General features: G+C 41.5%; 2 protein-coding genes and 1 pseudogene across 4 annotated transcripts; all 3 read right to left on the bottom strand.

Moving 5' to 3' along the window:
- Positions 1 to 472: 472 nt before the first annotated feature.
- LOC122749963 (zinc finger protein 260-like) lies at positions 473 to 15,960 on the bottom strand. Its single transcript, XM_043996580.1, has 5 exons — positions 15,749 to 15,960; positions 13,201 to 13,253; positions 9,109 to 9,235; positions 6,268 to 6,363; positions 473 to 2,282 (listed from the first exon to the last, which is right to left on the bottom strand). Exons 2-5 carry the CDS (start codon positions 13,231 to 13,233, stop codon positions 568 to 570), a joined length of 1,971 nt encoding a protein of 656 aa, XP_043852515.1. The 5' UTR covers positions 13,234 to 13,253; positions 15,749 to 15,960; the 3' UTR covers positions 473 to 567.
- Positions 15,961 to 16,399: 439 nt separating this feature from the next.
- Positions 16,400 to 24,981, bottom strand: LOC122748225 (annotated as a pseudogene).
- Positions 24,982 to 26,295: 1,314 nt separating this feature from the next.
- Positions 26,296 to 127,927, bottom strand: LOC122748972 (zinc finger protein OZF-like). 3 transcript variants are annotated; one of them, XM_043995081.1, is made up of 5 exons: positions 127,674 to 127,927; positions 45,365 to 45,417; positions 41,125 to 41,251; positions 32,518 to 32,613; positions 26,296 to 28,589 (listed from the first exon to the last, which is right to left on the bottom strand). In XM_043995081.1, exons 2-5 carry the CDS (start codon positions 45,395 to 45,397, stop codon positions 27,172 to 27,174), a joined length of 1,674 nt encoding a protein of 557 aa, XP_043851016.1. In that variant the 5' UTR covers positions 45,398 to 45,417; positions 127,674 to 127,927; the 3' UTR covers positions 26,296 to 27,171. The 3 variants fall into 3 exon arrangements, with proteins under 3 accessions (XP_043851016.1, XP_043851017.1, XP_043851018.1); XM_043995082.1 differs by lacking the exons at positions 45,365 to 45,417; positions 127,674 to 127,927 and adding an exon at positions 46,909 to 47,160; XM_043995083.1 differs by lacking the exons at positions 45,365 to 45,417; positions 127,674 to 127,927 and adding an exon at positions 31,874 to 31,979 and having other exon boundaries at positions 41,125 to 41,152.
- Between the last annotated feature and the right edge of the window lie 16,252 nt (positions 127,928 to 144,179).

Raw genomic sequence — 144,179 nt, 5'->3', positions numbered from 1 at the left:
GGGGAGGCGGGGTAAGAAGCAAAACGTTGGTGAGGAGGAAGAGGGTGAAAGAAGGGGGGGAAGTACAAAGGGGGTAAGTAGAATGGAGGGGAATAGACAGTAATAATAACTGTGCATGTGAATGGGATGAACTCTGCTATAAAACGGAAGCGAATTGCACAGAGTAGATTAAAAGCCAGAATCCTACAATATGCTATTTACAAGAAACACATTTGAAGCAGAGAGATACACACAGAGTAAAGGTAAAAGGCTGGAGCAGAATATATTATGCTTCAGCTAAAGTAAAAAAAGCAGGGGTAGCAATCCTTATCTCAGACAAAGCACAGGCAAAAATAGATCTCATTAAAAGAGATAAGGAGGGGCATCTAGTTGGCACAGTGGATTAAGCACTGGCCCTGGATTCAGGAGTACCTGAGTTCAAATCCGGCCTCAGACACTTGACACTTACTAGCTGTGTGACCCTGGGCAAGTCACTTAACCCCCACTGCCCTGCAAAAAAAAAAATAAAATAAAATAAACCCTCTGTGTAAAAGACTTTCTTCAATGTTTACATTCATAAGGTTTCTCTCAAGTGTGGATTCTCTGATGTCTGTTAAGACTTGACTTATGTGGAAAAGCCTTTCCACATTCATTACATTCATAAGGTTTCTTTCCAGAGTGGATTCTCTGATGTTTGTTAAGACCAGACCTAAATGTAAAAGCCTTTCCACATTGATTACATTCATAAGGGTTCTCTCCAGTGTGGATTCTCTGATGTCTGTTTAGACTAGCCTTTTGTGGAAAAGCCTTTCCACATTGATGACATTCATAAGGTTCCTCTCTAGTGTGGATTCTCTGATGTCTGTTAAGACTAGACTTTTGTGGAAAAGCCTTTCCACATTGATGACATTCATAAGGTTTCTTTCCAGTGTGGATTCTCTGATGTTTGTTAAGGCCAGACCTAAATGTAAAAGCCTTTCCACATTGATTACATTCATAAGGGTTCTCTCCAGTGTGAATTCTCTGATGTTCCTTAAGATAATACTTTTGTTTAAAAGCCTTTCCACACTGATTGCATTCATAAGGTGTCTCTCCAGTATGGATTCTCTGATGTTGGCTAAGATAAAACTTTAACGTAAAAGCCTTTCCACATTGATTACATTCATAAGGTTTCTCACCATTATGCATTTTCTGATGCATATTGAGATTAGTCATATGTTTATAAGTCTTTCCACATTGCTTACATTCATAAGGTTTCACTCCAGTGTGGATTCTCTGATGCTCCGTAAGATTATACTTTTGTGTAAAAGCCTTTCCACACTGATTGCATTCATAAGGTTTCTCTCCAGTGTGGATAATCTTATGTTTATTAAGACCAGACCTAAATGTAAAAGCCTTTCCACATTGATTACATTCATAAGGGTTCTCTCCAGTGTGGATTCTCTGATGTTCCTTAAGATAATATCTAAATGTAAAAGCCTTTCCACACTGTTTACATTCATAAGGTTTCTCTCCAGTGTGTTTTCTCTGATGAATATTGAGAATATTCCAATGTTTATAAGTCTTTCCACATTGTTTACATTCATAAGGTTTCTCTCCAGTGTGGATACTCTTATGTTTGTTAAGACCAGACCTAAATGTAAAAGCCTTTCCACAATGATTACTTTCATAAGGTTTCTCTCCAGTGTGGATTCTCTGATGCATTTTGAGACTAATCCTGTGTTTATAAGTCTTTCCACATTGTTTACATTCATAAGGTTTCTCTCCAGTGTGGATTCTCTGATGAGAGTTAAGATGAGATTTTCGCATAAAAGCCTTTCCACACTGATTGCATTCATAAGGTGTCTCTCCAGTGTGGATTCTCTGATGCTCATTAAGATAAGACTTTCCTGTAAAAGCCTTTCCACACTGATTGCATTCATAAGGTTTCTCTCCACTGTGGATTCCCTGATGTCTATTAAGACTAAACTGTTTTTTGAAAGCCTTTCCACACTGATTGCATTCATAAGGTTTCTCTCCAGTATGGATCCTCTGATGTATATCAATACTCTTCCTCCATTTCAAAGCCTTTCCACATTGCTTGCATTCATAAGGTTTCTTTTCAGTGTTGTTTCTCTGATGATCATCAAGATTGGAGCTGGATCTAAAAGGCTTTCCACACTGATTACAGCCATACATTTTCTCTCCAATGGGGATTCTCTCATGTGCAGCACAGATTTCTCTCTTCTGAAGCTTGTGAGTTTCTTCCAGAGAAAGGATTAGCTCTGCATTACTTTCCTTTATTTCAAGTCTGATCTCTCCTTCTGAAAGAAGCAAAAAACAAAAAATATACACACTGACACCACACACACACACACACACACACACACACACACACACACACATATTCCCTTCCATCCATTGGCAGAACAAAAAAATGAAAAAAAAATCTCCAAACTTACATGGGCAGAACCAATCATTTTACAATGTCATTAGCTCACATCCCAAGGATGATTTAATTTACAAAAAAATTCACACTCAAACACACTGGATCCTCACAACAAATTAGTGACACAGAAAAGGCTGGCATATTCATTACATTCAGAACTCAGGCCATGACCTTAGAATGGCTGGGTGACTAGACCCAAATCCCAATAGCTCAGACTAGAATATAAACTCTCTTACTGGGCATGCTTTGTGCACAGGACTAAACATATCACCTCCATTTCTCTTCCCCTTTTAGTGTTTGCAATAGATTCTGAGCTCCTGGACAGGAAGTTCTGTCTTTTGCCTTCCTTTGTATCCTCATGGCTTAGCACAATGCCTAAAAACAGAGGATGCTTCATCATTGTTTACTGATTTCCTGACTGGACCCCTTCCCTTTGCCTCAATACCTATTTTCTGGGCTCTCTGTGGCTGTTAGTTGCATGTTAGGGCCTCAGCCATGTTTGTCTCTTTCTTACATTTAATCATCCCAAAGTAGTCACCTTTGTCAGGTTCCAACCCTGATGAAACCTGACCAGACCCAATATTGGAGATTTCAGAGGCTTCTTTCTAGATTCCAAAGGATATCATGCTATGGGATACCTGCTAATTTCTACCTCCCTGCTTCCTAAACTGAGATAGTGGTCACCTCCATACACCTGGACAACAATTCTCCAAGAAGGGAACATAGATTCAGCCACAAAAGGCAGTAGCTTTTACTCCACACTCATGTGCTACTGACTGGGGGAGAGAAAATCATGAATCCAGGCTTCCTATAATACAAATATAGGCTCCTTAATCTCATCTGTGCCCTCATTATAGCAAGTCAATGGTTTGACATCTCCCTAACGGACTCCTTGGGCCACTTTTCATTCATCCCCACCTGTTCCTTATGGCTTGCTACTGCCCCAATCACCATCTACAACAATGTACCTGAGAACTTGATCTCTTATTTTACTGGGGAAAAAAACCCTGAACATTTGTCAAGGGCTATCTTATCCTCTCATGTCACATAAATCAGATGCCTTCTTTTCATTTTTGGCCAAGGCACAGGTGAAAAGATCATCCCTCAGCTTGCTAAAGCAAACCCCTTTATGTGTGCAAATTATAACATTCAACTCCATTTTCTGTGTTAACATATTACTTCCTCTAGTATCCCCATTTTTCACTAGTTTTCAACCTCTCTCATACTAATGACTCCTCCCCTATTGCCACCAATAAAAGCACATATATCAGAACACCCTCACTTGATCCATGCCTCCCCATGCAACGCTGTCCAATAGCTGGAAATTGCCGTTTACAATGGGTGTCTCCAACACGTTTCCCGGGTTTTCTCTGAAACTCTGTGGAGTCCATCTGCCAAATTCATAGTCCAACTGAAACCTTTTCCTCCAAGATTGCCAGTAATCTTGAAATTGCTCAATTTGGGGGCAGCTAGATGGCAGAAGGGATAAAGCACCAGCCCTAGATTCAGGAGGACCTGAATCAAATTTGGCTTCAGACACTTGACACTAGCTGTGTAACCCTGGGTAAGTCACTTAACCCTCATTGCCCCCACCAAAACAGAAAAAAAGAAAAAGAAATTGCTCAATTCAATGGCCATTTCTTTATTCTCTTCTTTGACTTTTCTGCAGGCTTCGACACTGTCCATCACCACCAATTCTTGATACTCTTCTCTCTAGATTTTAGTAACATTACTCTCTACTGGTTATCCTTCTATCTCCAGAAAGAAACTCTCTTTTTCCCAATGCTTTCTTCTTTCTACTTTTCTGATGCTCTCTGAGGTATCCTTCCAATGGTCCAGTCTTACATCTTACTGCATCTCACACATTCACACTTCTAACCCCCATCTTCAATCTGTTGCAAAGTTCTGTGACACATCCTTTGTAACATCTCTTAGAACACTGTCCCTTTCTTCATTCAGGACACAATCATCTCCCATCTGAGATACTGGAAGAGCCTGATGGTTGGTTCAGTTGACTCAAGTCTCCTCCCCATCTAGTTATTCCTCCCCTCAGGTATCAAATCCATCTTCCTAAAGCTCCTACCTGACCATGCCACCACCTACTCTACTGGCTCCCCAGCAAAAGGAAGAAATAGAAAATCCTCTCTAGGACTGTGTGAACACTTCTTCACCTAACGTTCTGCTATCCTTCCAGTCTTCTTTTAACCAATTTCTCTTCTATATATGGAATAATCCAGTTATATGGGCCTCCTTTGTCTCCTGTGAACAGAACACTCCACTTCCTGACTCCATGGATTTTCTTTCAAATCCCTATTGTCTAGAATCTTCACTCTGGATTCCCTGAAGCCCCAGCTAAAGCCCACATTCCTCTATAATTGCCCATCCCCCTTTAACTTTAGGGCCTTCCCTCTCCAGACCACCTCCCAAAAGAATTCCATGCCCACAGATTCTTTTTTTTTAAATCATAAAAGTATTTTATTACTAGTTTTCAACTTTGGACATTATTTTTTATAAGATTTCTAATTCCAAATTAGTCTCCCTCCCTTTTTTCCCTCTCCCTTCCTCAGGAAAGAAAGCAATCTAAAAAGAAAGAAAGAAAAAGAAAGAAAGAAAGAAAGAAAGAAAGAAAGAAAGAAAGAAAGAAAGAAAGAAAGAAAGAAAGAAAAAGAAAGGAAGGAAGGAAGGAAGGAATCTGATATAGTTTATATATGTACAAACACATTTAAAATATATCTGCATGGGGTAGCAAGGTGGCATAGTGGATAAAGCACTGGCCCTGGATTTCAGAGGACCTGAATTCAAATCCAGCCTCAGACACTTGACACTAGCTGTGGGACCCTGGGCAAGTCACTTAACCCTCATTGCCTCACCCAACAAAAAAAATATTTATTTGCATTAGTCATGTTGTGAAAGAAAATTCACAACAAAAGGGCAAAACCTTAGAAAAGAAAAAAAAAGCAGCAACAGTAGGGTTCAATCTGCATCCAGATTTCAGTTTTTTTTTTTCTGTATGTGGTGAGCATTTCCATCATGTGTCCTTTGGAATTATATCTTGCATCACTATATTGCTGAGCAGAGTTACATCTATTACAGTTGATCAGCACACAATGTTGCTGTGACTGTATACAAAGTTCTCTTGGTTCTGCTCATTTCACTCAGCATCAATTTATGTAACTCCAGGTTTTTCTGAAATCTACCTGCTTACTGTTTCTTACAACATTCTATTACATTCATATACCATAATTTCTTTGGCCATTGCCCAATGGATGGGTAGCACCTCAATTTCCAACTCTTTGCCACCACAAAAGAGCAGCTATAAATACTTTTGTATATGTGGGTTGTTTTCCCTTTTCTATGATCTCTTTGGGATATAGACTTAGTAGTGGTATTGCTCGCTCAGAGGGTGTGCAGTTTTATGTATGCCCACAAATTTCAAACAAGGACTTCTTGCAGGATCATAGATAATCACTGAAAGCCAACTAAAAGGACATGGAGTCCAACCCCCTCATTTTACAGATCAGGAAACTGAAGCTCACTGATTAGCCCAGGAAGCCACTGCTAAGAAATATCTGAAAAAGAATTCCAAGGCAGGTCTTCCTGCCCTCAAATCTAGCACTTGATTCACAACCCCTAGAGGTCTTTTTCACTCAATACTCTCTTGGCAAACCACTCCTGTATCTTCTTTTTTGGAGGGGCAATGAGGGTTAAGTGACTTGCCCAGGGTCACACAGCTAGTAAGTGTCAAGTGTCTGACGCCGGATTTTAACTCAGGTCCTCCTGAATCTAGGGCCATGGTTTTTTGCACTGTGCCACCCAGCTGCCCCCCAATACTCTCTTAAACTTGCTTTCACCTCACTCACCTGGACAGCAGCTCCTCAGGCCTTCTTGCTCCAACATCCCTGGTGATTCCCTCTGCTCAAAATAAGAGATCACATCTTCTCTGGGAACTGGAAGCCCTGGTAGGGAAATCAGAGATGAGGATAGAGAGAAATTTGTCATTTAGTTCTCTTTAGGGAAAGGACAGAGGACCACTTGATTTTGAGGTTTATCCCATTATGTTCACACATCTGAGTCCATAATCCCCTGTTAGTGTTTGTAATGCAAGTAACCCAAAACAGCATGTTTTCCACAACCTGTTCTGAGAAATAGCCAAACCCTCTACCCCCAATCCCCCACCCAGCCCCATCCTGTTATGCTCCATTCTGGAAGAAACTTCTAATCCCAAAACTGGGTAAAAAGGGTTATTGGCCCGGAGCAGCCTTGAGCCTGGGATATTAGGAAATGAAAATTTGTGCTTGGTGCACCTTCTCCAAAGGGAGATGGGTTCATTCCAAAGATTCCACTATCTAGAAAGTAAAGGGAGTTGGTAGTGCAGTGGAGAAAGCCCTGAACCTAAATCCAGCTTCATACAGTTATTAGCGGTATGTCCCTTGCAAAGAAACTTAGCCTTTGTTTGCCTCAGGTTCCTATTACCTAATATGAAAGGTTGTTGTAAGGATGAATGAGCAGAACATGTTTTAAAGTTTTATTTTAAATTTATGGAATAAAACAAGTACTTCCATAACAGTACAACAACAAAAAATCATTTCAGATGAAAGTTACATCAACTATGCACAACTTGCTATTCCTTTTGTGGAAATTTATTTTGATTTGGGGACCCTACCTTTAGGCTGAGATTAGAAATTCTTAGGCCCTCAGGGTCTCTTCCCCTCCCTCTCTGCTTCAGCTGAGTGAAAAAGCCCCGTGGGCTATACAAGACGCCAGGTCAGACAGCTGGGGAAAAAAAAAGCCCCAGCTCCCTCCAACCTGAGCAGAGCTATCTGAAAGATCCCGGATAGCCTGTGGTGAAGCACATGAAAGCTGGAGCATGCACCCCACCCCCCCAACCAGCTGCAGCCCTGGCTGGCAGATTAGCTTGGTCTGTGGGGGTGAAGGAAGCCCCGAGATTTGAGTGGAGAAAAGAAAAGGTATATATAGACCTGGGAGTGAGACAAGAGAGAAAGGCGGACTAGAGGAGGGGCTGACTAGAGGGGAGTGCGGACAAGGACGGAGGAGAGTTTGCTTTGAAAAAGGAGAGACAGGGCTGACAAGGTTACAGGCCTTAATACAAACCAGGGAAAGTGTAATGTGCCCTGAGGCTGGAGGCGGCTAAGGCCCTTATTGTATTCAAGAAGTTCGAAGAGCAGCAGGTGGGAAAGAGATGCAGTGGAAAGAGACTGCAGGAAAGCAGTCAGGTTGTACTTTCTTTCCCTGTATTCCTAATTTGAAATAGTATCTCATAAATAAACTCTGCTTTGATTATTTGGTTAAGAGGCTTCTTAATCTTTAGTCTATCAGTTTGGGAGCAATGTGGTGGAACTTTATAAACGGCCCATATTAAATTAAACGCAGTCAGATAGCCAAATAGTCAAAAGTCCCCAGATTAGTCCTCTAGTCATCCATAGATCAGTTCCCCCCAAATTAGCCCCAGTCAAGTCAAAAATATTTAACATTTGAATGGCGACCATGAAGGGACTTATGGCCCAATTATAATTTTTTCTAAATTTATCATTTTTCATGTAATCATCATTTTTCATAAATCCAATTATATATAATTTTTCCAGGTTAGTTACAGTTATGAAGAATTAATTTGTTTACACTTTCAAATAGAAAACAAAATTATCATGTAAATTGTTTTCTTCCCACATCCCCAACCTAGGAATGTCTACAATTATACAGAAGTAGGTGTGACTGTATACACATACAATATACACATACACATGTATATAAAATATGTAAAATTATATTACATACATTTCTATTTATCAGTTCTGCCTCTGGATAGAGAGAGCATCTTCCTTCCTATGTCATTTATAGCTAATTTGGGTTATTTATAATAGTCCAAATAACTTATTCATTCAAAGTCATTCTTGTTGCAACTTTTTTGTTTTGTTTTGTTTTTGCAGGGCAATGAGAGTTAAGTGACTTGCCCAGGGTCACACAGCCAGTAAGTGTCAAGTGTCTGAGGCCAGATTTGAACTCAGGTCCTCCTGAATCCAGGGCCAGTGCTTTATCCACTGTGCCACCTAGCTGCCCCAAAGTCATTCTTAAAACAATATTGCCATTACTGTAAAATAAAGAAAGTGCCTGCAACAGCACATGGCAAATAGTAGGTGGAAATCACTTCTTATTTCCTTCCCTTTGTTCCCACCATCTGTGCTAGAATTTGAGGGCAATAGGAAGGAAGATGAAGGACAAACTTCCTATACTAGGGACAACAAGTGCTTTAGGCTACCAAGTGATGCTTGCTAAAAAGAATACAAGACTCAAAGATGAAGGGTGGCAAAGTAAAGCTGCCTGAGCAGTTTTCAGAGATTTGGGAGACAAAAGTCATGTCTGGGTAGAGGCTCAACTCAGTAAGCTCTGGGATTAGTTTCAGGTCTGAGATGCTTCCACACTGATTTGATCTTTGATCTGAGACTAACTAGAATTGGAAAGACACAACTTCAGGAGCAGCAAAGGAGACCCTCAGGTTCCTGTTCCACAATGCAAAGACTTTCTCTAGGAAATCCAGGCAGCAGGAGGGCCCTTGTGTCTTGGGCCCAGGAGACTAGCACCTTTCCCATTTGAGTATTTCATTGATGTTTCAAGCCCTGCCCACTCAGGAATGAAGATATTCCCTTTAATTGCAGACTCAGAGTTACCAGGGGAAGTGTTCTTACCCAGGGAGAGCAGGTTATGGGCAATCTCCAGCATGACCTCCTTGTACAACTCCTTCTGAGGATGGTCCAACAGGCCCCACTCCTCCTGGGTGAAATCCACAGCCACATCCTTGAATGTCACCAACTCCTAAACCACCAAAAGGCATAGGAAGTAGAGATGAAATATAATGCAGAATTAAATATTGCAGCCCTCATCAATTTACAAGAAGAAATTGAAACTCAGGGAAGGGATTTGCCCAAAGGTCATAACCTTTTTGAGTTGTAATATGCTGTATGTTTCAAGTTTAAATTTATTCTATACAAGTTATATTTTGAAGAATTCTCGCTGTTTAATTTTATCATTGACAATGCTATACTAAAGATTAATGGAAATCCAGCAGTTCAACAGCTAAAGAAGTAAAAGTATCCAGAATCCAGAATCCAGACCACAATCCAGTCCCCATGATGGCATCTTAACACTCAACGAAGACAAGATTTCCAGGACTCTAAATGAACATTTTTGTTTTCTCTTTCTGTTACTATAATACATCATCTATAATATGAATTTTCCCTTTCCTATATTGTTATTAGTATATTGTTATTTAAAAAATTTATTGTTTATTGTTTAATATTTATTGTTTCATCAAGGAAACACTCTGTGTTTCTTGATGAAACAAAGAGAGGAATGTAAAGAATTGTGATTTGAGGTTTCTATGACCCCATCTTTGCCTAAAATTAGAAACTCATGGACCCTGACCCCGATCCGGTGTGCACTCCCACGCCTGCATGGGCCTGGCCAAATCATAATGAGGGCAGCCATGCCATGACTGGAATCCTGGTGAGGGCCAGCACCTGACCTCTGGCATCTGGAAGCTGAAGGGTGGCTGGCAGTTGTAGAGTGGCTCGTTAATTCTGTCAATCAGGTCTGCCCGCCAATTAGCTTGACATTAGTAATGTAGTGTTTGATAAACCCAAAGACTCCAGCTTCTGGGATAGGAAATCAATATTTGACAAAAACTGCTGGAAAAACTGGAAGACTGTATGGCAGAAATTAGGCATAGACCAACATCTTACACCATACACTAAAATAAGGTCAAAATGGGTACATGATTTAGACATAAGAGGTGCTATCATAGGTAAATTAGGAGAGGAAGGAATAGTTTACCTTTCAGATCTTTGGAAAGGAGAGCAATTTATGACTAAACAAGAGATAGAGAATATTATGAAATGAAAAATGGATGATTTTGATTACATTAAATTAAAAAGGGTTTGTACAAACAGAAGCAATTCATCCAAAATTAGAAGGGATACAGAAAGCTGGGAAACAATTTTTATGGCCAGTACTTCTGATAAAGGCCTCATTTCTAAAATATATAGGGAACTAAATCAAATTTATAAAAATCCAACTCATTCCCCAATTGAGCAATGGTCAAAGGATATGAACAGGCAGTTTTCTGATGAAGAAATCAAAGCTATCAATTCCCATATGAAAAAATGCTCTAAATCACTATTGATTAGAGAGATGCAAATTAAAATAACTCTCAGGTACCACCTGATACCTGTAGATTGGCTAATATAACAAAAAAGGAAAATAATAAATGTTGGAGAAGCTGTGGAAAAATTGGAACACTAATGCATCGTTGGTGGAGCTGTGAACTTATCCAACCATTCTGGAGAGCTATTTGGAACTATGCCCAAAGAGCTATAAACTGTGCATACCCTTTGACCCAGCAATACCATTTTTGGGTCTTTTCCCCAAGGACATCATATTGAGATATGGGAATATGGGATAGAAAAGGGAAAAGGACCCACATGTTCAAAAATATTTATAGCTGCTCTTTATGTGGTGGCAAGGAATTGAAAATTGAGGGGTTGCCCATCAGTTGGGGAATGGCTGGACAAGTTGTGGTATATGAATGTAATGGAATTCTATTGTGCTGTGAGAAATGATGAGCAGGAGAAGTTCAGAGAAGCCTGGAAGGAGTTGCATGAACTGATGATGAGTGAGATGAGCAGAACCAGAAGAACATTATACACAGTATCATCAACATTATGTGTTGATCAACTGTGATAGACTGGATTCTTTGCACCAATACAATGGTACAGGAAAGTTCCAGGGGACTCATGATGGAAAAGGCTCTCCAAATCGAGGGAAAAAAAAAAGAACTATGGAATATGGATGTTGATTGAACCAAAATATTTCTTTTGTTTTTGGTGCTGTTGTTTTTCTACTTTAAGGTTTTTCCTCATTGCTCTGATTCTTCTCTTATAGCATGACTGATGCAGAAATATGTTTAAAGTCCTTATGTATGTGTATATGTGTATGTACATATAGATATGTGTATATGTGTGTGTGTGTGTGTGTGTGTGTGTGTGTGTGTGTGTATGTATCTCGAATTGCCTGCTGTTGGGGGGGAGGGGGAGAGGGGAGGAAGGGAGAAAAAATTTGAAATTTCAAATCTTATGTAAACAAATGCTGAAAGCTATCTCTACATGTAACAGGAAAATAATAAAATAAAATATATTTATTGTTTGTTGTTTAATATTTATTGTTTCATCAAGGAAACAGACTGTGTTTCTTGATGAAACAAAGTGGGGGAATTTAAAGAATTGTGATTTGAGGTTTCTATGACCCCATCTTTGCCTAAAATTAGAAACCCATACACCCTGACCTCACTCCGGCATGGGCCTGGCCAAATTATAATGAGGGCAGCCATACCATGACTGGAAGCCTGGTGAGGGCTGTCACCTGACCTCTGGCATCTGGAAGCAGAAGGGGGGCTGGTAGTTGTAGAGAGGCTCGTTAATTCTGCCAATCAGGTCTGCCTGCCAATTAGCTTGGGGCTGTGTGTCTGTCTGCCCTGTTTCCTGGGAGCCTGGGGGTTGCTGGTAAGAAGAAGGAAGGAGTTTCATCATTCTGGCATGGAGCTGGAAAGAGACAGGACGCAGCCCTTTGGTCATAGTGGTAAAATCATCTCTAGAAAGGTTGGATCAGCTCACAACTACCTACAGTGGCTCAGCTCCCCTGTTTTCCCACATCACCCCCAACACCTTCCTTTTTGGTCATATTAGCCACTCTGGTAAGTGTGAGGTGGTACCTCAGAGTTGTATTAATTTCAATTCTCTGAGCAATAATGACTTAGAGCATTTTTTCACATATAGAGCTTTGATTTCTTTGTCTGAAAAATGCCTGTTCATATCCTTTAACCATTTATCAATTGGGGAATCACTTGTATTTTTATAAATTTGACCCTATTCTCTATATATTTGAGAAATGAGGCTTTTATGAGAGATAGCTATTTCAAAAATGCTTTCCTGATCATTTTGGTTACATTGCTTTTGTTTATGCAAAAGCATAAGCTTTTTTAATGTCACAGAATCAAAACAATCTCCTTAATATTTTGTAATGCTTTCTCTATCTTCTTTGGTCCTAAATTCTTTCCTTGTTCATAAACCTGACAAAAACTACTCCATGCTGTCTTTAATGTGCTTATGGTATCAATGTTTATGTCTAAATCATGTACCCATCTTTTGGGGGGGGGGGGCAATGAGGGTTAAGTGACTTGCCCAGTGTCACACCACTAGTAAGTGTCAAGTGTCTGAGGCCTGCATATTCCTGAATCCAGGGCCTGTGCTTTATCCACTGCACCACCTAGCTGCCCTCTAACCATGTACCCATTTTGACCTTGTCTTGGTATAATGTCTGAGGTGTTGGTCTTGACCAAGTTTTTGCCATACTCTTTTCCAGTTTTCCCAGTAGCTTTTGTCAATCAATGAGTTTTTGTTTCAAAAACTTGGATCTTTGGGCTTATCACAGACTAGATTACCATAGTCACTTATCATAGTGTAATTTGTACCTCGTCTATTCTACTGATCCACCTCTCTTTTTCTTAAGTCAGCAAAAGATTCTTTTGATAATTACCCCTTTCCAATACAGTTTGGGATCTGGTACTGCTAAACTACCTTCTTTTGCATTTTTTTTCACTTAATGCCTATTTTTGTAAAGAAACAATCCATAAGGAAGGTATTGCCAGCTTCACAAACCATCCCCATATCTATGAAAATGGTTTCAGTGCCTGATGTTGGTAGAGTCTGTGCAGAGACTGTACTTACCTGAGGTGGAGGTCTGAGGCTCCCAGGGGCCATTCCCTCTAGCTTCAGGCTCCCTGTGTAGGTAGCAAAGGAACCAATGTTGACTCCATTTTGTAAGTTCCTCCATATTGTCCCTGGTCTTTATCTACCTCAGACTCCAGCTTCCCAAAACCTTTATGACCCCACAAATGGAGCAACAGCCAAAGCTCTTATGGACAAATGTCACACACACCTAACCAGGAAGGTTTTTGTTTTTTTAACATATAAGGTATTTTATTTTTTCCGTTACATGTAAAGATAGTTCTCAGTGTTTGTTTATACAAGCTTTACAATTTCAGATTTTTCTCCCTCCCCTCCCTCTCCCCTCCCCTAGACAGCAGGTAATCTGATATAGGTTATATCTATATATCTATATACAACCAGGAAGGTTTTAATTCTACACCTTTCTGATAAACATGGGACAGCCTGGAGCCACCTGGAACATCCCTCTCTTCTTTAGCTCAGCACAGAAAAGCCCATCTCCTCCACCCTGTGGATGGAGGAGGCAAAAAGGGGTTAACAGATAAACTGAGGCTTGAGTTCTTTTCAATAGTACCTAAAAGGGTTAAGAGAGAAATTAAAGTTTGTGTTCTTATAGTAACAGAGAGGGACTGTCCCTTTCAACCTTCACCATCAATAGAGACAGTATCTAGGGACCATCAACCATTAATATTCCTAGATGACAGGACACCTAGAACCAGATCTTAAGTAAAGAGATATCAAAAACTCAGAGACCCTCTGGGTCTGACAACTTTAAGCCTGTCTTTAGGAACATGCACAGAAAGGGCCAAATGTGTCCTTAGGTTTACCTGGTGTGCAAACCCCAAAACAGACCTCTAAGGAATAAGGTACCCGACTTAGAGGTTGACCAAGGAGCCCAGGATGTCAAATTAGGATTAAGACCTCCTATGAAGCTCCCACAAGGAAGGGATTAAGATAATGAGGAGATAACTTGCTTTTTCTCACTATCAATATAACTATTCTTTACACACACACACACACACACACACACACACACACACACACACACCCATTTGAGACACCTCCAGGATGCTCTCCTGTGGTCATTTCAATAAAACTTGGGAAACCAGAATCACTGCCTCTTGTAATTATTTGGAACACCTCATAATCAATTTGATCAATTAAATCCACCCCCCACAACACTGCAATCTTAGTCCCATGCTGACCTCCTTTGTGCCCATACTCTGGGGGACAGCTATTTGTTGACCCTCATAATAAAACTGTTCTAATGTCCCTCCCACTTTGATATCTGGACTTGACCCAATATCTGCTTGGGACAACCCTTGGTCCCCTGCAGACTGAGTTGGGGAGGGAGAAGGATCCCAGAGGGGGAGATGTCTCCCTCCTTTCCCTAGGGAGGAAGCTGGCCTACAGAGATTTAGAGAGGGTGAGTTCCCACAGGAGTCATAAAGGCTCTGGCCCTACCCTCAGGGGAGAGACTCCAACCTACTGAGAGAGGGAGGCAGCAGAGAGGGGCAGGCTTGGAAGGGAACAGGGTCTGCACAGGAAGCCTACTCCCCTCCCTCTCTTACTCCTCCTCTTCCTCTCCACATTCTCCTAGAGGCCCAAAGACAGAAGGGGCTTGGGATCCCAGGAGGGATGAGAGCACTCAGAGCCTCCATGGCTCCTGAGGCAGAGTTCTCTGCCCTCCCAGCATGCCCTCCCCCCCAACATACAGAACTCAGACTGACTGACTGATCTAGGAGGGAGAGAAGCAAAGGAGGGTTAAGGATGGGGAGGGCTCTGGGATGGAGCAGCCCAGCAATGACCAGGGCAAGCCAGAGCCTGGAGACCAAATCCAGTCTGGGATTCAGCCCCGAGGGCTCTGAAAGAAGTGGGGGCAGGGAGGCAGGAGCAGCTGCCCTGGGGAAGGAAGGGGAGCAGAGCTACAGCGCTCAGGGCACATAGGACAGCACTGGGGCAGAAGCGCTCGAGCTGAGCCCGGGAAAGCAGGAAGACTGTGTCCTGAGGTCGAACTAGAGCTAGGGAGGGCTCCTGGGACCCTCTGCTCAAGCTTAGGCTTGGAATCCCTCGAGGGAGACTGGAGCCAGCAGAGAACCCCACGCCTGGGATTTGATAGGGAACTGGCCCGAGGACCACGGGTTCAGATAAGGGGGCAGGGTAAGCTTTGGTAACTGTCCAAGGTGGAGCACTAGGGGCGGCAAGGGCGGACTCCGGGATCCTGGAAGGCTGGACAACTCCATCTCTCACTGGGAGGTGGGGACAGGGAACCCAAGCCCCTGGGTCCTCTCATAGGGAGGCTGAGATCAGGACTCCGGGATCCCTATGGGCAAAGTCTGAAGTCTGGGAAATGATAGAGTGAGGCAGGAAGTTTGGGAAGTGCTTGGGAGTCTGGAAAAGATGTGGGGGCGGGGAGCCAGGCTTGGGAGGGAAACGAGCTCCTGGCCGACCTGGAGGACAGTCACAATGAGGTCAGAATGAGACCGGCAAGGGCAGCCGGCAGAAGCCAGGAAATATGGGGGGAGGGGGCGGTCTGGCTCAGACCTACCTGCGACCTGCACGCACAGAGGCGGCTTCCGGAAAGCAGAATGATCTCAGCTGCAAGGAAAGAAAGGAAATAGATCTGGACTCCAGGGAAGGCAGATCATTCCCAAGGAAAAGACTTCCTATTTCTGCCCCACCCCCCAGCGCACTCGGGGAGGGTCTTCCTGTGGCCAAGAGCACAGCTCCTGAGGCCCCCAGGACGGTCCAGCCCTTTCCTCCAATCACCGCCGCTCAGCTCTCAAGCACTCAGACTGCCTCCCTAAACCCTGTCCTCAGTCACGTGGAATGTCTTCTCCATTGCAATGATCCCGCCTTCCACCCTGAACTCCTCCCACTCCACCCCCGTGCTCCAACTCCATCTGGGCCAAGCTATGACTCTACCAACTCCCTCTGTCCAACACTATTGCCCTTTTTTCCTCTGAGTAGAAAGACTGCCATGCTAAAACTGCGCACCAGACTGACTGAAAGCAATGGACCCTGTACTTCGAGGAGCTGCCAGCTAATGGATACTGGGAAAACTGGGAGGCTACACACTGTGTGTTAACTACAAATCAGGGTTGGATTGGACTGAGTTTCTCCCAGTCACATGTGTTCTCCCATTGTTGTTGTCATATTAGATCCTCTACAAGTAGCCCAGAATTTATGCCAAATACACTTAAAATTCAGACTCAGTCTCCCCCTGACTCATCTGAAGTAGGCAGGTAACAATGGTTATCTCAGGATCACACCACCAAGTCAAGATGGGGGCTGAGGTTGGCTGTGTCCAGACTGACATTATGGGGGGGGGGGGGACAAGAAGCTTCCTAGACCTCCTCAGGATCTGTTGGGGGGGGGGTTGGGACAGGCCAAGGGGAGTCCAAGTAAAGGAAGGCAAGAGAGGGTCACAGAAAAAGAAATCTTCAGAGCAGAGAGCTGGGAAACCTTTCTCACCTGGGAGCTCTCCCCATCCCCCTCTATTCCAGGTGGAGCTAGGCACTGGGTGTCATGGCCTTGAGCATCAAACAAGGCTCAGAAGGACGAATGCCAGATGGTTCGAAGGAGAGTGAGTTACCAGATCCAGAATCCCCTGCCCTTTCAGTAGCTACTTCTTTCTCCTGGGCTGGCTCCCAGGGAACCGGCTGCCTGCCCTCTTTGAGGGTGAGACTGGGTCTGATTCCCCCAGAAGCTGCTGACCAAGGTGAAGCATGGCACTAGGTGGCTGAATTTTGTCCCCATGGAGCTGTGAAGCTGGAGCTGAGGGACCCAGGCTGGTGGTATATGGTCGGGGATCCCTGGGTCCCAGACTCTCTTCTTCAGAGCTTCGGTCTTCTTGGTCACAAGGGTCTGTATCCTGATCTTCCTCTCCTCCAGCAGGGGCAAGGCAGGGGATCATGCTAGGTCAGGGGGAGCACACAAGACTACTTTTCTCTTCACCCTAGGAAAGGATGGGGTTGAGGGTGCCAGGTAGGTCCCAAGGTCCCTCCTTTCCCCACAAACCAAGAAGTGGGGAAGAGGTGCTCATCCCAGAGGAGGCAGGGTGCTCCTGGGCTAGAAGCCCAGTCCCTCATATAATTGCAAATGACCTTAACAGAAGGGTGCGAGACAGTGGACTGGAACTCACCAATGTGGTGGTTTTTTTCTTCCAAATCCAATGCTTTTTTTGTCTTCAACAAAGATCAAAAATGTTGGAATCTCCTAAGCAGAACAGATTGCAGCTAACTGTGAAGGAACAAAGCTGTAGTTCTCTGTTGAATAACCTAAAAACCTGGTAAAAACCTGCCTGTTCCTATGAAAGATTGTTTTCATGTAGAGTGCCCTCCATCCATGTAGAGATGTCTCCATTAGAGACTTTGTATAAACAAGAAATGAGGCATTTAGGGTTAGTACAAAAGGATGGCTCTGTCACATTTGTTAGGCTTGGTATTAAGAAGACTCCATGGGGAAGCTAGGTGGCACAGTGGATAGAGCACTGGCTAGAGTCAGGAGGACCTGAGTTCAAATCCAGCCTCAGACACTTAACACTTACTAGCTGTGTGACCCTGGGCAAGTCACTTAACCCCAATTGCCTCACTAAAAAAAAAAAAAAAGATTCCAGGGGCAGCTAGGTGGCACAGTGGATAGAGGTCCTGCCCTGGAGTCAGGAGGACCTGAGTTCAAATCTGGCCTCAGACACTTAACACTTACTAGTTGTGTGACCCTGGGCAAGTCACTTAACCCCAATTGCCTCACCCCCCCCCAAAAGAAAAAGACTCCACATGTTCTGCATGCCTTTGTTTTTTATTTATTTTTAATTTTTTTCATTCTTTTTTCTTTTTTTTTTTTCTGCATGCCTTTGGAATCTTCTCCTTCATTCAGATACTTTGCACCTCAGGACTTCACTGTCCTGAGTGAGGTCCTCTCCCACATGGCTCTCCCCTCCTTAGCTTTAGGTTACAGTGAGAGGAAGGGTGTTGTCCATATGGGAGAGTGTTTCTATTTAAACAGTAGGACCACTTCTGGAGTATGCAAGATTACAATAGTAATCCATTACATTCATATAACACATGTTCAGCCATTCCCCAATCGATAGGCATCCGCTCATTTTCAAATTGTTTGCCTAATTATATTTATTTTTTTATACAGAATCTTTTGAGAAACTATTGTGCAATTAATGATTTCTAGGGTTGATGCAATTATTTTTATTTTTGAGTCTTCAAGTTAATTTTCACTCACTGTGATCCTGTGGACTATACTCCATTTTCCTGTCCAAGCAAAACCTTTTCCCCGAGTATATACATCATTGGTGGGGTGGGGGGAGATACCTCTGTTGCTTCCTATATACAGGAATTACAAGGCAGGTTACATGAACTCCACAAGGCAGGAGCAGCACTACAGGCTGGCTCCTTGGGCTTCTCCTTACATGATTTGAGACCAGGAGACAGTGTATATATCAAAAATGTTCAACTAACTAGTGGGACTCAGCCAGCTTGGGAAGGTCCTTTCCAGGTATTCCAACAACTCTAACTGCCATCAAAATTGGAGAGAAGGATTCTTCAATCCATTGCTCAAATGTAAAACTGGTACCAGTACATGTAGGCTATTGAATTTTATTGTCTCTTATTCCTCCATATGTATTTGGCTCTATTCATCTATCTCTCTATTTTTGAACCAATGCAAGATGGTTTTGATTTCATAATACAATATTAATTCTGGAAGTATTGTTCTCCCATATTCTAAATTGTTTGTTTTTCCAACTGATTATATGATCAAATTCTATAAAGTATTTCCTTGGTAAATTGGTTGCCATGGCAAGTGTAAATTAATTCAAGAAGTATTATTTTTGCTAAGCTTTGAAAAAAAAGAGGAACATTTGCAAAAGCTTTTCATATTCAAATTTACTATTGCCATAAATAGAAATATATTTTGCAGAATTAGACAGCAAGATAATAATATGAGATTTGGGGATTTTAGATAAAGTAATAAAAAATGTTCTAGATTCACTCAGAGAAATAATGTCAGTTCAAATGTTACACAAGGGTTTCTTTTTTATGCTATTGTATCTTCATTTTGAAATTAATAGTATGGGGGGCAGCTAGGTGGAGCAGTGGATACCGCCTGGAGTCAGGAGTACCTGAGTTCAAATCTGGCCTCAGACACTTAACATTTACTAGCTGTGTGACCCTGGGCAAGTCACTTAACCCCAATTGCCTCACTAAAACAAACAAATTAATAGTATGGGCTTATTTTCATAGAGATTTTCATTCTTTTAAGATTGTGTTTTGGGGCAGCTAGATGGAGCAGTGGAGAAAAGACTGGCCCTGGATTCAGGAGTACCTGAGTTCAAATCTAGCCTTAGACACTTGACACTTACAAGCTGTGTGACCCTGGGCAAGTCACTTAACCCTCATTGCCCTGCAAAAACAAACAAACAAACAAAGATTGTGTTTTAAGTTGTATTAAAATATGTTCTGATTTTTCACAAAGGTAATTGTACACTTAGCTTATGTGTTAAGATAATGGATTTAGCAGATCCTCAGGGACCCACCTGGAGATTTAAACTGATTGAATTAGATAAGATGACTGATTGTTGACCTTTTACTAGATTGTAAGCACATCTGGCTGGTACTTAAGGATATTTAAGAAAGTAATTGTTCCCAGAAGCTAACAACTTTGAACTTTGACCACCTTTGGGCCCAGTGAACCAATCAGCTTGAAGAACCTCCCATTTCTGGGAGGGGATCATGAAGCAGGAAGGAGACGCTGGCCAGGTGGTTTGCTCTTTGCCTGGGAGAGATTGGCGAGGTGGCAAAGGACTTCAGAAGTGGAAGCTAGGGAAGTTTAGGATTGCCAGGTTATAGGAACTCTGTTCTCAATCTTTCTCTTTCTTTTACTATCTTTCAATAAACCCATAAAAATCCTAAATTCATTTATCAGTGATTTTAGTCAATTTCCCCCCAAACTGGGGGGACAGATTAGAACCCACATTTAGAATTTTAAATTACACACTTTAAAAAGGTATTACTTGGGGCAGCTAGGTGGCACAGTGGATGGAGCACTGGCCCTGGATTCAGTAGGACCTGAGTTTAAATCTGGCCTCAGACACTTGAGACTTACTAGCTGTGTGACCCTGGGCAAGTCACTTAACCCCAATTGCCTCACAAAAAAAAAAAAAGAAAGAAAAGAAAAAGTTATTACTTGGAATTATTGCATATTGTATATTATATTCTGAATCAAAGCAAATTCACATTTTTTTTGCTGTCATTGTTATCCTCAGTTGTTAAATCCATATCAGACATGGATTATGGGAATTTACCATTTGAGACATTAATTGCCTTTATTTATTTATTTTTTTGGGGCAGGGTGATGGGGGTTAAGTGACTTGCCCAGGGTCATACAGATAGTAAGTGTCAAGTGTCTGAGGCTGGATTTGAACTCAGGTACTCCTGAATCCAGGGCTGGTGCTTTATCCACTGCGCCACCTAGCCGCCCCCATTAATTGCCTTTATTATGAGTTATCAGATCAGATTAGCCAAGATGCCAGCCATCCATGAGAGGAATGCATACAAGAACAGGCATTGAACTGTCACAGAAGAGGAGACAGGCACTAAGTCCAGGTAGTGCACTGCCTTGGGAAAGGCTGATAGAATGGCCATTGGCAAAAGTTGAGGTTGGATTCTCTTGGTTTAATTCCCACACACACACCTGCACACACATTGCACAGGATGGCCAGGATATGCCATCTCATTCTACACCTGACTTTGATTCCCCCTCCTATATGCCTGATGCCATGGACAGCTCAATCCTATGCATCTGATTAAGCCTGACTATTTCCCCTCAACATTCTCTTACTGCTCTTATCCCAGATGTCATGATAAACATGATGTTGGCATGTTACCAGTTATACTAGATTCTTTAATTTCTCATAATGGCATGAGGATAATTAGGAGGAGGATGCAAAAAGTGATGAGTTTAAATCCAGACTCAAGATACTTATTACCTGGATGACCTTGAGCAAGAGAAAGGGATAATTCATCCAGTCTTCAACATGCCAAGCCCAGGTGTTGCAGAAGGAAAACTTGACACAGATCATCTAGTCCAACTCTCTCATGTTAGAAATGGAGGGAAATTGTCCTAAAAGAAACAAGAGCCTTAACTTGTCTACCTCCGTTCCCTCATCTGTGAAGTAGGGAAAATAATAATACCTACTTCTCAGAGTTTTTGCCGAGATCAAATGGCATAATATTTGTAAAGTATTTAGCACAGTATCATGCGTATAGTAGACAGAGCTGCCAGTAGGTTTTTGTTTCTGTGGCCTACACACATTTAAGCCTACCTTATTGTGTAGCTGGGATCTCTTCTTACCCTGGTGCACAATTTCTCCTTGCTCTGAAATTCAGTGAGTTCCTATTCAGACTATCCCGTTAAAGCTAAAATTCTAGCTAAACTGTCTAAAATATTTAATGAGTGGTCGCCAATAAATTATAAGCTTTAGCAAGAGTTAGGCTTTTAAGCATTTATTAAAGAGAATAAGAATTTGGTAGAGAGAGAAAGGCCTACATTTATCTATCTATTAAAGGGAGAGCACATTTCTAGCTCCCCTCTCCACCAGAGTCCCCAGGAAAGAGAGTGAGTCAGAGCGACAGGCTCCCCCTTCTTCTTCCCACAAGCAAATGTCACTTCCTGATGCCAAAGAAAAGACACATGATCTTGCCCTCAGAGACCTTCACCTCATGGCGGAGCTTTTCTACAGTAAGTCTCCAGCAGGCGGCGTCAATCCAATCATTACAATCCCCAGTGTCCACAGATATTCTCTGTCTACCTGTGTTGACCTGGGCTGCAAAAGGGACTCACTGCCTCTTTGTATTCTTGGCTTTTTCCATCAGAACTTAATCTGGCATGTGTTCTCCATCTTTGTGGAGTGTGTTATACCTCAAATACTCCTCCTCCTCTACCATCTCAACTCAGTCTTCATTCTTTCCAATTTTACCACCTTCCTTTGCATTCATTTTGTGGTTGTTTTGTCTGCTTATATATGTATGGTCATTGGGTATTTTGTTTTCTAGATTCTGTATATTTCATGCTATATCACTTCATGTAAATCCTTGTGAACTTTTTTTTGGGGGGCGGGGCAATGAGGGTTAAATGACTTGCCTAGGGCAACATAGCTAGTACAGTGTCAAGTGTCTGAGGTTGGGTTTGAACTCAGGTCCTCCTGAATCCAGGGCCAGGGCTTTATCCATTGTGCCACTTAGCTGCCCAGAACTTATTTTTTAAATTATTTTCATGACCGTGGTTTTATATAATTGATTTTCTTTGTAATTCTGTTTTTTTATTCAGTTAAAACCAGTGATTCTCAGAAGGGCCTTAACAGGCACTCCCCAAGGGTCCATGACACACAAAATGGTTTCAAACCTGCTCTGGAAGGTCAGACAGTGTAATTGGCCTTCCTGAGTTCTTTTGGATCTCTCAGGGAGTTTACCTCCCTAGTAAGAAGCCACACATCAATAAGGCTTTTTAAAAAAAGGCTGTTGTTTAATTTTTCATTCAATCAGGTACACTCAAAGTATTTTTGATGTAGGAGGGAAAAAAGTGGTTAACAGAAAAACCTAAGGCCCAAGCTCTAATTTTAGATCTGAGCTCCAAGAGAGGCTATAACTTACAGACCCCAGTTAATGGATAACTTAAGACTGGGGAAACAAGTCAGTGCCTGGGTTCTTGTTACCCACATAAATCATCACCCATAACAAGAACATAAAGAGACAGGTCAAAAAGACTGTAACAATAACAATGATAAAATGACAGGGTATAGAAAATCAAACTAGAAATAAATGATAAATGAAGATGTTTTGAAAGTAGCCATGGGAATCAGAAAGACGTGCAGAAAAGGCCAAATTTGTCCCCACATTCACCTTATGATGTATAAACCCCAAAAACATACCTCCACAGAAAAAGGTACCCACCTTTGGGGTGGGCTTAGGACCCCAGGAACTCCAAATTAGGATAAGCTCTCCCCTGTACCTCCCTAGAGTGGAGATTATTATAATGAGACTGATAATCAATTTATCCATATTATAAATATAACTGTATTTCCTTTCCTAATTTGAGAGACACCTTTCCACTTTTTTGGTTCTCTCCCTGTGTTCACTCACAGTATTACAATAAAACTTGGGAAACCGAGTCACTGAGTATGAGGAAATGGGTGGTTGTCTCTTCTCAATGAGGATATAACAGTCAATTATACCCCTCCTGACCTGCTTGTAGGACAAAGGTCTCAGGTCCTTTCCTCCCCCTCCAGCAAACAAAATCGCATGGTTCTAGGAGTCTGCACTGGTCTCAATTAGGTCAATAATTAGGGTTGAGAATACTGCATTCTGATTAGCTAGTCTTTGCTGGTAGACTGTAACCCTTGAATAATCAATTAGTGATGAAAAAGGGGAGGGCTAGGGAATAAAATGGGGCCTTCGAGCCTTCATTCTGGGCACCCATTAGCTGCACACTAGGGTGCCTCTTCACCAGAGGGAAATAAAAAAGCCTTTGTCCCATAGCTGCTGAGTTCCTGAGGATTATTGAGAAGAGAATTGATTATCCCTCACACTGAGTCTTTCAATTCTTTTGGGATGACTCACAATCAATTTGACCCTAATTCCATCCCATATCAATTCCAGGCCTAGCACTCTATCCACTGTGTCATTTTAGTCAGCTGGGAACCACACCTAGGGGAGGGAAATTCCAACTCTCTTTAGAGAAGCTGAATTTTTTGCCCTGAAGTCTGGGGAGAAATCTCCAGGCTACCAGAGATCTTTGCATACTAGAGCTACCTGGGACTGCAAGGCAGCTGTCCAAGAGAAGAGCTGAGATTCAGCAGCCTGAGAACCCAGTGAACACTCTCAGGGGACCAGACAATGCTGATGGTTCTCCTTGAGAATTTACATTTTAGGATTGAATTGATCTGGGTTAATGATCTAATGCCAGTCCCACAGGAAAGCTTCCTGAAGACCAAGGACCTAGAAGGTACTTGATCCTTTCTCCAGGAATTCCCCTGAAGGGTTTGAGGGCTAAATCCTTTCTAGAATTTCCGGGGCAAGTGCCACACCTACTTCACACTGGAATAGAGGCTCTGTCAGTGGTCACCTGGGATTGCCTTTTGAGACTTCCTCATCCTGAGATTGGGCTCCCTCCTTTTTGCAACACTGGTTGTACTTTTACTCAGAAACCCCAACTGACTTTTCACAGTGGGGGAGTCAGTAGAATCCTTGCACCCACCCCTCCCCCAGTGCCTTTTTCAGATTGCTGCTGCCACATTCACTCAGCAATCTCTTTGCCTTTGAGGCTCATTCAATCCCATTGATCAATCAAGCCTCTAGGAGCTATTATCTCCTGAGGCCCAGAACTTTCTCCCCTTCCTTTTTCTGTAAATTCAGTGCTTATCACAATGTTTCCCTTCACCCCAATACCAACAATTTTACCAGGGTTTTTTTGAAATCTAGATGTTCCCTCAAGAACTCCAAATTCCTACTTCCCAGTCAATTCCCAGTCAACTCCTCCTTTCCACCTCAGCTATGCATAAAGATGGTCATACTACCCAAGAATTTACTCTCACCCAGGTATGTGAATTTGCAAAAGCCCTTAAGCATTCTATCTTTCTCTCTATGACCCCTAACCCTGTTCTTTGTCTTCACTGTGACATGACAACATCAAAACCTCAGTTATTTCCCAGGACATCACTCCTGTTTTGCCTACTTTGTCCCCTCTTGCCCTCACCTTGGCTAGCCAGGTCATTTCTACACTATCCTCTACACTCTTTGCCCTCTTATCCTATTGATGGATCATGCCTTGGCAGGCTCCACAGCTCTATTACTTCCATCTTCTCCTTTGGACATTTGTCCTGGGAATGAGCAGGTTCCAGGATCATGGGTGTTTTTAGTATTTCCAGAGCATCCTTCTTGGGAAAGGTTGGGTAGAAGAACTTTGCTGACTTCAAAGTCCAGTAAAGAGATAATGATCTTAGGCAATGATTGATCAGAAATGACTGAGTGTGAAGGACAGAACTACTAGGGTACAAATACCCCCTGAGTGTTTGCTTGGGAAATACATGTACATAATGTTAACCTCAAGCTTCCCTTACCCATTGTCTCCTTCCTTCCTGCTATGTCCAGGTCTCCCACATCCTGCAACACCCTTCATGTGACCAAAGTAGCTGCTTAAGCTTTTCCCTTTCACATCTCTTAGAAGGTCAACTGACCAAACCAATAATAAGCATTTATTAAGTGATTATTAGGAACAGGCACTACTCTAGGTGCTGGGATGCAACTCAAAGAATCAAACAATAGCTGCACTGAAAAGTTTACCATCACATGCAGTAGACAACAATCATGTATACAAATATAGAAAGCAGCAACTTTATAAATTAATAATAAATAAGGATATATGCAAAGTAGTTACAGTCTCATTACCCTGTTCACCTTCTAGTCACTTGCAATCTGGCTTCTGTTTTGATAAATTCTAAATTGTTTCCCCAAACCTCATCCTCCTGGACAGCTTTGTAAATTGGGACATCCTCTTCCAACTTACATGCCCTTTTCTATCCCAGGTTCCTTTAGAAGGTTCCTTCCTACTTCTGCTCCTTCCAGTCGGCCTTCTGGTGGGTCTGCCTGCCTCTGGTCTTTCCCTGCTCCAATCCATTCACCATTCAAACATTAAATGGCAGGTCCCTTCATATCAACCCCCAACTCAATAAAACTCCAGTGGCTTTCTATTGCCTCTAGCATCAGACACAAAATTCTGTGTTTGGCTTTCAAAGCCCTTCATAACATAGCCCCGCCCACCTTCCAAGCTTTTTACATCCTCCTCCCCCACACACACTCTTCAATCCAGTGACACTAATATCCTGTTTCATATACAAGACAATCCATTTCATACTTGTTTTAATTTGCTTTTTTCCTAATCACTAGTGATTTAGAGCATTTTTCATGACTATAGATAGCTTTTATTTCTTTCTCTAAAAATTATTTTCTAGGGGCAGCTAGATAGCGCAGTGGTTAAAGCACTGGCCCTGGATTCAGGAGTACCTGAGTTCAAAGCTGGCCTCTGACACTTGACACTTACTAGCTGTGTGACTCTGGGCAAGTCACTTAACCCCCTTTGCCCCGCAAAAAAAAGAATCAATAAAAAAAATTATTTTCTAGAAATATTTTAAAATAATATTTTCTCTAATTTAACCACTATTAACTTTTAACTGTTAATTGTTAACTGTTCAGTCTTTCCCCCATTTGAAAGTATTTAGAAGGCCAAGAAAAAAGGCTTTTCTGAGGAAAATACTTGAAGGGTAGAAACTAATGCTGGAACAAGAATTATTTCTTATTTTATCCAAATCATTCCTCCTTTGAGAAATATTAATCATTCATGGGTAATCAAAGCCAAAATATAAAAAGTGAGACTACCTAGATTAATTTATGTATTCAGTGCCATATCAATCACATTACCAAAGAATTACTTTGTAGAGCTAGAAAAAGTAATAATACAGTTCATCTGGAGGAACAACTGGACAAGAATATCAGGCAATCAATGAAAGAAACATGAGAAGGGAGGGGGCCTAGCAGTACCAGATCTCAAACCAGATCACAAAGATGAAATCGTCCAAATAAGTTGATAGTGGGTAACAAATAGAAAGTTTGATCACAGGAACAGATTAAGCGTATAACATAGAGAAACAAATGAACCTAGTATTTGAGAAACACAAAGATCACAGATATGGGGCCAGTTTAATAATTCTTTGGGCATAATTGCTCTCCATTGTGGATTCTCTGATGTGTATTAACATAAACCATCTGTGTAAAAGACTTTCCACTTTGGAGCTTTCTGTAAATGCCTTTCTTTCCACACTGTTTACATTCATAAAGTTTCTCTCCAGTGTGGATTCTCTAATGAACATATATTTCAGACCCTCCTCTAAAAGCCTTTCCACATTGCTTACATTAATAAGGTGTGGGTTCTCTGATGTTTGGTAAGATTAAACTTTAGTGTAAAAGCCTTTCCACACTGATTACATTCATAAGGTTTCTCTCCAGTGTGGATTCTTTGATGCATATTAAGATAAGTCCTCTGTGTAAAAGCCTTTCCACATTGTTTACATTCATAAGGTTTCTCTTTAGTGTGGATACTCTGATGTTTGTTAAGATTAGATTTTAGTGTAAAAGACTTTCCACATTGATTGCATTCATAAGGTTTCTCCCCAGTGTGAATTCTCTGATGTTTAGTAAGATCAGACTTTCGTATAAAAGACTTTCCACACTGATTGCATTCATAAGGTTTCTCTCCAGTGTGGATTCTCTGATGTGTATTAAGATGAGTCCTCTGTGTAAAAGTCTTTCCGCATTGTTTACATCCATAAGGTTTCTCTCCAGTGTGGATTCTCTGATGCATATTTAGATGGGTCCTCTGTGTAAAAGTCTTTCCACATTGTTTACATTCATAAGGTTTCTCTCCAGTGTGGATTCTCTGATGTGTATTAAGATAATTCCACTGTGTAAAAGCCTCTCCACATTGTTTGCATTCATAAGGTTTCTCTCTAGTGTGGATTCTCTGATGCATATTAAGATAAGTCTTCTGTGTAAAAGTCTCTCCACATTGTTTACATTCATAAGGTTTCTCTCCAGTGTGGATTCTCTGATGCACAATAAGTCTAGACCCTTGTCTAAAAGCCTTTCCACATTGCTTACATTCATAAGGTTTCTCCCCAGTGTGGATTCTCTGATGTTCCTTCAGCCTAGACTTATATGTAAAAGCCTTTCCACAGTGATTGCATTCATAAGGTTTCTCTCCAGTGTGGATTCTCTGATGCACATTGAGCCTAATCCTCTGTTTATAAGCCTTTCCACATTGTTTACATTCATAAGGTTTCTCTCTAGTGTGGATTCTCTGATGCACATTGAGCCTAATACTCTGTTTATAAGTCTTTCCAAGTTGTTTACATGCATAAGGTTTCTCTCCAGTGTGGATTCTCTGATGTTTGTGAAGACTAGACTTTTGTGTAAAAGCCTTTCCACACTGATTGCATTCATAAGATTTCTCTCCAGTATGGATCCTCTGATGTCTATCAACACTCTTCCTCCATTTGAAAGCCTTTCCACATTGCTTGCATTCATAAGGTTTCTTCTTAGTCTTGTTTCTCTGATGATCAGCAAGATTGGAGCTAGATCTAAAAGCCTTTCCACACTGATTACAATCATACATTTTCTCTCCAGTGGGTATTCTCTCATGTGCAGCACAGATTTCTCTCCAAGTGAAGTCACAGGAACTGTCACGCATAAAAATTTGCTTGTCAGTTTCTGCCAGAGAAAGGCTTAGCTCTGCACTACTTTTCTTTATTTCAAGTCTGATCTTTCCTTCTGAAAGAAAAAAACAAAAATATTCACTGACACTACACCCACCCACCCACACACACACCCTTCCCTCCACTGGCAGAACAAAACCTCATTTACATTCTCTTTCCCCAGGAAAGAAAAAAATGTCCAAACATGCATGGGCAGAACCAGTCATTTTTCTTGTTTTTGTTTTTTTGGGGGGTTTCTTTTGCCAGGCAATGGGGGCTAAGTGACTTGCCCAGGGTCACACAGCTAGTAAGTGGCAACTATCTGAGGCCGGATTTGAATTCAGGTACTCCTGAATCCAAGGCCTGTGCTTTATCCGCTGCGCCACTTAGCTGCCCCCTAGAACCAGTAATTTTTAAATGTCATTAGCTATTGGGGCAGCTAGGTGGCACAGGGGATAAAAGCACCAGCCCTGGATTCAGGAGGACCTGAGTTCAAATCCAGCCTCAGGCACTTGACACTAGCTGTGTAACCTTGGGCAAGTTATTTAAGCCTCATTGCCACCCACACCAAAAAATGTCATTAGCTCACATCCCAAGGATGACTTAATTTACAACGAACTTCACAAACACATTGGATCCTCACAACAAATCTGTGACACAGAAATGGCCCTCATATTCATTACATTCAGAACTCAGGCCATGACTGTAGAATGGCTGGGTGACTGGATCCAAATCCCAGCAGCTCAGACTAGAATACTATGAGATTTAAAATTGGATATAAGATCATTAAACTCCCCTTTTAACTTTCCCCTTATATATCCCCCAGACCACTAAGAAAAAGAAGCCTCTGAGCTTTAAGCAGTGAGGGATTAGCCTTTATTGTTTAGACAACAAACAGGTGATACGGATTAGGGAAACAGGAAAGTAGAAATAGAAATGAATAATCCTAGATCTAAGCTTAGTCTACATTTTTTAATAAAACTCATGGAATTGGGGCAGCTAGGTGGCGCAGTGGATAGAGCACCGGCCCTGGATTCAGGAGGACCTGAGTTCAAATCCGACCTCAGACACTTGACACTTACTAGCTGTGTGACCCTGGGCAAGTCACTTAAACCCAATTGCCTCACCAAAAAAAAAAAAATTCATTTTAAAACTCTTGGAATCCCCAAACTGCCTGCCAGGCCGAGAACCAGAGCCGATCACCAAAGCGAGCACCATCACCACTAAGCTTAGAAGCCAGAGTGTCCGAGACAGAGAGCGAACTTCCGTTCCCACTCTCAGTTTTAAGTTGGCCTCCTGGAAGTACGTGCTTGGCCACGCTCCGTACTTGGTCTCCTCCCCAAAAGGGCAGTCCTTCAAAAGCTGCTTCAGGAGCATGTGCTCAACTCTCAAATGATTCAGCTAAAACTTCCCTTTTTTACCACAATACAAACCCTCTCACTAGGCATGCTCTGTCTGCAGTACTAGACATATTGTCTCCACTTTCATTCTTCCCACTTCTCTTCCCCTGTCATTGTTTGCACTAGATTCTGAGCTCCTGGACAGCAAGGACTGTCTTTTGCCTTCCTTTGTATCCTCATGGCTTAGCATAATGCCTAAAAACAGAGAATGCTTCATCATTGTTTACTGATGTCCTGACTGGACCCCTGCCCTTTACCTCAATCCCTCTTTTCTGGTCTCTCTCCTGGTTGGTAACTGCACCTTCAGGCCTCAGCCATGTTTGTTACTTTCTTGCATTTAATCATCTCTAAGTAGTCACCTTTGTCAGGTTCTAACCCTGATGAAACCCGACCAGACCCACTACTGAAGATCTCAGAGGCTTCTTTCTGAAACCTAAAGGATCTCATGCTATGGGATACCTGCTCATTTCCACCTCCCAGCATGAGATCCTTTAGCTTTCAGGAAGAAGCCTCTGAGATCTTCAATATTGGGTGACTACTTAGAGATGATTAAATGCCTCTCTTCTGTACCACGGGAAGCTTAATGACCTGAGGAAGGCTATGCTGTCTCATGTACTCTCTTGACCTGGGATGCTGGAGGAGGTGACCACACTGCCCCAGCTCTCTCACTTTTCTTTCTAGGTATATAGGGATTTTGTATTCTGAGCAATGTGCTTTCTCTCTTTACTAACATTTAATATCCTTTAATAAATGCTTAATGCACAAAACTGGTGCAGTAGCCTCTAATTTATAAGTAGCCATATATGAGAAACCCCAGCTAAGTTCCCTAAAACCTAGAACAGAGACAGGCACCCCTAATAAAATTTCTTGGGTTTTTGTTTTTGTTTTTTGTGGGGCAATGAGGGTTAAATGACTTACCCAGGGTCATACAGCTAGTAAGTGTCAAGTGTCTGAGGCTGGATTTGGACATAGGTCCTCTTGAATCCAGGGCCAGTGCTTTATCTACTGTGCCACCAAGCTCCCTAAACCCTTAATATAATTTCAAACAACACACCCAAACATTCCTTATGGCTTGCTTCTGCCCCAATCACCACCCACATTCTCTCACCTGAGAATTTGGTCTCCTACTTTACTGAAAAAACAAAACAAAACAAAACTGGACATTTCTCAAGGGCTATCTTATCCTCTCATCTCACATAAATCAGATGCCTTCTTTTCATCTGTGGCCAAGATGAAAAGATCATCCCTCTGCTTGCTAAAGCAAACTCCCTTATGTGTGCAAGTGATCCCATTCAACTCCATCTTCTGTGTTAACATATTACTTCCTCTAGTATCCCCATTTTTCACTAATTTTCAATCTCTCCCACACTAATGACTCCTCCCCTATTGCCACCAATAAAAGCACTTCTACATCAGAGCATGCCTCCCCATGAGATGCTGTCCAATAGCTGGAAACTGCCATTTACAATGGGTGTCTCCAACACTTTTCCCAGGCTTTCTCTGAAACTCTGTGGAGTCCAGCCACCAAATTCATAGTCTAACTGAAACCTTTTCTTCCAAGATTACCAATAATCTTGAAATTGCTCAGTTCAATGGCCATTTCTTTATCCTCTTCCTTGACTTTTCTGCAGGCTTTGTCGCTGTCAATCACCACCACTTTTTTTTTGCAGGGCAATGAGGGTTAAGTGACTTGCCCAGGGTCACACAGTTAGCAAGTGTCAAGTGTCTGAGGCCATATTTGAACTTACATCCTAAATCCAGGGTGGTGTTTTATCCACTGCACCACCTAGCTACTCCTCACCACCACTTCTTGATACTCTTCTCTTTAGATTTTAGTGCTGGTTATCCTTCTACTATCTCCAGAATGAAACTCTCTTTTCCCCAACGCTTTCTTCCTTCTACTTTCCAGATGCTCTCTGAGGTATCCTTCCTCAGACTCTCACACATTCACACTTCTTACCCCCATCTTCAATCTGTTGCAAAGTCCTGTGATATATCCTTTGTAACATCTCTTAGAACACTGTCCCTTTCTTCATTCAGGACACAATCATCTCCCATCTGAGATACTGGAAGAGACTGATGGTTGGTCCAGTTGACTCAAGTCTCCTCCCCATCTGGTTATTCCTCCCCTCAGGTATCAAATCCATCTTCCTAAAGCTCCTACCTGACCATGCCACTACCTACTCTACTGGCTCCCCAGCAAAAGGAAGAAATAGAAAATCCTCTCTAGGGCTGTGTGAGCACTTCTTCACTGCTATGCTTCCAGTCTTCTTTCAACCTATTTCTCTTCTATATATGGAATAATCCTGTGATATGGGCCTCCTTTGTCTTCTGTGAACAGAACACTCCACTTCCTGACTCCATGGGTTTTCTTCCCTATCCCTGTTGCCTAGAATGTTCACCCTGGCTTCCCTGAAGTCCCAGCTGGAGCCCACATTCCTCAATAATTTCCCATTCCCCTTTAAGTTTAGGGACTTCCCTCTCTTGACCACCTCCAATTTATATGAATTCCAAAGCAGGTCTTCCTGCCCTGAAATCTAGCACTTGCTTCGCCACAACCCCTAGAGGTCTCTTGTAATCACTACTTGCTTTCACCTCACTCACCTGGACAGCAGCTCCTCAGGGCTACTGGCTCCAACATCTTTGGTGCTTCTCTTTGCTCAAAATAAGAGATCACATCTTCTCTGGGAACTGGAAGCCCTGGGTAGGGAAATCAGAGATGAGCATGGAGGGAAACTTGTCATTTAGCTCTCTTTAGGGAAAGGAGAGGGGATGCAGGGCCACTTGATTTTAAGGTTTATCCCCTTATGTTCACACATGTGAGCCTATAATCCCCTGTTAGTGTTTGTAATGCAAGTAACCCAAAACAGCATGTTTTCTACAATCTGTTCTGAGAAATAGACAAACCCACTACACCCAATCCCCCACCCAGCCCTATCCTGTTATGCTCCATTCTGGAAGAAACTTCTATTCCCAAAACTGGGTAAAAAGAGTTATTGGCCCAGAGCAGCCTTGAGCCTAATCAACAAAGACCTTGCAAAATGAAAATTTGGGCTTGGTGCACATTCTCCATAGAAAGATGGTTTTATTCTCCAATATCTAGAAATTAAAGGGAGCTGGTAGTGCAGTCAAGAAAGCCCTGGACCTAGTAGCAGGGGTGCCTGAGTTTAAATCCAGCTTCATACACTCACTTACTAGTGGTATGCCCCTTGCTAAGAAACTTAGTCTTTGTTTGCCTCAGCTTCCTATCACCTAATTTGGAAGGTTATTGTAAAAATAAATGAGCAGATCATTTTTTAAAGTTTTATTTTAAATTTATGGAATAAAACAAGTACTTCTGTAACACAGTACAACCAAAAAAAAAAAACCAACCCATTTCAGATGAAAGTTACATTAACTATGCACAATTTCCTATTCCTTTCAAATAGAAAAGAAAATTATCATGTAAATTTTTTTCTTCACACCCACTCAACTTAGGGATGGATACAATTACACAGAAATAGGTGTGTGTGTATACACACACACTCAATATACATAAACACATATATATATAAAATATGTAAAATTATATTACATATATTTCTATTCATCAGTTCTGTCTCTGGATGGAGAGCATCTTCCTTCATATGTCATTTATAGTTAATTTGGGTTATTTATAATAGCCCAAATAACTTATTCACTCAAAGTCATTCCTTTATTTTTATTTTATTTTATTAAAAAATGTTTTTATTGAAGGGCAATGAGGGTTAAGTGACTTGCCCAGGGTCACACAGCTAGAGAATGTCAAATGTCTGAGGCTGGATATGAACTCAGGTACTCCTGAATCCAGGGCTGGTGCTTTATCCACTGTGCCACCTAGCTGCCCCGCCCCCAAGTCATTCTTAATACAATATTGCCATTACTATAAAATAAAGAAAGTGCTTGGCACAGCACCTGGCAAATAGTAGGTGGAAATCACTGTTTATTCCTTTCCCTTTTTTCCCACCATCTGTGCTGGAATTTGAGGGCAATAGGAAGGAAGATGAAGGACAAACTTCCTATACTAGGGACAAAAAGTGTTTTAGGCTGCCATCAACTGATGGTTTTTTGTTTGTTTGTTTGTTTTTGTTGTTTTTGTTTCTTTGCGGGGCAATTGTTAAGTGACTTGCCCAGTGTCATGCAGCTAGTAAGTGTCAAGTGTCTGAGGCCAGATTTGAACTCAGGTCCTCCTGAATCCAGGGTCGGTGCTTTATCCACTGAGCCACCTAGCTGCCCCTACAACTGATGTTTGTTAAAAAGAAGACTACTCCAAATACAAGACCCATCCATTCCAAAGAGGAAAGTTGGCAAGGAAAAGCTGCCTGAGCAGTTTTCAGAAATTTGGTAGACAAAAGTTATGTCTGGGTAGAGGCTAAACTCAATAAACTCTGGGATTAGTTCATATCTGAGATGCTTCCACACTGATTTGATCTTTTGTGAGAAACAAATTGTGAAAAACCCCATTTAAAAATTTCTGGGACTCAGTGTTGGAGAAGTATCAAAGCCTTTTATTTATACAAGCACATGTGAATTGGCCAGCTCCCTAATGGAAAAGGCTGAGAGTGTGGGACGCTTTTATCTCGTAATGGGCTGGCTCCTCCCTTCTTCAGTTACAATCTTCTCACCAAGACACTGGCAACAAATGCTAGCCAGTTGGAATGCAGTATAGTCAAAGTGGCAACCCTCTAAACTCCTCCCCCACATGACCAGCCCCTGGGTCTCTCTCATCATGTGATCCTGATTGCTGGGGAAGGGGAGGAAAGGAGCCATTAGTAAGCACCCTTCTCCCAGGTGAAATTCACCTCCCAGACATTCCCCAGACAACTTCAATCAGCTTTTGAGGGGTGCCCATATTTTTAGCGCAGCCCCTCCTCTTTGTTTTTGACCATTGGGCCACCCTCAGTCCTCTGCTAACATCATATTTGTGGTTGTAGTAACACACACCACCCCCCAGTGTCCATTCAGTTTGCAATTTCATCATGAATCTCAGATGTAGTTCTCAGGTCTCCGGAACCACTTTCCTTGGGGCAGTCTAGAAGATGTCTTATCTCCAGGGCACTTCTCCAGCAGAGTCACTTCTCTGGTTTCAAATTACTTGCCCTGTTAAAATCTCTTACAAAACAGATCTTAATAGCAGATATGACTGTTCCCCAACTAAGCTCATGTTATAAATTAATCCAGGGGCAGCTAGGTGGTGCAGTGGATAGAGCACCGGCCCTGGAGTCAGGAGTACCTGAGTTCAAATCCGGCCTCAGACACTTAACACTAACTAGCTGTGTGACCCTGGGCAAGTCACTTAACCCCAATTGCCTCACTAAAAAAAAAACAAAACAACAAATTAATCCACTACCCCTCTCCTCCAGGGAAAGAACAATCCCCAACTGACCCCCTCAGGGCTGGTGCATCCCTAACTGGACTCAGGTCTACCAGGTTGCTACTATATTTAGCTAAGGGAAAAGGGGGCCAGGATCTCTTCTTCTGTAACTGCTTCAAGCTGAATATGGTGGTAGAGCTGGCCCTAGGTCTTAGTGGAAGTAGTCGAAATTCTGGCAGGCCTAGTCCAGAGAGTGAAGGGGTATATTACCATAAGGTTGAAAGCCTTGAGCCTAGATGAAACAAACTACCAAGAGGTTCCAAAAATTAAAAGGACAAGAACCAGTATTATAGGGATAAAGGGGGCAAACCAAGAGAGAGAATCCAGGAACCCCAGGATCCTGCATCAGGAGTGAAAAGCTATTCCACTGAGAGATGTCACAAATGCCCCATGCTGTTGTTCAAAGCTTTATCTGACACTGTAACATCATACTGAAGGGATACACATAAATCTTTCCCAATTACATGTATATACACTTGACCTTAATTTTTCTCCAAGTGTAACAAAACATTCTATAAGTTACCCTCCTCTACTTCTCTTGAAACAAACTTGAGATGTTAAAAACTTTACCAAGCCACCCACAAAGGAGACCATAAGTTATACTCCTATGCCCTTCTTTAATACAAGACAATTAAGAATAGAATTTTCAGGGGCAGCTAGGTGGTACAGTGGATAGAGCACTGGCCCTGGAGTCAGGAGGACCTGAGTTCAAATCTGGCCTCAGACACTTAACACTTACTAGCTGTGTGACCCTGGGCAAGTCACTTAACCCCAATTGCCTCACTTTAAAAAAAAATAGAATTTTCATCTTTGTTTCATCACTTTTTCATCATCTGCCTACTTATCCTCAGGTCTGTAACGATTGGAATGATGCCACCTGCTGGAGACTTACTGTAGAAGAGTTCCGCCCATGAAGTGAAGGTCTTTGAGGGCAAGATCAGGAGTCTTTTCTTTGGCGTCAGGAAGTGACGCGGGCTAGTGGGAGGAGGAAGGAAGAGACTGGCGCTTGGTCTCACGCTCTTTCCTTTGGACTCTGGTGGAGAGCGGAGCTAGAAATGTGCTCTCCCTTTAATAGATAGGAATCTAGGCCTTTCTCTCTCTCTTTACCAAATTCTTATTCTCCTTAATAAATGCTTAAAAGTCTAACTCTTGCTAAAGCTTATAATTTATTGGCGACCACTCATTAGCTATTTTAGACAGTTTAGCTAGAATTTAAGCCCATAACAGGTTATTATGAGAAATTTAAAAATCTAATACCATTGGTACCAGATGGCATGGCCAAATTCAACATTGTGTTGATCATGACACCTGGGATGATTATGGGGGTTTCTATAAAAGAACAAAAGTTGCCAAGCCTCGTGGAAGCCAGTGCAGGGGAAACTGAGTCAGACTTAATCAGACACATGGGATTGAGATGTCCTTGACATCAGGCATAGAGGAGGGGGGATCCAAGTCAGGTGTGGAATGAGATGGCATAGCCAGCCAGCCAGTGCTATGTGAGGGGGAAATGAAGCCAAAAGAATCCACCCTGGCTTTTGCCAATGACTGTTCTCTCTGCCTTTCCCAAAGCAGTACAATACCTGAGCTTCAAGAATCCCTCCCCTCCTGTGACAGTTGGGTACCTGCTCTTCTCTCCCTGTGGATAGTTGGCACCTTGGTTGCTCAGATCTGATAACTCAGAATAAAGGCAATTAATGTCTTTTAAAATGGTAAATTTCCCATAATCCAAGTCTCATATGGATTTAACAATTGAGGATAATTTGAAGACATATTTTGCAGAAATGTAGAAGTAAGCAGCAAGATATTAGTATGAGTATTGGGGATTCTAGATATCAGAATCAAAAGTGTTCTAAATTCACTCAGAGAAATAACGTCAGTTCAGAGGTTACATAGGATTTCTATGCCATTACATCTACATTTTGAAATGAATGGTAATGGGTTTATTTTCATAGAGATTTTCATGTTTTTGAGATTGTGTTTTATACTTAGTTTTTTTAAAAATGTGAATATTTGTAAATGCTTTTTATAGTCATGTAATCAAGTTTATATTTTGTAATACTCTTATTAATGTTAAGTTCATATTCATTTAGATTTCCCTAGCTTGAATTTCATTGTCTTTTATTCTCCTGTGTGTATTTTCTTCTATTCATTCATCCATCTAATTTTGAAACAATGCAAGATGGTTTTGATTTCATAATACAATGTTAATTCTGAGAGTATTGTGCTCCCATATTCTGAGTTATTTGTTTTTTGTTATTTTTTTCTCTCAACTGATTATTTGATTGAACTCTATAAAGCATTTCCCTGGCAAATTGGTTGCCATGGTAAGTGTAAATTGGTTCTAGAAGTATTATTTTTGATAAGCATATTCAAAAAAAAGGAGAATATTTGTAAAGGTTTTCTTTTTTCAAAAAAAAGTTTTAAGATTGTGTTGTTTTAACTTCTATTTAAATATGTTCTGATTTTTAACAAAAGTAATTGTATACTTAGTAAAAAAAAGTATTATGTGAAATTATTGCGTAATTGTATATTATATTCTGAGTAAAGGTACATTCACTTTTTTCTTTTTTTTTGCAATCATTACTATCCTCAATTTTTTTTTTTTTTTTTGGTGAGGCAATTGGGGTTAAGTGACTTGCCCAGGGTCACACAGCTAATAAGTGTTAAGTGTCTGAGGCCGGATTTGAACTCAGGTCCTAAATGAGACTTGGATTATGGGAACTTATCATTTAAGACATTAATTGCCTTCATTCTGAGTTATCAGATGCCAGCTGGCCAGGATACCATCCAAATGAAAGAGGAATACATGCAAGAGCAGACATTGAACTGTCACAAGAGGGGATACATGCATGAAGTCAAGGTAAGGCCAAGGGAATGGCTTTTATTTTTGTTTTTGTTTTTGTTTTTTTTTTGAAGGACAATGGGGGTTAAGTAACTCGCCCAGGGTCACACAGCTAGTAAGTGTCAAGTGTCTGAGGCCAGATTTGAACTCTGGTTCTCCTGAATCCAGGGCCAGTGCTTTATCCACTGAACCACCTAGCTGCCCCCGAGGGAATGGCTTTTGACAAACGTTTAGGTTGGTTTCTCTTGGTTTAATTTTTCCCTACAATATTGTACAGATGGCTGGAAGTTTTCAACCCACCCATCTCATTCTACACCTGGCTTCTATGCCCCCTCCTATATGCCTGATGCTATGGACATCTCAACCCCCTACATCTGATTAAGTCTGATTCAGTTTCCTCCAATATGTTCATTGGCATGGATGTGTATATCCCATCCACCTATTTTAAGCCTGGCATACTGCATGGACAGTATATATTGCTCAAGTGTGGGAATGCTCATATCTCATCATTTCTCTGTTCTTTTATGGTTACCCCCATAATTATCTCAGGTGTCATGATAAATACAATGTTGAATTTGGCCTTGACATCTGTTACCAATTATATTAGATTCCTTAATTTCTCATAATGGCATGAAGATAATTAGGCAGATGATGCAAAAAGCGATGAAACAAAGATCAAAATGTTTTTTTTAATTAATATTGCAGCAATTATCTTCTCAATTTACCCTCCACAAGGGGGAGACTGTAGTAAAATTAAGTTTTAGAGAATGTTTTTTCAATTTTTGTTTTGTTAAATGTTTCATGTATAAACAACTAAGATTCTGAATTCCCTTAGACATGTTTTTAAGAACTTTCATTGTTTGATTTGATTATTGACAAAGCTATTTTAAAGTTGTGTTAAACTCAATTTTGTAGGAATGTTTCCTGGCTGATTACCAGCATCTACACATCAATCCCTGAAAGATTTCCATTCCATGACTACATCCAGAGGACATCTGAGAAAAGACTTTCAAAGACTTTAAATGAACAGTTTTGTTTTGTTGATTTTTATTCCCTTCTGTTGTTATGTACACCATTTGTAATATGTATTCTCTGCAGAGGCCTTCCCTCTGCAGGCCAGTGTCAAAGCACTGGTTCATGAGGGACCGATCCTCTGGATAAAATTTCCTCTTTCTCCTTCTTCTCTATTGCTATTAACATATTGTTTGTTAGCATAGGGTATTGTATTCTGTTATTTTTTTACTGTTTCATCAAGGAAACACCCCATGTTTCTTGAAGAAATAAAGGGGGCACTTTAATGAATGCCACCTGCTGGAGACTTACTGTAGGAAAGTTTCTCCATGAGGAAAAGGTGCCTGAGGGCAAACCATGAGGCTTTTGGTATCAGGAAGTGACCTTTGCTTGTGGGAGGAAGAAGGGGCCAGGCTGGTGCTCTCACCCTCTTTGGTGTGTACTCTGGTGGAGAGTGGAGCGAAAGATGCACTCTCCCTTTGATAGATGAATATAGGCTTTTCACTCTCTCTTCACCAAATTCTTAGTCTCCTTAATAAATGCTTAAAAGTCAGGAGGCAGCTAGGTGGTGCAGTGGATAAAGCACCGGCCCTGGATTCAGGAGCTCCTGAGTTCAAATCTGGCCTCAGACACTTGACACTTACTAGCTGTGTGACCCTGGGCAAGTCACTTGACCCCTATTGCCCCGCAAAAAAAAAAATGCTTAAAAGTCTAAACTCTTGCTAAAGCTTATCATTTATTGGCGACCACTCATTAGATATTTTAGAGAGACTAGCTAGAATTTTAGCCCTTTATATTTCCCTTACCACCCACTGGGAGGGGCTCATCTCCCAGGGGTCCCACAGGGTTCTCTATAACCCCCTCTTTCCCCTAAACAGACTCAAATGGCCTGGCATTTATAGACACCTGGGGGTTGCCTCAGTTTCCCCAAACTGCCAAGACCACCCCCGGAAAAGAATTCACTCAGCCCCTTTCTTTCCATGGGGTTCCTTGCGCATAGACTTATGTGGTTCTTCAGCACCCTTTGCCAACTGACTCAAATGGCCTGGCATTACCATCCTTATTCACCCCCCCCCCAATTTTTTTTTTTGGTGAGCTCACTTAATGCACCTGTGTGTTTGAGACTTCAACAACTGTGTGAGTCCCTTCCCTTAATTGGAACCACCCATGCCTCCACACAGTTCTCACCCAACTGCTAATAAGAGTTCAGCTGGACCTCCTTGTCAGGGAGAACTGGACTTGGAGGCCAGGCAAAATGCCCCTTCCAAATCATAATTTCATAAAATTAGCCCCACATCGGGCGCGGAAATTGTGAGAAACAAATTGTGAGAAGCCCCATTTTAAAATTTCTGGGACTCATTGTTGGAGAAGTATCAAAGGCCTTTATGTACACATTCGAGCTGGAATGGGCCAGCTCCCTAATGGAAATGGCGGTCAGCTTGGGAATCTGGACTCTTTTATCTCATAACAGGCTGGCTCTGTCCATCTTCCTCAGTTACAATCTTTGGGCCAAGACACTGGCTCCAAACACTAGCCAATTGGAATGCACTATCTTCAAAGGGGCAGCCCTCTACACTCTGCCCCCATGTGACCAGCCCTGGGCCTCTCTCATCACGTGATCCTGATTGCTGGGGAGGGGGAGGAAAGGAGCCATTAGTAAGCACCCTTATCCTAGCTGAAATTCACCTCCCAGACAACTTCAATCAGCTTTTGAGGGGGGCCCATATATTTCTCACATCTTTGATCTGGGACTAACTAGAATTGATAAGACACACCTTCAGGAGCAGCAAAGGAGACCCTCAGGTTCCTGTTCCACATTGCAAAGACTTTCTCTAGGAAATCCAGGCAGCAGGAGGGCCCTTGTGTCTTGGACCCAGGAGACTAGCACCTTTCCCATTCTAGTATTTCATTGATGTTTCAAGCCCTTTGATTGCAGACTCAGAGTTACCAGGGGAAGTGTCCTTACCCAGGGAGAGCAGATTCTGGGCATTCTCCAGCATGACCTCCTTGTACAACTCCTTCTGAGGATGGTCCAAGAGGTCCCACTCCTCCTGGGTGAAATCCACAGCCACATCCTTGAATGTCACCAACTCCTAAACCACCAAAAGTCATAAGAAGTAGAGATGAAATATAATTCAGAATTAAGTAGTCTAGCACTCATCGATTTACAGGAAGCAACTGAAACTCAGGGAAGGGATTTGCCCAAAGGTCATAATCTTCAAGCCTTGAAACCAGTCAGGAAGAGCCTGCCTGAATTTTGAGAAAACCATTTTATATGATTAGTTAGAATAAAGCAGAGCAATGTCTTATTATGGAATTGATAACTGCCAGATCCTCACCTCCTCCCCATTCCCAGGCCAATGAGTTGCCTGGGGCTGACCAATCTTTGTCAATTCCAGACTCTTGATTTTTTTACCTCCCCCAAACACATTATCCTCTCCCAAAGATTCCCCAGCTTACTGCCTGCACTTTAGGTTAATCTGTAGAAAGGTCCATTTACATTAAGTAGTTGCTATTTATACTTAAGTAGCTTCTATACTAAACTCAAGGGCAGTCTTATTAAAAGTTCATTTAGGGGGGGCAGCTAGGTGGCGCAGTGGATAGAGCACCAGCCCTGGAGTCAGGAGTACCTGAGTTCAAATCTGGCCTCAGACCCTTAACACTTACTAGCTGTGTGACCCTGGGCAAGTCACTTAACCCCAATTGCCTCACTAAAAAAAAAAAAAAACCAACAAAAAAAAAAAGTTCATTTAGGGGGGCAGCTAGGTGGCGCAGTGGATAGAGCACCAGCCCTGGATTCAGGAGGACCCAAGTTCAAATCTGGCCTCAGACACTTTACACACTTGCTAGCTGTGTGACCCTAGGCAAGGCACTTAACCCCAATTGCCTCACCAAAAAAGAACGAGAATGAGAAGAATAAAGTTCATTTAGGGGCAGCTAGGTGGCAGAGTGGATAGAGTACTGGCCCTGGATTCAAGAGGACCTGAGTTCATATCCTGCCTCAGACACTTAACACTTACTAGCTGTTTGACCTGGGCAAGTCACTTAACCCCAACCACCTCACCAAAAAAAAAGTTCATTTACATTAAGTAAAGTAGTTTCTATACTTAACTCCAGGGCAGTAGCAGAGTTCCCTTTGTTGTCTTACACCAGATAAACCCTATCCTCAGTGCCCATCTTTGGGTATTCTTAGCATTCTTGCTTTCTTTAAATAGCAAAAAGCATATAGCACTCTTTAAATAAAGCATTCTTTCTATAACTGTGAGTTATAGCTCCTCTGCCCCAATCAAAGATCTTATTTCTCCTATACTGATTGTTTCATGAATTTTCAGATTGATAGAATGCATCTCCCTGTGGAGACAGGAAGAAAGTTTGTGTTCTATTTGTGAGGTAGATGGATCTGTGGAGAATGTGAGAGGGTGATGGGAGATTTCTTCCTCACTAGAACTGTTATGTATGATATGTTCTAAAGAAAATTCTGCAAAGAGTTTGTGAGAAGCTCATGTGAATACAACAAATTCTAGGCAGAAATAATTTTATGTGATCATTTAAAAGAGAATGAGAAGAGGGGCAGCTAGGTGACGCAGTGGATAGAGCACTGGCCCTGGAGTCAGGAGTACCTGAGTTCAAATCCAGCCTCAGACACTTAACACTTACTAGCTGTGTGACCCTGGGCAAGTCACTTAACCCCAATTGCCTCACTTAAAAAAAAAAAGAAAGAGAATGAGAAGAATAATGTGTCCTCCTCAGTAGGCAGGATACATTATTCAAGTCCTGGGGGCTTCTCCCCACCCCACTTCCAACATTCCTTCCTTTTCCTGTACAGTTAACAGTTTTTTGGGGTTTTTTTGTGAGGCAATGGGGGTTAAGTGACTTGCCCAGGGTCACACAGCTAGTAAGTGCCAAGTGTCTGAGGCCGGATTTGAACTCAGGTCCTCCGGAATCCAGGGCCAGTGCTTTATCCACTGCTCTACTTAGCTGTCCCCCCCCCCCCCCCCCCCCCCCCCCCCCCCCCCCCCGCCCCAGTTAACAGTTAACCAGCAGAGGATATTCCTCTCAGATAAGAACAGACTACATTATTCAAGCCCTAGAGGCTTATCCCCCTTTCCCAAAATTTCCTTTCCTTTCCCTGCTGAGTTAGTAGAAGTATTCTGAAGTTAGAGAACAAAGAATCCTAAAATCTCAGGGTCCAGATGCCACAGCGGGTAAGGGCAGCAGGTGGGCCAAATCTGAGGGGGGCTCTACATGTTTAAAAGTATCTCAAAGCAGGGCAGCTGGGTAGCAGAGTGGATAGAGGACCGGCCCCGGATTCAGGAGGAACTGAGTTCAAATCTGGTCTCAGACACTTGACACTTACTAGCTGTGTGACCCTGGGCAATTCACTTAACCCCCATTGCCCTGCAAAAAAGAAAAAGAAAAGAAAAGAAGTTTCTCAAAGAATGTGAACCAGGATAGGGGAGGGACTTTGTGTTATATCTAGGATAAAAAGGGAAGTTTGCTGTGGCCAAGCACCCCACTCTCCTAGAGTGTCTGCCCTTTCTTGGAAGAACTTATTAAAATGGCCTTCCTTCCTTGCACCAGAGAGGGAGTCCAGCCTCAGTTTATCTGTCTCCAACAGAGAACAAATTTACAGGACAGATCTATTCGCTTTCCTCAGAAGGTCATCTTAGTACCTGCTCCAGTCTATAGCAGAAAAGAAATTTCCAAGAACCTGTCTGAAGTAGCCTGACACACTAACTGGACTTTTTCAATCCTTCCTTTTCTCCTTGTTGGTCTTATGGTCTCTGCCAGTGCATGGCACTCTGCACAGGGTAGACTAAATTGTACCAGCAAGAAGCCAATTTATCTAGTAATTTGGCATGCAGTTAATCTAGTCCTGGTGCCCAGGAATGACAGAGACAGGGATGAGAATCCCAGATCCCAAGAGCAGAGCTGCCTTCTTTCATTCTAACACTGTACCAGGTTAGGTCATAAGAGAAACAACTTTGGGGAGAAGGCCCCAGAGCTCTCTGTACTAGAAATTTTTGGCTTGTATATCTAGGGCCTTTTAAAATGCTTGACTTGGTCCAAGAAATGGTAAATGAAATTAAAGGGGTTCATCAAAACCTATGAAGCTTGGATGATCCGAAAGAGAAAGACATGAGATGCAGCAGAAGTATAATCTCTGCTCTCCTGACAACACTGCAGAAGACAAGGGCTGGGGAAGCCTTTGGGGCTCTGCTCCAGGACTGTCCAGAGAGGACTCAGGGGGGAAGGGGTTTCCTGGACCTTCAGTTGCTACAAGGGAGAATTTGGCCACAGGAAGCAAAGGTTAGGGGGAGAAGCTGTGTGTGTGTGTGTGTGTGTGTGTGTGTGTGTCTGTCCGTGCTGGGGGGGGGGGGATGAGGGGAAACCCCTGAGTTCAAATCCGGACTCAGACACTTAACACTTACTAGCTGTGTGACCCTGGGCAAGTCACTTAACCCTCAATTGCCTCACTTTAAAAACAAAAAAAAGAGATTGGAATCTTTGGGGGCAGCTAGGTGGCGCAGTGCATAGAGCACTGGCCCTGGATTCAGGAGTACCTGAGTTCAAATCCATCCTCAGACATTTGACACTTACTAGCTGTGTGACCCTGGGCAAGTCACTTAACCCCCATTGCCCAGGGGAAAAAAAAAAAGAGAGAACAAACATATGATTCCTAGGTAACAAAGACTAATGAGTGAAGTGGTCATCTTTATCAATCAATTCTAATGAGAAGGAACTGAAATTGAACGGAGCATGACACCAATTTGGGAGCAGTGGGTTTAGTGCTCAAGATAGCAAGGCCCAATGAATCAGCTTAAAACACAGAAGAGAAGGGTAGTATTGTTACTACTATGTCAACTTAATGCCCATATTTTAAATAAACACTTTGATTTAAAGTTTTTGAGTTCCAAATTCTATCCCTTCCTCCCTCTTTCCCCTATCTGCTGGTCCTTAAGGGGGTAAGCTATCAGATATAGGTTGTAAGTAATGTCAGCAAAGATTGTTTTGATAATTACCACTTTACAATAGAGTTTGAGATCTGGTACTGTTAGACTGCCATCTTTTGCATCTTTTTTTCACTTAATGCCTATTTTCATAAAGAAACAATGCCCAAGGAAGCTTCACAGACCATCCACTATGTCTATGGAAATAGTTTCAATGCCTGACATTGGTAGAGTCTGTGCAGAGACTGCACTTACCTGAGGTGGAGGTCTGAGGCTCCCAGGGGCCATTCCCTCTAGCTCCAGGCTCCCTGTGTAGGTAGCAAAGGAACCAATGTTGACTCCATTTTGTAAAGTTCCTCTATCTTGTCCCTGGGCTTTATCCACCTTAGGCTCCTGCTTCCCCCAACCTTTATGGCCCCACAAATGGAGCAACAGCCAAAGCTGTTACTGACAAATGTCACACACACCTAACTGGGAAGGTTTTAATTCTATACTTTTCTGATAAACATGGGACAGCCTGGAGCCACCTGGAACATCCCTCTCTTCTTTAGCTCAGCACAGAAAAGCCCATCTCCTCCACCCTGTAATCTTACTCCCATGCTGACCTCCTTTGTGCCCATATTCTGGGGAACAGCTATTTGTTGACCCTCATAATAAAACTTCTCTAATCTCCCTCCCACTTTGGTGTCTGGACTTGACCCAATATCTGCTTGGGACAACCCTTGGTCCCCTGCAGACTGAGTTGGGGAGGGAGAAGGATCCCAGAGGGGGAGATGTCTCCCTCCTTTCCCTAGGGAGGAAGCTGGCCTACAGGGATTTAGAGAGGGTGAGTTCCCACAGGAGTCATAAAGGCTCTGGCCTCACTCAGGGGAGAGACTTCAACCTACAGAGGGAGGGAGGCAGCAGAGAGGGGGAGGCTTGGAAGGGAAGAGGGTCTGCACAGAAGCCTACTCCCCTCCCTCCCTTACTCCTCCTCTTCTGCCTCCTCCTCTCCACATTCTCCTAGAGGCCCAAAGACAGAAGGGGCTTGGGATCCCAGGAAGGATGAGAGCACTCAGAGCCTCCATGGCTCCTGAGGCAGAGTTCTCTGCCCTCCCAGCATGCCCTTCCCCCCCAACATACAGAACTCAGACTGACTGATCTAGGAGGGAGAGAAGCAAAGGAGGGTTAAGGATGGGGAGGGCTCTGGGATGGAGCAGCCCAGCAATGACCAGGGCAAGCCAGAGCCTATAGACCAAATCCAGTCTGGAATTCAGTCCTGAGGGCTCTGAAAGAAGTGGGGGCAGGGAGGCAGGAGCAGCTGCCCTGGGGAAGGAAGGGGAGCAGAGCTACAGCGATCAGGGCAGATAGGGCAGCACTGGGGCAGAAGCGCTCGAGCTGAGCCTGGGAAAGCAGGAAGACTGTGTCCTGAGGTCGAACTAGAGCTAGGGAGGGCTCCTGAGACCCTCTGCTCAAGCTTAGGCTTGGAATCCCTCAAGGGAGACTGGAGCCAGCAGAGAGCCCCACGCCTGGGGTTTGATAGGGAACTGGCCGGAGGGCCACGGGTTCAGATAAGGGGGCAGGGAAAAGCTTTGGTAACTGTCCAAGGTGGAGCACTAGGGACGGCAAGGGCGGACTCCGGGATCCCGGAAGGCTGGACAACTCCATCTCTCACCAGGAGGTGGGGACAGGGAACCCAAGCCCCTGGGTCCTCTCATAGGGAGGCTGAGATCAGGACTCCGGGATCCCTATAGGCAAAGTCTGAAGTCTGGGAAATGATAGAGTGAGCCAGGAAGTTTGGGAAGTGATTCCAGACCTACCTGCGACCTGCACGCACAAAGCTGGCTTCCGGAAGCAGAGAGATCTCAGCAGCAAGGAAAAGAAAGGAAATAGATCTGGACTCCAGGGAAGGCAGAGCATTCCCAAGGAAAAGACTTCCTGCTTCTGCTTCCACCCCACAGCGCACTCGGGGTCTTCCTGTGGCCAAGAGCACCAGGCTCCTGTGGCCCCCCAGGATGGTTCAGCTCTTTCCTCCAATCACTGCCGCCCAGCTCTCAAGCACTCAGACTGCCTCTTCCTCCCTAAAGCCCTGCCCTCAGTCACGTGGAATGTCTTCTCCGCAGCAATGATCCCTCCTTCCACCCTGAACTCCTCCCAGGCCTCCAACTCCCTCCAAGACTCTCCCCCTTTTCCTTCTGAGCAGAAAGACTGCCATGCTAAAACTGCGGCACCAGACTGACCGAAAGTAATGGACCCTGTACTTCGAGGAGCTGCCAGCTAATGGATACTGGGAAAACTGGGAGGCTACACACTGTGTGTTAATTACAAATCAGGATTGGATTGGACTGAGTTTCTCCCAGTCAGATGTGTTCTTCCATTGTTGTTGCGATGTTTGATCCTCTACTAGTAGCCCAAAATATATGCCAAATAAACTTAAAATTTAGCTTTGAGGTAATATTTATTTTTGTTTGTTTTGGGGGTTTTTTTTGGGCAGGGCAATGAGGGTTAAGTGACTTGCTCAGGGTCACACGGCTAGTAACTCAGGTCCTCCTGCATTCAGGGGCTGATGATTTATCCACTGTGCCATCTAGCTGCCCCTTTAGGTAATATTTAAAGGAACTCTAAGAATAAGAAAGGTAACTGGGTCAGAATTTGTCTCTCCTACAGGTAGGTGTGAGGGTTGCCCAATACTTTGGGGGGCTGCTTTCCACCTTTGGTGATTACCTGATCCACCTGACATGGGACTTCAGATAAACCAGAAGAAGTTTCTCCTATGAGGAGAGAAACCAAAAATGACCAGATAATTGGGACATATATAGAGGAATCAAGGGACTATTAAGATTAGATTGACCAGCTAGATATGAGGACAGACACACACCTAAGAAGTAAGGAGAGATAAAATCCTATAGCAGGAAAGTCACTTAGGTTCTGGCTACTACCTGACTGGAGCTTAGAGACAGTGGCCCCATCAGAGTAGTTTTAATTTGCACTTCTCTAATCAGTAGTGATTGAGAACTTTTTTTTCCATATGGCTGTAGATAGCTTTAATTTTTCTTTCTGAAAAACTGACTCTTCATATCCTTTGACCATTTCACAACTGGGGAATGACTTGTATGCTCATACATTTGACTCAGTTCTCTATATTTTAGATAGGAGGGCCTTTATCAGAAACACTGGCCAAAAAAAAAAAAATGTTTCCCACATGTTTCACTATTAGTCCTCTTGCAGGTCTTCCTGATGTGGGATGGAATTAAGGGTCAATTGATTGTGAGACATCCCAAAAGGAATTACAAGACTCAGTGATTCAGTTTCCCAAGTTTATTGCAATACGGTGAGTGAGCACAGAGAGAACCAGAAAAATGGAAAGGTATCTCTCAAATAGTAAAAGAAAAGATATTTATAGTATGGGTAAATCGATTATCAGTCTCATTTTAATAATCTCCACCTCTGGGAGGCACAGGGGAGGGAGGGCCTGTCCTCATTATAATTATCTCCACCTTAGGGAGGTACAGGGGAAGGCTTATGTTAATTTGGAGTTCCTGCTTCCTAAGCAATCCCAGAGGTGGGTACCTTTTTCCATAGAGATGTGTTTTGGGGGCTTACAAGTCATAAGGTGAATCTGGGCACAAATTTGGCCTTTTCTGCACATGTCACTTTCTGATCCCCACGCTTAGTTTCAAAACATCTTCATTTTTCATTTATTTCTAGTTTCATTTTCTATAGCCTGTCAGTGTATCATTGTTATATAACCTGCCCCTTTATGTTTTTGTTATGGGTACTGATTAATGTGGATCTGGGAGAAAACTGGGTCCTGACTTATATAATGAAGACGGTATGCATCAACTGGAGTCTGATCCCTTTAGGGCTCATAGCTGAATTAGAGCTTGGATCTTAGGTTTTTCTGTTAACCCCTTTTTGCCTCCTACATCATTCCCCCTTTTCATATGCTCCAGGAAAAAAGGGACAAAGATCATCTCTTATCTTACTGCTTCCTGCTGAGTGGGTGGTGAAGTAGGGGAGCACAGGGGGTTTATAAATTGAGGGAGAGCTAGGAACTAGAGTTACAAATGCAAGAACCACAACACAAGACCACAAATAATTAGCAAACAGACAAGGGACAACAGAGACCCTAATCCAGATAAATCTAAGAGTTCCATGAAAAACTGGATGAAGGCAAGCAGTTGTGAACAGTTCAAGAGAACTTAGCATCTTGACTTGTAAGTTATCCATTACCTGGGGTCTGAATCCCTTTTAGAGCTAATATCTGAATTAGACCTGGATCTTAGGTTTTTCTGTTAACTCCTTTTTTGCCTCCTACATCATTCCCTTTTAGAGGTTCACAAACTCTTTAGAAGGATTGAGACAATAGTCCAGGGAGATTTAAACTAAAAATTTGTGAATGGCAACCTTAAGCAGTAAATAATTGCTCAATTTGGTCTGGGCATGTTCATTATTAGCCCACACTGTTGACCCTCACCCTCCTGCTTACAGCTCTAAGTGAATGGATATTTATTTGTTAAGGCTAAAATTCTAGCTATTTTGTCTAAAAATCTGAATGATTGGTCGCCAATAAATTATAAAGCTTTAGCAAGAGTTAGACTTTTAAGCATTTATTAAGGAGGAATAAGAATTTGGTAAAGAGAGAGAGAAAGGCCTACAATTCATCTATCTGTAACGATTGGAATAATGCCATCTGCTGGATACTTACTGTAGAAGAGTTCTGCCCATGAAGGGAAGGTCTTTGAGGGCAAGACCAGGAGTCTTTCTTCAGGATTCAGGAAGTGACGCGGACTAGTGGGAGGAGGAAGGAAGAGACTGGCGCTCAGTCTGGGGCTCTTTCCTCTGGACTCGGGTGGGAGACGGAGCTAGAAATGTGCTCTCCCTTTAATAGATAGGAATCTAGGCCTTTCTCTCTCTTTACTAAATTCTTATTCTCCTTAATAAATGCTTAAATTCTAACTCTTGCTAAAGCTTATAATTTATTGGCGACACCTCATTAGATATTTTAGACAGACTAGCTAAATTTTAGCCCTTAACAGATGGCGACCACGAAGAGGAAAGCTAAACCTGTCTTCTGATCTTTGGTTGGGTAAGAAATTTCCCCTCCCTCTCCCTTTAACTGCTAAGTACTGGTGTACTGGCTGTGTTTTCCTTTAAATTTTTTCGAATGGACCTTTAAAACTCCCTAATTATCCTATTTTTGATTTTAGTCTGTTTAACCAGACAAATGGGAGATAAGATCATGTTAATGCTTTGTTTTTGTGGATTTTCTATTTTTCTTTTTCTTTTTGTTAAAAGAGCCAGCAACTTACTCACACAAGGAAATATCTCTCCCTCTCCCAACCATGCTTTTCTGAGAAGCCTGAAAGGAGATTCCCGCAGCTTTCCCAGTTCTAACAGTAATTGTTGCTTTAATTTTGCATGCCTGGAGGGCAATGACCCACCCTCTAGAAGCTTTTAATCCCCTAGCACCTGGAGGCAAAGTGGGGGAAGAGGAATCCAGGCCTGAGTTCAAAATCAAGTCTGATTCAAATTGCTCTGGTCCCTCCCCTCCTCTCCAGACCCACCCTCTACTCCTCACCGGGCCAAGCCCATTGCTTCCCTGCCTGGGAAGTCCAGAGATCTGATGCGCATGCTCAACTTTTCTACTGCATTTGCAGCTTCAGGCTCAGCCCTTCCCCGGCCTGGCTGTGCTTCTGAGACAACCTTAGAAAACCCTTTAAATTCAGAATATGCTCGATTTGTTCATAATTTTGCTAACCTGCTTTTGTCTTTAATTAGTAATCTTATAAAGCATTTGTATGGTGAAAAGACTGACAGACAATATAGAGGGGTTAAAGAAGAAAAACTTAAGCTGAATAAGAATGACAATCATCAACATAGTTCAAGACTCTGCTTTTGCCATGGAAGGGTATATATTTTACAGAAATGTAGAAGTAAGCAGCAGGTATTGATATGAGTATTGGGGATTTTAGATATCGGAATCAAGAGTGTTCTGAATTCACTCAGATTATTAAACAGTATCAGTTCAGAGGTTACATAGGATTTCTATGCTATTACATATACAGTTTGAAATTAATGGTATGGGTTTATTTTCATAGAGATTTTCATGCTTTTGAGGTTGTGTTTTATACTTAGTTTTTAAAAACAAGGAGAATATTTGTAAAAGTTTTTTATAGTCATGTGATCAAGTTTATATTTATAATACTCTTATTAAGTTCATATTCATTTATATTTCCTTAGTTTGAATTTCATTGTCTTTTATTGTTCCATGTGTATTTTCTTCTATTCATTTATCTATCTATTTTGAACATTGCAAGATGGTTTTGTTTTTATTATACAATGTTAATTCTAGGAGTATTGTGCTCCCATATTCTGAGTTGTTTGTTTTTGTTATTTTTTCTCAACTGATTATTTGATCAAACTCTTTGAAGCATTTCCCTGGCAAATTGGTTGCCATGGCAAGTGTAAAGAAAGTATTATTTTTGATAAGCATATTCAAAAAAAAAAAAGAGGGGAACATTTGTAAAAGTTTTTCTTTTTTCAAAAAAAAAAGTTTTCTTTGAGATTCTGTTGTGCTTTAACTTGTATTTAAATATGTTCAGATTTTCACAAAAGTAATTGTATACTAAGTAAAAAAAATGGGTATTATTGAAATTGTTGCGTAATTATATATTGTGTTCTGAGTCAAGATGTATTCACATTTTTTGCAATCATTTATTATCCTCAATTTTAAATCCATATGAGACTTGGAATTATGGGAACTTATCATTTAAGACATTAATTGCCTTTATTCTGAGTTATCAGATGCCAGTTGGCCAAGATGCCATCCAATCACAAGAGGAATACATGCAAGAGCAGACACTGAACTGTCACATGAGGGGAGACATGCATGAAGTCAAGGTATGGCCGAGGGAACGGCTTTTGACAATGTTGAGGTTGGATTCTCTTGGTTTAATATTTTATTCTCTTTTTCCCCACGATATTGTAACAGATGGCTGGAAGTATTCATCCCACCCATCTCACTTCTACACCTGGCTTCTATGCTCCCTCCTATATGCCTGATGCCATGGACATCTCAATCCCATGGCATCTGATTAAGTCTGACTCAGTTTCTTCCAATATGTTCGGTGGCATGGACATATATTCCATCCACCTATTTTAAGCCTGCATACTGTATGGGCAGTACATATTGCTCAGTGTGGGAATGCTCATATCCCATCATTTCTCTGTTCTTTTATGGTAACCCCCATAATTATCTCAGATGTCATGATAAATACAGTGTTGAATTTGGCCTTGACACCTGTTACCAATTATATTAGAGTTTTAAAATTTCTCATAATGGCATGAGGATAATTAGGCAGATGAATGCAAAAAAGTGATAAAACAAAGATAAAAAATTATTTTTTATTAATTAATATTGCAGCAATTGTCTTCTCAATTACCCTCCATGAGGGGGGACTATAGTAAGATTATAATTTTAAAGAATGTTTTCAATTTTTGTATTTATTATATGTTTCATGTGTAACAACTAAGATTCTGAATTCCCTTAGACATGTTTTTGAGAACTTTCATTGTTTGATTTGATTATTGACAAAGCTATTTTAAAGTTGTGTTAAGCTCAATTTTGTAGGAAATTTTCCTGGCTGATTACCAGCATCCACACATCAACCCCTGAAAAGAACTTCCATTCCAGGACTACACCTTAGAGGACATCTGAGAAAAAGACTTTCAGAGACTTTAAATGAACAGTTTTGATTTGTTGTTTTTGTTGTTTTTTTTTCTCTTTCTGTTATAATATACACCATCTGTAACATGTATTCTCTGCAGAGGCCCTCCCTTTGCAAGACTAATGTCAAAAGCGTCGGTTCATGAGGACAAAAAAAAAAAAAATCGCCCTCTGAACAAAACTTTCCTCTCTTCCTTTTCTATATTGTTGTTCACATATTATTAGTTAGCAATAGTTATTATATTCTTTTTACTGTTCCGTCAGGAAACATTTTGTTTCTTGAGGAACACAGGGGGGACTGTAACGATTGGATAATGCCATCTGCTGGATACTTACTGTAGAAGAGTCTCTGCCCATGAAGGGAAGGTTCTTTGAGGGCAAGACCAGGAGTCTTTTCTTCAGGATTCAGGAAGTGACGCGGACTATGGGGAGGAGGAAGGAAGAGACTGGCGCTCAGTCTGGGTCTCTTTCCTCTGGACTCGGGTGAGAGCGGAGCTAGAAATGTGCTCTCCCTTTAATAGATAGGAATCTAGGCCTTTCTCTCTCTTTACTAAATTCTTATTCTCCTTAATAAATGCTTAAAGTCTAACTCTTGCTAAAGCTTATAATTTATTGGCGACCACTCATTAGATATTTTAGACAGACTAGCTAGAGATTTTAGCCCTTAACATATCTATTAAAGGGAGAGCACATTTCTAGCTCAGCTCTCCACCAGAGTCCAAAGGAATGAGAGCAAGACAGAGCCTCGTCTCTGCCTTCTTCCTCCCACTAGCCAACATCCTTCCTGTCGCCAAAAGAAAAGACTCCTGGTCTTGTGCCCTCAAAGACCTTCACTTCATGGTGGAACTTTTCTACAGTAAGTCTTCAGCAGGTGGCGTCATTCCAATTGTTTACAAATTTAGGGCAACAATGGAGCGGGGGCAGCAGGAAGGGGGGTAGCAATCATGCTTTGAGTGATGTCCATGGGCACATGGTACCTCAGAAAACTTTCTGGGGGTAAATCAAAGAAAACTTCTCCTTGGAAGACTAAATCAAACAACAGACACATCTAAAGAGACAAGTGGGTACCAGATCGGGAGTGAGCTAGCTCCAGGACCACCATGCTCCATTCCAGTAATGTGAGAATAATGCCCATGTGGATCAACTTGCTAAGCTTGCCATGGCAACAAGGGGAAGCACAGGCAAATAGAAAGAGGAAGACTATGTTCTAGCCAACAAATGCAAGACACTTAGAAATCCAAGTCACCCACAGGTCAACTCTGGAGCAATGTTTTTGGTTCCCTTTTTGTTCTGTTACCTCATAAAAACCCATCCTCTGTTCCCATCGTTGGGTATTTCTAGCTTCTGAGCTTTGCGATACACTAGCTATAGTTTCCTCTTCCCCGATGAAAGACCTTATTTCTCCTATATTGTTTCCTTTAATTACCAGTTAACACCATTTTGTCCAACTCTTTGTCACCCTATTTGGGGTATTCTTGGAAAAGTTACTGAATGGTTTGCCTTCTCCTTCTCCAGCTCAATTGACAGATAAGGAACTGAGGCAAACAGAGTAAAGTGACTTGCTCGGGGTTACACAGCTAGGAAGTGTCTGAAGCCAGGTTTGAACTCAGGAAGAAGAGTCTTTCCTGGCTTCAGGCATGGCTCTCTATCTACTGTGCCATCTTAGGCATGTTGCTGGCATGGCAGACACACATAACATACTGTAGCAAAATGAAAAACTTATGGTGTGTCCCTATAATTTGTTCCAAGTGTTAGGGAATTTAGATGGAGCTTATAATATATTTGTTACTTAGAAAGTAGAGGCTACTGCACCACTTTGGCGGCATTAAGCATTTATTAAAGCATATACTAAATGTTAAAGAAAGTAGTGCACATGTTTAGAATCCCTACATACCTTGGATAGAGAGCAAGACCCAGAGGGCAGCATGGAAGGGGCAGAGCATGCAAAAAAAAAAAAAAGAGAGACCCAGAGACCCTCTCCAGGGTTTTTTTAAACCAGTGTCAGGTAGAGATGGGTCACTCCTCCTTGATCCAAGCTAGTAGTATAGTAGTAGGCTTCCACCAGTCTTGGATGATCATGGAAGAGCCACAGGGCCACATCTGCCCCCCTCCAGAAAGTTTAGTTCTCCTAGAGAAATGACATCAGATCTCATCTGGGACAAACCCAAGTGAACAAAAGGAATATAGAGAGATTCTTTTTCTAGATGGGTGAAGGACTGCTGGATTAAGAGACGCCTTAGATAATGGACTTTTGCCTTGAGAAACTTGCTTGAGTGAGGTGTTTTTGCATTCTTTTCCAGGATGTCATTTCTAGAGTTCATCTTAATATAGACTACCCTGAAGTCAAGTCAACCAATAGAGTTGAATGATGCTAACCAATTAGATTTGTTTGATGGATAATGACCCAATTAACTTTGATCAATGTATACTGACTCATGTCTGTCAAAGGAGGATAGGTGCAGCTAGGTGGCACAGTGGATGGAGCACTGGCCCTGGAGTTGGGAGGACCTGAGTTCAAATCCGGCCTAAGACACTTAACACTTACTGTGTGACCCTGGGCAATTGCCTCACCAAAAAAAAGATTTTAAAAAATCCCTTAGAGGAGACTACACAAGGTGTGTATTTGGGGTATCTCTTGGCTTTCTGGGATCATATGGTTTCTGTCTCTCTCACTGTCTTTCTTGGGTCTCCTTGAAACCACATGGTGTCTCTCTGGGAGCCCACTTGGGTCTTTGGGGACTTTTCTCCTGCTTGTGCTAACTGCAATGCTGAAACTCTCCCTGCTTCCTCTACCACATGGCCTGAGACCATGAGAAGTTAGGGAGACACCTGGCTAATCCTTTACTGGTATAATATTAATAAATTCATATATGCTTATCCCAAACTGTTTTCTATGGTAATTAATTTAAACAACCCAATGTATAACATATATTTTATACGTGTGTAAGAGGTATGTGTATTTGGGTCTGTGCATATTTCTAGAAAAGAACTCTAAAATTTCTTAGCAGTTTGGGTTCATTGGTCTTAGTTAATCATAAGAAAAAAGAACAACATCTGTCATGTTCATGGGGCTTTTGAAGCTTTGCCAAGTGGTTTTCTTCATTTGATCATGGTACAACCCCATGGACCGGGGCCTTGGGGAAAGTCATCCTCCTTTACAGATATGAATAGAGAGAGGCTCAGAGTTCCAGCTTCTTGCCCAGAGCCACAGGGTAAGTCAACAACAGTGACACTAATTTGGCCCTTTCTGTGTAACGAAGGTTTCTGCCTAGGGCTCTGGGGGCAAGCTGGTCATTCTTCTTTGTCCCATTTCCCATGAGACCCCTATATAACTTGATTTCTTCTGTAGACTCCAGTTATTGTTGCTACCTGGCACAAGCAGTTTCTGAATCTTCAGGTGCCAATAAGTGAGAAAATATAGAGGTAGGACCCCAGTGGAAGCAGAGTACAGGATACTTATCCCAAGCATTCTTTCTGGGAGTAGGGGTGGGAGCCATCTCATGGCACTGCTTCTTGCTGATAGATATCCCTGTGACTTGTATGGTTGATGACAGAGCAGGAAAGTAACTACAGATTTTTTTTTTAGTGGCAGATTACATCTTAGAGCATCTAAGCAAGGGAGTAAGGGGGAAAGAGAGGGAGGACTCAAGAAGAACCTTGAGGGACACTCACATTGTGTTTATTACATGGATAAAAGATGAAGTAAAATAGACTGAAGGGAAGGAAGGGGATTGAACAAGCATTATGAAGCACCTAAGCTTGTGTGACCCTGAGCAAGTCACTTGCCCCTGTCTGCCTCACTTTGCTCATTTGGAACATGAGCTGGAGAAGGAAACAGCAAATCACTCCAGTATCTTTGCCAAGAATAACCCCCAGCGGGGTCATAGAGAGTTGGACATGATTGAAAAAGGGCTGAACAACCACAACATGTGCCAGGTACTGTGCTAATAAGTGCATTCATTACATTGACCCATGGGAGCTTTTCTTAGGGAAACTGAGACAGAGGTTGGGTGTTTTGCCCTGGTCACACAGCTCTACCATCTGAGGATAGATTTTTACTCATTCTTCCTGACCACAGGCCCGCACTCTATCCATGGATTCAGCAGCTGTTACTCTTTTATTTAATCATAAAAGGATTTTATTATTTTTCAGTTACATGTAGAGATAGTTTTCACATTTTGTTTTTATAGATTTCTAGTTCCAAACTTTTCTCCCTCCCCACTCCCCAAGATGGCAAGCAATCTGATACAGGTTATATAGGTACAATCACATTAACATATTTCTGTATCACCATGTTGTGAAGAAGAATCAGAACAAAAGGGAACAAACCTCAAAAAAAAATGAAAAAAGAAAAAAAACAGTATGGTTCAATCTGCATCCAGATTCCACAGTTCTTTGTTCTGGATATGGCGCTAGCTGCTACTTCCTGAAGAGTAGCAAGCTAGGTCGGAGAAAAACCAGTGAGAATAAGGTCCCAAAACCCAAAGAGGAGACTGTATCTGGGCTCCAAGTGAAATGCACCACCATGAATACTACAGTGAAGTCAAGATGAGGACTGAGGAGAAGGTCATGAGATTTGTCAAAGAAGAAATCCTTGCCACTTTGGGGTAGGTTGAGGTGATGTCCATCAATTGGGAAATGGTTGAACAATTATGATATACAAATGTAGTGACATATTATGCTATAAAAAATGAATAACCTCAGGGGGGCGGCTAGGTGGTGCAGTGGATAAAGCACCGGCCCTGGATTCAGGAGTACCTGAGTTCAAATCCAGCCTCAGACACTTGACACTTACCAGCTGTTTGACCCTGGGCAAGTCACTTAACCCCCATTGCCCCGCAAAAAAAAAAAAAAAAGAAATGATAACATCAGAAGGGACCATATAGCCTCTAAATGAAAACTTTTGAAGGGATTCCGGCCACCTTTCCAGGGAGCCCATTCACTTTTTAGTGTGACTATGAATTGGGGGAAGTTTGTCCTGAAGACTTTATTTGGTTTTGGGTTTTTTTGCAAGCTCCATGCATGGAAGAATAAAAGACAATGAATTCAAACTGGGGAATCTAAATGAATATGAATTTAACATTAATAAGAGTATTACAAAATATAAACTTGATCACATGACTATAAAAAGCTTTTACAATATTCCCCTTTTTAAAAAACTAAGTATAAACAAAATCTTAAAAGCTGAAATCTCTATGAAAATAAAACCCATTAACCATTAATTTTAAAATGTAGATGTAATAGCATAGAAATCCTATGTAACCTCTGAACTGACATTATTCTCTGAGTGAATTAGAATATTTTGATTCTGATATCTAGAATCCCCAATAGTCATGTTAATACCTTGCTGCTTACTTCTACATTTCTGCAAAATGTTTTCTTGAAATATGATGATTGTCATTTTTATTATCAGCTTAAGGTTGTCTTCTTTAACCCCTCTATTTTTTGTGGGGCAATGGGGGTTAAGTGACTTGCCCAGGGGTCACACAGCTAGTAAGTGTCAGTGTCTGAGACCAGATTTGAACTCAGTTCCATCCTGAATCCGGGGCCGGTCCTCTATCCACTCTGCTACCCAGCTGCCCTGCTTTGAGATACTTTTAAACATGTAGAGCCCCCTCAGATTTGGCCCACCTGCTGCCCTTAACCGCTGTGGCATCTGGACCCTGAGATTTTAGGATTCTTTGTTCTCCTAACTTCAGAATATTTCTACTAACTCGCAGGGAAAGGAAAGGAAATTTGGGAAAGGGGGATAAGCCTCTAGGGCTTGAATAATGTAGGCTGTTCTTATCTGAGAGGAATATCTCTGCTGGTTAACTGTTAACTGGGCGGGGGGGGGGGGGGGGGGCAGCTAAGTAGAGCAGTGGATAAAGCCTGGCCCTGGATGCCGGAGGACCTGAGTTCAAATCCGGCCTCAGACACTTGGCACTTACTAGCTGTGTGACCCTGGGCAAGTCACTTAACCCCCATTGCCTCACAAAAAAAACCCCAAAAAAAACTGTTCAACTGTGCAGGAAAAGGAAGGAATGTGGAAGTGGGGGTGGGGGAGAAGCCCCCAGGACTTGAATAATGTATCCTGCCTACTGAGGAGGACACATTATTCTTCTCATTCTCTTTCTTTTTTTTTTTAAGTGGAGGCAAGTTGGGGTTAAGTGACTTGCCCAGGGTCACACAGCTAGTAAGTGTTAAGTTCTGAGCTGGATTTGAACTCAGGTACTCCTGACTCCAGGGCCAGTGCTGCCTATCCACTGCGTCACCTAGCTGCCCCTCTTCTCATTCTCTTTTAAATTGATCACATAAAATTATTTCTGCCTAGAATTTGTTGTATTCACATGAGCTTCTCACAAACTCTTTGCAGAATTTTCTTTAGAACATATCATACATAACAGTTCTAGTGAGGAAGAAATCTCCCATCACCCTCTCACATTCTCCACAGATCCATCTACCTCACAAATAGAACACAAACTTTCTTCCTATCTCCACAGGGAGATGCATTCTATCAATCTGAAAATTCATGAAAACAATCAGTATAGGAGAAATAAGATCTTTGATTGGGGCAGAGGAGCTATAACTCACAGTTATAGAAAGAATGCTTTATTTAAAGAGTGCTATATGCTTTTTGCTATTTAAAGAAAGCAAGAAATGCTAAGAATACCCAAAGATGGGCACTGAGGATAGGGGTTTATCTGGTGTAAGACAACAAAGGGAACTCTGCTACTGCCTGGAGTTAAGTATAGAAACTACTTTACTTAATGTAATGACTTTTTTTTTGGTGAGGTGGTTGGGGTTAAGTGACTTGCCCAGGTCAAACAGCTAGTAAGTGTTAAGTGTCTGAGGCAGGATATGAACTCAGGTCCTCTTGAATCCAGGGCAGTACTCTATCCACTCTGCCACCTAGCTGCCCCGAAATGAACTTTATTCTTCTCATTCTCTTTCTTTTTGGTGAGGCAAATTGGGGTTAAGTGCCTTGCCTAGGGTCACACAGCTAGTAAGTGTGTAAAGTGTCTGAGGCCAGATTTGAACTCGGGTCCTCCTGAATCCAGGGCCGGTGCTCTATCCACTGCGCCGCGTGCCACCGGGGCCGCCCGCAACCACGCGGCCAGTCCACTCGCGGTGGCGGGAGGGGGGGGTACGGGGCGGGGGACAGCCTCCCGGCGCACACAGATGCCGCAGCCGGAAGCTCTCAACGTAACTTCGTCGGTCCGGCGGCGGCGGCGGTGGCAGTTAGGACCCGGCGCCCGGTGGCAGGACCTGCGTGGCCGCAGTTATTAATTCTGTGGCCTTGGTTAATTCCCTTCGGCAAACTAGGCCTCAGTTTCCCTGGAAAGAGTTGCTGTGGTGCAACAGAGAGCAAGCTAGATCAGAATTCTGGGGACAAAGCTGCATTATTCACTGTGACTTTGGGCAAGTCACTTAACCTCCCCTGGCTTGTTTCCTTATCAATAAAATGAAGGGTTTGGGAGAGGACACAATTAAGGTTTGCATTTTGCAAACATCAAAGCACTAAATAAATGTTAGTTGTTATTATCAGCCATTATTTCCTCAGACATATGAGTTTTCTAAGTGCTTTCAAGCAGCTCTGAGGCAGCAGGAGTCTCTTTCCTTTAGTACTACCATGGACAGCACTCTCTCTACACTAGCTCACTGGCTATCCCATCTCTAGGCCTGGGTTTAAGACGCGGGGAAGGAGGGTAGATAGGATTCTGGTGGATAAGGGAAAGTAAGCGTGTGGCCTCTTTGGGCTTTTCCCCATGGCAAACAGGGGCCTGCTCCCTCCTATCTCTAGCAGCAAAGTCAGCACAAGAAAGTAAAATCTGAAATCGCAAATGACAAGTTTTAGAGTTGTAGTTCTTTTCTCCCCCTCACCCAGAGCTGAGCCACACAGGGATCTGGCATGTCCTGAATCCATGCTCCTCCTTTGTTCTTATCCATCTGCCTCTGTAATATTGTGGGAAAGACCCTGGCTCTCAGCCTTCACAGCTCAGTTTCCCCTCCCCCCCCCCCCCCCCCCCCCCCCCGCACTCATTACTGTGGCTCACTATGGCTCCCATTTACCAAACCCTTACCCAGAGCTCAGGGAGTAGATCAATGAGGGTTCTGGTGTGTGTGTGTGTGTCATCCAAGAGCTCTGTATTCCAGTCCCAATCTTCTCTCACTCAGGGGCATTTTCTGGGCTTTAGTTTCCCCTTCTGTAATAGGAGGTTACACCTCCACTATCATCATCACAGAACTATTTGTAAAATTTCCATGAAATCATAGCTGGAGAAGCATAAAGTTACAACATATTATTGACATAAGGGGGCAGGAAATAATTTTTATTACTTATTATTACACAAGAATATCAGAAATAGGTGCACAGGGGTGATAGAGTGCTGGGCCTGGAGCAGGAAGACTCTCTTCATGAGTTCAAATCCAGCCTCAGACACTTGCTGTGTGATCCTGGGCAAGTCTCTTAACCCTATCTGCCTTGGTTTCCTCATTTATAAAATGAGCTGGAGAAGGAAACGACAAACCACTCCAGCCACTTGTAATCACAAGTCTCTCAACTTGCTTTCACCTCACTCACTTGGACAACCAGCTCCTCAGGCCTTCTTGCTACAACATCCCTGTTGCTTCCCTTTGCACATCTTGTCTGGGAACTGAAAGCCCTGGGCGTGGAAATCAGAGATGAGGATAGAGAAGAAACCTATAATTTAGTTCTCTTTAGGGAATGGAGAGAGGATGCAGGTCCACTTGATTTTGAAGTTCACTCCATTATATTGACACACATGAGTCTATACTCTCCTATTAGTGTTTGTAATGCAAGTAACCCAAAATAGCATGGGTTGTTTTGGGATTTTTTTTTGCTTGTTTGTGTTGTTTTTTTGTTTTTTGGGGCAGTGAGGGTTAAGTGACGTGCCCAGGGTCACACAGCTGGTAACTGTCAAATGTCCGAGAATTGATTTGAACTCAGGTTCCTACTGAATCCAGGACTGGTGCTTTATCCACTGTGCCACCTAGCTGCCCCAAAATAGCATGTTTTCTACAACCTCTTGTGAGGGAAATAGTAAAACCCTCTACCCTACCCACCCCCAACCCGGTATGCTCCATTCTGGGAAGAAATTTCTTTTTGTTTTTGTTTTGTTTTTTGTGGGGCAATGAGGGTTAAGTGACTTGCCCAGGGGTCCCACAGCTAGTAAGTGTCAAGTGTCTGAGGGCTGGATTTGAAATCAGGTCCTCCTGAAATCCAGGGCCAGTGCTTATCCACTGCACCACCTAGCTGGCCCCTTTCTTTTCTTTTTTTGTTTTTGTTTTTTGATGGAAGAAACATCTAATTCCCAAAACTGGCTAAAAAAGAGGTCCAGAGCAGCCTTGAGCCTTATCAACAGGGACCTTGGAAGATGAAAAATTTGGATTTGGTACACCTTCTCCATAGAAAGATGGATTCATTCCAAAGATTCCACTCTCTAGAAATTAAAGGGAGCTGGTAGTGCAATAGAGAAAGTCCTAGACCTAGAAGCAGGAATGCCTGAGTTTAAATCCAGCTTTATACAGTTGCTAGCTGGATGCCCCTTCATAAGAAACTTAGCCTCAATGTTCTGAGCCAAAGATGGTTAAGTGAGGAAGCAACCCACTGCAGATTTGGCCAAATGGAAAGAAATTCCAAAAAGTAAATGAAGAAGAATAATTCTTTAAAGATTAAAATTGAACAAATTGAAATTAGCAACTCTATAAGACACCAAGATGCAGTAAAACAAATTCAGAAAAGCAGAAAAATAGAAGAAAATGTAATTTTCTAATTGAAAAAACCAAACTGATCTAGAGAATAGATCCAGGAAAAAATAATATAAGAATTATTGAACTACCTGAAAGATATGACAAAAAAAGCCTGGACAATATCTTTCAAGAAATTATAAAGGAAAATTGCCCTGAAATATTAGAACACACAGGGTAAATAGTAATTGATTCAATTCTATATTCAAATACCATGAGTTCTCATTCTGTAGATGGATTGCATTTTTCATAAGTCCTTTGGAATTGTGTTGGAGCATTGCATTTCTGAAAATAAATGAGTCATTTGCAAGCAGAACATCTCACATTACTGTTATTTTCTATACAGTAGATTTCATTGTGCATCAGCTCATGCAAGCCCCTCCAGATATTTCTGATAGTATCCAGCTCATCTTTTTTTTCATAGTAAACTACATTTATAAAGTATTTTAGAGAGAGATTTCCTTACAATAAACCCATAAAGTTGATTATTGCAACAACAGTAACAGATAACTTTTATATAGTACCTTAATCTTGACAAAGAATTTTCTTCACAATATCCCAGGAAAATTAGTACCATATGTTTTTGCCATCATTATCATCATCAATCTATTATCAATCAATCAATCAATCATTGTCCATCAATCCTCATCATTATCCTTAGTCAATCCTCATGTTCTTGTTGTAATGATTGGAATGACCCCACCTGCTGGAGAATTACTGTAGGAAAGCTCTGCCATGAGGAAAAGGTGTCTGAAGGCAGCCATGCTGTCAGGTCCTTGGTGTCAGGAAGTGACGTTTGCTCGTGGGTGCTGTCTATCAAAGCTGCCAGCCAATTAGCTTGGAGCTATGTGTTACATGTGGGGGGGGGAGGGGTGGGGGGGGAGATGTTCCAAGCTTCAGAGGAAGGCGTTGGGTCCTTGTTTGTTCATGACCTCGCCATGGCAGGTTGGATGATGAGGTCTCTTAGAAATAGTTAGATTTTTAACCTTTCTCTCTTATCCTCATGCTCTTAATAATATTTAAAAACACTTAAATACTCTTACTAATTCTTGGCGACCACTCATTAGATATTTTAGACAGACTAGCTAGAAGTTTAGCCCTTACATTGTAATCATCATCACTCCATCAATCAAAACAATCTATCGAGCATCAATCATCTTCATCATCTTACATGACTCTTGCCTCTGCTTCAAATTTTTTTCGCACTTACTACCTAAAATAGATATTGAAAGAATCACCACTAACCACTTGAAAGAGATCCCAAAATGAAAACTCCAGGAACATCACAAGCAAATTTCATAACTCACAGAATCAAAGAAAAGGTATTGCAAGCACCCAAAAAGAAACAATTCACATACCTTGGAGTTACAGTCAGAATTACACAGGACTTGGCAGCTTCCACATTAAAAAATCACAGGGCTTGGAATATAATATACTGGAAGGCAAAGGAGTTAGCTTTATAAAAAAGGATTACATACCCAGCCAAGTGAATATACTCTTTTTTGGGGGGGGATGTACATTTAATGAAATAGAGGATTTAAAGCATTTTTAAAATTAAAAGTCCAGAGTTGAACGGGAAATTTGACATCCAAATACAAGGTTCAAGTGAAACATATAAGTACTAAGGTTAAAAAGAAACAAGAAAGAAAAATGGCAAGAAATTTAATGTTTACTCTATTTCTAGATCTATGTGATGAAATAATGTTTGTAATTCTCAATAATTTTATTGTAAAAGTAATTTTTTGTGGGTCAATGGGGGTTAATGTGACTTGCCCAGGGTCACACAGCTAGTAAGTGTCAAGTGTCTGATGCCGGATTTGAACTCAGGTTCTCCGAATCCAAGGCCAGTACTTTATCCACTGAGCCACCTAGCTGCCCCCAAAAGTAAATTTTAATGCAATTAGAAGTATATGTAAGCCCATATTAGAAAAAGAAATTGAACAAGCCATTAATGAACTCCCTAAGAAAAAATCCCCAGGGCCAGATGGGTTTACAGGTGAATTCTACCAAACATTTAAAGAACAATTAATTCCAATATTATACAAATTATTTAGAAAATATAGATGAAGGAGGAGTTCTACCAAATTTGTTTTATGACACAATTATGGTGGTGATACCCAAACCAGGCCAGAGCAAAAACAGAGAAAGAAAATTATAGACCAATTTCCTAATGAATATTGATGCTAAAATCTTAAATAAGATATTAGCAAGGAGATTACAGCAAGTGATCACCAGGATAATACACTATGATCAGGTGGGATTTATACCAGGAATGCAGGGCTGGTTCAACATTAGGAAAACTATGAACATAATCAACCACATCAGTAAGAAAACTACCAAAATCATATGATTATCTCAATAGATGCAGAGAAAGCTTTGACAAAATACAGCACCCATTCCTAATAAAAAACACTAGAGAGCTTAGGAATAGGCGGAGCTTTCCTTAAAATAATAAGTAGGAGCTCCCTAAAACCATTCGGCAAAGCATTATATGTAATGGAGATAAGTTAGAGGCCTTCCCAATAAGATCAGGGAGTGAAACAGGGATGTCCATTTATCACCTCTATTATTTAATATTGTACTAGAAATGGTTAGCATTAGCAATCAGAGAAAGAAAAAAGGAATTAAAGGAATTAGATAAGCAAGGAGGAAAACAAAAACTATCATCTTTGCAGATGATATGATGGTATACTTAGAGAATCCTAGAGTATCAACTCAAAAATTACTTGGAACAATTAACAACTTTAGCAAAGTTGCAGGATATAAAATAAATCCACATAAATCGTCAGCATTTCTATACATGACCACAAAGTCCAGCAGCAAGAGATAGAAAGAGAAATTCCATTTAAAGTAATGGTAGATAATATAAAATACTTGGGAGTCTACTTGCCAAGACAAACCCAAGAACTCTATGAACACAATTACAAAAACACTTTTCACACAAATCAAATGAGATCTAAATAATTGGAAAGATATCAATTGCTCATGGATAGGCAGAGCTAATATAGTAAAAATGACAATCCTACCTAAATTAATTTACTTATTCTGTGCCATATCAATCAGACTAACCTGAAAATTATTTTATAGAGCTAGAAAAAATAATAACCAAATTCATCTGGAAAGTCAAAATATCAAGGGAAATAATGAAAAAATATGCACAGGAAGGTGGATTAGCTGTACCAGATCTGAAGTTCTACTATAAAGCAGCAGTCATCAAAACTATCTGGTACTTGGCTAAGAATAGAGTGGAGGATCAATGGAATAGGCTAGGCACAGGAGACACAGTAGTAAATGACACTAATAATATAGTGTTTGATAAACCCAAAGACTCCAGCTTCTAAGATAGAAACTCAGTATTTGAAAAAAACTGCTGGGAAAACTGGAAGATTAGTATGGCAGAAATTAGGCATAGACCAACATCTTATACCTTATACTAAAATAAGGTCAAAATGGGTCCATGATTTAGACATAAAAAGGTGATAACATAGGTAAATCAGGAGAGGAAGGAATAGTCTACCTTTCAGATCTTTGGAAAGGAGAACAGTTTATGACCAAACAAGAGATATATGACCAAACAAGAATATAATGAAATGCAAAATGGATGATTTTGATTACATTAAATTTAAAAAGTTTTTGTACAAACAGAAGCAATGCATCAAAATTAGAAGGGAGGCAAAAAGCTGGGGAAACAATTTTTATGGCCAGTACTTCTGATAAAGGCCTTATTTCTAAAATATATAGGGCATTAATCAAATTTATAAGAATCCAAGTCATTCCCCCAATTGAGATATGGTCAAAGGATATAAACAGGCAGTTTTCTGATAAAGAAATAAAGCTATCTATTCCCCATATGAAAAAATGCTCTAAATCACTATTGGTTAGAGAGATGCAAATTAACTCTCAGGTACCACCTGACACCTATCAGATTGGCTAAAATGACAAAAAAGGAAAATAATAAATGTTGGAGAAGCTGTGGAAAAATTGGAACACTAATGCATTGGTTGGTGGAGCTGTGAACTGATCCAACCATTCTGGAGAGCAATTTGGAATTATGCCCAAAGGGCTATAAGCTGTGCATACCCTTTGACCCAGCAATAAAATACCACTTTTGGGTCTTTTCCCCAAGGAGATCACAGAAAAAGCAAAAGGACCCACATGTTCAAAAATATTTATAGCTGCTCTTTTTGTGGTGGCAAGGAATTGGAAATTGAGGGGTTGCCCATCAATTGGGGAATGGCTGAACAAGTCGTGGTATATGAATGTAATGGAATTCTATTGTGTTGTAAGAAACGATGAGCAGAAGTTCAGAGAAGCCTGGAAGGACTTGCATGAACTGATGATGAGTGAGATGAGCAGAACCAGAAGAACATTATACATAGTATCATCAACATTATGTATTGATCAAGTGTGATCTACTGGATTCTTCTCACCAATACAATGGTACAAGAAGTTCCAGGGGACTCATGATGGAAAAGGTTCTCCAAACCAGAAAAAAAAAGAACTGTGGAATATGGATGCTGGTTGAACCATACTATTTCTTTTGTTTTTAGGTGCTGTTGTTCTTCTATTTTGAGGTTTTGCCTTATTGCTCTGATTCTTCTTATAGCATGACTGATGCAGAAATATGTTTAATGTTGTTATGTATATGTATGTATATGTGTGTGTGTGTGTATGTATGTTATGTATATACCTATATCGGATTGTATGCTGTCTAGGGGAGGGGGTGAGAAAAATGTAACTGGAAATAATAAAATATTTTCGTTTAAAATAAAAAAATAAATAATTTTCAGTTTCAAAAAAAACCCCAAAAAGTAAAGAGCTTGTTGTCATAAGGTAATATTTAAGATATAATCAAATTTGTAAGCATAAAAAATGCAATACAAGAATGATTAAAATGAGTATATGCAGACAGAAGGTGTGATCATAAGGTGACATTGATGACATAGCACCACAGAAAATAAAGGGCTAAAAAGAAATTGCATGGAAGAAGTAGGAGGGAGAAACTGAATGGGGTGGATACACACATACAGAAAGAGGAAAAAATAAACAAATAGGTAGATAGATGAATGAACCAGTGAATGAATGAATGAATGAATAAGTAAATTATCATAATGGAGAAGATAGGGGACATGGGCAAAGATTAAACCTTACTCTCATCAAAGTTGCCACAAGAGGGAACAACAAATAAACTCAGTTTGATGTGAGAATTGGAAATGACACCCCCTGCTGGGAGGGCCTTTGTGAGCTCTGGCCTGAAAAGAAACCATGTGATTTTAGCGTCCTGTTAGTTGTGTAAATCAAAGTTACCAGCTTGGAGCTGTGTGTGTGTGTGTGTGTGTGTGTGTGTAAGGCCGTTTTCCTCTTTCACAGGAGGCTTCTGAGAGAAGGGAAAGGGATTCTGGTCCTTTGTGTTCTGGACTTGGGTTTGGTGGGTCAGATGCTGGGGTCTTAGATAGTTAGATGAAGTTTGCTTTTTACCTCTCTCTCTCTCTTTCTCTCTCTCCACTAACTTCTGATGCATTTTAATAAATACTTTAAAAGTCTAAATTCTTGCTAAAACTTCTAATTTAAGGAGACCACTCATTAAATTTTAGACATCATAGCCAGAATTTTAGGCCCTTACATATAGAAATTGATCTTACCCTATAGGGAAGTTCAGGAAGGGATGATGATAATGGAGGGTAAATGATACTGATACAGGACAGGAATATTGGGGGAAGGTGGTGATCATAGGTAAGGCAGTTGTGGAAAGGAGAGGGTAGGGGGCCAGATGGGAGGATAAGCAGATGAACAATAGCATGGAGACATATAGACAGTTTGAAGCAGTGATACAGGCAGGGTGAATGTAGAGAGTTGGAGCGGGATCTATTCTCCTTCAACTGGAGCAAGAAAAGCAGGGGTAGCAATGATGATTTCAGTCAGAATCGAGGCAAAAATAGATCTATACTTGAGGAGAGTGAAACTATATTTTGCTCAGGTAATCGGGAGGGGAGGGAGGGAAGGAAGGATAAAAAATGGAACTCAAAACTATAAATAGGGGCAGCTAGGTGGCGCAGTGGATAGAACTCGGCCCTGGAGTCAGGAGTACCTGAGTTCAAATCCAGCCTTAGACACTTAACACTTACTAGCTGTGTGACCCTGGGCAAATCACTTAACCCCAATTGACTCACCAAAAAAACAAACAAAACAAAAACTATAAATAAAAATGTTTTATTACTTAAAAAAAAAAAAAGGTTAACCTTACAAAGCCAGATCTCTCAAGGACATTTCTGACATTTCCCAAATAACTCACACACACACACATACACACACACACACACACACACACACACACACACACACCATCTTATCTAGGTAGAATTCTTACTCTAGCCACACCAGATAGGACTAGGTGGAAAATAGATTTCTTACTCCTAGCACAGTGGCATTCCATCACAATCATTTATAACTTGTCCAACTATTCCCCAATTGACGGTATCTCTGCAATTTCCAATTATTTTTTAGCACAAAGAGAGCTGCTATAAATAGTTTTGGAAAGACCGGATAGTGGTATTGTAGGGTCAAAGGGTATGGGCAGCTTAATAATTCTTTGGGCACAATTGCTCTCCACTGTGGATTCTCTAATGTTTATTAAGATAAACCCTCTGTGTAAAAGACTTCCTCACTGTTTACATTCATAAGGCATCTCTCCAGTGTGGATCCCCTGATGTCTTTTAAGACTAGACTTTTGGGTAAAAGCCTTTCCACACTGATTGCATTCAAAAGGTTTCTCTCCAGTGTGGATTCTCTGATGTTCAGTTAGAGTACACTTATATGTAAAAGCCTTTCCACATTGATTACATTCATAAGGTTTCTCTCCAGTGTGGATTCTCTGATGTGTTTTAAGATGACCTCTCTCGGTAAAAGTCTTTCCACATTGCTTACATTCATAAGGTTTCTCTCCAGTGTGGATTCTCTGATGTATATTGAGACTAATCCTATGTTTATAAGTTGCTCCACATTGTTTACATTCATAAGGTTTCTCTCTAGTGTGGATTCTCTGATGCACATAAAGTTTAGTGCTTCCTGTAAATGCCATTCCACATTGTTTACATTCATAAGGTTTTTCTTCATTATGGGTTATCTGATGCACAGTGAGACTAATCTTATATTTATAAGTCCTTCCACATTGTTTACATTCATAAGGTTTCTCTTCACTATGGGTTCTCTGATGCACATTAAGATAAGTCCTCTGTGTAAAAGCCTTTCCACAGTGATGACATATATAAGGTTTCTCTCCACTATGGATTCCCTGATGTCTATTAAGAACAGACTTTTTTGTGAAAGCCTTTCCACACTGATTGCATTCATAAAGTTTCTCTCCAGTATGGATCCTCTGATGGCTATCAAATTCATCCTATATTTGAAAATCTTTCTACATTCATTACATTCATAAGTTTTCTCTCCTGTGTAGTTTCCCTGATGGGAAGCAAGATTGGAGTTGGATCTGAAAGCCTTTCCACACTGATTACAGTCATACAGTTTCTCTCCAGTGGGGATTCTCTCATGTGCAGCACAGATTTCTCTCTTCTGAAGCTTGTGAGTTTCTTCCAGAGAAAGGATTAGCTCTGCATTTCTTTCCCTTTATTTCAAGCCTGATCTTTCCTTCTGAAAGAAGCAAAAAACAAAACAAATATACACTGATACCACACACAAAAAACACACACAAACACACAATCCCTTCCCTCCATTGGCAGAACAAAACCTCATTTTCCCCAGGAAAGAAAAAAAACTCCAAATTTACATGGGCAGAACCAATCATTTTACAATGTCATTAGCTCACATCTCAAGGATGATTTAATTTACAAAGAAATTCATAATCAAACACATTGGATCCTCACAACAAATCTGTGACACAGAAAGGGTCCACATATTTATTATATTCAGAACTCAGGCCGTGACCTTAGAATGGCTGGTGACTGGACCCAAATCCTAGCAACTCAGACTAAAATACAAACCCTTTGACTGGGCATGCTCTGTTCACAGGATTAGATTGATTGTTTCCATTTTCATTCTTTCCATTTCTCTTCCCCTTTTAGTGTTTGCAATAGATTCTGAGCTCCTGGACAGCAAGGACTGTCTTTTGCCTTCCTTTGTATCCTCATGGCTTAGCACAATGCCTAAAAACAGAGGGTGCTTCACCATTGTTTACTGATGTCCTGACTGGGCCCCTGCCCTTTACCTCAATTCCTATTTTTTGGTCTCTCTCCTGATTGTTAACTGCACCTTCAGACCTCAGTCATGCTTGTCTATTTCGTGCATATAATCATCCAAAAGTACTTACCTTTGTCAGGTTCCAACCCTGATGAAACCTGACCAGACCCAGAATTGAAGATCACAGAGGCTTCTTTCTTGATCTCTAGGGATCTCATGCTATGGGATAGCTGTTAAGTTCTACCGCCCAGCTTCCTAAACTGAGATAGTGGTCACCTCCATACACCTGGCCAACATTTCTCCAAGAATGGGACAGAGATTCAGCCACAAAAGGCAGCAGCTTTTACCCCCACACTCATGTGCTACTGACTGAGGGAGAGAAAATCATGAATCCAGGCTGCCTATACTACAAATATAGGCTCCTTAATCTCATCTGGGCCCTCATTATGGCAAGGCAATGATTTGACATCTCCCTAACAGATCACTATATTGCTGAGAAGAGTTACGTCTATTACAGTTGATCATCACACAAAGTTGCTGTTACTGTGTACAAAGTTCTCTTGGTTCTGCTTATTTCACTCAGTATCAATTTATGTAACTCTTTTCAGATTTTTCTGAAATCTGCCTGCTTACTGTTTCTTACAGTACAACAACATTTCATTACATTCATATGCCATGATTTGTTTATCCATTCCAATGGATGGGTAGCACCTCAATTTCCAATTCTTTGTCACCAGAAAGAGAGCAGCGATAAATACTTTTGTACATGCAGGTCCTTTTCCCTTTTTTCATGATCTCTTGGGGGAAACAGACCTAGCAGTGGTATTGCTGGCTCAGAGGGTATGCAGTTTTATGCATGCCCACAAATTTCAAACAAGGACTTCTTGCAGGATCATAGATGATCACTGAAAGCCAGCTAAAAGGACATGGAGTCCAACCCCCCTCATTTTACAGATCTGGAAACTGAAGTTCAGTGATTAGCCCAGGAAGCCACTGCTAAGAAAAACTGAAAACGAGTTCCAAAAGCAGGTCTTCCTGCCCTCAAATCTAGCACTTGCTTTACCACAACCCCTAGAGGTCTCTTGTAATCACTACTCTCTTAAACTTGCTTTCACCTCACTCACCTGGACAGTAGATCCTCAAGCCTTCTTGCTCCAACATTCCTGGTGCTTCCCTTTGCTCAAAATAAGAGATCAGATCATCTCTGGGAACTGGAAGCCCTGGGTAAGGAAATCAAAGATGAGGATGGAAAGAAACTTGCAATTTAGCTCTCTTTAGGGAAAGGAGAGGATGCATGGCCACTTGATGTTCAGGTTCATCCCATTATGTTTACACATGTGAGTCTATACTACTCTATTAGTGCTTGGAATGTAAGTCACCCCAAATACCATGTTTTCTACAACCAGTTCTGAGAAATAGCCAAACCCTCTGCCCCCAACCTGCACCCAGCCCCATCCTAGAAGAAACTTTTTTTTTTTTTTTTGGTATGACAAAAGCTTTTTATTGCATTCTCATGAGAATGGGCACCCACAGTAAAACCAATGAGTGCCAATGCTGAGAGGGCTCAGTCCATATTTATCCTAAGCTTGGACTTGGTATGTCCTTCCCTGAGCTACTATAGGTTGCTAGGCTCAGATTCGCAATGTTCTTTTTTTTCCTGAATAGAATTTTACTTTCCAAAATATATTTAAAAAACAAATTTTGACATCAATTCTTTAAAAACTTTGTGTTCTGATTTCTCTTCCTCCCTCTCCACCCCCCACCAACAAGAATTCAAGCAATTCAAAATAAGTTATACATGAGTAGTCATGGAAAACATTCTGACATTAGCTAGGTTGTGAGAAAAGTCAAAAAATAAAACTTCAAATTAAGGGTCAAAAACAAAAAAAAAATTTTAATTTGTTTCCATCTGTTGTCAGATGCTATCAGTTCTTTCTCTGTAGATGGATTGCCATTTTTCACAATTCCTTCAGGGTTATATTGGATCATTGCCTTTCTGGAAATAACCACATGCTTCCCAGCAGATCATCCCCCACTATTGCTGTTATTTTGTATACGGTACATTTCACTCTGCTTCAGTTCATGTAGGTCTTTCCAGGTTTTTCTGATAGTATCCTGTTCATCATAACCTGTATATAGTACCTTAAACTTGACAAAGAATTTCTTCATATTAGCCCAGCAAAGTAGGTACCATATATTTTGCCATTATAATCAATCATCATAACTATTTCCCTCCATCCCTTCCTTCCCATGATATTTATGCTATTTTCTATCTTCTTTTAACCTATTCCTCCTCAAAACTGTTACTTCTGACTGTTCCCTCCCTCACTCTGTACTCCCTTTTTCACCCTTCCCTCTTTATCCTCATCACCTCCTCATCCTCATCACCTCCTAGGGTTAAATAGATTACTCCTCCCAATTGGGTGTGAATGTTATTCCCTCCTTGAGCCCACTGAGATTAAGGTCTTTGAGCTAATTCCCTCCCTCCCTCCCTCCCTCCTCAACCCTCCCTATGAAATCAAGCAATTCAATTTGTCATACTTGTGCAGTAATGCAGAACATCTTCACCTTACTGGAAAGGGTTTCCCTTTTTACTGCTCTCTCCTCCAATCTGCACTTTGATCCTTCCCCTCTCCCTCCCATTCCTCAGTGCAAAAATATATTACTATACCTACTTGAGTATGAAAGTTCGTCCCTCTTTGAGCCAATTTTTTGTTTTTGGTTTTTTGTGTGGCAATGAGAGTTAAGTGACTTGGCAGGGTCACAAAGCTAGTAAGTGTCAAGTGTCTGAGGCCAGATTTGAACTCAGGTCCTCCTGAATCTCAGGGCCAGGTGCTTTATCCTCTGTGCCATCTAGCTGCCCCTCTATGAGCTAATTCTGATGACATTAAGGTCCACTCACTCCCCCACTCTTTCCCCCTCCCTCTATAAGCTTTTTTCTTGTTTCCTTCATGTGAACTACCTCTCCCTTCCTCCTCCCCCAGTCTATTCCCTGGAAGAAACTTCTAATCCCAAAACTGGGTAAAAAGGGTTATTGACCCAGAGCAGCCTTGAACCTGGGAACTTAGAAAATAAAAATTTGGGCTTGGTGCACCTTCTCCAAAGGAAGATGGGTTCATTCCAGAGATTCCACTATCTAGAAAGTAAAGGGAACTGGTAGTGCAGTGGACAAAACCCTGGGACCTAGAAGCAGGAATGTCTGAGTTTGAATCCAGCTTCATATAGTGACTAGTGGTATTCCCCTTGCTAAGAAATTTAGCCTTTGTTTGCCTCAGTCTCCTATCACCTTACTTGGAAGGTTATTGTAAAAATAAACGAGCAGAACATTTTAAAAAGTTTTATTTTAAATTTATGGAATAAAACAAATACTTCTATAACACAGTACAATAAAAAAATCATTACAGATGAAAGTTACATCAACTATGCACAACTTGCTATTTCTTTCAAATAAAAAACAAAATTATCATGTACATTTTTTTTCGTCACACCCACTGAACCTAGGGATGGGTACAATTACACAGAAATAGGTGTGTGTGTACATACACACACATAATATATATAAAATATGTAAAATTATATTACATACATTTCCATTTACCAGTTGTGTCTCTGAATGGAGAGAGCATCTTCCTTCATATAGTGTTTATAGTTAATCTGGTTTATTTATAATAGTCCAAACAATTTATTGACTCAAAGCCATTCTGAAAACAATATTGCCAATGCTGTAAAATAAAGAAAGTGCTTGGCACAGCACCTGGCAAATAGTAGGTAGAAATCACTGCTTATTCCCTTCCCCTCTTTCCTACCATCTGTGCTAGAATTTGAGGGCAATGGGAAGGAAGATGAAGGACAAACTTCCTACACTAGGGACAACAAGTGCTTTAGGCTACCAAGTGATGCTTGCTAAAAAGAATACAAGACTCAAAGATGAAGGGTGGCAAGGAAAAGCTGCCCGAGCAGTTTTCAGAGATTTGGGAGACAAAAGACATGTTTGGGTAGAGGCTCAACTCAATAAGCTCTGGGATTAGTTTCAGGTCTGAGATGCTTCCACACTGATTTGATCTTTGATCTGAGACTAACTAGAATTGGTAAGACACAACTTCAGGAGCAGCAAGGAGACCCTCACGTTCCTGTTCCACAATGCAAAGACTTTTTCTAGGAAATCCAGACAGCAGGAGGGCCCTTGTCTCTTGGGCCCAGGAGACCAGCACCTTTCCCATTTGAGTATTTCATTGATGTTGCAAGCTCTGCCCACTCAGGAATGAAGATATTCCCTTTTGATTGCAGACTCAGAGTTACCAGGGGAAGTGTCCCTTACCCAGGGAGAGCAGGTTCTGGGCATTCTCCAGCATGACCTCCTTGTACAACTCCTTCTGAGGATGGTCCAAGAGGCCCCACTCCTCCTGGGTGAAATCCCACAGCCACATCCTTGAAGGTCACCAACTCCTAAACCATCAAAAGGCATAGGAAAGTAGAGATGAAATATAATTCAGAATTAAATAGTGCAGCCCTCATCAATTTACAAGAAGAAATTGAAACTCAGGAAAGGGATTTGCCAAAGGTCATAACCTTTCTGAGTGTCAGAGTCAAATTTGAAACCATAATCAGGAAGAACCTGCCTGAATTTTGAGAAAACCATTTTATATGATTAGTTAGAATACAGCAGGAGCAATGTCTTTTTTTTTTTTTTGGTGGGCAATGACAGTTAAGTGACTTGCCCAAGCTCACATAGCTGGTAAGTATCAAGTGTCAAGTGTCTGAGACCAGATTTGAACTCACATCCTCCTGAATCCAGGGCTGGTGCTTTATCCACTGTACCACCTAGCTGCCCCTGCCGAGCAATGTCTTATTATGGAATTGATAACTACCAGATCCTCACCTACTCCCCATTCCCAGACCAATGAATTGCCTGGAGCTGGACCGATCTTTGTCAATTCCTGACTCCTGATTTTCTTATGGCTCTCCCCAAACACGTTATCCCCGTCCCAAAGATTTCCCCAGCTTACTGCCTGGACTTTAGGTTATTCTGTAAAAGGGCCCATTTACATTAAGCTTTCTGTTCCAGAAATCTTTGGCTTATATATCTAGGGCCTTTTAAAATGCTTGACCTGATCTAAGAAATGGTAAATGAAATGAAAGAGGTTCAGTAAAACTTATGAAGCTTATGTGACCTGAAACAGAAAGACATGAGATGCAGCAGGGAGAACAGTCTCTTCTCTCCTAACAACACTGCAAAGTACAAGAGCTCGGGAAGCCTTTGGGGCTCTGCTCCAGGACAGTCCAGAAACAACTCAGGGGAAGAGGCTTCTTGGACCTTCAGTTGCTACAAGGGAGAGCTCGGCCAAAGGAAACAAAGGTTGGGGGAAGAAGCGCCGTGTGTGTGTGTGTGTGTGTGTGTGTGTGTGTGTGTGTGTGTGTGTGTGTGTGTGTGTGTGTGTCTGTGCCTGAGTTGGGGGTGAGGGGAAACCATGGTAGGCAGGCATTAAGAGAGAGAGCAAAAGGGCAGCTAGGTGGCACAGTGGATGGAGCGCCGGCCCTGGAGTCAGGAGTGCCTGGGTTCAGGTCCGGCCTCAGACACTTAACAATTGCTAGCTGTGTGACCTTGGGCAAGTCACTTAACCCAATTGCCTAACTAAAAAAAAAAAAAGAAAGAGAGCAAAAAACATGATTGTTAGGTAACAAACACTAATGAGTGAAGTCGTCATCTTTATCAGTCAGTTCTAATGAGAAGGACCTGAAATCAAATAGAGGATGGCACCAGTTTGGGAGCAAGGAGTATGCTGCTCAAGGTAGCAAGGGGCCAGTAAATCAGCTCAAAACATAGAAAGGAGCAGGGCAGTGTTGTTACTAACTGTGTTCAACTTAATGCCTATTTTTAAAAATAAACTCTTTGATTTAAAGTTTTGAGTTCCAAATTCTATCCCTTCCTCCCTCTCTCCCCTACCTGCTGGTCCTTAAGGGGGTAAGCTATCAGATATAGGTTATACATGCACAATTATGGAAAAGATTTCCATTAGTCATTTTATATATAAGAAGACACGAATAGGGGCAGCTAGGTGGCGCAGTAGATAGAGCACCGGCCCTGGAGTCAGGAATACCCGAGTTCAAATCTGACCCCAGACACTTAACACTAGCTGTGTGACCCTGGGCAAGTCACTTAACCCCAATTGCCTCACTAAAAAACAAAAAACAAAAACAAGCATCACTTGTAGGGGCAGCTAGGTGGCACAGTGGATAGAGCACCAGCCCTGGAGTCAGGAAGTACCTGAGTTCAAATCTGGCCTCAGACACTTAACACTTACTAGCTGTGTGACCCTGGGAAAATCACTTAACCCAAATTGCCCACCAAAAAAAAAAAAAAAAAAAAAGACATGAATAAAAAAAAAAGTGACAGAAAGTGAAGATCAGCATGCTTCAGTCTGTGTTCGATCAATTCAGTTCTTTCTTTAGAGGTAGATAGTAATGCTTCACCATTACTCCCTTCGGATTGTTTTGGATCATTGAATTGCTGAGAAAAGTTAAGTCAAGTCATTCTTAGTTCTTCATCAAGCAATATTGTTATCTCTGTGCATAATGTTCTCCTGGTTTATGTTCTGGTTCTGTTCACTTCACTATACACCAGTTCCTATAACTCTTTCCAGGCCTTTCTGAAATCATTCTGCTTGTCATTTATTTGTTTTGTTTTGTTTTGGGGGCAGGGCAATGGGGGGTTAAGTGACTTGCCCAGGGTCACACAGCTAATAAGTGTCAAGTGTCTAGGCTGGATTATGAACTCAGGTACTCCTGAATCCAGGGCCAGTGCTTTATCCACTGCGCCACCTAGCTGCCTGCTTGTCATTTCTTATAGCACAAGAATATTTCATCACCATCATATATTACAGCTTCTTTAGTCATTCCCCAGTTGATGAGCATCCGTTTGATTTCACATTGTTAGCTACCACAAAAAGAGTGCTATAAATCTTTTTTGTGCAAATAGATCTTTTTTGGGGGGTTAGGGGGGTTGTCTTTGGGATATCAAGCAGCAGTGGTATGCTAGATCAAAGGGCACACACAGTTTTATAGCCCTTTGGTCATAGTGGCAAAATCATCTCTAGAAAGAAAGGTTGGATCAGGTCACAACTAGCTACAGTGGATTAGCTTTCCAGTTTTCCCACATCCCACCCAACACCCAACCCTGGCCATATTAGCCACTCTGATAGGTGTAAGGTGGTACCTCAGAGTTGTATCAATTTCAATTCTCTGAGCAATAATGATTTAGAGCATCTTTTTCACACAGATAGCTTTGATTTCTTTGTCTGAAAATGTCTGTTCATATCCTTTAACCATTTATCAATTGGGGAATCCACTTGTATTTTTATAAATCTGACCCCATGCTGTATGTATTTGAGAAATGAGGCCTTTTTCAGAGATAACTGTTTCAAAAATTCTTCCCTAGTTTTCTGTTTGCCTTATAATTTGGGTTATATTGCTTTTATTTCTGCAAACACTTTTTTAATTCTATAGAAAGAAAAACTATCTATTTTACACTTTGTAATGCTTTCTTCTATTTTCTCCCTAAATTCTTTCCCTGTTCAGAAACCTGACAAAAACTACTCCATGCTTTCTTTATCTTGCTTATGGCATCACTGTTTTTTGTCTAAATCATGTACCCATTTTGACCTTGTCTTGGTATATAGTGTGAGATGTTGGTCCTTGACCTAGTTTTTGCCATACTGTTTTCCAGTTTTCCCAGTAGCTTTTGTCAATCAATGAGTTTTTGTTTCAAAAACTTGGATCTTTGGGCTTATCATAGATTAGATTACCATAGTCACTTATCATAGTATAATTTGTACCTCTTCTATTCACTGATCCACCTCTCTATTTCCTAAGTCAGCAAAAGATTTTTTTGATAATTACCACTTTCCAATACAGTTTGGATCTGGTACTGCTAGACTACCTTCTTTTGTATTTTTTTTTCACTTAATGACTATTTTTGTAAAGAAACAATCCATGTAACTGGAAAATAAAATATATAGGGGAAAAAATTTAAATTAAATTTAAATTTAAAAAACCCACAAACAATCCATAAGGAAGGTTTTGCCAGCTTCACAGACCATCCCTATGTCTATGAAATGGTTTCAATGCCTGATGTTGGTAGAGTCTGTGCAGAGACTGCACTTACCTGAGGTGGAGGTCTGAGGCTCCCAGGGACCATTCCCTCTAGCTCCAGGCTCCCTGTGTAGGTAGCAAAGGAACACCAATGTTGACTCCATTTTGTAAGTTCCTCCATCTTGTCTCTGGTCTTTCTCTACCTCAGGCTCCTGCTTCCCCCAGCCTTTATGGCCCCACAAATGGGAGACAACAGCCAAAGCTCTTACTGACAAAATGTCACAACACCCTAACATGGGACAGCCTGGAGCCACCTAGAACACCCCTCTCTTCTTTAGCTCAGCACAGAAAAGCCCATCTCCTCCACCCTGTGCATGGAGGTAGGCAAAAAGGGGTTAACAGATAAACTGAGACTTGAGTTCTTATAGTACCAGAGAGGGTCTGTCCCTTTCAATACTCACCATCAGCAGAGATAGGACCTAGGGACCATTAATCATTAATAGCCATTAATAATCCTAGATGACAGGACACCTAGAACCAGATCTTAAGTAAAGAGATATCAAAAACACAGAGAGACCCTCTGGGTCTGAGAAGTTTAAGTCTGTCTTTAGGAATATGTGCAGAAAGGGCCAAATATGTCCTTAAGGTTCACCTCAGGATGTGCATACCCCAAAAAGACACCTAAAAGGAAAAAGGTACCTGCCTGGGGGCTTGTTTTAGGAAGTCCAAATTAGGATTAAGACCTCTTATGGGGGCAGCTTGGTGGTCCAGTGGATAGAGCAGCAGCCCTGGATTCAGGAGGACCTGAGTTCAAATCCGGCCTCAGACACTTAACACTTACTACCTGTGTGACCCTGGGCAAGTCACTTAACCCCAATTGCCTCACCCCCCCCCAAAAAAAGACCTCTTATGAACCTCTCACAAGGAGGGGATTAAGATAATGAGATAACCTACTTTTTCTCACTATCAAAATATAACTATTATTCTTCCCCTATTTGAGACACCTCTAGGATGTTCTCCCTGTGGTCATTACAATAAAACTTGGGAAACTGAGTCACTGCCTCTTGTAATTCTTTGGGATTACCTCAGGATCAATTTGATCAATTAAATCCACCCCCCACAACACTGCAATCTTAGTCCCATGCTGACCTCCTTTGTGCCCATACTCTGGGGGACAGCTATTTGGTTGACCCTGATAATAAAAACTGCTCTAATGTCCCTCCCACTTTGATATCTGGACTTGACCCAATATCTGCTTGGGACAACCCTTGGTCCCCTGCAGACTGAGTTGGGGAGGGAGAAGGATCCCAGAGGGGGAGATGTCTCCCTTCTTTCCTAGGGAGGAAGCTGGGCCTACAGAGATTTAGAGAAGGTGAGTTTCCCACAGGAATCATAAAGGCTCTGGCCTCACTCAGGGGAGAGACTCCAACCTACAGAGGGAGGGAGGCAGCAGAGAGGGGCAGGCTTGGAAGGGAACAGGGTCTGCACAGGAAACCTACTCCCCTCCCTCTCTTACTCCTCCTCTCCTCTCCACATTCCCCTAGAGGCCCAAAGACAGAAGGGGCTTGGGATCCCAGAAGGATGAGAGCACTCAGAGCCTCCATGGCTCCTGAGGCAGGAGTTCTCTGCCCTCCCAGCATGCCCTCCCCCCCCCCTATACATACAGAACTCAGACTGACTGACTGATCTAGGAGGAGAGAAGCAAAGGAGGGTTAAGGATGAGGGGGGCTCTGGATGGAGCAGCCCAGCAATGACCAGGGGGAAGCCAGAGCCTGTAGACCAAATCCAGTCTGGGGATTCAGCCGCGAGGGCTCTGAAAGAAGTGGGGGGCAGGGGGCAGCTGATGGCGCAGTGGATAAAGCACCGGCCCTGGATTCAAGAGTACCTGAGTTGAAATCCGGCCTCAGACCCTTCACACCTTACTAGCTGTGTGACTCTGGGGCAAGTCACTTAACCCCAATTGCCTCACAAAAAACAAAAACAAAAAAAAGAAGTGGGGGCAGGAAGGCAGGAGCAGCTGCCCTGGGGAAGGAAGGGGAGCAAGAGCTACAGTGATCAGGGCAGATAGGGACAGCACTGGGACAAAAGCGCTTGAGCTGAGCTGTAACGCAGGAAGACTGTGTCCTGAGGTCGAACTAGAGCTAGGGAGGGCTCCTGGGACCCTCTGCTCAAGCTTAGGCTTGGAATCCCTCAAGGGAGACTGGAGCCAGCAGAGAGCCCCACGCCTGGGATTTGATAGGGAACTGGCCTGAAGACCACGGGTTCAGATAAGGGGCCAGGGAAAAGCTTTGGTAACTGTCCAAGGTGGAGCACTAGGGGCGGCAAGGGCGACTCCTGGATCCCGGAAGGCAGGACAACTCCATCTCTCACCAGGAGGTGGGACAGGGAACCACCCCCCTGGGTCCTCTCATAGGGAAGGCTGAGATCAGGACTCCGGGATCCCTATGGGCAAAGTCTGAAGTCTGGGAAAGGAACAGAGGGAGCCAGGAAGTTTGGGAGTGATTGGGAGTCTGGAAAAGATGTGGGGGGCGGGGCCAGGCTTGGAGGGAAACCTGCTCCTGGCAGACCTGGAGGACACTCACAATGAGGTCAGAATGAGATCTAATGGCAAGGGCAAGCCGGCAGAAGCCAGGAAAATAGGAGGAACGGAGGGGGGCCCTCTGGCTCAGACCTACCTCCAACTACGGCATGCACAGAGCTGTCTTCGGGAGTAGAGTGATCTCAGCTGCAAGGAAATAGATCTGGGCTCCAGGGAAGGCAGAGAACTCTCAGGTAAAAGACTCCTCCTTCTGCCCACCACCCCACAGCGCACTCGGGTCTTCCAGTGGCCAAGAGCACAGCTCCTGAGCCCCACAACGGTGGGTCCAGCCCTTTCCTCCAATCAGGGCCTCCCAGCGCTCAAGCACTCAGACTGCCTCTTCTCTCTAAGCCCTGCCCTCAGTCACATGGAAATGCCTTCCTCCACTGCAATAATCCTCCTTCACACCCCTAAACTCCTCCCAGGCCTCCAAACTCCACCCCAGTGCTCCAACTCCATCTGGGCCAAGCCTGTCCTCTCTCCTCTCCAGTGCCTCCACCACCTCCCTCCCTCCAAGACTCTCCTCCTTTTCCTTCTGAGCAGAAAGACTGTCATGCCAAAACTGCGGCACCAGACTGACTGAAAGCAACGGACCCTGTACTTTGAGGAGCTGGCAGCTAATGGATACTGGGAAAACTGGGAGGCTACAGGATTGTATTGGACTGAGTTTGTCCCAGTCAGATGTGCTTTCCCATTGTTGTGATATTTGATCCTCTACAGTAGACAAGTTATGCCAAATACACTTATGTGAGAAAATGGGTAGTTGTCTCCTCTCAATGAGGATATAAGTCAGTCATACTCCTCCTGAACTGTCAAAGATTGCTCTACATTTATTAGTATACCATATTTGTTGTTGTTAATATGGTTAATTATGCTTATTGTTTCCAAATATTGAACTGATATTCATTCCTGATACAAATTCAGCCTGGTCATGGTGCATGATCATGTAGGTATATTGCTAGTCTCCTACCTAACAAATTAATTAAAATATTTGCATCAATGTTCCTTAGAAATGAATAGTGGTTTATAATGTTCTTTCTCTGTTTTGACTCTTCACTGGTTAAGATTATATTTATACATATAAAGAATTGGTAGGACCTCTAGTTTCCCATTTTTTTCAAACAGCTTATGTAATATTGGACTTATTCTTTCAATGTCTGCTAGAACTTGCTTGTAAATCCACCTGGATGTGCCTTTTTTTTTCCCTTTTGGAAATTCACTTATGGATTGTTCAGTTTCTTTTCCTAGGATTGGATAAATTATGATTTCTATTTCCTGGCCTGTCAATCCAGGCATTTTATATTACTTTGTAAATATTCATCCACCTTAGACTGTTGATTTCATTGGTATATAATTGTATAATATACCTAATAATTTGTTTTGTTTCTTCCTTATTTATGAATTCATGTTTTAATTCTTGATAATAATTTGGTTTTCTTCTTAATTTTTTAAGTCAAGGTAACTAATGACATCCATTTTATTACTGTTTTTCAAGAAAGAACTACTAGTTTTAATTACTAGTTCAATTTTTTCACATTTTTGAAAATTTTAAAGTTTTTATATTTTGATGTTTTATTGGGATTTTTAATGTATCAGTTTTCTAGGAGTTTTTAGTTGTTTGATCAATTTGTTAATTTACTTTTACTAATAAAAAATGTTAGGGGCAGCTAGTTGGCGCAGTGGATAGAGCACTGGCCCTGGATTCAGGAGGACCTGAGTTCAAATCCAGCCTCAGACACTTAACACTTACTAGCTGTGTGACCTTGGGCAAGTCACTTAACCCCAACTGCCTCACCAAAAAAAAAATGCTTAGAGATATAAATTTGCTCCTAAATACTACTTTGGGGGCAGTTTCCTCAATTTTCATATATTGTCACATGGTTGTTATTACCTAATGAGATCATCATGATTTTTAAGTGATTTGTCATTTGATCCTTCTATTTTTAGTGCTAAGTTTATAAGAATATAAAGAATTTTATTCTTTGATTTGATGACCCTTACTTAAATAATATTTTATTGCATTATGGTCCACAAGATATGTTTAATAATTCTGCCTTTTTTTTTTTTTAAAGGAGGAGAGGGAAGAGGTGTTGGGTCATTTGGTGTTTCAACCTGAGAGGCAGGCTTGCATTCAAGCTTGGCTTGGATTCTCTCTTTCATTCCTTGCTCACTGTAATTCAGAGGTCCCAATAAGTTCAATCTTTGGGGGACTTAAAATGCAGGATCAACTGCAGATTTTTCACTGTGAAGGGATCAAAAGATCCATTCACTAACCATTGGTTCTCCAGTAATCCTAAAATATTTTTATGCACATAAAACATAATTTGATAAGCTCTGCTTGTCATGCCTGGCTTATAAGAATCCCATGCTGTGAGTATTCTTTCTAGGAAAGACCCTTGTATTATATGGTAGTTTTCTGGTATTTTTAGTCCCCTTTTTGTAATTCAAAAATTGCTACACTATAACACAAAGAAAAAGTAAAAATAAAAATAGGAATATTCAAATTCACATAGACCAAGCGTTAACATGATCTCAAACTTTGCTTGTGTAAATAGTTATTCTAAAGTGCTTAAGAGGTTAGCAAGATCCATTTGAAAATTTAAAAGGACAGACATGTGGAAATAGGAGAAAATTTCTTACTCAATTTGAAAATCAGAAGATTGAGAGGTTCGGCAGGCATACTTCATGGTCAGCAACTGTGATGAGTAAAACTAAATCTGTGGTTGCCTTAAATTAGAAGCTTTAACACCAGTCTTTGGGCATTAAACATTTAATTAAAGAGTAAAGATAACACATGGAGTACAGCAAAGGAAGAAAAGCCTATCTCCTTTCCTGTCTCTACCACCAACCTGAAGTCCCCCATGAAAAAGGCAAGATCCAGGGAGCCAGCCTCACCTTCCTACTTCCTGTCTCCCTCCCCAGGAATGGGGGGGGACCTTCAAGCTGATTGGTTGAAGGTGGTCTCCTGTAGATGTCTTAGTTCACAGCCTCTGAGGACAACAGCCCACTCAGGGCTGTCCAGGTGTGGTCTTGACTTAAAATACCTTAAGTAGGTTCTCAGCCAGTCTCTCAGTCTCACCCAAATCAATCTTCAGGTGGGGCCCTTGGGTATCTGCCAAGTCCCATTATTTTCTCACAATCTTGACAAAGAATTTTCTTCACAATAGCCCAGTGTGATATTTAAATTCTATATTGTGTAATCACCTTAAATTAGAAGCTTTAGCACCAATCTTTGGGCATTAAACATTTATTAAGCATACAGGTATTAACATGGAGTTCAGAAAGTTAAGGAAAGGCCTATCTCACATAGAGTTCCAAGCCTGGTCGGGTTCTTCCTCCAGTCCTCCTCCACGAGCCTGCTTTAATCAGGAACTCTCCAGCAGCTGATTGTGGAAGCTTTTTATAGGTCTGGAACAGAGGCGGTCCTCTTACACACTGCTTCAAGCTGATTGGTTGGCATCATCCAAATCATTGGTTTGAGGTGTTCTCAAGTTGAGTTCACAGTCTAGCTTCTGAGAACAAGACCTTCTTAAGGGCTAGCCAGGTGTGATTATATCAATTAACTGAAGTAGGCTAAATCAGCAGTCAATCACTCTCACTTGATTCAATCAGTCTAGATTATCTCCAGGTGGTTCTTTGAGTATCTGGAAATCCCATTATTTCATCACAACAGGAAAATTAGTACCATTAATACATTCCCAATTGACAGTATCCCCACAATTTCCAATTCTTTTTAGCACAAAGAGAACTGCCATAATAGTTTTGGAAATAGAACTGATAGTGGTATTGCAGGGTGAAAAGGTATGGGCATTTTAATAATTATACTCCATTGTGGATTCTCTGATGTGTATTAAAGACTTTCTTCACTGTTTACAATTCATAAGGTTTCTCTCCACTGTGGATTCTGATGCTTGTTAAGACTAGACTTTTGGGTAAAAGCCTTTCCACACTAATTGCATTCATAAGGTTTCTCTCCAATGTGGATTCTCTGATGCATATTGAAACTAATCCTATTGTTTTACATTGTTTACATTGACAAGGTTTCCTCATTGTTTGCATTCATCAGGTTCCCTCCATGGTGAATACTGTAATGTTTGCTAAGATAAGACTTCAGTGTAAAAGCCTTTCACATTGTTTACATTCATAAGGTTTCTCTCCAGTGTGATTCCTCTGATGCATATTTAGATACTGCTCTGTCTAAAATGGCTTTCCACATTGTTTACATCCATAAGGTCTCTCTCCAGTGTGGATTCTCTGATGTTTGTTAAGACAAGATTTTGTATAAAAGCTTTCCACAGATTGCATTTGTAAGGTGTCTCTCCAGTGTGGATTCTCTGATGTTTCCTAAGATTAGACTTTTGTGCAAAAGCCTTTCCACATTGTTTACATTCATAAGGTTTTCTCACCAGTATGGACTATCTGATGAATATTGAGACTAATCATATTTTTATAAATCTTTCCACATTGCCTTACATTCAATAAGGTGTCTCTCCCAGCGTGGGTTCTCTGATGTTTGCTAAGATTAGATTTAGTGCAAAGCCTTTCCACACTGATTACACTCATAAGGCTTCTCTCTAGTGTGGAAACTCTGATGTTTTGTTAAGACTAGACCTAAGTGTAAAAGCCTTTCCACATTGATTACATTCATAGGTTTCTCACCATTATGGATTTTTGATGCATATTGAGATTAGTCATATGCTTATAAGTCTTCCCACATTGCTTACATTCATAAGGTTTCTTTCCAGTGTGGATTCTCTGATGCCTGTTAAGATGGACTCTTTCGTGTAAAAGCCTTTCCACACTGATTGCATTTATAAGGTTTCTCTCTAGTGTGGAAACTCTGATGTGCATTAAGACCAGACCTAAATGTAAAAGACTTTCCACATTGATTACATTCATAAGGTTTCTCTCCAGTGTGGGATAATCTGATGTTCCTTAAGATTAAACACCTCAACGTAAAAGACTTTCCAATTGATTACATTTATATGGTTTCTCTCCAGTGTGGACACTCTGATGTTGCTTAAGATTAACACCTAAATGCAAAAGCCTTTCCACACCTGTTTACATTCATAAGGTTTCTCTCAGTGTGTTTTCTCTGATGAATATGGAGACTATTCCAATGTTTATAAGTCTTTCCACATTGTTTACATTCATATGGTCTCTCTCCATTGTGTATACTCTGATGTTCCTTAAGAGTAGACTTTTGTGTAAAAGCCTTTCCACATTGATCACATTCATAAGGTTTCTCCCCAGTGTGTACACTCTGATGTCTTTTAAGACGAAACCTAATTACAAAGCCTTTCCACATTGATTACATTCATAGGGTTTCTTTCCAGTGTGGACCCTTTGATGTTTGTTAAGATTAGACTTTAGTGTAAAAGACTTTCCACACTGTTTACATTTCATAAGGTTTCTCTCCAGTATGGAGCCTCTGATGTATATCAACACTCTTTCTAAATTTGAAAGTCTTTCCACATTGCTTACATTTCATAAGGTTTCTCCTCTTCAGTATTGTTTCTCGATGATCATCAAGATTAGAGCTAGATGTAAAGCCTTTCCACACTGATTACAGTCATACAGTTTCTTTCAGGAGGGATTCTCTCAAAGGCAGCACATATTTCTCTCTTCTGAAGGTTATGAGTTTCTTCAGAGAAAGGATTAGCTCTGCACTACTTTCCTTTATTTCATGTCTGATCACTCCTTCTGAAAGAAGCAGAAAAGAAAAAAAAATACACACTGACACCACACAAACACTCACAACAACACCACACACATTGCCTTCTCTCCATTAGCGGACCATAACCTCATTTACATTCTATTTCCCCAGGAAAGGAAAAATCTCCAAACTTACATGGCAGAAACCAATCATTTTACAATGCCATTAGCTCATACCAGGGATGATTTAATTTACAAAGAAATTCACACTCAAACACATTGGATCCTCACAAACAAATCTGTGAAACAGAAAGGGCCTGCATATTCATTATATTCAGAACTCAGGCATGACCTTAGAATGATTGAGTGACTGGACCCAAAGCCCAGCAGCTCAGACTAGAATATAAACTCTCTGACTGGGCAAACTTTGTGCACAAGACTAGTGTAACGATTGGAATGATGCCACCTGCTGGAGACTTACTGTAGGAAAGCTCCACCATGAGGAGAAGGTCTCTGAGGGCAAGACCAAGCATCTTTTCTTTGGTGTCAGGAAGTGACGTTTGCTTGTGGGGAGGAAGAAGGGGGCTACAAATGCGCTTTCCCTTTAATAGATAAATGAATCTAGGCCTTTCTCTCTCTCTTTACCAATTCTTATTCTCCTTAATAAATGCTTAAAAGTCTAACTCTTGCTAAGGCTTATAATTTATTGGGTGACCACTCATTAGATATTTTAGACAGACTAGCTAGAATTTTAGCCCTTACACTAGATCACCTTGTCTCCACTTTCAATCTTTCCATTTCTCTTCCCCTGTTAGTGTTTGCAATAGATTCTGAGCTTCTAGACAGCAAGGACTGTCTTTTGTCTTCCTTTGTATCCTCATGGCTTAGCACAATGCCTAAAAACAGAGAATGCGGGCAGCTAGGTGGAACAGTGGATAAAGCTCCAGCCCTGGATTCAGGAGGACCTGAGTTCAAATCCAGCCTCAGACACTTGACACTAGCTGTGTGACCCTGGGCAAGTCACCTAACCCTCATTGCCCACAAAGACAAAACAACAAAAAATAAATAAAATAAAAATTGGGGGGCAGCTAGATAGCGCAGTGGGTTAAAGTCGTGGCCTGGATCAGGAGTACCTGAGTTCAAATCCAGCTCAGACACTTAACACTTACTAGCTGTGTGACCCTGGGCAAGTCACTTAACCCCCATTGCCCGCAAAAAAACCCCAACCAAACAAACAAAAAAAAAACAGAGAATGTTTCATCGTTGTTTACTGATGTCCTGACTGGACCCCTCCCTTTACCTCAATCCCTATTTTCTGGTCTCTCTGTGGCTGTTAACTGCATGTTTGGGCCTCAGCCATGTTGTCTCTTTCTTGCATTTAATCATCCCGAAGTAGTCACCTTTGCCAGGTTCCAACCTTAATGAAACCTGACCAGACCCAATCTTGGAGATTTCAGAGGCTTCTTTCTAGATCCCAAAGGAACACATGCTATGGGATACCTGCTAATTTCTACTGCCCAGAATCCTAAACTGAGATGGTGGTCACTTCCATACACCTGGCCAATAATTCTGCAAGAAGGAACATAGACTGAGCCACAAAAGGCAGCAGCTTTTACTGCACACTCATGTGCTACTGACTGAGGGAGAGAAAATCATGAATCCAGGCTTCCTACACTACAAATGTAGGCTCCTTATTCTCATCTGGGCCCTCATGGCAGGCAATGGTTTGACATCTCCCTAATGGACTCCTTGGGCCACTCCCCACAGTAGCTTTTCTAAATCTTTTCATTCATCCCCAACCCTTCCTTATGGCTGCTCCTGCCCCAATCACCATCTATACCAACTCACCTGAGAACTTGGTCTCTTATTTTACTGAAAAACAAAACAAAGACCTAGACGTTTATCAATGGGTATCTTATCCTCTCATCTCACATAAATCAGATGCCTTCTTTTCCTCTTTGGCCCAGTCACAGGTGAAAAAATCATCCCTCTACTTGCTAAAGCAAACCCCTTTGTGTGCAAATGATCCATTCAACTCCATCTTCTACATATTATTTAACTCTAGTACCCCATTTTCCAATAATTTTCTATCTCTCCAACAATAAAGACTCCTCCTCTATCGTCACCAATAAAAGCGCTTCTATATCAGAGCACCCTCACTTGATCCATGCCTTCCTATGCAATGCTGTCCAATAGCTGAAAATTGCCATTTACATTGGGTGTCTCCAACATCTTTCCCAGGCTCTCTCTGAAACTCTGTTGCAGTCCAGACTCCAAATTCATAGTCAACTGAAACCTTTTCTTCCAAGATTGCCATACTCTTGAAATTGTGCAATTTGGGGGCGCTAGATGGTGGAGGGGGATAAAGCACCTGCCCTGGATCAGGAGGATCTGAATCAAATCTGGCCTCAGACACTTGACACTAGCTGTGTAAACCCTGGGTAGGTCACTTTGCCCCACCAAAAAAGAAAAAAGAATTGCTCACATCCAATGGCCATTTCTTTATTCTCTTCCTTGACTTTTCTGCAGGCTTTGACACTGTCCATCACCACCACTTCATGATATGCTTCTCTCTAGATTTTAGTGACATTACTCTCTGCTGGTTATCCTTCTATCTCCAGAAAGAAACTCTCTTTTTCCCATGCTTTCTTCTTTCTACTTTTCTGATGCTCTCTGAGGTATCCTTCAATGATCCAGTCTTACATCTTACTGCATCTCACACATTCACACTTCTAACCCCTATATTCAATCTGTTGCAAAGTCCTGTGATACATCCTTGTAAACATCTCTTAGAACACTGTCCCTTTCTTCATTCAGGACCAAATCATCTCTCATCTGAGATACTGGAGAGAGCCTGAGGTTGGTCCAGTTGATCCAGTCCCTCCCATCTAGTTATTTCCTCCCCTCAAGGTGTCAAGTCCATCTTCTTAAGTTCCTACATGACCATACCACCACCTACTCTACTGGCTCCCCAGCAAAAGGATCAAATAGAAAATCCTGTTAGGGCTGTGTGAACACTTCCTCACCTAATGTTCTGCTATCCTTCCAGTCTTCTTTCAACCTATTTCTCTTCCATATATGGAAGAATCCAGTGATATGGGCCTCTTTGGTCTTTTTGTGGAACAGAAGACTCCACTTCCTGACTCCAAGGGTTTCTTTCCAATCCCTATTGCCTAGAATCTTCACCTGGATTCCCTGAAGCCCCAGCTAGAGCCTACACATTCCTCTAGAATTGCCCATTCCCCCTTTAACTTTAGGGCCTTCCCTCTCCTAACCACCTCCAATTTATCCTACCCACAGCATTTTTGTACAAAGATGTTGGCTTGATGTCTGCCCAACCAGACTGTGAGCTTCATGAGAACAGGCGATGTGCCTTGCACCTCTATATGTCTCTGTTGCTTATCATGGGGCCTTGCATGTAATAGTCGGTGAAATATTTTTTTTGACTTGAAGTTATAAGAGTGAGCTTATAATGAATAGTCTAATCCTTATGACTTCCAAGACAATTACATGCCCACAAATTTCTTTTTTATTTTTTAAATCATAAAAGTATTTTATTACTAGTTTTCAACTTTGGACATTATTTTTATAAGATTTCTAATTCCAAATTTGTTTCCCCTCCCTTCTTTCCCTCTCACATTCTCAAGGAAGAAAGTAAGGGTAGCCAGGTGGTGCAGCCCTGGATTCAGGGGAAGACCTGAGTTCAAATGCGGCCTCAGACACTTAACACTTGCTAGCTGTGTGACCCCTGGGCAAGTCACTTAACCCCAATTGCCTCACCAAAAAAAAAAAAAAGTAATGTGATATAGTTTATATATATATATACAATGCATTTAAATATATCTGCATGGGGTAGAAAGGTGGCCACAGTGGATAAAGGACTGGCCCTAAATTTGGGAGACCTGAATTCAATCCGGCTTCAGACACTTGAAACTTACTAGCTGTGTGAGCCGGCAAGTCACTTAACCCCTCATTGTGCAACCGCCACACACCCACAAAACATATTTGCATTAGTCATGTTGTAAAAGAAAATTCAGAACAAAAGGGCAAAAAACTTAAAAAAAGAAAAAAACCAGTAAGGTTCAATCTATATTCAGATTTCAGTGGTTTTTCTGTTCTGTCTATTATAGTTCATCATCAACGCAATGTTGCTGTTACTGTGTACAAAGTTCTCTCGGTTCTGCTCATTTCACTCACCATCAATTTATGTAACTCTAGGTTTTTCTGAAATCTGCCTGCTTACTGTTTCTTACAACATTCTATGACATCATATATGACAATATATTTAGCCATTGCCCAATGGATGCGCAGCCCCTTCATATTTCCAAGACAGATATTCCTGCCCTCAAATCTAGCACTTGCTTCACCACAACCCCTAGAGGTCTCTTGTAATCACTACTCTCTTAACCTTGCCTTCACACTCACTCACCTGGACAGTAGCTCCTCAGGCCTTCTTGCTCCACAAGCCCTGGTGCTTCCCTTTGATCAAAATAAGAGATCACATCTTCTCTGGGAACTGAAGCCTGAGTAGGGATATTAGAGATGAGCATGGAGGGAACGTAATTTAGTCCTCTTTGGAGAAAGGAGAGAGGATACAGGCCACTTGATTTTAAGGTTTATCCCATATGTTACACTTGTGAGTCTTTACTCCCCTGTTAGTGTTTGTAATGCAAGTAACCCAAAACAGAATGTTTTCTACCTCCTGTTCTGAGAAATAGTCAAACCCACTAACTAATTTGGAAAGGTTATTGGTAAGGATAAATGAGCAGAACATTTTTAAAGTTTATTTTTAAATTTATAGAATAAAACAAGTACTTTAACACAGTACTACCAAAAAAAAAATAAACCATTTCGATGAAAGTTACATCAATCAATGCACAACTTCCTATTCCTTTCAAACAGAAAACACATTATGTAAATTTTTTTCTTCCCACCCCCAACCTAAAGATGGCTACAATTATAAACAAATAGGTGTGACTGTATACACACATATACACGCCAATATACATATAAATACATATAAATATATTAAAATAGCAAAATTATATTACATACATTTATATTTATCAGTTCTGCCTCTGGATGGAGGGAACATCTTCCTTCATATGTCATTTATTAGTTAAATTGGGTTATTTATAATAGTCCAAATAACTTATTCACTCAAAGTCATTCTTAAAAACAATCTTGCCAGGGAGGCAGCTAGGTGGCGCACTGGATAGAGCACCGCCCTGGAGTCAGGAGTACCTGAGTTCAAATCCGGCCTCAGACACTTAACACTTACTAGCTGTGTGACCCTGGGCAAGTGACTTAACCTCAATTGCCTCACTAAAAAAAAAAAAAAAAAAAAAAAAATCAATATTGCCATTGCTGTAAGATAAACAAAAGCTCTTGGCACAGCACCCTGGTATACAGTAGGTGGAAATCACTGCTTATTCCCTTCCCTTCTTTTCCAGCATCTGTGCTGGAATTTGAGAGCAATAAGGAAAGATGTAAAATAAACTTCTTATACTAGGGACAACAAGTGTTTTAGGCTACCAAGTGATGCTTGCTAAAAAGAAGACCTACTCTGCGGGGGCGGGTGGTAGTACAGTGGATAAAGCACCAGCCCTGGATTCAGGAAAAACTGAGTTCAAATCCAGCCCCAGACACTTGAAACTTAACTAGCTGCATGACCCTAGGCAAGTCATTTAACCCTCATTACCCCCCCCAGCCAACACAAAAAAAATATATATTTGCATTAGTCATGTTGTGAAAGAAAATTCAAACAAAGGCAAAACCAGGAGGGTTCAATCGTCATCACTATATTGCTGAGAAGAGTTACCTCTATTACATTTGATCTTCACGCAATGTTGCTGTTCACTGTGTACAAAGTTCTCTTGGTTCTGGCTCATTTCAACTCCAGCAATACTGCAACTCCACATTTTTCTGAAATCTACATGAAACTTGCTTTCGCCTCACTCATCCTGGAACAGTAGTAGCCTGCTCAGGCCTTCTTGCTCCAGCATCCCTGGTCCTTCCTTTGCTCAAAATAAGGGATCACATCTTCCCTGGGAACTGGAAAGCCCTGGGTAGGGATTTAGAGATGGAGCATGGAGGGAAACATGTCATTTAATTTTCTTTAGGGGAAAGGAGAGAGGATGTAGGGCCACTGATTTTGAGGTTCATCCCATTATGTTCATACATGTGAGTCTATAATCAATCGCCTGTTAGGGTTTCTAATGCAATTAACCCAAAACAGCATGTTTTCTTTTTTTGTTTTGTTTTGGTTTTTTGGTGGAGCAATGGGGTTTAAGTGACTTGCCCAGGGTCACACAGCTAGTAAGTGTCAAGTGTCTGAGGCCAGATTTGAACTCAGGTCCTCCTGAATCCAGGGCCGGTGCTTTATCCACTGCACCACCTAGCTGCCCCCAACAGCATGTTTTCTACAAACTGTTCTGAGAAAGCCAAACACACTACCCTAATCCCCACTCAGCCCCATCCTGGAAGAAACCTCTAATCCCAAAACTGGGTAAAAAGGGTTATTGGCCCAGAGCAGCCTTGAGCCTGGGACCTTATAAAATGAAAATTTGGGCTTGGTGCACCTGCTCCAAAGGGAGATGGATTCATCCCAAAGATTCCACTATCTAGAAAGTAAAGGCAGCTGGTAGTGCAGTCAAGAAAGCCCTGGACCTAGAAGCAGGGATGCCTGAGTTTAAATCCAGCTTCATACACTTACTAGCAGTATGCCCCTTGCTAAGAAACTTAGCCTTTGTTTGTCTCAGTTTCCTATCACCTCATATGGAAGGTTATTGGAAGATAAATGAGCAGAACATTTTTTAAAGTTTTATGTTAAATTTATGGAATAAAACTTCCATAACAATACTCCAAAAAAAACCAAACCCCATTTCAGATGAAAGTTACATCAACTATGCACAACTTCCTATTCCTTTCAAATAGAAAACAAGAAGTATCACGTAAAAATTTTTCTTACCCAACCCCCAACCTAAGGATGGCTACAATTATATAGAAGCAGGTGTAACTGTATACACACAGATAAAACACACAATATACACATATATATTCATTAATAAAAACCAGCAATATTATATTATATACAGTTCTATTTCTCAGGTCTGCCTCTGGATAGAGAGAACATCTTCCTTCACATGTCATTTAGAGTTAATTTGAGTTATTTATAATAGTCCAAATAACTCTTTTTACTTATTTTATTTTTTTATTTTTTGCAGGGCAATCGGGGTTAAGTGACTTGCCCAGGGTCACACAGCTAGTAAGTGTCACATGTCTGAGGCCAGATTTGAACTTAGGTACTCCTGAATTAGGTCGGTGCTTTATCCACTGCACCGCTAGCTGCCCTCAAAGTCATTCTTAAAACAATATTGTCATTGCTGTACCATGAAGAAAGTGCTCGGCACAGCACCTGGAAATAGTAGGTGAAATTACTGTATATTCCCTTCCCTTTTTTCTACCAATCTGTTGCTGGAATTTGAAGGCAAGAGGAAGGAAGACAAACTTCCTATTACTAGAAAACAAGTGTTTTTAGGCTCCAAGTGATGTTTGCTAAAAAGAAGGACTACTCTGGGGAAACAACTGGTGGTGAAGTAGATAAAGCACCAGCCCTGGATTCAGGAGGACCCGAGTTCAAATCAGCTCAGACACTTGACACTATAGCTGTTGACCCTGGGCAATTAAACCCTCACTGCACCCTCCCCCAAAAATATATATATTTCCATTAGTCATGTACTAAAGAAAATTCAGAACAAAGGGGCGAAACGTAAAAGGAAGGAGAGAAAAAAACAGGAGGGTTCAATCTGATTCAGATTTCACAATGTCTTTTTCTGGATGTAGTGAGCATTTTCCATCATGAGTCTTTTGGAATTATATCTTATATCACTATATTGCTGAGAAGAGTTACCTCTATTACATTTGATCATCACACAATGTTGCTGTTACTGTGTACAAAGTTCTCTTGGTTCTGCTCATTTCACTCAGCATCTAATTTATGTAACTCCAGGTTTTTCTGAAATCTACCTACCTTCTTACTGTTTCTTACAACATCCTATGACATTCATATACCACAATTTGTTTAGCCCTTGCCCAATGGATGGGCAGCCCCCCAATTTCTATTCTTTGGCCACCAGAAAAAGACCAGCTATAAATACTTTTGTACATGTGGGTCCTTTTCCCATTTTTATGATCTCTTGGGGACATAGACATAGTAGCTGTATTGGTGGCTCAGAGGGAGTGCAGTTTTAAGCATGCCCACAAATTTCATACAAGAACTTCTTGCAGGATCATAGATGATCACTGAAAACCAGCTAAAAGGACATGGAGTCCAACCCCCTCATTTTACAGATCTGGAAACTGAAGTTCAGTGATAAGCCCAGGAAGCTGAGGCTAAGAAATATCTGAAAACAAGTTCCAAGACAGATCTTCCTGCCCTCAAATCTAGCACTTGCTTCACCACAACCTCTAGAGGTCTCTTGTAAACACTACTACCTTAAACTTACTCACCTGGACAGTAGCTCCTCAGGCCTTCTTGCTCCAATATTCCTGGTACTTCCCTTTGCTCAAAATAAGGGATCAAGTCTTCTCTGGGAACTGGAAGTCCTGTGTAGGGATATTAGAGATGAACATAGAGGGAAACTTGTCATTTAGTTCTCTTCAGGGAAAGGAGAGGGGATGCAGGGCCACTTGATTTTGAGGTTTATCCCATTATGTTCACACATGTGAGTCTATAATCTCCACTTAGTGTTTGTAATGAAAGTAACCCAAAACTGAATGTTTTCTACAACCTATTCTTTTTTTTTTTTTTTAGTTCTCAACTTTTGTTTATACATGCTTTACAATTTCAGATTTTTCTCCCTCCCACCCCTCCCTCCCCCCTCCCCTAGACAGCAGGTAATCTGATATAGGTTATATCTATATATCTCTATACATATACATATAGATATATATATATACACACACATATATACACATAATAACATTAATCCTATTTCTGCATTAATCCTGTTACAAGAGAAAGAATCAGAGCAGTGATGCAAAACCTCAAAATAGAAAAAAATAACAGCACCCAAAACAAAAGAAATAATATGGTTCAATCAGCATCTATACTCCACAGTTCTTTCTTTCTTTTTTTTTCTTGGATTTGGAGATCCTCTTCTATCATGAGTTCCCTGGAACTCTTCTGTACCATTGCATTGGTGAGAAGAATCTAGTCCATCACAGTAGGTCAACACTCAATGTTGATGATACTGTGTACAATGTTCTTCTGGTTCTGCTCATCTCACTCATCATCAGCTCACGTAAGACCCTCCAGGTTTCTCTGAACTCTTCCTGCTCATCATTTCTTACAGCACAATAGTATTCCATTGTATTCATACCACAAACTTGTCCAGCCATTCCCCAATGATGGGCACCCCCTCAACTTCCAATTCCTTGCTACCACGTAAGAGCAGCTATAAATATTTTTGTACATGTGGGTCCCTTTCCCCCTTCCATGATTTCTTTGGCAAAAGACCTAAAAGTGGGATTGCTGGGTCAAAGGGTATGCACAGCTTTATCGCCCTTTGGGCATAATTCCAAACTGCTCTCCAGAATGGTTGGATCAGCTCACAGCTCCACCAACAATGCATTAGTGTTCCAATTTTCCCACAGCCTCTCCAACATTTATTATCTTCCTTTTTTGTCATTTTAGCCAATCTGATAGGTGTCAGGTGGTACCTCAGAGTTGTTTTAATTTGCATCTCTCTAATCATTAGAGATTTAGAGCATTTTTTCATATGGGAATAGATAGCTTTGGTTTCTTCATCAGAAAACTGCCTGTTCATATCCTTTGACCATTTCTCAATTGGGGAATGACTTGGATTCTTATAAATTTGATTTAATTCCCTATATATTTTAGAGATGAGGCCTTTATCAGAAGCACTGGTCTCAAAAATTGTTTCCCAGCTTTCTGCCTCCCTTCCAATTTTGGATGCATTGCTTCTGTTTGTACAAAAATTTTTTAATTTAATATAATCAAAATCATCCATTTTGCATTTTATAATATACTCTATTTCTTCTACAACCTATTCTTGAGAAATAGACAAACCCACTACCCTAAAACCCACTCACAGCCCCATCCTGTTATGCTCCATCCTGGAAGAAACTTTTTTTTTTTAATTTTTTTTCTTTTTTTTTTATTGAATAGAATTTTATTTCCAAAAAATATGTAAAAAACAAATTTTAACATCAATTATTTTAAAAAATTGTGTTCCAACTTCTCTTCCTCCTCCATCCCTACCCCCCACCCAATAGAACTCAAGCATTTCAAAATAAGTTATACATGAGTAGTCATGGAAAACATTCCCACATTAGCTAGGTTGTGAGAGAAAACAGTCAAAAAACTCCCAAAACTTCAGACTGAGGAATTGTCAAAGAGAAAAAATTTTTTTAAAAAAAATGTGTTTCCAGGGGCAGCTAGGTGGCGCAGTGGACAGAGCAGGAGCCCTGGAACCAGGAGCACCCGATCCGAAATCCAGCCCCAGACACAACACCCACCAGCCGCGTGACCCCGGGCAAGCTACCCAACCCCCAATTGCATCACCAAAAAAAAAAAAAAAAGAAAAAAAAAAAAAAATGTGTTTCCATCTATTTTCAGATACTATCACTTCTTTCTCTGTAGATGGGTTGCCATTTTCATAAGTCCTTCAGCGTTATATTGGACCATTGCCTTGCTGAAAATAACCACATGCTTCCCAGCAGATCATCTTACACTATTGCTGTTTATTTTGTATACAGTACATTTCACTCTGCTTCAGTTCATGTAGGTCTTTCCAGGTTTTTCTGATAGTATCCTGTTCATCCATCATAACCTAAATAAAGTACCTTAAATTTGACAAAGAATTTTTCTTCATATTAGCCCAGCAAAGTAGGTACCATATGTTTTGCCATTATATTCAATCATCATAACTATTTCCCTCCATCCTATTCCCTTCCCATGATATTTACTCTATTTTCTATCTTCTTTTAAAGTATTCCTCCTCAAAAGTGTTTTACTTCTAACTGTCCCCTCCCCTACTCTGCACTCCCTTTTTTTTTTTCACCCTTCCTTCCTTATCCTCTTCCCCTCATACTTTCCTATAAAGTTAAATAGATTACTCCTCCCAACTGGGTGTGAATGTTATTTCCTCCATGAGCCAACTCTGATGAGTTTAAGGTCTTTGAGCTAATTCTATGTTCCAAATTTTCTTCCTCCCTCTCTCCTCAACCCTCCCTATGAAATCAAGCAATTCAATATTTCATACTTGTGCCGTTATGCAGAACATCTTTACCTTCCTCGAAAATATTTTGCTTTTTACTACTCTCCCCAAATCTGTTCTTCCCTCCTTCCCCTCCCCCCCCCTTATCTCCCTCCCCTCCCTCAGGGCAAAAATATATTACTATACCCACTTGAGTATGTATGTTAGTCCTTCTTTGAGTCAATTCTGATGATATTAAGGTTCACTCACTCCCCAGTTCCTCCCCCTCTTCCCCTTCCCTCCATAAGCTTTTTTCTTGTTTCCTTCATGTGAACAACCTCTCCCCAGACCATCTCTCCCCTTCCCCCTCCCCCAGTCTATTTCTCCTACACCTCAACCCTATTTTAAGGATGTCATTATGGGTCAGTTAGGTGGCACAGTGGAAAATGCACCAGCCCTGGACCCAGGAGGCCCCAAGCCCAAGTCCGGCCCCAGACATAAGACACCCCACAAAGAACAAAACATAACATCCCTTTGTATTCAGTTCAGACCTGTGTCCTCTATTAAATCCTTACTGATATAGTTCTTATGAGTTTGAAGTATTATCTTCCCATGTAGGAATATAAATTGTTTGATCTTTTAATATCCCTCATGAAGTCTTTTTCCTGTTTATCTTTTCATGCTTCTCCAGGGTCTTGTATTTGAAAGTCAAATTTTCTATTCAGTTCAGGTCTTTTCATAACAAATGCCTGAAAGTCTTCTTTCTTCTTGAAGTTCCATGTTTGCCTCTGAAAGATGCTTAGCTTTGCTGGGTAAGTGATTTTTGGCTGTAGTCCCAGTTCCTTTGCCCTCTGGAATATCATATTCCATGCCCTCCAGTCCTTTAATGTAGAAGCTGCTAGATCTTGCTTTATCCTTATTGGAGCTCCACAGTATTTAAATTCCTTTTTTCTAGCTGCTTGCAATATTTTCTCCTTACCTAGGAGTTCTGGAATTTGGCTATAATATTCCTGGAGGTTTTCTTTTTGGGATCTCTTTCAGGAGGTGATCAGTGGATTCTTTCAATTTCTATTTTAGCTTCTGCTTCCAGAATATCAGGGCAATTTCTCTCACAATCTCTTGGAGGATGGTGTCTAAGCTCTTGTTTTGATCATGGTTTTCAGGTAGTCCAATGATTTTCAAATTATCTCTCCTAGATTTATTTTCTAGGTCAGCTGTTTTTCCAAGGAGATATTTCACATTGCCCTCTATTTTTTCATTCAATTGGATTTGCTTTACTGTGTCTTGGTTTCTCATAAGGTCACTAGCTTCCATTTGTTCAATCCTAATTCTTAGGCAATTATTTTCAGCAGACAGTTTTTTAATCTCCTTTTCCATTTGGCTTTTCAAACTGTTGACTTTTTTCTCATGACTCTCCTGCATTGCTCTCATTTCTCTTTCCATTCCTTCCTCGCTTTCTCTACATCTTCATTCTATCTCTCCTACTTTCTCTTCAAAGTCCCTTTTGAGAGCTTCCATGGCCTGAGACCAGGTCATATTTTTTTTCTTGGAAGCTCTGGATGTTGGAGCTTTGACCCTATTATTATCTTCTTCTTCTGAAGATGTATTGTGGTCTACCTTTCCCCCAAAGAAGTTTTCAATGGTCTTCTGCTTTCTCTGTCTACTCATCCTGGCTTACTATTTCTTGGCTTTTTACTCCTTAAAGTGTAGCGCTGCTTCTAGGACACACTGTTCGTGCTACAGTGTGGCCCAGGGGGTGATTGGGCTTCTTCTCAGCCTGCCTGGCTTATGAGTAATCACAGCTGCTTTCTCTTTGACCCGGGAACAGAAGTCTGATTGAACTCTGATTCTCTATGGTTGGAAGCTTGGCGTGCTTTTACCCCTCCCCCACTGGGCCACCACCACTTGATTCAGCCCACTGGTTCAGACCCAGGGAGTTTTGCCCCAACTCCAGTAGATACTGCCTCCACTTCACCCCGGCCTACCGCGGAACCCCCTCACCAGTCCGTGATTGGAGCCTCAGAAGCTGCTGGTGCGGAAGACTCTGACATGCGCTGGAAGCAGTGTCCCTGGCTGGGTCCGGACCCGTGCTGAGCTGTTCAGCCTGATCAGTAGGTGATCAGAATCACCCTCTTTTGCGGAGAAACAGTCTCACTCTGTTCTTATGTGCATTAGGCTGTTCTGGGTTTTGATTTTTATTGCATTATTTGGGCGTGAATGGACGGGTTTATCTGGAGCTTGTGGGAGTCACAGCCTCTCCTCTGCCATCTTGGCTCCACCCTCTGGAAGAAACTTCTAATCCCGAAACTGGGCAAAAAGGGTGAATGGGGGGCAGCGAGGTGGCATAGTGGATAGAGCACTGGCCCTGGATTCAGGAGGATCTGAGTTCAAATCCGGCCTCAGACACTTGACACTTACTAGCTATGTGACCCTGGCCAAGTCCCTTATCCCCAATTGCCTCACTGAAAAAAAAAAAAGGGTGATTGCCCCAGACCAGCCTTGAGCCTGGGACCTTATAAAATGAAAATTTGGGCTTGGTGCATCTTCTCCAAAAGAAGATGGGTTCATTCCAAAGATTCCACTATCTAGAAAGTAAAGGGAGCTGGTAGTGCAGTCAAGAAAGCCCTGGACCTAGAAGTAGGAATGCCTGAGATTAAATCCAGCTTCATACAGTTACTAGCAGTATGCCCCTTACTAAGAAACTTGGCCTTTGTTTGCCTCAGTTTCCTATCACCTTATATGGAAGGTTATTTAAGGATAAATGAGCAGAACATTTTTTAAAGTTTTATTTTAAATTTATGGAATAAAACCAGTACTTCCATAATACAGTACTACAAAAAAAAAAAAACATTTCAGATGAAAGTTACATCAACTATGCACAACCTCCTTTCAAATAGAAAACAATTACCATGTAAATTTTTTTCTTCCCACCCCTCCAACCTAAGGATGGCTACAAGAAATAGGTGTGACTGTATACACACATATACACATACATATACGTATATATGATAGCAAAATTATATTACACACGTCTATTTATCGGTTCTGCCTCTGTATGGAGGGAGCATCTTCCTTCATGTCATTTATAGTTAATTTGGGTTATTTATAATAGTCCAAATAACTTATTCACTCAAAGTTGTTCTTAAAACAACATTGCCATTGCTGTAAAATAAAGTGCCTGGCAAATAGTAGGTGGAAATCACTGCTTATTGCCTTCCCTTCTTTCCCACCATCTGTGCTGGAATTTGAGGGCAAGAGGAAGGAAGATGAAGGACAAACTTCCTAGTTAGGCTACCAAGTGATGCTTGCTCAAAAGAAGACTACTCTGGGGGGCACTTGGTGGCACAGTGGATAAAGCACCAGCCCTGGAATCAGGAGGACCTGAGTTCAAATCCAGCCTCAGACACTTGACACTTAACTAGCTGTGCGACCCTGGACAAGTCATTTAACCCTCATTGCCCCACCAAGCCCACCACAAAATATATATATATATATATATATTTGCATTAGTCATGTTGTGAAAGAAAATTCAGAATGAAAGGGCAAACCATTAAAAAAGAAAAAAAAAAGACAAGACAGTAGGATTCAATCTCCATTCAGATTTCACATTGTGTTTTTCTGGATGTGGTGAGCATTTTCCATCATGAGTCTTTTGGAATTATATCTTACATCACTATATTGCTGAGAAGAGTTACCTCTATTACATTTGATCATCACACAATGTTGCTGTTACTGTGTACAAAGTTCTCTTGGTTCTGCTCATTTCACTCAGCATCAATTTATGTAACTCCAGGTTTTTCTGAAATCTACCTACCTTCTGTACTATTTCTTATAACATTCTATGACAGTCATATACCACAATTTCTTTAGCCATTGCCCAATGGATGGGCAGCCCCCAATTTCTAATTCTTTGCCTCCAGAAAAAGACCAGCTATAAATACTTTTGTACATGTGGGTCCTTTTCCTGTTTTTATGATCTCTTGGGGACATAGACATAGTAGCTGTATTGGTGGCTCAGAGGGTGTGGACTTCTATGCATGCCCACAAATTTCAGAACTTCTTGCAGGATCATAGATGATCACTGAAAGCCAGCTAAAAGGACATGGAGTCCAACCCGCTCATTTTACAGATCTGGAAACTGAAGTTCAGTGATTAGCCCAGGAAGCCACTGCTAAGAAAAACTGAAAACAAGTTCCAAGACAGATCTTCCTGCCCATAAATCTAGCACTTGCTTCACCACAACCCCTAGAGGTCTCTTGTAATCACTACTCTCTTAACCTTGCCTTCACCTCACTCACCTGGACAGTAGCTCCTCAGGCCTTCTTGCTCCAACATTCCTGGTGCTTCCCTTTGCTCAAAACAAGGGATCACATCTTCTCTGGGAACTGGAAGCCCTGAGTAGGGATATTAGAGATGAGCATGGAGGGAAACGTGTCATTTAATTTTCTTTAGGGAAAGGAGAAAGGATGCAGGGCCACTTGATTTTGAGGTTCATCCCATTATGTTCACACATGTGAGTCTATAATCAATCGCCTGTTAGGGTTTCTAATGCAAGTAACCCAAAACTGCATGTTTTCTACAACCTGTTCTGAGAAATAGACAAACCCACTACACCCAATCCCCACCCATTATGCTCCATTCTGGAAGAAACTTCTAATCCCACAAATGGGTGACAAGGGTGACTGGCCCGGAGCAGCCTTGAGCCTGGGACCTTATAAAATGAAAACTGGGGCTTGGTGTACCTTCTCCAAAAGAAGATGGATTCATTCCAAAGATTCCACTATCTAGAAAGTAAAGGCAGCTGGTAGTGCAGTGGACAAAGGCCTGGACCTAGAAGCAGGAATACCTGAATTCAAATCCAGCTTCATACACTTACTAGCAGTATGCCCCTTGCTAAGAAATGTAGCCTTTGTTTGCCCCAGTTTCCTATCACCTCATATGGAAAGTTATTGTAAGGATAAATGAGCAGAACATTTTTTAAAGTTTTGTTTTAAATTTATGGAATAAAACAAGTACTTCCATAACACAATACTACAAAAAAACGCATTTCAGATGAAAGTTACAACAACTATGCACAACTTCCTATTGCTTTCAAGTAGAAAACAAAATTATCATGTAAATTTTTTTTCTTCCCAAACCCCAACTTTTTTTTTTTCTTTAGTGAGGCAATTGGGGTTAAGTGACTTGCCCAGGGTCACACAGCTACTAAGTGTTAAGTGTCTGAGACCAGATTTGAACTCAGGTACTCCTGACTCCAGGGCCGGTGCTCTATCCACTGCGCCACCTAGCTGCCCAAGTTTGTTTTGTTTTGGTTAGGGTTGTTTTAAATTTGTTTTTGTTGTTGTTTTTTTGTTTCTTTGGTTGGTTTTTTGCAGAGCAATGAGGGTTAAGTGACTTTCCCAGGGTCACACAGCTAGTAAGTGTCAAGTGTCTGAGGTGGATTTGAACTCAGGTTCTCCTGAATCCAGGGCCAGTGCTTTATCCACTGCACAACCTAGCTGTCCCCTAACCCCCAACTTTAGGATGGCTACAATTATAAAGAAATAAGTGTGACTGTATACACACATATATATAAATATATAAAATAGCAAAATTATATTACAAACATTTCTATTTATCAGTTCTGCCTCTGGATAGAGAGAGCATCTTCCTTCATATGTCATTTATAGTTAATTTGGGTTATTTATAATAGTCCAAATAACTTATTCACTAAAAGTCATTCTTAAAACAATATTGCCAGGGTAGCTAGGTGGCGTAGTGGGTAGAGCACCAGCCCTGGATTCAGGAGGACCTGAGTTCAAATCCGGCCTCAGACACTAAACACTTACTAGCTGTGTGAACCTGAGCAAGTTACTAACCCCAATTGCGTCACCAAAAAATTTTTAAAAAAGAAAGAAAAGGCAAAAAAAAAGAAAGAAAGTGAAAATAGTATACTTACATCTAAAAAAACCCAAACCAATATTGCCATTGCTGTAAAATAAAGAAAGTGTGGGGCAGCTAAATGGTGCAGTGAATAGAGCACCAGCCCTGGAGTCAGGAGTACCTGAGTTCAAATCCGGCCTCAGACACTTAACACTTACTAGCTGTGTGACCCTGGGCAAGTCACTTAACCCCAATTGCCTCACTAAAAATAAAAAATTAAATTAAAAAAAATCCATAAAATTAAAAAAATTAAAATAAAGAAAGTGCTTGGGAAAGCACTTGGTAAACAATAGGTAGAAATCAAATCACTGCTTATTCCCTTCCCTTCTTTCCCACCATCTGTGCTAGAATTTGAGGGCAATAGGAAGGAAGATGAAAGACAAACTTCCTATACTAGGGACAAGAAGTGTTTTAGGCTACCAAGTGATGCTAGTTGGTGGTAGAGTGGATAAAGCACCAGCCCTGAAATCAGGAGAACCTGAGTTCAAATCCAGCCTCAGACACGTGACACTTACTAGCTGTGTGACCCTGGGCAAGTCACTTAACCCTTATTGATCATCTGTCCTTTGGAATTATATCTTGCATCACTATATTGCTGAGAAGAGTTACCTCTATTACATTTGATCGTCACACAATGTTGCTATTACTGTGTACAAAGTTTTCTTCTTTCCGCTCATTTCGCTCTGCATCAATTTATGTAACTCCAGGTTTTTCTGAAATCTAACTGCTTACTGTTTCTTATAACATTCTATGACATTCATATGCCACAATTTGTTTAGCCACTGCCCAATGGATGGGCAGCCCCTCAATTTCTAATTCTTTGCCACCAGAAAAAAGACCAGCTATAAATACTTTTGTACATGTGGGTCCTTTTTCCCATTTTTATGATCTCTTGGGGACATTGACATAGTAGCTATATTGGTGGCTCAGAAGGTATGCACTTCTATGCATGCCCACAAATTTCAGAACTTCTTGCAGGATCATAGATGATCACTGAAAGCCAGCTAAAAGGACATGGAGTCCAACCCCCTCATTTTACAGATCTGGAAACTGAAGTTCAGTGATTAGCCCAGGAAGCCACTGCTAAGAAAAACTGAAAACAAGTTCCAAGACAGATCTTCCTGCCCTCAAATCTAGCACTTGCTTCCCCACAACCCCCAGAGGTCTCTTGTAATCACTACTCTCTTAAACTTGCCTTCACCTCACTCACCTGGACAGCAGCTCCTCAGGCCTTCTTGCTCCAACAGCCCTGGTGCTTCCCTTTGCTCAAAACAAGAGATCACGTCTTCTCTGGGAACTGGAAGTCCTGAGTAGGGATATTAGAGATGAGCATGGAGGGAAACGTGTCATTTAATTTTCTTTAGGGAAAGGAGAGAGGACCACTTGGTTTTGAGGTTATCCCATTATGTTCACACATGTGAGTCTATAATCCCCACTTAGTGTTTGTAATGCAAGTAACCCAAAAGAGCATGTTTTCCACAACCTGTTCTGAGAAAGCCAAACCCTCTACCCCCAATTCTCCACCCAGCCACATCCTGTTATGCTCCATTCTGGAAGAAATTTCTAATCCCCAAACTGGGTGACAAGGGTGATTGGCCCAGAGCAGCCTTGAGCCTGGGAACTTAGAAAATGAAATTTTGGGCTTGGTGCACCTTCTCCAAAGGGAGATGGGTTCATTCCAAAGATTCCACTATCTAGAAAGTAAATGGAGCTGGTAGTGCAGTCAAGAAAGCCCTGGACCTAGAAGTAGGAATGCCTGAGATTAAATCCAGCTTCATACAGTTACTAGCAGTATGCCCCTTAGTAAGAAACTTGGCCTTTGTTTGCCTCAGTTTCCTATCACCTCATATGGAAGGTTATTTAAGGATAAATGAGCAGAACATTTTTTAAAGTTTTATTTTAAATTTATGGAATAAAACCAGTACTTCCATAACACAGTACTACAAAAAAAAAAAAAACCATTTCAGATGAAAGTTAAATTAACTATGCACAACTTCCTATTCCTTTCAAATAGAAAACAAAATTATAATGTAAAATTTTTCTTCCTACCCCCCAACCTAAGGATGGCTACAAATAGAAAGAAATAGGTGTGACTGTATACACACACAAAATACACATACACATACATATAAATATATAAAATAGCAAAATTATATTACGTACATTTATATTTATCAGTTCTGCCTCTGAATGGAGGGAGCATCTTCCTTCATATGTCATTTATAGTTAATTTGGGTTATTTATAATAGTCCAAATAACTTATTCACTCAAAGTCATTCTTAAAACAATATTGCCGCCAGCTAGGTGGCGCAGTAGATAGAGCACCGGCCCTGGATTCAGGAGGACCTGAGTTCAAATTTGACCTCAGACACTTTACACACTTACTAGCTGTGTGACCCTGGGCAAGTCAGTTAACCCCATTTGCCTCACACAAAAAAAAAAAAAAAAAAGAAAATATTGCCAGGCCAGCTAGGTGGCATAGTGGGTAGAGCACCAGCCCTGGATTCAGGAGGACCTGAGTTCAAATCCGGCCTCAGACACTTAACACTTACTAGTTGTGTGACCTTGGACAAGTCACTTAACCTCAACTGCCTCACAAAACAAAACAAAATATTGCCATTGCTGTAAAATAAAGAAAGTGCTTGGTACAGCACCTGGCAAATAGTAGGTGGAAATCACTGCTTATTCCCTTCCCTTCCCTTCTTTCCCACCATCTGTGCTGGAATTTGAGGGCAATAGGAAAGAAGATGAAGGATAAACCTCCTATACTAGGGACAACAAGTGTTTTAGGCTACCAAGTGATGCTTGCTAAAAAGACTATTCTGGGGGGCAGTTGGTGGTGCAGTGGATAAAGCACCAGCCCTGGATTCAGGAGTACCTCTGAGTTCAAATCCAGCCTCAGACACTTGACACTTACTAGCTGTGTGACCCTGGGCAAGTCACTTAACCCTCACTGCACCCCCCCCAAAATATACCTATATATATTTCCCATTAGTCATGTTGTGAAAGAAAATTCACAACAAAAGGGCATAACCTTAACAAAGAACGACAAAAGAAAAAAACAGTAGGGTTCAATCTGCATTCAGATTTCACAATGTCTTTTTCTGGATGTGGTGAGCATTTTCCATCAAGTATTCTTTGGAATTATGTCTTGCATCACTATATTGCTGAGAAGAGTTACATCTATTACACTTGATCATCACACAATGTTGCTGTTACTGTATACAAAGTTCTCTTGGTTCTGCTCATTTCATTCAGCATCGATTTATGTAACTCCAGGTTTTTCTGAAATCTACCTGCTTACTGTTTCTTACAATGTTCTATTACACTCACATACCACAATTTGTTTAGCCATTGCCCAATGGATGGGCAGCCCCTCAATTCCTTAAAGACCAGCTATAAATACTTCTGTACATGTACATGCGGGTGCTTTTCCCTTTTATGATCTCTTGGGGACATAAGCATAGTAGCTGTATTGGTGGCTCAGAGGATACGCAGTTTTATCAATGCCCACAAATTTCAAACAGGGACTTCTTGTAGGATCATAGATGATCACTGAAAGCCAGCTAAAAGGACATGGAGTCCAACCCCCTCATTTTACAGATCAGGAAAATGAAGGTCCGTGATTAGCCCAAGAAGCCACTGCTAAGAAAAACTGAAAACAAATTCCAAGACAGGTCTTCCTGCCCTCAAATCTAGCACTTGCTTCACCACAACCCCTAGAGGTCTCTTGTAAACACTACTACCTTAAATTTACTCACTCACCTGGACAGCAGCTCCTCAGGCCTTCTTGCTCCAACATTCCTGGTGCTTCCCTTTGCTCAAAATAAGAGATCAGATCGTCTCTGGGAACTGGAAGTCCTGTGTAGGGATATTAGAGATGAACATGGAGGGAAACTTGTCATTTAGTTCTTTTTAGGGAAAGGAGAGAGGATGCCGGGCTACTTCATTTTGAGGTTTATCCCATTTTGTTCATACATGTGAGTCTATAATCCCCTGTTAGGGTTTGTGATGCAAGGAACCCAAAACAGCATGTTTTCTACAACCTGTTCAGAAAAATGGACAAACCCACTACCCTAAAACCCACTCAGCCCCATCCTGTTATGCTCCATTCTGGAAGAAACTTCTAATCCCAAAACTGGGTAAAAAGGGTGATGGGGGGGTGGGGGGCAGCTAGGTGGCACAGTAGATAGAGCACTGGCCCTGGATTCAGGAGGATCTGGGTGCAAATCGGGCCTCAGACACTTGACACTTACTAGCCATGTGACCCTGGCCAAGTCCCTTAACCCCAATTGCCTCACAGAAAAAAAAAAAAAAAGGGTAATTGTCCCAGAGTAGCCTTGAGCCTAGGACCTTATAAAATGAAAATTTGGGCTTGGTGCATCTTCTCCAAAAGAAGATGGATTATTCCAAAGATTCCACTATCTAGAAAGTAAAGGGAGCTGGTAGTGCAGTGGACAAAGCCCTGGACCTAGAAGCAGGGATGCCTGAGTTTAAATCCAGCTTCATACAGTTACATGCCCTTGATAAGAAACTGGCCTTGTATTGATTTCCTGTCAACCTAATATGGAAGGGTATTGTAAGGATAAATGAGCAGAACATTTTTTAAAGTTTTATTTTAAATTTATGGAATAAAACCAGTACTTCCATAACACAGTACTACAAAAAAAAAAACCAACCCATTTCAGATGAAAGTTACAGCAACTATGCACAACTTCCTATTCCTTTCAAATAGAAAACAAAATTATGTAAATTTTCTTCTTCCCACCCCCCCCCCCAACCTACGGTTGGCTACAATTATAAAGAAATAGGTGTGACTGTATACACACATATATGCATACACATACATATAAATATATAAAATAGCAAAATTACATTACATACATTTCTATTTATCAGTTCTGCCTCTGGATGGAGAGCATCTTCCTTCATATGTCATTTATAGTTAATTTGGGTTATTTAAAATAGTCCAAATAACTTATTCACTCAAAGTCATTCGTAAAACAATATTGCCATTGTTGTAAAATAAAGAAAGCTCTTGGCACAGCACCTGGCAAATAGTAGGTAGAAATCACTGTTTATTCCCTTCCCTTTTTTCCCAGCATCTGTGCTGGAATTTGAGGGCAAGAGGAAGGACGATGAAGGACAAACTTCCTATACTAGGGACAACAAGTGTTTTAGGCAACCAATTGATGCTTGCTAAAAAGAAGACTACTCAGTTGGTGGCACAGTGGATAAAGCACTGGCCCTGGATTCAGGAGGACCTGAGTTCAAATCCAGCCTGACACTTGACTCTTACTAGCTGTGGGATCCTGGGCAAGTCACTTAAACCTTGTTGCCCCTCTTCCCCCCCCCCCCCCCCCGCAACAACAACAACAACAAAAACATGGGGGCGGCTAGGTGGAGCAGTGGATAAAGCACCGGCCCTGGATTCAGGAGTACCTCTGAGTTCAAGTCTGGCCTCAGACACTTGACACTTACTAGCTGTGTGACCCTGGGCAAGTCACTTAACCCCAATTGCCCCACAAAAACCAACCAACCAAAGAAACAAAACAACAATAATATATATATATATATATATATATATTTGCATTAGTCATGTTATGAAAGAAAATTCAGAACAAAAGGGCAAAACGTTAGAAAAGAAAAAGAAAAAACAGTAGGGTTCAATCTGCATTCAGATTTTACAATGTCTTTTTCTGGATGTGGTGAGCATTTTCCATCATGTCTCCTTTGGAATTCTATCTTGCATCATTATATTGCTTAGAAGAGTTACCTCTATTACACTTGATCATCACACAATGTTGCCGTTCCTGTGTACAAAGTTCTCTTGGTTCTGCTCATTTCACTCAGCATCAATTTATGTAACTCCAGGTTTTTCTGAAATCTACCTACCTTGTTACTGTTTCTTACAACATTCTATGACATTCATATATCACAATTTGTTTAGCCACTGCCCAATGGATGGGCAGCCCCTCAATTTCTAATTCTTTGCCACCAAAAAAAGACCAGCTATAAAAACTTTTGTACATGTGGGTCCTTTTCCCATTTTTATGATCTCTAGGGGACATAGACATAGTAGCTGTATTGGTGGCTCAGAGGGTGTGCAGTTTTATGCATGCCCACAAATTTCAGAACTTCTTGCAGGATCATAGATGATCACTGAAAGCCAGCTAAAAGGACATGGAGTCCAACCCCCTCATTTTACAGATCTGGAAACTGAAGTTCAGTGATTAGCCCAGGAAACCACTGTTAAGAAATATCTGAAAACAAATTCCAAGACAGATCTTCCTGCCCTCAAATCTAGCACTTGCTTCACCACAACCCCCAGAGGTCTCTTGTAATCACTACTCTCTTAAACTTGCCTTCACCTCACTCACCTGGACAGCAGCTCCTCAGGCCTTCTTGCTCCAACATTCCTGGTGCTTCCCTTTGCTCAAAACAAGAGATCACGTCTTCTCTGGGAATTGGAAGCCCTGAGTAGGGATATTAGAGATGAGCATGGAGGGAAACGTGTCATTTAATTTTCTTTAGGGAAAGGAGAGAGATTGCAGGGCCACTTGATTTTAAGGCTCATCCCATTATGTTCACACATGTGAGCCTATAATCCCGTTAGTGTTTGTAATGCAAGTAACCCAAAATAGTTTTCTACAACCTGTTCTGAGAAAGCCAAACCCTCTACCCCTAATCCCCCACCCAGCCCCATCCTGTTATGCTCCATTTGGGAAGAAACCTCTAAACCCCAAACTGAGTGACAAGGGTGATTGGCCCAGAGCAGCCTTGAACCTGGGACCTTAGAAAATGAAATTTTGGGCTTGGTGCACCTTCTCCAAAGCGAGATGGATTCATTCGAAAGATTCCACTCTCTAGAAAGTGAAGGGAGCTGGTAGTGCAGTTAAGAAAGCCCTAGACCTAGAAGCAGGGATGCCTGAGTTTAAATCCAGCTTCATACACTTACTAGCAGTATACCCCTTGCTAAGAAACTTGGCCTTTGTTTGACTCAATTTCCTATCACCTAATACGGAAGGTTATTGTAAACATACATGAGCAGAACATTTTTAAAAATTTTACTTTAAATTTATGGAATAAAACAAGTACTTCCATAACACAGTACTACAAAAAATATTTCAGATGAGAGTTACATCAACTATGCACAACTTCCTATTCCTTTCAAATAGAAAACAAAATTATAATGTAAATTTTTTTCTTCCCACCCCCAACCTAACGATGGCTACAATTATAAACAAATAGGTGTGACTGTATACACACATATACACACACAATATACACATACATATAAATATATAAAATAGCAAAATTATATTACATACATTTATATTTATCAGTTCTGCCTCTGGATGGAAGGAGCATCTTCCTTCGTATGTCATTTATAGTTAATTTGGGTTATTTATAATAGTCCAAATAACTTATTCACTCAAAGTCATTCTGAAAACAATATTGCCAATGCTGTAAAATAAAGAAAGTGCTTGGCACAGCACCTGGCAAATAGTAGGCAGAAATCACTGCTTATTCCCTTCCCTTCTTTCCCACCATCTGTGCTGGAATTTGAGGGCAAGAGGAAGGAAGATGAAGGACAAACCTCCTATACTAGGGACAACAAGTGTTTTAGGCTACCAAGTGATGCTTGTTAACAAGATGGCTACTCCAAATACAAGACTCATCACAAAGAGGAAAGGTGGCAAGGAAAAGCTCCCTGAGCAGTTTTCAGAGATTTGGGACACAAAAGTCATGTCTGGGTAGAGGCTCAACTCAATAAGCTCTCGGATTAGTTCCACGTCTGAGATGTTTCCACACTGATTTGATCTTTGATCTGAGACTAACTAGAATTGGTAAGACACAACTTCAGGAGCAGCAAAGGAGACCCTCAGGTTCCTGTTTCCACAGTGCAAAGACTTTCTCATGAAAACCAGGCAGCAGGAGGGCCCTTGTCTCTTGGGCCCAGGAGACCAGCACCTTTCCCATTTGAGTATTTCATTGATGTTTCAAGCCCTGCCCACTCAGGAATGAAGATATTCCCTTTGATTATAGAGTTACCAGAGGAAGTGTCCTTACCCAGGGAGAGCAGGTTCTGGGCATTCTCCAGCATGACCTCCTTGTACAACTCCTTCTGAGGATGGTCCAAGAGGCCCCATTCCTCCTGGGTGAAATCCACAGCCACATCCTTGAAGGTCACCAACTCCTAAACCACCAAAAGTCATAAGAAGTAGAGATGAAATATAATTCAGAATTCAATAGTGCAGCCCTCATCAGTTTACAGGAAGAAATTGAAACTCAGGGAAGGGATTTGCCCAAAGGTCATACATAACCTTTCTGAGTGTCAGAGTCAAGTCTTGAAACCACAGTCAGGAAGAGCCTGCCTGAATTTTGAGAAAACCATTTTATATGATTAGTTAGAATAAAGCAGAGCAATGTCTTATTATGGAATTGATAACTGCCAGATCCTCACCTCCTCCCCATTCCCAGACCAATGAATTGCCTGGGGCTGACCAATCTTTGTCAATTCCAGACTCTGGATTTTCTTATAAATCTCCCCCAAACAAATTCTCCCCTCCCAAAGATTCCCCAGCTTACTCCCAGGACTTTAGGTTATTCTGTAAGAGTCCATTTACATTAAGTAGTTTCTATTTAGAGTAAAGTAGTGTCTATACTAAACTCCAGGGAAGTCTTATAAATAGCTTTGTTAAAAGTTCATTTACATTAAGTAAAGTAGTTTCTATACTTAACTCCAGGGCAGTAGCAGTGTTCCCATGGTTCTTTTAACCCAGATAAACCTTATCCTCAGTGCCCATCTTTGGGTATTCCTAGCATTCTTTAAATATAGCACTAGGAGTTTTATCTCCTCTGCCCCAATCAAAGATCTTATTTCTCCTATACTGATTGTTTTATGAACTTTCAAATTGACAGAATGCTTCTCCCTGTGGAGTTAGGAAGAAAGTTTGTGTTCTATTTGTGAAGTAGATGGATCTGTGGAGGAGAATGAGAGAGGATGATGGGAGATTTTTTCCTCATTAGAACTGATATATATGATATGTTCTAAAGAAAATTCTGCAGAGTTTGAGAAGCTCATGGATACAGCAAATTATAGGCAGAACTGATTTTTTGTGATCATTAAAAGAGAATAAGAGGGGTCAGCTAGGTGGCGCAGTGGATAAAGCACTGGCCCTGGATTCAGGAGAACCTGAGTTCAAATCCAGCCTCAGACACATGACATTAGCTGTGTGACCCTGGGCAAGTCACTTAACCCTCATTGCTCTGCAAAAAATAAAAAAAAATTAAATTAAAAGAGAGAGAGAGAGAGAGAGAGAGAATGAGAGTAATAATGTGTCCTCAGTAGGTAGGATACATTATTCAAGTCCTGGGAACTTCTCTCCCCCCCTCCAACATTCCTTCCTTTTCCTGCTGAATTAACAGCTAACCAGTAGAAGATACTCCTCTAAGATAAGAACAGCCTACGTTATTCTAACTCTAGAGGCTTATCCCCCGCCCCTTCCCAAAATTTCTTTCCTTTCCCTGCTGAGTTAGCAGAGGTTTTCTGAAGTTAGTGAACAAAGAATCCCCAAATCTCAGGGTCTGGTTAACTTAGTAGGAGAGATAGAACAAAGATGTAGAGAAAGAGAGGAAGAAATGGAAAGAGAAATGAAAGCAATGCAGGAGAGTCATGAGAAAAAAGTCAACAGTTTGAAAAGCCAAATGGAAAAGGAGATTAAAAAACTGTCTGCTGAAAATAATTGCCTAAGAATTAGGATTGAACAAATGGAAGCTAGTGACCTTATGAGAAACCAAGACACAGTAAAGCAAATCCAATTGAATGAAAAAATAGAGGGCAATGTGAAATATCTCCTTGGAAAAACAGCTGACCTAGAAAATAAATCTAGGAGAGATAATTTGAAAATCAAGAGCTTAGACACCATCCTCCAAGAGATTGTGAGGGAAAATTGCCTTGATATTCTAGAAGCAGAAGCTAAAACAGAAATTGAAAGAATCCACTGATCACCTCCTGAAAGAGATCCCAAAAAGAAAACCTCCAGGAATATTATAGCCAAATTCCAGAACTCCCAGGTCAAGGAGAAAATATTGCAAGCAGCTAGAAAAAAGGAATTTAAATACCGTGGAGCTCCAGTAAGGATAAAGCAAGATCTAGCAGCTTCTACATTAAAGGACTGGAGGGCATGGAATATGATATTCCAGAGGGCAAAGGAACTGGGACTACAGCCAAAAATCACATACCCAGCAAAATTAAGCATCATCTTTCAGAGGCAAACATGGAACTTCAAGGAGAAAGAAGACTTTCAGGCATTTGTTATGAAAAGACCTGAACTGAATAGAAAATTTGACTTTCAAATACAAGACCCTGGAGAAGCATAAAAAGATAAACAGGAAAAAGACTTCATGAGGGATATTAAAAGATCAAACAATTTATATTCCTACATGGGAAGATAATACTTCAAACTCATAAGAACTATATCCTTATATCAGTAAGGATTTAATAGAGGACACGGGTCTGAACTGAATACAAAGGGATGTTATGTTTTGTTCTTTGTGGGGTGTCTTATGTCTGGGGCCGGACTTGGGCTTGGGGCCTCCTGGGTCCAGGGCTGGTGCATTGTCCACTGTGCCACCTAACTGACCCATAATGACATCCTTAAAATAGGGTTGAGGTGTAGGAGAAATAGACTGGGGGAGGGGGAAGGGGAGAGATGGTCTGGGGAGAGGTTGTTCACATGAAGGAAACAAGAAAAAAGCTTATGGAGGGAAGGGGAAGAGGGGGAAGGAATTGGGGAGTAAGTGAACCTTAATATCATCAGAATTGACTCAAAGAAGGACTAACATACATACTCAAGTGGGTATAGTAATATATTTTTGCCCTGAGGGAGGGGGAGGGAGATAAGGGGGGGAGGGGAAGGAGGGAAGAACAGATTTGGGGAGAGAGTAGTAAAAAGCAAAATACTTTCAAGGAAGGTAAAGATGTTCTACATAACAGCACAAGTATGAAATATTGAATTGCTTGATTTCATAGGGAGGGTTGAGGAGAGAGGGAGGAAGAAAATTTGGAACATAGAATTAGCTCAAAGACCTTAAACTCATCAGAGTTGGCTCATGGAGGGAATAATATTCACACCCGGTTGGGAGGAGTAATCTATTTAACTTTATAGGAAAGTATGAGGGGAAGAGGATAAGGAAGGAAGGGTGGAAAAAAAAAGGGAGTGCAGAGTAGGGGAGGGGACAGTTAGAAATAAAACACTTTTGAGGAGGAATACTTTAAAAGAAGATAGAAAATAGAGTAAATATCATGGGAAGGGAATAGTATGGAGGGAAATAGTTATGATGACTTTGCTGGGCTAATATGAAGAAAATTCTTTGTCAAGTTTAAGGTACTTTATTTAGGTTATGATGAACAGGACACTATCAGAAAAACCTGGAAAGACCTACATGAACTGAAGCAGAGTGAAATGTACTGTATACAAAATAAACAGCAATAGTGTAAGATGAAAAAAAAAAAAGAAAAGTGTGTTGTTTAAAATCTAAATGTGGGGGGCACCTAGGTGGCGCAGTGGATAGAGCAATGGCCCTGGAGTCAGGAGTACCTAAGTTCAAATCCGGCCTCAGACACTTGACACTTACTAGCTGTGTGACCCTGGGCAAGTCACTTAACCCCAATTGCCTCACTAAAAAAAAAAAAATCTAAATATGGGTTCTAATCTGCCCCCCCCACCTCACTGATAAATTCAGAAAGAGTTTAGGCTTTTAAAGATTTATTAAAGCTTGGATCTATTTGGTATAAAAAAAAACCAATAAAGGAAATGACATGGGTATAGAAATTCTAATGAAAAATTTTGAAACTAGCCATGGGAATCAGAAAGAGACATGTGCAGGAAAGGCCAAATTTGTCCCCAAATTCACCTTATGACATGTAAACCCCCAAAACACACCTCCACAGAAAAAGGTACCCACCTCAGGGGTTGGCTTAGGACCCCCGGAACTCCAAATTAGGGTATGCCCTTCCCTGTACCTTGGAAAGGTGGATTATAATGAGAAGGACAGGCCCTCAGTTGTACCTCCCCAAGGTAGAGATTATTATAATGAGACTGATAATCAATTTATCCATACTATAAATATAACTGTCTTTCCTTTCCTTATTTGAGAGTTACATTTCCACTATTCTGGTTCTCTCCCTGTGTTCACCCATAGTACTGCAATAAAATTTGGCAAACTGAGTCACTGAGTCTCATAATTACATTCCATCCCAGGGCAGCTAGCTGGTACAGTGGATAAAGTGCTGGCAGTGGATTTAGGAGGACCTGAGTTCAAATCCGGCCTCAAACTCTTGACACTTACTACCTGTGTCACTCTGGGCAAGTCACTCAACCCTCATTGCCCCACAAAAACAAAACAAAACAAGAAAATTTCCATCCCACATCATTTAGTGCCAGTGTGACTTAAAGTCCCAGATTCAAACTCTTTTTCCTTTTTTTTCAAAGCCGTAAGGTGAGATCTTGTATTAAGGTAAGTTTGGGACCTGCCTTTAACTGCTGCCCTTGGGTTTGGCTCATTTGGGAGTCCCAGCTGGCTCACCAAAGGGAGTGGGGGTATTTCTCCTTGATCAGGGTTCAAGCAATTTACCCTGAGGGATTTTTTTTTCCTGAAAAGGGAAGAAAGGAATTGCCCTGTTGGCATGACCCAGCAGCTTGGCAGACGTGCTGGATTCGATTCTTTGCTGTTTTAATGGACACCCAGGTGGACACAAGCATGGTGTTGGTAACCCCCGGGAGGTTATGAATGGGTCAGGAAATTTTGACAAATTGGTAGAAGGAAGTAAGGAAAAAACTGTATGTAGCCAAAAACAAACAAATGACTTTACAAACTGGGACAAGTACAATCGCACTGACCTGAAAAAGGAAACAGGTGGTGTTTTATTGCAAAGCTGTCTGGCTACAGCAACCATCTCATTTGGCTCTTGGGTTCCCCAGGATGGAGTATGCATTGTGTTTTTCTCCTCTGTTGCCCTAGAAACCTCAGTCTCATTGGGTGGGCTGCCAAGGTAGGATTTTTCACAGGTGTGATCTTAGCCCAACCCACCTTAAAGGGACAGGGAGAGAAAGCATTCTGCATGACCCCTCGGGTGTATCCTTACAAATTTGGGGGGGAAAAGGAAAAAATTGGACATGGGTGAAAAAGAACAAATGACTTATTTGCAAGAGAAAGATTTAAGTTAACAGACCACCTGATGAACCCCCTGCTAGAGTGGGCTGGTCAGGAAGAAGTCTCCTCTGTGTGCGGCCCTCATCTGTGTGTGACCACTAGACTGCTAGCCTGCTTGTTATCTCGTGCATTTATGTCTGTCAAATGTTGTAACTGTGTTGTACAATCTGTGGGGAATACCCCTGTGGTTATACCCCTGTAGCCTTTCAGAGTGATGGCCTGGCTCTGAAGGTGGGAGAAGGGAAGTCTCTGACTTCTGGATATCTTTACAGATGTGTGTCTACTTTAATTTGGAATTGGGATGTAACTTATTTTCTAGGCATTCATAGCCTTAGATGAACATTGTAAAAGCTGGTTTGAAAATGCTGCTATGGGGGACAGCTAGGTGGCGCAGTGGATAAAGCACTGGCCTTGGATTCAGGAGGACCTGAGTTCAAATCCAGCCTCAGACACTTGACACTTAACTAGCTGTGTGACCGAAGGCAAGGTGACCCTGGGCAAGTCACTTAACCCTCATTGCCCTGCAAAAAAGAAAAAAAAAAAAGAAAGAAAATGTTGTTCCTGGGTGGCCAGGGACTTCCAGGGTGGAGCCAAAATGGTGGAGGAAAGGCAGTGAGCTCTCGAACTCATGACACAATCACTCCAAAAAACATCCAAATAACACCATAGGAAAATGCCTGGAGCAGCAAAACTCACAGAAGAATGTGCTGAAATCATCTTTTTTTTTTTTTTTTGCAGGGCAATGGGGGTTAAGTGACTTGCCCAGGGTCACACAGCTAGTAAGTGTCAAGTGTCTGAGGCTGGATTTGAACTCAGGTACTCCTGCATCCAGGGCCGGTGCTCTATCCACTGCGCCACCTAGCCGCCCCCTGAAATCATCTTCTAACCAAGAACGACTTGTAAGGTCAGGAGGGAGCTGCTGTGCTGAGACAGGAGTGGAGCCCACAGTCACCGCAACACAGACCCAGTCCCAGGAAGTCCTCACCAGAGAAGGAGACCCCCAGAGCCTCTGAATCAGCTAAAGCACCAGTGTCGTCTGGAACTAAGCACACAGTCTGGTGAGTGGGCTGAGCCCTGGGCAGGGGGGAGACTACAGGGGTCTATGCTGGTGCTAAGACAGAACTTGGATTTTACACCCCTGCTGAGAACCAGGTGGTAGGCTCGAGTAGCAGTGGCCCAGGTGGGGGAGGTGCACAGGCTCCTCAGAGCTAACAACCACAACACACAAAGCTGGTTGTTTAGCAAGTTGGTCTGGGGTCATCTAGGACCAGTGAACAGGCCGGGCAAGTGAAGAACCTGATTCTTCTTAAATCATACCACCTGGGACTTCTTAAGCTTGGGATACTGCAGCCTGGAAACAGTGCCCCACTTTAAGGAGCTAAAAGTCAAGTAAAAGAAAGGCAAGATGAGCTGACAGAGAAAGGTGAGGACCATAGAAAGTTTCTTCAGTAACAAGGAAGACCAAGGGGCACCCTCACAGGAAGATGTCAACATCAGGGCCCCTATATCTAAAGCTTCCAAGAAAAATAAGAATTGGTCTCAGGACATAGAGGTGCTCAAAAAGGACTTTGAAGATAAAGTTAGAGAGGTGGAGGAAAAAAATGGAAAGAGAAATGAAGGTGATGCAGGAAAGACATGAGAAAAAAGTCAACAGCTTGAAAAGCCAAATGGAAAAGGAGGTACAAAAGCTCTCTGATGAAAATAATTGCCTAAGAATTAGGATTGAACAAATGGAAGCCAGTGACTTTATGAGAAACCAAGACACAATAAAGCAAATCCAAATGAATAAAAAAATAGAGAGCAATGTGAAATATCTTCTGGGAAAAACTGCTGACCTGGAAAATAGGTCTAGGAGAGATAATTTGAAAATTATTGGTCTACCTGAAAACCATGATCAAGGAAAGAGCTTAGCTAAAATATAAATTGAAAGAATTCACCAATCACCTCCTAAAGATATCCCAAAAGGAAAACTTCTAGGAATATTATAGCCAAATTCCAGAGCTCTTAGGTCAAGGAGAAAATACTGCAAGCTGCCAAAAAGAAAGAATTCAAGTACTGTGGAGCCCCAGTCAGGATAGCACAGGATCTAGCAGCTTCTACATTAAAGGACTGGAGGGCATGGAATATGATATTCCAGAGGGCAAAGGAATTGGGATGACAACCAAGAATCACCTACCCAGAAAAACTCAGTATAATCTCTCAGAGGAAAAAATGGGACTTTAATGAAAAAGAAGACTTTCAGATATTTGTGATGAAAAGACCTGAAATGGCAAATCTGACTTTCAAATACAAGACCCTAGAGAACTATAAGAAATTGGAGTTGGGGGACATACCTGGGGTCATACAGTGGGTGACTGTCTTGTGTCTGAGGCCGGGTTTTGGCTCTGAGCCCCCTGGGTCCAGGGGTGGTGCTTTGTCCACTGTGTCACCTAGCTGCCCCAGGATAACATCCTTAGGGTTAAATTGAGGAGTGTTGGGGAATGAACTGGGGGAGGGGGAAGGACAGAGGTGAAATCCTACGTGAAAAAAACAGTGGGAGTGGGGGAAGAGATGGAAGAGGAGCAGGGCAGTAAATGAATTTTACACTCATCAGAAAAGGCTCAAAGACCTTAAACTCATCAGAGTTGGCTCAAGGAGGGACTAACAAACATACCCAACAGGGTGGGAGTAATCTATTTAATCTGGGCAGTAAAGGAGCCTAACACTCATCAGAATTGGCTCAAAGACCTCAATCTCATTAGAATTGGCTCAAGGAAGGAATAATGTACACATTCAATTGGGTGGAGTAATCTCTCTAACCCTGCAGGAAAATAGGAGGGGAAGGGGACAAAAAGAGAGAGGGGCAAAAGAAGGAAGGGCAGATTGGAAGAGGGGCAGACAGAAGCAAATCCTTTTTGAAGAGCGATAGGATCAAAGAAGATGATTAGCAGAATAAATATCATGGGGAAGGGAATAGGATGGAAGGGAAAATAGCTAACAATAGTAATCATGAAAAAGAGAAAAGGGGGAAAATTGTACAAAAAATATTTATAGCAACTCTTTGTGGAGACTAAAAATTGAGAATCAAGGGAATGTCCATCAATTGAGAAATGATGGAAAAAGCTGTTCTAAATGATTGTGGTGGAATGGTCATGTGCTACAGGAAATGACAAACAGGATGATCCCAGAAAAAACTGGAAAGACCAATGAACATCAATGTATAGTGAAGTGAGCAGAGTTGGGAGGACATTGTGGGTAGTGACAGCAGTATTGTTCAATGAGCAATTGTGAATGACTTAACTACTCTCAGCAATGCAATGATCCAAGACAATCCCAAGGAACTAATGAGGAAGCTTACTATTCACCCCCATAGAAAGAACTGATAAAAAGAACATTTGTGGATTGTACATATATAACCTGGCTAAAAAAAAAAAAAGAAAATGCTGCTACTTTGAAATCTTCTGTAGTGGAATGGTTAAAAATCAGGAACTATTTTAATGTGTAAGAGTTTTAATGAAAGATGATCTCTTGTTGAGCATGACTTGTGCTGCTGCTTTCTTTCTTCTCCCCCTCCCCCACACAGTGCTGGCTGCTCAGCAAGGGAGCAGTGAGAGAATGTTTAGAAAATCTTAAGAAACTGTTCAGAATATTTTAAATAATTGGTAAAATCAAATAGAAAGAAAACTGTGCCATTTTGTACTGACTGTACAAATTTGGAATCCTGAGGAAAAAAAGGGGGGGAGGGAGTATTTTTAAGGTACACTGCCACTTTAAGTGTTCACCTGCCATTTCAAGGTTTGTGAATTCTGGAAGAAACCAAAGAGTAATTGAGTTTGAGTGGAAAAGTAAAATATGGTTGGAATACTGCTAAGGTTGGTGTATGTGGGTTAAAAACAAAGCAATTGGAGGGGGTGGAGCCAAGATGGCGGAGAGGAAGCAGCAAACTGCCTGAGCTCTCCTTCTGTTCCCTCAAAAAGAACATTAAATCAAGCCTCTGGACGGATTCTGAAACTACAGAACCTGCAAAGGGACAGAGAGACACAGTCCTCCAACCAGAGATAATTTAGAAGACTTCAGGAAAAGGTCAGTCTGACTCGGGCAAAAGGGAGGCCCAGCGCAGGGCAGCAACCCAGCGCCGAGGGGGTCAGGGCAAGTCAGCAGGAACTGTGGGCCACAGCCGAACAACTGAGGCCCCTGGAACCTGGTTCAAAAATCTGGTGGCCAAGAAGGACAGTGGAAAAACCTACCTGCACCAGCCGGGAGGGCAACGAACAGGTCAGGCGGGAACAGATGCCAGGAGCGGGTGCCTGGCTGGCCGAGTGCACCCAGACAGGAAGTGCAGGGCGGGGGATCTCCACACACCATAAAGGCCTCAGAGTAAAAAGTCGGTCACACAGCACCTATACCCCTGCACAAGAAGCCCAAAACAGGGACTCTGGTGCCCCGAGAGCAGACCTCTTCTCATATTAAAGTCAGAAGAGGAATCTGGGATAATTTTCTTTGGTGGGTCTGAAAAAACTGCTGCCCTCACTATTCCTTTTGTTGGGTAATTTGAACGTGAAACTTATACTTACAAACTTACCACTGTAATAGAATAAATTTCTAATTTTACTGCATTAGGGTTACAGGAATTGGAAGAGTGCTTGAACTCTCTGGCAAATGTGGTCCTGGACTGAGGCAGAGTCTATATGGTTCAGAACACCTCCTGAAGGTTGAGCTGCCATACAGAAATTAGCTGGCTGGGTGAAACTGTTCACAACTGTTTGCTTTGTCCAGGTATTCATGGAACTCTTAGATTTATTCTGTATTAGGGTCCCTGTTGCCCCTTGGTCTGTTTGTGAATCATTTGTGTTTTGTGTTGTGGTTCTTGCATTTGTAACTCTAGTTCCTAGATCTCCCTCAATTCATAAACCCGCTGTGGGCCCCTACTTCACCCCCACTCAGCAGGAAGCAGCAACAGAAGAGATGATCTTTGTCCTTTTTCCTGGGGCATATGAAAAGCGGGGAAAGATGTAGGAGGTGAAAAAAGGGTTAATAGAAAAACCTAAGATCCAAGCTCTAATTCAGATATTAGCTCCAAAAGGCAGTTAGACCCCAGTTAATGGATAACTTATGCTAGGTTATCGTACCCACAGTGATCAGTACCCATAATAGGACCCTAAAGGGTCAGGTCATATAACAATAAAGGAAATGACATGGGTATAGAAATTCTAATGAAAAATGGAGATATTTTGAAACTAGCCATGGGAATCAGAAAGAGACATGTGCAGGAAAGGCCAAATTTGTCCCCAAATTGACCTTATGACATGTAACCCCCCAAAACACACCTCCACAGAAAAAGGTACCCACCTCAGGGGTTGCCTTAGGACCCCCAGAACTCCAAATTAGGATATGCCTTCCCTTGTACTTCCCAAAGGTGGAGAATATTATGAGACTGATAATCAATTTATCCATTCTATAACTGTCTTTCCTTTCCTTATTTGAGAGTTACCTTTCCACTATTCTGGTTCTCTCCCTGTGGTCACCCACAGTATTGCAATAAAACTTGGGAAACTGAGTCAGAGTCTTGTAATTCTTTTGGAACAACTCACGATCAATTTCACCCCCAAATTCCATCCCAAATCATTGGGCCCACATCAGGGGCAGCAGTGAGGCCATATCTGAGGCAGGGGTCTACATGTTTAGAAGTGTCTGAAAAGATGTGAATTGGGATGGAGGAGGGACTTTGGGTTAGATCAAGGATAAAAAGGGAAGTTTGCTGTGGCCAAGCACCCCACTCTCCTAGAGTGCCTGACCTTTCTTGAAAGATCTTATTAAAATGGCCTTCCTTCTTTGCACCAGACAGGGAGTCAAGCCTCAGTTTATCTGTTTCCAACAGAGAACAAAGTTAGAGGACAGATCTATTTGGTTTCCTGAGGGCATCTTAGTACCTGCTCCAGTCCATAGTAGAGTCCAAATTTCCAAGAAACTGTCTGAAGTATTGTCACACTAACTGGACTCTTTCAAACTTTCCTTTTCCTCTTGTTTTTCTTATGGTCTCTGCCAGTACATAGTACTCGGTACAGGGATTCCTAGATAACAAAGACTAATGAGTGGTCATCTTTATCAATGAGATCTAATGAGAAAGAACTGAAATCAAATAAATGATAGCACCAATTTGGGAGCAAGGGGTTTAGTGCTCTCAAGATAGCAAGGCCCAATGAATCAGCTTAAAATGCGGGAGAGCAGGGCAGTATTGTTCAACTTAATGCCTATTTTTAAAAATAAACATTTTGTTTTAAAGTTTTGAGTTCCCTAATTTCCTCCCTCTCTCCCCTACCTGTTGGTCCTTAAGGGGGTAAGCTATCAGATATAAGTTATACATGCACAATTATGGAAAAGATTTTCATATTAGTCATTTTATATAAGACATGAATAAAAGAAAAAAATGAAAGAAAGTGAAAACCAGCCTGCTTCAGTCTGTGTTCAATCAAAGTCCTTTCTTTGGAGGGGTTAGTGATGCTTCATCAATAGTGCTTTGGGATTATTTTGGATCATTGTATTGCTAAGAAAAGTTAAGTCATTCATAGTTCTTCATCAAGCAATATTGCTGTCTCTGTGCATAATGTTCTCCTGGTTCTGTTCACGTCACTATACATCAGTTCCCTATAACTCTTTCCAGGCCTTTCTGAAATCATCCTGCTTGTCATTTCTTATAGCACAAGAATATTCCATCACCATCATATACTTGCTTGTTTAGCCATATCCCTTTGATTTCCAATTGTTAGCTACCAAAAAAAGGAGTTGCTATAAATATTTTTGTGCAAATAGGTCTTTTTTCTACTTTTGGGGTTGTCTTTGGGATATCAAGCTAGCAGTTTCCTTCTTGGTTATATTAGGCACTCTGATAGGTGTGAGGTGGTACCTCAGAGTTGTATTAATTTTCATTTCTCTGAGCAATAATGATTTAGAGCATTTTTTCACACGGATAGCTTTGATTTCTTTGTCTGAAAAATGCCTGTTCATATCCTTTAACCATTTATCAATTGGGGAATTACTTGTATTTTTATAAATTTGACCCCATGCCTTTATCAGAGATAATTGTTTCAAAAATGCTTTCCTTATAATTTTGGTTACATTGCTTTTGTTTATGCAAAAGCTGTTTTAATTTTACAGAATCAAAACTATCTACTTTATATTTTGTAATGCTTTCTTTATCTTCTTTGGTCCTAAATTCTTTTCCTATATATAAACCTGACAAAAACTACGCCATGTTGTCTGTAATATGTTTACGGTATCACTGTTTATATCTAAATCATGTACCCATTTTTTTTGTGGGGCAATGAGGGTTAGTGACTTGCCCAGGGTCACACAGCTAGTAAGTGTCAAGTATCTGACACCGGATTTGAAATCCGGTAATCCTGAATCCAGGGCCAGTACTTTATCCACTGTGCCACCTAGCTGCCCCCTAATCATGTATCCATTTTGACCTTGTCTTGGTATAATGTCTGAGATATTGGTCTAGACTTAGTTTTTGCCATACTCTTCCAGTTTTCCTAGTAGTTTCTGTCAATTAATGAGTTTTTGTTTCAAAACCTTTGGATCTTTGGACTTATCATAGACTAGATTACCATAGTCACTTATCACAGTATAATTTGTACCTATTCTATTCCATTGATCCATCTCTCTTTTTCTTAGGTCAGCAAAAGATTGTTTTGATAATTACCCCTTTACAATACAGTTTGGGATCTGGTCCTGCTAGATTACCATCCTTTTTTCACTTAATGCCTATTTTTGTAAAGAAATAATCCATAGGGAAGGTATTGCCAGCTTCACAGACCATCCCCTATGTTTATGGAAATGGTTTCAATGCCTGATGTTGGTAGAGTCTGTGCAGAGACTGTACTTACCTGGGGTGAAGGTCTGAAGCTCCCAGGCGCCATTCCCTCTAGCTCCAGGCTCCCTGTGTAGGTAGCAAAGGAACCAATGTTGACTCCATTTTGTAAAGTTCCTCCATCTTGTCCCTGGTCTTTACCTCAAGCTCCTGCTTCCCCCAGCCTTTATGGCCCCACAAATGGAACAACAGCCAAAGCTGTTACTGACAAATGTCACACAGACCTAACCAGGAAGGTTTTAATTCTACACCTTTCTGATAAACATGGAAGAGGCTGGAGCCATCTAGAAAGTCCCTCTCTTCTTTAGCTCAGCACAGAAAAGCCCATCTCCTCCACCCTGTGGATGGAGGAGGCAAAAAGGGGTTAACAGATAAACTGAGGCTTGAGTTCTTTTCAATAGTACATGAAAGGGTTAAGAGAGAAACTAAAGTTTGTGTCCTTATAGTAACAGAGAGGGACTGTCCCTTTCGACCTTCACCATCAATAGAGACAGTAACTAGGGACCATCAACCATTAATAGCCATTAATATTCCTAGATGACAGGACACCTAGAACCAGATCTTAAGTAAAGAGATATCAAAAACTCAGAGACCCTCTGGGTCTGACAACTTTAAGCCTTTCTTTAGGAACATGCACAGAAAGGGCCAAATGTGTCCTTAGGTTTACCCGGTGTTGTGCAAACCCCAAAACACCCCTCCAAGGGAAAAGGTACCTGCCTTAGAGGTTGATTTAGGACCCCAAGATGTCCAAATTAGGATTAAGACTTCCTATGAAGCTCTCAGAAGGAGGGGATTAAGATAATGAGGAGATAACTTGCTTTTTCTCCCTATCAATATAACTATTCTTTACACCCCCTCCCCCATTTGAGACACCTCTATGGTGCTCCTCCTGTGGTCATTTCAATAAAACTTGGGAAAACGGAGTCATTGTCTCTTGTAATTATTTGGAACACCTCATGATCAATTTGATCAATTAAATCCACCCCCCACAACACTGCAATCTTAGTCCCATGCTGACCTCCTTTGTGCCCATACTCTGGGGCACAGCTATTTGTTGACCCTCATAATAAAACTGCTCTAATCTCCCTCCCACTTTGGTGTCTGGACTTGACCCAATATCTGCTTGGGACAACCCTTGGTCCTCTGCAGACTGAGTTGGGGAGGGAGAAGGATCCCAGAGGTGGAAATGTCTCCCTTCTTTCCCTAGGGAGGAAGCTGGCCTACAGAGATTTAGAGAGGGTGAGTTCCCACAGGAGTCATAAAGGCTCTGGCCTCACTCAGGGGAGAGATTCCAACCTACAGAGGGAGGGAGGCAGCAGAGAGGGGCAGGCTTGGAAGGGAAGAGGGTCTGCACAGGAAGCCTACTCCCCTTCCTCTCTTACTCCTCCTCTTCTGCCTCCTCCTCTCCACATTCTCCTAGAGGCCCAAAGACAGAAGGGGCTTGGGATCCCAGCAGGGATGAGAGCACTCAGAGGCTCCATGGCTCCTGAGGCAGAGTTCTCTGCCCTCCCAGCATGCCCTTCCCCCACCAACATACAGAACTCAGACTGACTGACTGATCTAGGAGGGAGAGAAGCAAAGGAGGGTTAAGGATGGGGAGGGCTCTGGAATGGAGCAGCCCAGCAATGACCAGGGGAAGCCAGAGCCTGGAGACCAAATCCAGTCTGGGATTCAGTCCTGAGGGCTCTGAAAGAAGTGGGGGCAGGGAGGCAGGAGCAGCTGCCCTGGGGAAGGAAGGGGAGCAGAGCTACAGCGATCAGGGCAGATAGGACAGCACTGGGGCAGAAGCGCTCGGGCTGAGCCTGGGAACGCAGGAAGACTGTGTCCTGAGGTCGAACTAGAGCTAGGGAGGGCTCCTGGGACCCTCTGCTCAAGCTTAGGCTTGGAATCCCTCAAGGGAGACTGGAGCCAGCAGAGAACCCCACGCCTGGGATTTGATAGGGAACTGGCCCGAGGACCACGGGTTCAGATAAGGGGGCAGGGAAAAGCTTTGGTAACTGTCCAAGGTGGAGCACTAGGGGCGGCAAGGGCAGACTCCGGGATCCCGGAAGGCAGGACAACTCCATCTCTCACCAGGAGGTGGGGACAGGGAACCCACCCCCCTGGGTCCTCTCATAGGGAGGCTGAGATCAGGACTCCGGGATCCCTATGGGCAAAGTCTGAAGTCTGGGAAATGATAGAGTGAGCCAGGAAGTTTGGGAAGTGATTGGGAGTCTGGAAAAGATGTGGGGGCGGGGAGCCAGGCTTGGGAGGGAAACCTGCACCTGGCAGACCTGGAGGACACTCACAATGAGGTCAGAATGAGACTCAATGGCAAGGGCAGCCGACAGAAGCCAGGAAATATGGGGGGAGGGGACGGTCTGGCTCAGACCTACCTGCGACCTGCACGCACAAAGCTGGCTTCCGGAAGGCAGAGAGATCTCAGCTGCAAGGAAAGAAAGGAAATAGATCTGGACTCCAGGGAAAGCAGAGCATTCCCAAGTAAAAGACTTCCTGCTTCTGCCCCACCCCCCAGCGCACTCCGGGAGGGTCTTCCAGTGGCCAAGAGCACAGCTCCTGAGGCCCCCAGGACGGGGTCCAGCCCTTTCCTCCAATCACGGCCGCCCAGCGCTCAAGCTCTCAGACTGCCTCTTCCTCCCTAAGCCCTGCCCTCAGTCACGTGGAATGTCTTCTCTGCAGCAATGATCCCTCCTTCCACCCTGAACTCCTCCCAGGCCTCCAAACTCCACCCCAGGACGCCGACTCCATCTGGGCCAAGCCTGACTCTACCACCTCCCTCCCTCCAATACTATCCCCCTTTTTTCCTCTGAGCAGAAAGACTGCCATGCTAAAACTGCGGCACCAGACTGACCGAAAGTAATGGACCCTGTACTTCGAGAAGCTGGCCGCTAATGGATACTAGGAAAACTGGGAGGCTACACACTGTTAACTATAAATCAGGATTGGATTGGACTGTGTTTCTCCCAGTCAGATGTGTTCTCCCATTGTTGTTATTTGATCCTTTACAAGTAGCCCAGAATGTATGCCAAATACACTTAAAATTCAGCTTTGAAGTAATATTTAAAGGAACTCTAAGAATAAGAAAGGTAACTGGGTCAGAATTAGTTGCTCCTACAGGTAGGATGTGTGAGGGTTGCCCAAAACTTTGGGGGGCTGCTTTCCACCTTTGGTGATTACCTGATCTACCTGACATGGGACTTAGGATAAGTCAGAAGTTTCTCCTATGAGGAGGGAAACCAAAGATGACCAGATTACAGGACATATATAGAGGAATCAAGGGACTAGTAAAGATTAGATTGACCAACTAGATATCAGGACAGACATATACCTAAGAAGGGGAGATAAAATTCTATAGCAAGAAGTCACTTAGGTTTGGCTGACTGAAGCTTAGAGACAGTGACTCCATCAGAGTAGTTTTAATTTGCACTTCTCTAATCAGTAGTGATTGAGAACTTTTTTTTTTCATATGGCTGTAGATAGCTTTAATTTTTCTTTCTGAAAACTGCCTGTTCATATACTTTGACCATTTCACAATTGGGGAATGACTTGTATGCTCATACATTTGACTCAGTTCTCTATATTTTAGATAGGAGGCCTTTATTAGAAACACTGGCTGAAAAAAAAGTTTCCCACATGTTTCACTATTAGTCCTCTTGCAGGTCTTCCTGATATGGGATGCAATCGAGGGTCAAATTGATTGTGAGTCATCCCAAAAGGAATTACAAGACTCAATGACTCAGTTTCCCAAGTTTCATTGCAATACTGTGAGTGAGCACAGAGAGAACCAGAAAAGCGGCAAGGTATTTCTCAAATAGTAAAAGATATTTATAGTATGGATAAATTGATTATCAGTCTCATTATAATAATTTCCACCTTAGGGAGATACAGGGTAGGGCTAATCCTAATTTGGAGTTCCTGGGTTCCTAAGCCAATCCCAGAGGTGGGGACCTTTTTCCATAGAGGTGTGTTTTAGGGGCTTACAAGTCATAAGGTGAATCTGGGGACAAATTTGGCCTTTTCTGCACATGTCACTTTCTGATCCCCACGCTTAGTTTCAAAACATCTTCATTTTTCATTTATTTCTAGTTTCATTTTCTATAGCCTGTCAGTGTATCATTGTTTTATGACCTGCCCCTTTATGTTCTTGTTATGGGTACTGATTAATGTGGATATGGGAGAAACTGGGTCCTGACTTATATTAATGAAGAAGTTATGCATCAACTGGAGTCTGAATCCCTTTTAGGGCTCATATCTGAATTAGAGCTTGGATCTTAGGTTTTTCTGTTAACCCCTTTTTGCCTCCTACATCATTCCCCCCTTTTCATATGCTCCAGGAAAAAGGACAAAGATCATCTCTTCTCTTACTGCTTCCTGCTGAGTAGGGTGAAGTAGGGGCCCACAGAGGGTTTATAAATTGAGGGAGATCTAGGAACTAGAGTTACAAATGCAAGAACCACAACACAAGACACAAATAATTAGCAAACAGACCAAGGGACAACAGAAACCCTAATACAGAATAAATCTAAGAGTTCCATGAATACCTGGATGAAGCAAGAGAACTTAGCATCTTGACTTGTTAGTTATCCATTACCTGGGGTCTGAATCCCTTTTAGAGCTAATATCTGAATTAGAGCTTGGATCTTAGGTTTTTCTGTTAACCCCTTTTTTTTGCCTCCTACATCATTCCCTTTTAGAGGTTCACAAACCCTTTGAAGGATTGAGACAATAGTCCAGGAGATTTAAACTAACAATTTGTGAATGGCACCTTAAGCAGTAAATAATTGCTCAATTTGGTCTGTGCATGTTTCATTAGTGGCCCACACTGTTGACCCTCACCCTCCTGCTTACAGCTCTATAAGTGAATGGATATTTCATTTATGTAACAATGGAATGGGGGCAGCAGGAATCATGCTTTAATGAGTGTCATGGGCACATGGTACCTCAGAAAGTTTCTGGGGTAAATCCAAAGAACTTCTCGTTGAGAAACTAAATCAAAAGACAGATACACCTAAAGAGACAAGTGGCACCAGATCGGGACTGAGCTAGCTCCAGGATCACCATGCTCCATTCCAAGAATGTGAGTATAATTCCTATGTGGATCTGATGTGGGAGGCAAAAAAGGGTTAATAGAAAAACCTAAGACCCAAGCTCTAATTCAGATATTAGCTCTAAAAGGTGTCAGATCCCAGTTAATGGATAACTTATGCTAGGTTCTCATACCCATAGTGATCAACATCCATAGGACCAGAACAGGTCAGGTCAAAATAACAATAAAGGGAAAAGACAACCTATAGAAATTCTAATGAAAAATGGTTATATTTTGAAACTAGCCATGGGAATCAGAAAGAGACATGTGCAGAAAAGGCCAAGTTTGTCCCCAGATTCACCTTATGACGTGTAAACCCCCAAAACACACCTCCACTGAAAAAGGTACCCACTTCCAGGATTGGCTTTGGACCTCAGGACCTCCAAATTAGGATAAGCCCTCCCCTGAAACACCCCTAGGTGGAGAATATTATAATGAGTAGGACAGGCCCTCCCTTCTACCTCCCCAAGGTAGAGATTATTATAATGAGACTGATAATCAATGTATCCAGACTATAAATATAACTGTCTTTCCTTTCCTTATTCCAGAGATACCTTTCCAATATTCTGGTTCTCTCCCTGTGGTGATCTCTCCACTGCACCATCTAGCTGCCCTGACAATAAATACTCAATGGTTACCCACAATGGTCCTGCCTCACCAAAACACACTGAATTATGAAAAAGACTTTCTGAGTTTGTTTAATTCTTCATTATTAGCTAGTCTACGTACAGACAGTAACATTTCTGCATTGTTTAAATCAACTAAAGAATCTTTACAAAATATTTATAGTTTGATACAGAAAGAAAATGTACAAAGACTTTTATCAACTGGAGATGACCAAACCTGGAGGAAACTGTTTTCTTCACACATACCAAAAGAACGATGGGTCTCTGGGAACTACCTCCTCCACTTGTAATGAAAAGTATGATGTGGTATATTCTGCTTCTATAATGTATAGCTTTAATGTGATACTCTTTATACTATATTCTTACTTTGCTTTACCACATATTGTAGGAGATTATGAAGATACTCATAATAATACACATTTATTGTCTGACTGTACGCAATGTGATAAAGAAAGAATATGTGGAATGATGACCCAACAGATGGAGCCATGTTTGCTAGGTCATTCCTCTAACCTTTGTGACTTGACTTTGTACCCTGTCTCTAATTTTACTATACTGTATTAAGTACAACCACAACACATATGTGTCACTACCAATAATCAAACTGACTTAAATTCTATCAATCAAACTGCTCTGTTTTCTGGGTGTCTAAATGGAATTAATTTTCTCCAGTGATGGGGTGATGCTTTTTACTTTTCCCCTGACCAAGTGGATAATTTATCCTTGCAATGGACACCTAAACCCTTGCCTCTCCCTCCTGTATATTTGTCTTTGCAACCTTAGTGGATATTCTAACTCAATCTACAAAAACTCTAGAGTTATTAGATCAGAATCTAAAATTTTTAAATCAATATAAAATCAGAACTCACAAAGTAGTCACAAAGTAGTCAATACATTAATTGATATATCTCATATGGTAACATCTGATACTAATCATCATTGGTATGATTTCTTTCTTTCTTTCTTTTTGCAGTGCAATGAGCATTAAGTGACTTGCCCAGGGTCACACAGCTAGTAAGTGTCAAGTGTCTGAGGCCAGATTTGAACTCAGGTCCTCCTGAATCCAGGGCCAGTGCTTTCTACACTGTGACATGTAGCAGCCCCCTCCTTGGTATGATTTCTTGTTCGAACCTGTAACCACACAAAAACATTTCTCTCCATTAGCTAACCCTATGTTAATTTTTGCTGCAGTTCTGACATTACCATGTTTCTGTAATTGTTATATTTATATCAAAATAAAAAAGTTATATAATGACATGACTAATGCAGAAATATGTTTAATGTTATTATGTGTATATATATAAACCTATATCAGATTACCTGCTGTCTAGGGGTCTAGGGGAGGGGGGAGGGAAGGGGTAGGGGAGGGAGGGAGAAAAATCTGAAATTGGAAAGCTTGTATAAACAAAAGTTGAGAACTATCTTTACATGTAATGGGAAAAAAATAAAATATTTATTAATTTTAAAAAAAGTTATATCATAGACTCCTGGTCTTGCCCTCAAAGACCTTCGCTTCATGGGCAGAACTCTTCTACAGTTAGTATCCAGCAGGTGGCGTTATTCCAATCGTTACATACCCCTGAAGTTTTGACAGTCTATTCTATGAACAAGTCAGATTTTAAGGCCAAATGAAGGGTTAATTATGAAATCAGGAAGATCTTCCCTGTTCATGAGAATATAGACTTGCAGGGGGCAGCTAGATGGCGCAGTGGTTAAAGTGCTGGCCCTGGATTCAGGAGTACCTGAGTTCAAATCCAGCCTCAGACACTTGACACTTACTAGCTGTGTGACCCTGGGCAAGTCACTTAACCCCATTGCCCCGCAAAAAAAAAAAAAAAAAAAAAAAGAGAATATAGACTTGCTGGGACCCTTTTGTTTTTGTTTTGTTTTTTGGTGAGGCAATTGGGGTTAAGTGACTTGCCCAGGGCCACACAGCTAGTAAGTGTTAAGTGTCTGAGGTCGGATTTGAACTCAGGTCCTCTTGAATCCAGGGCCCTTACTCTATGCACTGTACCACCTAGCCACCCCTACCCTTTGTTTTTTGAATCAATCAGGATGAATGATAGGTTTTGTTTTCTTCCTCAAAAGCCTGGCTTGGGGGGCAGCTAGATGGCACAGTGAATAAAGCACGCCCTGGGATTCAGGAGTACCTGAGATGGCAAAATCCAATCCTCAGGACACTTGACACTTACTCGCTGTGTGACCCGGGCAAGTCCACTTAACCCCCATTGCCTAAAAAAAAAAAAAAAAGCTTGGCCTGCTGCCTTGGAACAAAACAGAACCTTTGCAGAAGTTCAGAAACAGATAAATGTATTCTGGTCAAACACAATGTTCTTCCTATCTCAAGGGCTTGGCCTGCCCTTGAGGAAGGAAGATAACATCTCAGCTGGTCAAGCAAGCAGTTGACTTAAAGTCTTGTTTGTTTAAAACTTGTCATGGGAGGATTATGGGCCCCTGGTTACCCCAACAGTTCTCTGGGGGAGTTCAAGGAACTTTCTCCTTGAAAACTCAGGGGTTTTCCCTTGAAATCAAGTAGGCCTCTCCTGGAACTCAATCAAGGACACACACACACCCAAAAGAGATAAGCGGCACCAGATCAAACTGAGTATGCTCCAGGACCACCACCCCACCTGGATGAGGTAATCCAGGAGAAGACCACCTGGAACCGCCCATCAGCAGATTGCTTAGACCCATCAGGACAAAGTTGACACCCACCACCAGATCCCTCACAAGGGATTCCTCCTACCCCAGTGCAACTCGGGAAGACCACCAGTCCCTCACCCAATAAGAGACTCTTACCCACCCCATCTAAACCCTGTAAAATGGCGCTCCTCAAGCTAGTCAGGGAGGAAAGCATTTTGTTCAGGCAAAACCCTCCTCCCAGCCGATTTCTCTTGTACCCCAATAAACCTGTTCTTTTATTCCTCTTTTACAGAGGAATCCTAAGGACTCACGTGCTTTCTCCTATTGGTTTCTCCCCCATATCAAACTGTATATAAGTCTTCACTGGGAAAGTGGTCTTTGGAATCTCACCTGTGGAGAGAACACTCTGCTGGGGACCTTTCCCAGTCAGGATTCTGGAAGTTGTGAACCAGGATTCCCCAGCTAGAAATCCAGATGTTGGTGCTTCCCTGATTTGGTGATATATGTCTTTTATTACTGTAGTTGTGATTGGAATTGTTATTATGTCTTTTGTTAACCTGGAAATTAAGGAAACAATCAATATAGGAGAAATAAGGTCAGGGGCAGAGGAACTATAGATTGTGGTATGGAAAAGCTCAGAAGCTAGGAATACTCAAAGATGGGAACAGAGGACAGGGTTTTTATTGGGTAACAGAACAAAAAGGGAACCAAAAGATTGCTCCAGAGTGACATACAACTACTTAATGTAAATGAATCTTTAACAAAAGAAACAATAGAACTGCTCCTAAATTAAGTCTAGGAGCTACTAACTCTAAATAGAAACTACTTAATGTAGGTGGACCCTTTTTACATAATAACGAAGTCCGGGGAGTAAGGTGGGAAAACATTGGAAGGGGATAAGTTGCTTGGGGGAAGGTCCATAAATCCATCAAGTGTCTGGAAATGACACAGATTGGTTAGCCCCAGGAAATTCATTTGTCTGGGAAAGAGGGGACTGGGTAGGGAATCAGTTCTCAGTAAATTTTGTAGTTCTCACTTTGTTTCTCTATTTCTATGCTTCTGAAACTTATTGTCCTTGTCTAACTCACTATCCTATAATTAATAAAGTTCTTGTAAGTCTACAAGTGTGAGTGTGCTTATTATATCTTGCAAATCTTCAAACCTTTACAATACACCCCTATATCTGGAATGCTCTAGGTCCTCTGCACCACTGATCTCCCTGTCTTCCTTAAGGTACCCGCTAAAATCCCACCATCCTCAAAGAGCCTTCCCCAAGCTCTCTTTAACTCAATGCATATAGTGGGTATATACAAATGTTTACTTACTGATTGATATTCACTGTTCCAGGCACAGAGTAAGCACTTAGTAAATGTTTAGAAAGCTATCAAGAGTATGACAGAATAGTGACATTGTCTTTTTTTTTTTTTTTTAGTGAGGCAATTGGGGTTAAGTGACTTGCCCAGGGTCACACAGCTAGTAAGTGTTAAGTGTCTGAGGTCGAATTTGAACTCAGGTACTCTTGACTCCAGGACTGGTGCTCTATCCACTGGGCCATCTAGCTGCCCCTACTCTATGTCTTTTAACCTAATTTTTATGTTTATTTTTGATTACCCTAAATATTACCACAGACTGTATTGGGTAGATGGATAACGTCTGAGGGCATGATGGGGAGAATGGGATAGGCTGTGTCAGTTTAAATAGTTTTCTGTCAGATATAAATTGCTCTGATTTAGAATTTCTTGTCCTTCAGTTGTTTCCATTGAGAACTACAACATTTACTGAGAACTGAGTCCCCACCCAGTCCTCTTTCCCAGTCCCTTGGGTATTCCTAGCTTCCGAACTTTGTGATACCAAATACTACCAGCTATAGTTCCTCTGTCACAATTAAAGACCTTATTTCTCTTATATTGATTGTTTCCTTAATTTCCAGGTTAACACCATTGTGTCCAATTCTTTGTGACCCTATTTGGTGTCTTCTTGGAAAAGTTACTTGAGTGGTTTGCCTTCTCCTTCTCCAGCTCATTTGACAGATAGGGAAACTGAGGCAAACAGGGTAAAGTGACTTGTTCAGGGTCACACAGCTAGGAATTGTCTGAAGCCAGGTCTGAACTCAGGAAGAAGAGTCTTCCTGGCTTCAGGCATGGCTCTCTATCTACTGTGCCATCTTAGGAGTGTTGCTGGCATGGCAGACATGCATAACATACTGTGGCAAATGAAAACTTATGGGGTGTCCCTATAATTGTCCCAAGTGTTAGGGAATTTAGCTGGGGTTTATAATATATTTGCTACTTAGAAAGGAGAGGCTACTGCACCACTTTGGGGGCATTAAGCATTTATTAAAGCATACTAAATGTTAGAGAAAGTGAGAGCACATGGTTAGAATCCCTACATACCTTGGATAGAGAGCAAGCCCCAGAGGGCAATATGGGAGGGGCAAGAGCCTTTCTTTCTTGGGTCTCCTTGAAACCACATGGTGTCTCTCTGGGAGCCCACTTGGGTCTTTGGGGACTTTTCTCCTGCTTGTGCTAACTGCAATGCTGAAACTCTCTCCCTGCTTTCTCTACCACATGGCCTGAGACCATGAGAAGTTAGGGAGACACCTGGCTAATCCTTTACTGGTATAATATTAATAAATTCATATATGCTTATCCCAAACTGGTTTCTATGGTAATTAATTTTAAACAACCCAAGTGTATAAACATATATGTTTATACGTGTGTATAGAGGTACGTGTATTTGGGTCTGTGCATATTTCTAGAAAAGAACTCAGTAAACTTAGCAGTTTGGGCTCATTGGTCTTAGTTAATCATAAGAAAATCAGCAACATCTGTCATGTTTATGGGGTTTTGAAGCTTTGCCAAGTGGTTTTCTTCATTTGATCATGGTATAAACCGCATGGACAGGGGCCTTGGGGAAAGTCATCCTCACTTTACAGATAAGGAATAGAGAGAGGCTCAGAGTTCCAGCTTCTTGCCCAGAGTTACAGGGTAAATCAACAACAGGTGACACTAATTTGGCCCTTTCTGTGTACAGAAGGTTTCTGCCTAGGGCTCTGGGGCAAGCTGGTCATTCTTCTTTGTCCCATTTCCCATGAGACCCCTATATGAACCAGATTTCTTCTGCAGACTCCAGTTATTGTTGCTACCTGGCACAAACAGTTTCTGAATCTTCAGGTGCCAATAAGTGAGAAATATAGAGGTAGGACCCCAGTGGAAGCAGAGTACAGGATACTTATCCCAAGCATTCTTTCTGGGAGTAGGGGTGGGAGCCTCTCATGTCATTGCTTCTTGCTGAATAGATATCCTTGTGACTTGTATGGTTGATGATAGAGCAGGAAGGTAACTACAGATTTTTTTTTTTTTTTTAGTGGCAGGTTACATCTTAGAGCATCTAAACAAGGGAGTAAAGGGGGAAAGAGAGGAGGACTCAAGAAAGAACCTTGAGGGACACTCACATTGTGTTTATTACATGCATAAAGATGAAGTAAAATAGACTGAAGGGAAGGAAGGAATGGAACAAGCATTATGAAGCACCTAAGCTGTGTGACCCTGAGCAAGTCACTTGCCCCTGTCTGCCTCACTTTGCTCATTTGGAACATGAGCTGGAGAAGGAAACAGCAAATCACTCCAGTATTTTTGCCAAGAAAACCCCCAATGGGGTCATAGAGAGTTGGACATGATTGAAAAAGGCTGAACAACCACAACATGTGCCAGGTACTGTGCTAATAAGTGTGTTCATTACATTGACCCATGGAGCTTTTCTTAGGGAAACTGAGACAGAGGTTGAGTGTTTTGCCCTGGATCACACAGATCTAACCATCTGAGGATAGATTTTAACTCAGTTCTTCCTGACCACAGGCCCAGCACTCTATCTATGGATTCAGCAGCTGTTACTCTTTTATTTAATCATAAAAGGATTTTATTATTTTTCAGTTACATGTAGAGATAGTTTTCAACATTTGTTTTTATAAGATTTCTAGTTCCAAACTTTTCTCCCTCCCCATTCCCCAAGATGGCAAGCAATCTGATACAGGTTATATATGTACAATCACATTAAACATATTTCTGTAATCACCATGTTGTGAAAGAAGAATCAGAACAAAAGGGAACAACGTCAAAAAAAAAGGGAGGGGGGGAGAAAAAACAGTATGGTTCAATCTGCATCCAGATTCCACAGTTCTTTTTTCTGGATTTGATGCTAGCTGCTACTCCTGAAGAGTATCAAGCTAGGTCAGAGAAAAACCAAGTGAGAATAAGGTCCCAAAACCCAAAGAGGAGACTGTATCTGGGCTCCAAGTGAAATGCACCACCATGAATACTACAGTGAAGTCAAGAATGAGGACTGAGGAGAAGGTCATGAGATTTGTCAAAGCAGAAATCCCTGCCACTTTGGGGTAGGGATAGCCTCACTTGAGAGAACATCTCAAACAAGACAGTAGAGGGTTCAGAAAATCCCTGCATCAGAAAAATGGAGATTTGGAAGAGACAAGAGCAGCCTTCAAGTGAAAATGGTGCCAGAAATAAATCTGCAATATCACATACCCAGAAGGGACCACATAGCCTCTAAATGAGAACTTTTGAAGGGATTCTGCCACCTTTCCAGGGAGCACATTCACTTTCTAGGTGACAATGAATTTTGGGGAAGTTTGTCCTGAAGACTTTATTTGGTTTTGGTTTTTTTGCAAGTTCCATGCATTGTTCATGGTTCTATCCTCCATACCAAATACAACAAAGTTAAATCCTCATCCATGTGACAGTCCTTCCCATATGTGCAGGCAGTTCCTTTGCCCCATAAGTCTTTTCTCCTGCCCCTAAATCCCTGTTTTCTTCAACCAATCCTCACAAGAGTAGAAGTCAAGACCTTTCTGCATCCTGGCTGTCTGCAAATTGTAGTTTAATACTGTTCTTTTCATGCAAGGAACCCAGAACTGAACACAATATCCAGATGAGTTCTGACAAGGGCAGAGGACATGGGCTCTATGTGATCCCTACTCTTGGAAGCCATGCCCAGCTCAATGCAAGCCCAGAAGGCAATAGCATTTGGGGATCTTATTTCACCCTTCTCATTCCCATTGAACTTGCAGACTCAAATAGTTTGAAGAACGCACTTGCTGTCTCTGGTTTCTGGTAAGCCATCATATCAGAGATGCTACTACTTCTTGAACATCCTTCACATTCCCCAAGATAACTAGGTAATAATTAAAAGAGGAAAGACACTATAATTAAGTTGGAAAAGGTTTCTTGTAGAAGATGGGGTTTTAATTGAGACTTAAAGGAAGCCAGCAAAGTTGGTACGTAGAGATGGGATGGGAAGTGTTAAGGGCTAAAATTCTAGCTAAACTGTCTAAAATATCTAATGAGTGGTCGCCAATAAATTATAAGCTTTAGCAAGAGTTAGACTTTTAAGCATTTATTTAGGAGAATAAGAATTTGATAAAGAGAGAGAGAAAGGCCTTTATTCCTATCTATTAAAGGGAGAGCGCATTTCCAGCTCCGCTCTCCACCAGAGTCCAAAGGAAAGCCAGAGACAGAGCGCTAGTCTCTTCCTTTTTCCTCCCCCTACCCAATGTCACTTCCTGATGCCAAAGAAAAGACTCCTGGTCTTGCCCTCAAAGACCTTTGCTTCATGGGCGGAACTCTTCTACAGTAAGTCTCCGGCAGGTGGCGTCATTCCAATTGTTACAGTTGGGAGAGCATTCTTGGCATGGAAGACAGCCAGGGAAAATGCCCAGAGGTGAAGAGATGAAGTTTCACATTCTTGTAAAAGCAAGAGAATAGTATCATTGACTCACAGAATACTGCTCAGGAGGCAAGGTGTAAGACTGTTGGAAATGAAGGAGGGGGCTGGGTTATGAGAGGCACTTTACACCAAAAAACGTTTTGTCGTTGATTCTTGGCAGTTTTGACCCATTGGTCCTAGTTAACCATAACCAAAATAATAACTGGCATCTTTATGGATGCCAAGTGTGACCCTGGGCAAGTCACTTAACCCTATTTGCCTGGGTTTCCTCATATATAAAATGAGCTGGAGAAGGAAATGACAAACCACTCCAACATCTCTGCCAAGAAAGACTGAAATAGAATCACAGAGTCAGACGTGCCAGAAAAACAACTGAACAACAACAAATAAAAATAAGGGCGTCCAGTACCCATTGCATTATTCATGATAGACATTGGCCCTTGCTAACCTCTACAAGAAAGAAGCTGAGAGTGACTTTTCCTGAGGACACATGTATTGGGGTGTTTTTTTTTTCTGGGGCAATTAGGGTTGTCACTTGCCCGGGGTCACACAGCTAGTAAGTGTCAAGTGTCTGAGCCTAGATTTGAACTCAGGTCCTCCTGAATCCAGGGACAGTGCTTTATCCACTGTGCCACCTAGCTGCCCTCAGATATATACTATATATCATTTTGAGGGAAAGTCTTCAAAGAAATGGCTACATGGCACAATGGATACCATGCTGGGCTAGAAGTCAGGAAAGATGTGTTCAAATTTGGCTTTCAGTATTTCATAGCTTTGTTACTTTGGGTAAGTCAATTCACTTCTTTTTACCTCAGTGTGAGGGAAAAATTCATTCTCTTCTCAATAATTCTCAGGAACTCAGCAGCGAGGTGACAAAGGCTTTATTTTCTTCTCATGAGAAGGAGGCACCCTAGTGTGCAGCTAGTGGGTGCCCAGAAAGGGGGCTCACAGGCCCTGTTTTATACCCTAGTCCCTAATGTGAATGGACCTTCCCCTTTTTCATCACTGGTCGGGGTTACAATCTACTCGAAAAAACTAGCTAATCGGAATGCAGTATTCCCACCCCTCTTCCTTGTATGGGCATAACTCAAGAGTAGACCTTATACTTCCTTATATGGACAGAACTCTGGAGAGGACCTAATTGAGACCAGGGCTCCTTGAACCATGTGACCTTGCTAACCTGAGGGGGAGGGAGGGGATCTGAGACCCTTGTCCTACAAACAGGTCAGGGGAGTATGACTGACTTGTTATATCCACATTGAGAGGAGACAACTACCCATTTCTCACACTCAGTTTCTACAACTTTAAAATATCTTGCAAAATTCTCATGAAGGTGTTTCTTCCTTCCATTTAAACTTATAGTGTTTATAATTGAAATGGGTATTTTAAGAAAAGATTTATTGATATCATCATATGATGTTGTTTTTCTTACTAATATGATTAATTAAGCTTATAGCATCCTGCATATTTTTTTTTAGTGAGGCAATTGGGGTTAAGTGACTTGCCCAGGGTCACACAGCTAGTTAGTGTTAAGTGTCTGAGGCCAGATTTGAACCCAGGTACTCCTGACTCCAGGGCCGGTGCTCTATCCACTGTGCCACCTAGCTGCCCCTAGCATCCTGCATATTAAATCAGCTTGCATTTGTAGGCATAGGAAGGGTCTTTGCAATATGTTTTTTATGGCCTCTGTTGTTTGAAGAGTTAAGTATTGCACCAACAGTGGCTCTTAAATGCCAGATAAGTTTAGAAACAGCAGACTTCAAAACTTTGTCATCTCCATTTTTCTCTGCTTTAAAGCTAACTTAGAAGTTTCTAGTTAGTGAGATCACCTTCTTCTCCCATCCTAAAATAATAAATGTCATTCTTTAGAAAGGGAGGGGGTGATAATGAGTCAAAGTACACTTTATCTGTAACGTCCTCAAAGTTTTTATTTTGATTTTTCCTTCAAAATTTACAAAGAGCAGCACCACCACCAAAATTCAGTAGGATAGTTTAGCACTTAAAAAAAAAAACATTGAAAACACAATATATTTGAGATAAAGAAATTATTATTTAGTCACAAATTTGGTCTTTGGTTTACAATGTCACGAATTTCTGCAGATGGGGAAAAGGTTTCCTTCTCTTTTATTTGACTTTATCTCTGCATTTCCAAGTTCATTAGAATTAGCAAGACAAAGATGAAACGATATCTTTTGAAAGCTTGAAAATAGTTTTTTGCAGAAAAATTATTATTTTAATTTTGTACTGAAAGTTTATTGAGGTGACAATTTGATACTGGAATTGTCCGGGTATCTGGAACGAAAAGGGCATTTCTTCTACTAATGCCTAGGATGATGGCAATAATAACAGACCCCACCAAGAATTCATTTAAATCAGCCAAAATTTCACTGCAATGCCGATAATCATTTTATCTGGTGGTATTCCTGCCTCAGAGTCTGTATCTAGCTTTCCTCTTCTCTCTTATCTCTCTCATTTTAAGAAGAGATTATATATCCATGAAGGGATTTTCTTGCTACTAAACGACAAGGTTGAAAATTTTGATGACATCATCCCTTAAAATAAAAGAACAGAGCCTCTGGGTTGCTGGTATTCCCAAAAAGTGGGTGTCTGAAACTAGTGGGGATACACCAGGTGGAAAATGTGACAGACTGCCAGCACCTGTCCTCTGGTGAAATGTCTTAAGGGGGTGGTTTTCTTTTTTCCCCAAGAGAAAATTTCATTAAATTTTCACAATTGGGTTGACAAATTTATGAACTTCAGAATGTGCCCAAATAAGCTGATAACAGATTTGTTTGAGGAATTGAAACTCTATTTTACCCTTTAAAACTTGTAAAATTTCATAACCAAATAACGGCCAAGACTGTTCAGCATATAGCTTGAAAATAAATAAATATAGCTTGGCCATTTAGTTTGACAGAGCTCAGCAAGTATAGACTTAGGCACATCAGTCCTTCCTAAGATGTTGGTTGTTTTTTTTTCCAATTTGCCAAAATGTTGTCAAGTAGGTTCTGTTCTAGAACAGAATGACCAGCTGCCATAATGACCACTTTAATAATTTTTGAGTTTTATGTTGGGCTCCTTATTTTGATGGAATTCCACTAGCTACTCAAGATGTATGAACCTCTATTCTGAATGAATGCACCGCCAATATCAATTGAATTGAGAATTGGAATAGGAAGGGCAGTGGCATACTCCACCAGCAGTGATGGGGGATGAGTCATTCGCAATTCAGCAAGCAGTATTCATTATACGAAACAGGGGGAATAAAGGTGGCTGCTCATTACTATGTAGCTGGTCACTCAAAAAAAAAGTATGCTTACTAAGGATAATATGTATCATTAACACTAGGAGAGAGATAAAAGATGTATTAAGTATAGCTAATTCTAATAAACCAAAGGAAAATACTTATCTGTCTAGATAAGGGGGGGGGGCATTCCAGAGGCTCTGAAATCCTTCTTTTTGCCAATTAAGTATTTCTGTAGCAAAAAGAAGAGGAAAGAAGACACTGAAAGAAACCAGGTACTTCAGCTCATCTCACAGGTCATGGCAACTTCATATACAACAACAGATTGATACACAACAAAATTGAGTCTTATGTTTTTCCAGAAATTCACTTTTAATAGTTCTTAGAGCTTCTGATAAAATTCACTTGTGAATCCATTTGGTTCTGGTTTTTTGGTTGTTTTCTTTGATACCTCATTTATAACTTGTTCAGTTTCTTCTATTGACATTGGATTGTTCAAATTCTCTCTTGTTCTGTTCATTTGTATATCTTATATTTGTAAATAATAACTTATGTTGTTTAAGTTGTCAGTTTTATTCACATGTAGTTGGGCAAAAAAATCTTTAAATATATCTTATTTCTTGTTCATTTGTTGTGAATTTAAAAATATTTTTGATACTGTTAAATTGGTTTTCTCTTTTCAAAATAAATCAGATTAAGTAATTGGTCATTCATTTCAATAGTCATTAATCATTCCCCATGTGCCCTCCAGAGGATGGGTTTCAACAGCTGCTGAAGTTAAAAGTCTCCATTGCTCAGTAGCCAATATTCTTAGGATAAGCTTCTCCTAGCTGAGCTCAGCTGAGCTTCAGGGAACAGACAGGATGTGATAGGAGCAATATTGATATGCATTTCCATGACATAGATTTTTCCCTATCGCCCATGAAATGGGGTAGATACAGGCTCTTCCTCCCTGAAAAAGGATTGGCTTTTCATAAAAGGGGGGCAAAAATCTATACCCTGGAGCTAATTGTCCATTAAACTCGGAGATTTTATTTATTTTTTTTTAGTGAGGCAATTGGGGTTAAGTGACTTGCCCAGGGTCACACAGCTAGTAAGTGTTAAGTGTCTGAGGCTGGATTTGAACTCAGGTACTCCTGAATCCAGGGCCGGTGCTCTATCCACTGCGCCACCTAGCTGCCCCTTAAACTTGGAGATTTTAAACATATTGGTACCCTAAGTTTCAACTTCCTCAATCTACTTAATACTCATGACCTTCTCTCTCATTGCACCTCATTTACACATAAAAGCAGTCTTACCACTGAGTCTGTCACCCACAGGTATTCCCTTTCCATGGTCTTTTTTTTTTGCAGGGCAATGAGGGTTAAGTGACTTGCCCAGGGTCACACAGCTAGTTAAGCGTCAAGTGCCTGAAGCTGGACCCGAACACAGGTCCTCTTGATTCCAGGGCTCGTGCTCTATCCACTGTGCCACCTAGCTGCCCCCCTTCCATGTTCTTGAACTTCAAAATCCTTTTATATGATAATAATCCTTAACCTTCTAC

This window comes from Dromiciops gliroides, chromosome 3 (assembly GCF_019393635.1).
Source record: "Dromiciops gliroides isolate mDroGli1 chromosome 3, mDroGli1.pri, whole genome shotgun sequence".
Lineage (NCBI taxonomy): Eukaryota > Metazoa > Chordata > Mammalia > Microbiotheria > Microbiotheriidae > Dromiciops > Dromiciops gliroides.
This window is presented reverse-complemented; position numbering and strand designations above follow the sequence as displayed.

Coding starts and splice junctions, on each gene's coding strand:
- LOC122748972 (XM_043995081.1), bottom strand. CDS start 45,397: ATGGCCCCTGGGAGCCTCAGACCTCCACCTCAG. Junction 41,252..45,364: donor GCCTCAGACCTCCACCTCAG/GTAAGTGCAGTC, acceptor TTGGTGGTTTAG/GAGTTGGTGACATTCAAGGA. Junction 28,590..32,517: donor CCTGAGGAGCTGCTGTCCAG/GTGAGTGAGGTG, acceptor TTTTTCTTTCAG/AAGGAAAGATCAGACTTGAA.
- LOC122749963 (XM_043996580.1), bottom strand. CDS start 13,233: ATGGCCCCTGGGAGCCTCAGACCTCCACCTCAG. Junction 9,236..13,200: donor GCCTCAGACCTCCACCTCAG/GTAAGTACAGTC, acceptor TTGGTGGTTTAG/GAGTTGGTGACATTCAAGGA. Junction 6,364..9,108: donor CCATAACCTGCTCTCCCTGG/GTAAGAACACTT, acceptor TTTCCCTACCAG/GGCTTCCAGTTCCCAGAGAA.